This window comes from Esox lucius, chromosome 25, assembly GCF_011004845.1.
Source record: "Esox lucius isolate fEsoLuc1 chromosome 25, fEsoLuc1.pri, whole genome shotgun sequence".
NCBI lineage: Eukaryota > Metazoa > Chordata > Actinopteri > Esociformes > Esocidae > Esox > Esox lucius.
This window is the reverse complement of record NC_047593.1, coordinates 6084444-6228622: the sequence shown is the minus strand read 5'-3', so window position 1 is coordinate 6228622 and position 144179 is coordinate 6084444. Positions and strand designations below refer to the sequence as shown.

General features: G+C 39.6%; 6 protein-coding genes across 12 annotated transcripts; 5 read left to right on the top strand and 1 right to left on the bottom strand.

Annotated features, from left to right (window-relative positions):
• Positions 1 to 5213: 5213 nt before the first annotated feature.
• LOC105030290 (SLAM family member 5-like) lies at positions 5214 to 12731 on the top strand. Its single transcript, XM_010904040.3, has 5 exons — positions 5214 to 5254; positions 9238 to 9544; positions 11189 to 11464; positions 12295 to 12383; positions 12536 to 12731. The coding sequence occupies exons 2-5, from the start codon at positions 9283 to 9285 to the stop codon at positions 12611 to 12613; spliced, it is 705 nt and encodes a 234-aa protein (XP_010902342.1). The 5' UTR covers positions 5214 to 5254; positions 9238 to 9282; the 3' UTR covers positions 12614 to 12731.
• Positions 12732 to 32400: 19669 nt separating this feature from the next.
• LOC105030291 (SLAM family member 5-like) lies at positions 32401 to 51748 on the top strand. Of its 3 annotated transcripts, none has more exons than XM_034291042.1 (6): positions 32401 to 32510; positions 45605 to 45694; positions 46649 to 46924; positions 47164 to 47283; positions 47474 to 47544; positions 48433 to 51748. In XM_034291042.1, exons 1-6 carry the CDS (start codon positions 32456 to 32458, stop codon positions 48523 to 48525), a joined length of 705 nt encoding a protein of 234 aa, XP_034146933.1. In that variant the 5' UTR covers positions 32401 to 32455; the 3' UTR covers positions 48526 to 51748. The 3 variants fall into 3 exon arrangements, with proteins under 3 accessions (XP_034146933.1, XP_019899216.2, XP_010902343.4); XM_020043657.3 differs by having other exon boundaries at positions 45605 to 45904; positions 46754 to 46924; XM_010904041.5 differs by having other exon boundaries at positions 45605 to 45904.
• A 12431-nt stretch (positions 51749 to 64179) lies between these two features.
• On the top strand, positions 64180 to 90678 carry LOC106023671 (SLAM family member 5-like). Of its 3 annotated transcripts, none has more exons than XM_020043740.3 (6): positions 64180 to 64240; positions 80332 to 80631; positions 86038 to 86310; positions 86560 to 86679; positions 87151 to 87221; positions 89654 to 90678. In XM_020043740.3, exons 1-6 carry the CDS (start codon positions 64183 to 64185, stop codon positions 89744 to 89746), a joined length of 915 nt encoding a protein of 304 aa, XP_019899299.3. In that variant the 5' UTR covers positions 64180 to 64182; the 3' UTR covers positions 89747 to 90678. The 3 variants fall into 3 exon arrangements, with proteins under 3 accessions (XP_019899299.3, XP_012996152.3, XP_019899300.3); XM_013140698.4 differs by lacking the exon at positions 64180 to 64240 and adding an exon at positions 76431 to 76666; XM_020043741.3 differs by lacking the exon at positions 64180 to 64240 and adding an exon at positions 77700 to 77719.
• A 10729-nt stretch (positions 90679 to 101407) lies between these two features.
• Positions 101408 to 108160, top strand: LOC105030292 (asialoglycoprotein receptor 1-like). The gene is made up of 8 exons (XM_020043747.3): positions 101408 to 101660; positions 102375 to 102500; positions 102661 to 102825; positions 104755 to 104862; positions 105153 to 105548; positions 106518 to 106657; positions 106765 to 106871; positions 106977 to 108160. The coding sequence occupies exons 3-8, from the start codon at positions 102714 to 102716 to the stop codon at positions 107137 to 107139; spliced, it is 1026 nt and encodes a 341-aa protein (XP_019899306.2). The 5' UTR covers positions 101408 to 101660; positions 102375 to 102500; positions 102661 to 102713; the 3' UTR covers positions 107140 to 108160.
• An 8339-nt stretch (positions 108161 to 116499) lies between these two features.
• Positions 116500 to 118423, bottom strand: LOC105030293 (ecto-ADP-ribosyltransferase 4). 2 transcript variants are annotated; one of them, XM_010904043.4, is made up of 3 exons: positions 118325 to 118423; positions 117702 to 117795; positions 116500 to 117297 (listed from the first exon to the last, which is right to left on the bottom strand). In XM_010904043.4, the coding sequence occupies exons 2-3, from the start codon at positions 117765 to 117767 to the stop codon at positions 116545 to 116547; spliced, it is 819 nt and encodes a 272-aa protein (XP_010902345.2). In that variant the 5' UTR covers positions 117768 to 117795; positions 118325 to 118423; the 3' UTR covers positions 116500 to 116544. The 2 variants fall into 2 exon arrangements, with proteins under 2 accessions (XP_010902345.2, XP_010902346.2); XM_010904044.4 differs by having other exon boundaries at positions 116504 to 117294.
• A 7344-nt stretch (positions 118424 to 125767) lies between these two features.
• LOC109615132 (C-type lectin domain family 4 member K) lies at positions 125768 to 127787 on the top strand. Of its 2 annotated transcripts, XM_034291244.1 has the most exons (6): positions 125768 to 125950; positions 126262 to 126369; positions 126442 to 126813; positions 126929 to 127065; positions 127145 to 127245; positions 127320 to 127787. In XM_034291244.1, the coding sequence occupies exons 1-6, from the start codon at positions 125839 to 125841 to the stop codon at positions 127480 to 127482; spliced, it is 993 nt and encodes a 330-aa protein (XP_034147135.1). In that variant the 5' UTR covers positions 125768 to 125838; the 3' UTR covers positions 127483 to 127787. The 2 variants fall into 2 exon arrangements, with proteins under 2 accessions (XP_034147135.1, XP_034147136.1); XM_034291245.1 differs by having other exon boundaries at positions 127145 to 127396.
• Positions 127788 to 144179: the final 16392 nt, after the last annotated feature.

The following is a 144179-nucleotide window of genomic DNA, read 5'->3' as shown; positions in this document are numbered from 1 at the left end:
CGGAGGAGAAGAACATGCGCGCAATCATTTCTATCATTCGGGTTGCATCATTTTATTTCTTGATTTGGCAGTGTAAGTTTCCCACGTGGTTGAAGGGATGATTTTGAACAATTATTGGTAATAAGGACAATCTGATTGGTCATGCAAGAGCACAAAGTCAGAGAACAACTGGCATTAATCAATGATGGCTTCCTATCAGACTGTAACACAGTCATAGGATCGTATGATTAATGGAGATTTTAATATGCATACCCACATTCTTAAGTACACTTTTAGGATTGTTTCTACGCAATATTTAGAAAAAAATTCTGATAAATGAGGAAGGAAATAGCCCTGTATTTTGAGATAAAGACGTGAGGGGAATTTAACTTGAATTTCGACTGAACCAGGGGCGGAGCTTAGCTTTCACTCTCATGGGTGCGAGGCACCGACCCCCCACTATACTGTTACATCAAACAGTCTGGTCTTCTGCATCTGAGTATCTCAAAAATACATTCTGGGACTTTTGTGAGTTATAAAATAATAGTTTAAAGCTCCTATTTTGTGTCGGAATGTGTCATTTATTTTATTTAATCTATAATCTAGTAAAATCCCTACCAAACCTCAGTTAGACATGAAAAGTACTGTTTAACGGTGGTGTCACAATGGTCAATGGGTCACAATGGGTGCAATGGGTGGTAAAAAAATATATTTTTTTTGTGTTGGTCTTAAGTTTTCATTAGTTGTCAGTTATAATCATCAAAATTAAAAGAAATAAATACTTGAAATATATCAGTCTGTGTGGAATGAATGTATACATTATACAAGTTTCAATTTTTGAATGGAATTACTGAAATAAATCAACTTTTTGATGATATTCTAATTTTATGACCAGCACCTGTATATTTACTAAATGTAATACATTTATTTTCCGTATGGGACAAGTCAGTGCTACAGGCCGAGCAGCTCGCGCTACACAAGACCAAACCGGAGGATCACAGCAGTCTTTGCGATATCAAACGTAGCAACACTTTGGCAATTGGGGCCCTTGTATTTAATGCATTTTTAAAAAGCATATCAGCAAAGGTAGTGTTTCGAAACTGCGACCCTAGGTGAAATGTATTTTGGTAATTAAGTTGAATTAACATACATTTTGCATTGCAAAAATATATTTATTTTCCATATGGGGTGAGTTGCCCCCTGGTCTGAAAAGTTGTCTTATTTCACTTTCTGCCGTGCTGTGAACAACGTTAGGTGCAGATGAGCATGTTCTTTGCTGCTCAATGGAAGAAATAGTATCAGAGCATGTTAAAATAGTTCTTAAAACTCCAATGGCTTGCTGCAAAGCATTCGTCTCATCTCCGTCCATGCTGATCGCGACCTGATTATGTCCCTGCTCGAGTTTCTCAGCCAATCACAGGGTGAGGTTGACAGCCAATCACAGCGTGAGAAATGTCCGGGGATCCGTTTCAACTATACTCCTTCCGTTTCCACTAAACTTTCTCTGTCACACACATACATTCTTCTCTCACATACATATATTTTCTTTACACATGCATATATTTTCTGCTTATATACATATATTATTTAAAATAGTGACTGCATGTGCATGTGATCAAAAATGTATGAATATGTATGTTAAATATAGAAATATAAGAGTAAAATGTATGAATGTGTGAGTTAAAAATATATTCTTATGAGAGAAAAAAACAGTATGTATTTTAGACTGAAAATATATGCATGTGAAAGGAGAATGTATGCATGTGAGGGTGAACATTTATTTATGTGAAAGTAAAATGTATGTATGTTTGTGAGAGTGAAAATATAGGCATGCGAAAGGAGAATGTATGTATGTGTGAGAGTGAAAATATATGCATGCGAAAGGAGAATGTATGTATGTGAGAGTGAAAATATATTTATGTGAAAGGAGAATGTATGTATGTGAGAGTGAAAATATATGTACGTGAAAGGAGAATGTATGTATGTGAGAGTGAAAATATATGTATGTGAAAGGAGAATGTGTATATGTGAGAGTACCAGAATGAATAATGTCTTATACGGCCCCTCATAGAGTGCTGTACATGCTCATACTTTTCATTATCATATTTTTTCAGTTGGCCAACATTTAAAAAAAAATTATTATTGGTCTTGAGTAATATTTACATTTTCTGAGATAGTGAATGTGGGATTTTCATTAGTTGTCAGTTATAATCATCACAATTAAAATAAATAAACATTGGAAATATATCAGTCTGTGTGTAATGAATGAATATAATATACAAGTTTCCCTTTTTGAATGGAAATACTGAAATAAATCAACTTTTTGATGATATTCTAGTTTTATGACCAGCACTGTCACGGTAAGGTGAGCAGCAGCGCCACCGTTCCGTGCACCTTCAGTTTCCAATCATCACACCAATGCATCCCGGACTGGTTTTGTGTCACGTCTTCAATCATCGTTCTCATCAGGTCCCTATTTGCTCATTAGTATGTGTTTAAATGTTTGCCTTCTGCTCCCCACAGTGTGGATCATTGTTATTGTCGTGTTTGCTGTTCAATGTAAGTCTTTGAGAAACTTTATGTACGATCGTTTTGCTGCTTTAATCAGCCATTTTCTTTCGTGTGTTTTGTTGTGCTCTGTGTTTGTTTGTTTCTTGTATTAAAGAACAACACCGAGTACCTCTGCCTGCACCTGGTTCCTTGCTCATGCAACACCACAAATCATTACAAGCACCTGTGTATTATCAATTCTCCAAGGGCATGCAAACTTTTGTGCATAACGGTATATCAACTGTTAACCATAGGTGTTGCACTAAATTACAGTGGGGTGAACAAGTATTTGATACACTGCCGATATTGCAGGTTTTCCTACTTACAAAGCATGTAGAGGTCTGTAATTGTTATAATAGGTACCCTTCAACTATGAGAAACGGAATCTAAAAATTCAGGAAATCATGTTGTATGATTTCTTTAATTATTAATTTGCATTTTATTGCATGACCTAAGTATTTGATCACCTACCAACCAGTAAGAATTCCCGGCTCTCACAGACCTGTTAGTTTTTCTTAAGAAGCCCTCCTGTTCTCCCCTCATTACCTGCATTAACTGCACCTGTTTGAACTCGTTAACTGTATAAAAGACACCTGTCCACACACTCAATCAAACCAACCTCTCCACAATGGCCAAGACCAGAGAGCTGTGTAAGGACATCACGGATAAAATTGTAGACCTGAACAAGGCTGGGATGGGCTTCAGGGCAATAGGCAAGCAGCTTATTGAGAAGGCAACAACTCTTGGCACAATTATTAGAAAATGGAAGAAGTTCAAGATGACGGTCAATCTCCCTCGGTCTGGGGCTCCATGCAAGATCTCACATCGTGGGGCATCAATGATCATGAGGAAGGTGAGGGATCAGGCCAGAACTACACAGCAGGACCTGGTCAATGATCTGAAGAGAGCTGGGGCCACAGTCTCAAAGAAAACCATTAGTAACACACTATGCCATCATGGATTAAAATCCTGCAGTGCATGAAAGGTCCCCCTGCTCAGGCCAGCGTATGTCTAGGCCCGTCTGAAGTTTGCCAGTGACCATCTGGATGATCCAGAGGAGGAATGGGAGAAGGTCATGTAGTCTGATGAGACAAAAATAGAGCTTTTTGGTCTAAACTCCACTTGCTGTGTTTGGGGGAAGAAGGATGAGTACAACCCCAAGAACACCATCCCAACCATGAAGCATGGAGGTACAAACATCATTCTTTGAGGATGCTTTTCTGCAAAGGGGACAGGACGACTGCACCGTATTGAGGGGAGGATGGATGGGGCCATTTATGGCGAGATCTTGGTCAACAACCTCCTTCCCTCAGTAAGAGCATTGAAGATGGGTCATGGCTGGGTCTTCCAGCATGACAAAGACCCGAAAGACACAGCCAGGACAACTAAGGAGTGGCTCCGTAAGAAGCATCTCTAGGTCCTAGAGTGGCCTAGCCAGTCTCCAGACCTGAACCCAATTGAAAATCTTTGGAGGGAGCTGAATGTCCGTATTGCCCGGCGACAGCCCAGACACCTGAAGAATCTGGAGAATGTCTGTATGGAGGAGTGGGCCAAAATCCCTGCTGCAGTGTGTGCAAACTTGGTCGAAAACTACAGGAAATGTATAATCTCTGTAATTGCAAACAAAGCTTTCTGTACCAAATATTAAGTTCTGCTTTTCTGATATATAAAATACTTATGTCATGCAATAAAATGTTAATTAATTACTTAAAAATCATTCAATGTGATTTTCTGTATTTTTGTTTTAGATTCTGTCACTCACAGTTGAAGAGTACCTATCATAAAAAGTACAGACATCTACATGCTTTGTAAGTGGGAAAACCTGCAAAAATGGAAGTGTATCAACTATTTGTTCTCCCCACTGTATACTATACTACATTATGTTAAATAATAGTTATACTAGAGTAAAGTATGAGTATTGAATTGAAAACTGTACTTACTTAGCTTACTTAGCTGTAATAAAAACATAACACAAAATTTTGAGAGTCCCAAAAGTGTTTTCTGTATATGCTCTACAGATTATTCAATGACTATCAGATGCATTTTAACTATCTAATAACCATAATCTTTGTCCTAGCCCTAACCTTAACATCTACAGACTGTAATTGTCTCAGAATAAAGCGTAACCCAAACTGTACCGTTGTTTAATTGTACACCAGGAAACAGTGGTGTTGTCATTCCAGTTACTGTCTAAAAACCATAGTTAGGAACATGTGAAATGGCTGTCTAACTTCCCTTTTCGGGTCAGAATTTTTAATTATGTTAGTAAACCTGTTAAAAAGCCTGTTGCAGACATATGCTGCCTGGCAAAATTATTCAGACCCCTGACTAATTATCTCAATTTATTTAATTACAAATTTTAGATTTAACTTTCTGTTTAAATATTTTCTTCCCAAACCTTTTTTCCCTGCTTTTTCACTGTTGAAAGATATTTCAGTATGTATATAGTCTGTGTTACAGAAAGTAGTTTATGTGAAACTTAATTTTATTCTCTTTTACTGAAAGTAAATAGGTAAATTGATGAACAATTGCACATTATATACAGTTTACTTGTTAAACAAAGTGTCACATTTAACAAGTAGACAGCAGTTACAACATCAGGTATTCATAAATAACCACAAGTCAGCCCTTCCCCTGAAACCCTGACAACTGTTTGGCGTTTTCACAACAGTCTGTGATGGAGTTTAGCCAGAAAGAAACACTTTCATTGACAAAGATATTGTTGGTATGTACACTACCATTTTCTACATGTCAAGGTTACTTTGAGGATGCTGAGGTTACTAAAATGATGCTGAATTGTAACATGCTTATCTGTCTGTAATGCATTCCAGTGGTGATTTCTCAGGTAATGTACAGAACAATTGTGATTATCCCTTTGACAGTTAACAATCTACCCTCAAAGAAAACTAATGGTAAAAACCTTATGTCTCCAGAGTGGCTAAACATACGGTGACTAAATCCAAGGAGGCTGTATAAAAGGACTTATTATATATGAGGTTCTTATTATTATTACTGGGGTTTGTGAAGCAAGTTCATTTAAACTGTTTTTTATTATTATTTAGCATGGGACTGCTCCCAGAATGTTAAGTTACCGACACCTTAAAAACTTTAAACATTTTGAAATCGTTTGTAGTTATTTTTTACTTTTAAAGCACATTGACAGTGACTTTAAAGGTTTCCTGAGCATTCTTAACTTGCCATTGTGATAACATCTGTTCTAACTCTGTTCACTGTAGAAGGCAAAAAGCCAATGTTTGCTACTTTATTATGTGTTTGTGACAGAGTTTGAAACTCAATTTGTACATGATTATTGAAAAGTAATGTCACCAAGTATTGGTGCACTTTGCAAAGAATGAAACCACGTTTTGTGAATTTTTGTGACACTTGATTTGAGCAAAAAAACACAAATGTACTGTTACAGCATTTAGTTCACTTGTTTGACATAGTGTGAAAAAACAAAAACAAATGTTTGCCACTTATTTTGCTGATTTTATTGCCTTTAAGTAAATATACCACAGCAACTTCAGAATCTATGCACATTTATTTTTTTGTATCAATAACTGTAACGCCGAAGGATGATGCAGGACACAAACCTATGGAGCCAAATTGAGCTCAAATTTATTGACCGTAAAAAAAGAAAAATGTGACTGAAATATTATTTAGAAAATACAAATAAAAGGTTAGGGTTAGGGTTAGGGTTAACAAAAATATTTCATTGTATGAAAACATTTTATTCTATCGTATGAATAAAATAGATTTAAATGTGGTAAAAGTGTATGCTTAACTAAATAAATGGATTTTTGTGTCCGGTAATTTCTTTGTTCAGTTTTTGTTACAATCACTTCTTTTTGTGATTATAATTTATTCTCATCTTCATTAGGGTCATCTTTTCTTATGCTGTCACAGTCTATTTCTTTATTTTTGCACTAATCATTTCTCACGAATACGTACCACAGCTGGAGACATTACCTTTTATATTTATGATTAAATTGAGTGTGAGTCTGTGTTGCAATAGAAAATCCACTTTCAGAGATGATCACTTATGCCTTCTGGACCTACCCCCTACCCGACTTGAGGCCAACATGAAAAACCTCCAAGAGAAAGTATTAGAGAGAACCTTGATTGTACATTAAACTGAGAAGGAATAAGTGAAGAATGTAAAGAATAAGCATAATGTCAGCATTTTGGGGAAACAGGATGCCAGGCAAGTTTACGGACAACAAAGTATTTAATAATGAAAATCAGACAGGTAAAATTACAAAACGGCAGGCCCACAGGGATAGGTAGATAGGCAGGCAGGTAGACAGGCAGGCAGGCAGGCAGGCAGGCGGACCGGCAGACAGTTAATAGCAGTCAAGACACACACAATAACTCAACCAGGGCTGACAAAATGAGGCTACATTCAAGAAAAAAAATGAAAAAAACAGGCTACATTCAGGGACAATAACAAATTCAACCTATTAGCATATTGTGTATATGTAAGTTAATTTGCAAGAAATCCTTTTAAAATGTGGATAATACGTTCATTGTGGGTGAGAAAATGTAATATAAAAAATGTAGTGTCTAAATTATGCCCAATGGATGTCACATTTTTTTATTACAAATCATGGAAGAATTGAAGTCAATCAAATTAATAAGTATGCAATGTTATTTTGTGGTTGCCGTGCTATTTCAGTGAAATTGTCTGATCTCTCATTATGCTTTTAGAAGCATAATGGATATATACACTCACCTAAAGGATTATTAGGAACACCATACTAATACTATGTTGGAACCCCTTTCGTCTTTCAGAACTGCCTTAATTCTACGTGGCATTGATTCAACAAGGTGCTGAAAGCATTCTTTAGAAATGTCGGCCCATATTGATAGGATAGCTTCTTATAGTTGATGGAGATTTGTGGGATGCACATCCAGGGCACGAAGCTCCCGTTCCACCACATCCCAAAGATGCTCTTTTGGGTTGAGATCTGGTGACTGTGGGGGCCATTTCAGTACAGTGAACTCATTGTCATGTTCAAGAAACCAATTTGAAATGATGCGAGCTTTGTGACATGGTGCATTATCCTGCTGGAAGTAGCCATCAGAGGATGGGTACATGGTGGTCATAAAGGGATGGACATGGTCAGAAACAATGCTCAGGTAGGCTGTGGCATTAAAATGATGCCCAATTGGCACTAAGGGGCCTAAAGTGTGCCAAGAAAACATCCCCCACACCACTACACCACCACCACCAGCCTGCACAGTGGTAACAAGGCATGATGGATCCATGTTCTCATTCTATTTACGCCAAATTCTGACTCTACCATCTGAATGTCTCAACAGAAATCAAGACTCATCAGACCAGGCAACATTCTTCCAGTCTTCAACTGTCCAATTTTGGTGAGCTCGTGCAAATTGTAGCCTCTTTTTCCTATTTGGAGTGGAGATGAGTGGTACCCGGTGGGGTCTTCTGCTGTTGTAGCCCATCCGCCTCAAGGTTGTGCGTGTTGTGGCTTCTCAAATGCTTTGCTGCATACCTGGGTTGTAACAAGTGGTTATTTCAGTCAAAGTTGCTCTTCTATCAGCTTGAATCAGTCAGCCCATTCTCCTCTGACCTCTAGCATCAACAAGGCATTTTCGCCCACAGGACTGCCGCATACTGGAATTTTGTCCCTTTTCACACCATTCTTTGTAAACCCTAGAAATGGTTGTGCATGAAAATCCCAGTAACTGAGCAGATTGTGAAATACTCAGACCGGCCCGTCTGACACCAACAACCATGCCACGCTCAAAATTGCTTATATCACCTTTCTTTCCCATTCTGACATTCAGTTTGGAGTTCAGGAGATTGTCTTGACCAGGACCACACCCCTAAATGCATTGAAGCAACTGCCATGTGATTGGTTGATTAAATAATTGCATTAATGAGAAATTGAACAGGTGTTCCTAATAATCCTCTAGGTGAGTGTATGAGGTGACCAGTATGAGGGAGTTTGAGAGCGATAACACCAAATTTAACACACCTGCTCTCCATTCACACCTGAGACCTTGTAACACTAACGAGTCACATGACACCGGGGAGGGAAAATGGCTAATTGGGCCCAATTTGGACATTTTCACTTAAGGGTGTACTCACTTTTGTTGCCAGCGGTTTACAAATGAATGGCTGTGTGTGGAGTTATTTTGGGGGGACAGCAAATTTATACTGTTTTACAAGCTGTACACTCACTACTTCTCATTGTAGCAAAGTGTAATTTCCTCAGTGTTGTCACATGAACAGATATAATCAAATATTTGCTAAAATTTGAGGGGTGTTACATTGGCAAAATATGACAAACCCCCAATGGTTTTTGCTATTCTAAGGACACAGACAATATTCTTTTTTCATGCCTTTACTATAAAGTCTAATATATGTTTTGACTACCTGGTATGTAATTAAGGATAAATACTCACGTCACATTCAAAATTAGGAGTATTGTAGACATCCTCCTGGTCAGAGAAACAATACTTACCTCTCTACGGTAAACAGGGATGTTAAACATATATTTACATGATATTAATAAAGTACATTTTTGTTTCTTGCAAGGTGGGTGTTGGGGTGGTGTATGATTAGAATCTGCCTCAGGCCCCCAAATCAGTCCACCTCTATTTGTGAATAGCTTTAATAATAATTCATTGTTAACAACATTCAATTAATCAATTGCATTGACCTGATTGCTGTATCAACAGTTTCTTGCAGGACTGTGCTTCTCTGTTGCCCAGACTGATGAAGAGATGCTGACACAGGTTGTTGGAGAACCCGTCACTTTTCCATTTTCAATAGACAGTGGTGGCTCTGTATTATATAACCATGTTATTATAGCTGAGGTGGTTAAAGGAACCATGGACCCCTATGAAGGCAGTTTCAAAGACAGAATTCAGTGGGACCAACAGACTGGACAGTTCACCATCAAAGATCTAACAACCAGTGATTCAGGGATGTATGTTGTGTATAAACAGGGAGCTGTCTGGACATCATATCAACTCACTGTGTTTGGTAAGGCATCAACTACCTCTACAGTCCTCTAATAGAAAACATTATAGCATACTGATTTTATCTTGTTGTACGATACAGCTACATATTTCTTTGGAGTAACGGCTTTGTGGAAAGGAGAAACAGAAGAATGAGGCAATGCATGTTTGTTTTGTTTAATAAAGAAATAGCGGCGAAGCTCAACAGCACTCTTGCATAAAGAGAGACAATAACACACAAAGACAGAGGAAGCAGAGGGAACATATATACTGGGGGGAATGATGAAGATGAGAACCAGGTGCGCTAGACGAGACACAGGTGAAATGCATAAAGAGATGGGCGGTGGTGTCAGAAGGCCGGTGACGTCGAACGCTGGAGCCTGTCTGCAGCTGCAGGTGGTTGAGGCAGCAGAGGGCGCAGTTGTCACATTTGGGCAGTAAATCTAACAGTTTTCACTTTTGTCTGTTCTCCAGCATTTTGAATTTGATATCAAATGTTTCATATAACATCTTTACAAAATGTCTAATTCTGAGTGTATTTCCATACACTGTGTTTTACTGTTTAGAAATTAAAGAACATTATGTTTTTGTACCTTTATTTACTTGGTATATTGACTGAGAACATATTCTAAATAACAGAAAAAACTAACTTGCTTTGAGACAGAGCACTCGGCTCAGGGATTCAATCTAGCAACCTTTTGGTTACTGATCAGATGCATAAATTTTTTTTTTGCCAGACTGCATAAATGGAGCCAGCCAAGAAGAGTTAATGTCTCTAACTGACTGACTGACTGACTGAGTGAGTTCCTGACTGACTACCCTTTGTTAAATAGCGTAGTGGTTAGAGACACGGACTTCCATGCCGGGAGAACCGTGTGCGAGCCTCGAAACGGCCAAAACAAATTATGATTTAGGGTTTGTTCAGTATAGACAAAAACTTCACTGGCTAAACCCTTCAGTAGCTATAATATAGTAAGCCTAAAATAAAACAGTTTATGGTTATATTGCGACTATTTAACACAATACTTAATGGTGTCTGGCTAAATATTCAAACTTAGCATGATGTTAATGCGTGACAAAATGATCTATTGTCGAGCAGCTGTACCAACACTGTGCAAGTAATCTACGTTATAGTAAGCCTAAAATAAAGGTGTTATTGGTTATATTAGTTGTCTTCCCACTGTTAAAATAGCATAATGGTTAAAGACACAGTCTGTCACATAGAAGACCACAGAGTAAAACCTGCCCGGGACAACAACATCCATCCCTTCTGATTGTGGGCTGGTTGAATTAGGCTTGGCTGGTTCCTTTTCTGGTTTCCCAGTGTATTTAGTCTCCAATCAAATACAACAATAACCTGAAGCATTTAGAAAAAAATATATTTACTGAATTATTGAGGTGGTCAGACATGTAGTTTTGTCTGAAAATATAATGAAATCACGATTATGATTCTACAAACTTGTTGGATGCATTTGCTTTTTAGTTTTTTTCTCTGTTGTGTTTCTCATTTGGTTTTGCTCAACAAGAAAGGAATGATGAATGTTACTGTGTCATTTTGAAGTTCCTTTTATTGTAAAAAAATGAAATAATAATAGAATTCTACGATTTTTCTAAATACTTCTAAACATGCTCAGGTGTTTTGTTTCTAACCCAAACTCATCCTCTCCAGAACCTGTATCCAGGCCCATGTTGACAACAGCAGGTAATCAGAGCTGTTCAGTGGAGTGTTCTGTAATGAATGGAAGAGATGTGACCCTTTCCTGGTACAGTGGAGAGGAGATAATCCACAAGACCAGTAGCCCTGACCTTTCCATCAAGCTCTCTCTCCCTTTGGAGGTGGACAAACAGGACAGAACCTCTTATAGATGTGAGGCTGCCAACCCTGTTACCAAGGAGAATGTGACGTTTAATGTCCCAGAGTCCTGCTTAGAGCTTGAGGTGTCAGGTATGAACACTCCACATAAAACACTTTTCCAAATATCCTCAATATTGGGATCAGAAATACCCTTTACACACTTTTGGGAAAAACTTAGCTTGGCCATTCTGTACTGAACTTGTTTAGTTAGGAATTCAATGTTCAAATGTTTTGGGTTTTAAACAAACAAATATCTTGCTAACCAAAACTGAGAACAACGTTTGTAATCAAGAACGGAGCTGTGTTGTTGTTTTCCTCTTCAAGTTACCATGACCCCAACCCCTTCCCATCATTCCTCTGTCCTAAAGGTCATGTTTCCAGGTGTTATGACATAGCAGAAGCAACGTTTGTGATTGGCAACAAGGATTAAATGGACAAACAGGGGATCGGGTCAATTCCCCATTACATGACAAGGGCCACAGTTGCCAGTTTTGGTGCACATCTACTTTTGCCAAACACAGGCTGTGATACCAATTGGAACACACACTATTGTGTGGATTGCTTCATTAGAATGTCTAGAAATTAGCTAAACAAATCTGTATCATTCTATTGATTACCGTTCTGGATATTTAGAGAAATGTACACTATGCAGTCTGTCCTCTGAGCTGCAGACCCAAAGGGGTTTGAACACATTGTTTTAATAAATGTTTTCCCTCTGTAAATGAGCACTCAGTCCAGGATAAAGTAAATATAACTTACATATTTAAAAATGCTTCACATTATTGTTTTATCAGTGAGCATTTCTAAAATCTAGCACTAAATGCCAATGTTATTGATGTACCTGAATGAGGAACTATGTTATCTCCTGTTTTAGACATCCTGTTTAAGCCTGAAATAAACATGATTGTCTCAATCTGCAGCCTCTCCTCTAACAGCCTCCATCATCAGAGACATATTAGTGGCACTCATCAGACTGACAGCCATTATCACTTTGTACCTATACTACAAGGTAAAAAGACACATATTTAAATGTGATAAGGTTTTAATAGAACAATATTCAAATGATTATTGGGACGGGGGTAAGAGTGAAAGAAAAATGCAATGTGTGAGGAGAGTGTACAGACCAGTAAATATATCTGTCTTGGTGCTACATCTCCCTAGATGAAAAGGATGCAGAAGAGAGTGACCAGGGAGAACAGCAGAGACTCTCCAGTCTCCAGAGATAAAGCTGAGCCATGAGGTCACACTGAATCCAGGGAGAAGGAATGAAATAATGTTGACCCTACAGGATGAATTTGGTCTGTTTTGTGTTTTTACCCAATAAAACATTTTTACAATGTACACTCACCTAAAGGATTATTAGGAACACCTGTTCAATTTCTCATTAATGCAATTATCTAAACAACCAATCACATGGCAGTTGCTTCAATGTATTTAGGGGTGTGGTCCTGGTCAAGACAATATCCTGAACTCCAAACTGAATGTCAGAATGGGAAATAAAGGTGATTTAAGCAATTTTGAGCGTGGCATGGTTGTTGGTGCCAGACGGGCCGGTCTGAGTATTTCACAATCTGCTCAGTTACTGGAATTTTCACGCACAACCATTTCTAGGGTTTACAAAGAATGGTGTGAAAATGGAAAAACATCCAGTATGCGGCAGTCCTGTGGGCGAAAATGCCTTGTTGATGCTAGTAGTCAGGGGAGAATGGGCCGACTGATTCAAGCTGATAGAAGAGTAACTTTGACTGTTACAACCGTGGTATGCAGCAAAGCATTTGTGAAGCCACAACACACACAACCTTGAGGCGGATTGGCTACAACAGCAGAAGACCCCACCGGGTACCACTCATCTCCACTCCAAATAGGAAAAAGAGGCTACAATTTGCACGAGCTCACCAAAATTGGACAGTTGAAGACTGGAAGAATGTTTGATGAGTCTTGATTTCTGTTGAGACATTCAGATGGTAGAGTCAGAATTTGGCGTAAACAGAATGAGAACATGGATCCATCATGCCTTGTTACTACTGTGCAGGCTGGTGGTGGTGGTGTAGTGGTGTGGGGGATGTTTTCTTGGCACACTTTAGGCCCCTTAGTGCCAATTGGGCATCATTTTAATGCCACGGCCTACCTGAGCATTGTTTCTGACCATGTCCATCCCTTTATGACCACCATGTAGCCATCCTCTGATGGCTACTTCCAGCAGGATAATGCACCATGTCACAAAGCTCGAATCATTTCAAATTGTTTTTTTTGAACATGACAATGAGTTCACTGTACTGAAATGGCCCCCACAGTCATCAGATCTGAACCCAATAGAGCATCTTTGGGATGTGGTGGAACGGGAGCTTCGTGCCCTGGATGTGCATCCCAGAAATCTTCATCAACTGCAAGATGCTATCCTATCAATATGGGCCAACATTTCTAAAGAATTCTTTCAGCACCTTGTTGAATCAATGCCATGTAGAATTAAGGCAGTTCTGAAGGCGAAAAGGGGTCAAACACAGTATAAGTATGGTGTTCCTAATAATCCTTTAGGTGATTGTATTTTTTTTTTGGTGATAAGCCATTGTTTCTCTGCCAATGTCATTGCCACATCTAGTCCTGTCAAAACGCTTTGCTTTTTTATAACCAAGCTGTACTCTGGATACCCATTACCTGGGACACATTGTGTTTAGTCTAGCCCATACAAACCTTTAAATAGGGGCCTGTTAAATACACTCCCACTTTTCCTCTATTTTGTACACAGGGGATGTATGTATACATTGTGCTGCTTCTAAAAAATTTTGGAACTTAAACGTATTGTTACATGTGTACATGGACATTACATGAACCAACCAATAAATTGGCAACCTGTTTTATCACTACCAGGCCAGTCATTATTTTGTGTTATTAACTTAAAGATTTGAATGTACACAAACACTTTCTGTCAGGGTGATTGGGCCTAGTCAAAAGGTAGGAAGCAGCCTTTTCACAGGACTTATTTCCTTATCTTGAAATAAAAGGGTACTACGGAGAGCACAGAAAGTCTAGAGATGTAAGACCAGTCCACCATTTCCATTGTTTTGCACATCCTATGTTTATATGAAAGCATCTCTACAGGGGAAAACTAGTGATGGGCAGTACGACGCTTTCTGAAACAGAGAGAATCGAAACATTTGTCGAGGCTTTATGAAACGGTCAGAACATTTACTCGACAGCTGGTCAGAAATATAAATCAGATGTTCATACAGACATATTTTCCCATATTGCTATGAAATATTTTGTGGCTCAACAGTTTGGTGAGCAGTGGCAGTTGAAAAGTGAATGTAAAATGTAGGATTTGTATCCCACTTTTCTCTTGCCTTTCCATCTAGCTTTTCATTTAACCATTCCCCCATGATATTGTTTTGGATGATAAAGGCGTGTTGGTGAGAAGGGTTGCAGTAAATGAGACATTATTAAACCATTCAGATTTGAACCGGTTTCACCTTGCTCAGTCAGCGACAGTACACACTACACAACTAGTGAAGGAATTCAAAATGGAATGTTTCTACTTCAATCGCTAAATAGAGCTCTGTGTTTGAAAGTGTTGACACGGGCGTCCAGGCACCAGGGAATGCTTTGCAACAACCCCTTTAAAACAAGTTTCTACCAACTAGGCTACTTTCAAACAATTGTCACACAGCTAATTCTCCCAATATCTCATTAATCTCGCACATTTCAGTCTTGCAACAAAATTACATGATTCATTCAAAGTTGTTGGTATTGTCACCAGTATTTTCAAAGCCTGAGGCAGTCAGGTCTCAGACTCAATCCACACTAGTGATGCCACTCATTCAAAGTTGTTGGTGTTGGTTTTCATCTGGTTTTCAAAACCTGAGACAGTAACTTGTTTGTGATGTAACTGAACAGGTTTTGTTCAATAACACATGATCTTTTGACCCCCGGCGACACGTGACCAGAAGTGTTTCGGAACATTGAGTGTCGAAAGGATCAGAATTGAACGTGAGCGCCTAGCAACACATCACTAGGGAAAACAAATAGCATTCATCTCTTACTCCCTTTTGTAAAATACATGAATACTGCACAAGTTGAAACTACTCCAGAGGAAATGACATGTCCCAGTGTCATCCGTTAGATTGGCAGGAAGGAACCGAAAAATGTCAGTTCTATTTTGTTTACATATTCAATGATATTTGCATATTCTTCATTATTTATTATATACATGTGTACCTATGTGCTTAATGTCTATCCTAGTAGTCAATCATTGGAATGTTAATGGTTAACAGATGATTCTATAAGGTGTCCCTAATTGATAAGGGGTCTTTTCTTCAGGACTAGTTTTGTTATCCTTAGGTCAGTAAACCAACCCCCTTTAGTTAGGGGAAATTTGGAAAAATCTCTGCATTTTCCTCCCTTCTGCCTGCATCTTTGCTCTTGCAAATGTCTTGAATCTCCAGAGAACTTTTATCTTTGATACCTGCACTGTAATTGTAATACTCTCTTGTTACAAACACCTCCTGGGGGAGGGAACGCAAACCCCGCTGCACGTAAACGTCCCATGGAGTTGGAAAAGGACTGGGGTCATAGGTGTAAGGAGGACAGACAACTCAGGTACCGTTCACAGGGGTTTATTACTTCCCCAAAACACACAGTAAAATGGGGAAAAGGTGCTGGAATGAACCAAAGCAAAGAAAGCAAAAGTATAATTAACCCCTCACCCACCCTTACCTGCCTATGTGCTACTTACCTAACCAAGTGCCAACTGGCGTGTTAACCAAAACACGGGTTGGTCTGCCCAGATCTTACCTAGTGTGTATAGACATTCAGAGTACTAAAGGTAATGTATGCCCGCAGGCCACTATCCTACAAGCTCCCAAGGTTCGTTCCCCTTCCCCCCTGGGAACAAACAAAAACAGTATCAAATCAAAACTCCAAGAAGGGGTAACAAACAACACCGACGCAAAAGGGCCAGGGTATGATTGGCGCCACCTGTGAAGAGCTGACACAGAACAGAACACCCACACGTACAAACACACAGCAACACAGAACTGGGAAACGTAACACAAACACACAAACTGGGGGACATAACATCTCTTTATATGTTAAATTCATTTGTTACATTAATTCATTGACTATTTGGAATTAGTCTTAAAGGGGTCAAAACCCAGTTCCTTCAGATTAGCCTGACACTGACTGCAGTGAAGGGTTCTTACCAAGAAGAACACATACTAATGTAGAACATACACCACTAAACAGAAGACAATAAATAATCTCATGATTTCCATTCCATACTGGGTTGTATACCTTCTGCAACAAAAAAATATATAGTTTTGATAAAATATTACAAAATTTAGGAGGACGACAGGCTCCGCTGTCTGTGTCCGGTACGCGCTCTCGCCCTTTACGTAGAGTGCTCCAGGTCTATCAAACTGACTCCCCAGCTGTTTATTTGCTATTCGGATTCCCAGCTGGGTCGTCCGCTTTCTAAGCAGCGTCTCTCCCTCTTGCTTTGTGACTGCATCACTTTGTCCTCTGGTTCTGTCGTTCCGGAGGGTCTCTGTGCACACTCCACGCGGGGTGTTGCTGCCTCCTCTGCCCTTTTCCACGGGGTCAGGGTGGATGACATTTGTGCTGCGGCGTCGTGGTCGTCGCCTTTGGTGTTCGTGCGTTTAGATTTACTTGTTCATTCAGTTCTCGATGCTGCTGCCCAAGATCTATGAATTTTGCTAGGGAATCTCGATCTTTGCCTTCATTCTATGTTTTCCGTAACAGTACCAAACGCAGTAGCCTGTTTAGTTCAGGGGTATTGTCACTGCCTGTCAATACACTTGGTGTTGTTTCACCTCCTCCTTGCTGATTCCTCATTTATTTTTTTATTTTTTTGTCCCCATTACCTTCATCTTGTGATGTGTGGTGCATGAGTGTTTTTTGTTGTGCTTATGTGGAACGGATACGTTTCCCTTTCGCTTGAGGTCAACATCCTTTCTCCCTGGGGTGGCCAACGTGTTCATAGGCCTGCTCTGAGGGAGGATTCCATCTTTAACGCATTCAATCATCCCTTTCAGCTATCAGGGATGTTTCGTCTTGGGGATTTAGGGAACGGGTTCTACTGCGAGTCATGCTGGTTGGTCAGGCAGGAAGTACATCCTTGGCTCTGTTGTTCCACCGTGAAGCACTAGGAGCTAAAGTCCCTCTAGGGGGCAGAACTCCACGACATATAACGTTAGTTACTGGGAATGTAACTCCAGATATCTGAGTGGAGCGGGGCCCCCTAGACCTGTTGCCCTGCCGTCCCACAAGTTATGCTGAATAAACTCAGCTTTAACTCATACCACTAGGAGCTGAATTCCCTCTAGGGGGCTCCGCTCCACTCATATAACCGGAGTTACATTCCCGGTAACTAACGTTGAAGGGTGTGCACACTTATGCAATCAGGTTATTGTGAGTTTTTAATTTTGTATTCTTCCCCCTCAAAGATTTCAGTTTGTTTTTCAATTGAATTGTTCACGTAATAGGTCACATTAAAAGTGGAAAAAGTTCTGACATGATTTATCTTTGTCTCATTCTTTTACATCACAAGAACCAGGCATTTTAACAGGGGTGTGTAGACTTTTTATATTGACTGTACATGAGCTAGTTCGCTGCAAGATGAATCATGGATGAATCATGTTATAAACAATTTTGATAATTTGAGATTTTAGCCTGTGTTAGACTATGGACCTAATGGTCCTAAAGATGTTCACTTTGCTGTGAGATGTCATTTGGGACGCATGTAAATCAGGATTTAATGTGACCTCTAAAAATCCCTTTATGCCCAAAAAGTCTACAATACTGTGGTATAATGCAGCTCATTCTTTCATAGCTGCAAGCCAATCAAATAAATCGGTCTTGATCCTTCCTCTTCTTTAAGGCCCACCCAACCACCCCCCCCACTTTCAAATAACTGCTGGTCGCTATAACACAGTGACATATTTAGTCTGCAATGGAGTTTAATCGAAAGGAAAGACTTTCATTGAGGACTGTATTCATTCTAGGTATGTACACTATTATTCTCTACATCTGAAGGCTAGTTTGTCTACCACTACTGTCTAGACAAAAATACAGTAAATAACATTGGCATGTTCTTCTGAAGAAAACAAATGTACCTGTATTAGACTCAAGTGTGAGAAGGACATACAGTTTGTCATGGACTGTTATTATTTCAAAATGTACAAAAGGATGAATTATGAAGCATGATTTTTGAGGTAGAGAATATTGTTTCTGCAGAAACATTACCTGCTTTAACCAGATGGTTAGAACAGCAAATTTGTTTACAGTGGGAAATTTGTATTCATAAGTGAGTTATTTACAATTAGCAACAAACGGAGGAGGTTGGATCCTTCTTAATTAGAAATAGAGGGCACTCTCTTAAAAAAATGAAGTGACCTTCCCCTTGACCCCATGCCCACAATCATAATATATGAATGGTTAATTAGTAGTTAAAAACCGAAAATCTAAGTCAATGTTTTCAATCCGTTGTGATGGATTTTTCACATTCTGTACTATTTTATGCCCAGTGTTGAGTGTCAATTACCTAGCACAACAAAAATAATTAGATTCCCACTACCAGATCTGCTTTTTTTGGCAAAATATTCACATGAAACAACATGGATATTAAATCAAAGTGATGATATGAGATTCTGTTGCCAGCTAAACGTTTTTTGTGCTGTGCACTGCCAAAACATATTTTCATTATTGTTGTTAACCAACAACATCTTAATTTAAATGTTTCACCTTAGTGCTTCAAAAATAAACAAGATACTATCTGATAAAGGCACCTGCTGAAATATTAATTTGTTCATGTGTCCCACTGTACTATATATTTTTTGTTTTACAGTTCTGTTGTATGCTGTGTTGTGATGCAATGTAATGCCTTTGGTCATGTAGTCCTTGCAAATGAGAATAGTTTTTTATCTATTTTAAAAATGGCTAAACAAAATTCATTTAACTTCAGTAAATGTAATGAGTACGTGTTTGACAATGTTTGCACTCAACAGTCTGACTCAGCTACGCTAACACCCTAATGGAAATTATTTTCAGTTTGTGGTGATGTCCTGGTAGCTGTCATGTATAAAGTGGTCACATTAGCGAGAAACGAGTGGTTGAGGAAACAGGAAACTAATGTTAAATAGGTTATGATCTGGTAACTGGTTAGACATACAAATAAAGTGAGGTGTAAAAATGTGTGAAGATTACATTTGCATTGTGTTTTAAGATAAAGACGGGTGACATATGAAAGGAAAAAACAACATACGCCTTGGAATAGATTTAATGAGTCTCTGGAAATCTACAATACTGGAGGGATGGGACACCATTTGGACACCGTGCATGAAAGGATGTTAATTGATTAATTGTATCAGCACACCTGTGTGGAAACATCTCCATTCGTAATGTTCCTCTACTCATTCATTCTGACAAAGGGCCCATCCACATTGCTTGAGGGGTAACTGAATGGTTTGATGGGCAGGAAAATTTGGTGAATTATATTATGTTCTGGCATTCGTGGTCACCAAATCTAAACCAAACTGGTCACCTTTGGAAGATTTTTGACAAAGGTCTTAGACAGCGCTCTCCACCACCATCATCAAAACACCAAATGAGGTAAAATATTTTGGAAAAGTGGTGTTCCCTCCCTCCAGTAGAGTTCCATAGACTTGTAGAATGTACACTCACCTAAAGGATTATTAGGAACACCAGTTCAATTTCTCATTAATGAAATTATCTAATCAACCAATCACATGGCAGTTGCTTCAATGCATTTAGGGGTGTGGTCCTGGTCAAGACAATCTCCTGAACTCCAAACTGAATGTCAGAATGGGAAAGAAAGGTGATATAAGCAATTTGAGCGTGGCATGGTTGTTGGTGTCAGACGAGTATTTCTGCTCAGTATTCTGCTCAGTTACTGGGATTTTCATGCACAACCATTTCTAGGGTTTACAAAGAATGGTGTGAAAAGGGAAAAACATCCAGTATGCGGCAGTACTGTGGGCGAAAATGCCTTGTTGATGCTAGAGGTCAGAGGAGAATGGGCCGACTGATTCAAGCTGATAGAAGAGCAACTTTGACTGAAATAACCACTCGTTACAACCCAGGTATGCAGCAAAGCATTTGTGAAGCCACAACACGCACAACCTTGAGGCGGATGGGCTACAACAGCAGAAGACCCCACCGGGTACCACTCATCTCCACTACAAAATAGGAAAAAGAGGCTACAATTTGCACAAGCTCACCGAAATTGGACAGTTGAAGACTGGAAGAATGTTGCCTGGTCTGATGAGTCTCGATTTCTGTTGAGACATTCAGATGGTAGAGTCAGAATTTTGCGTAAACAGAATGAGAACATGGATCCATCATGCCTTGTTACCACTGTGCAGCCTGGTGGTGGTGGTGTAATGGTGTGGGGGATGTTTTCTTGGCACTTTAGACCCCTTAGTGCCAATTGGGCATCGTTTAAATGCCACGGCCTACCTGAGCATTGTTTCTGACCATGTCCATCCCTTTATGACCACCATGTACCCATCCTCGGATGGCTACTTCCAGCTGGATAATGCACCATGTCACAAAGCTTGAATCATTTCAAATTGGTTTCTTGAACATGACAATGAGTTCACTGTACTGAAATGGCCCCACAGTCTCCAGATCTCAACCCAATAGAGCATCTTTGGGATGTGGTGGAACGGGAGTTTCGTGCCCTGGATGTGCATCCCACAAATCTCCATCAACTGCAAAATGCTATCCTACCAATATGGGCCAACATTTCTAAAGAATGCTTTCAGCACCTTGTTGAATCAATGCCATGTAGAATTAAGGCAGTTCTGAAGGCGAAAGGGGGTCAAACACAGTAATAGTATGGTGTTCCTAATAATCCTTTAGGTGAGTGTATGCCTAGGCATTGAAGATGTTTTTGCGGACTGTGGAGTCCCAACACCTTACTGAGACGATTTTATGTTCCTTTAATTTGTAATATCAAATAATATCCAATAAGAATTTTCTTTTGGGGGTCCCTGCTTTTGGGATTTTTACAAAACTGCTTTGTGCTCTAATTCATGCTGACTCCACTCCACCTCCACTGCATTAATATTCTGCGTGGTTCTGGTAGATTCATTCAGGATGTCATCTGAAAGCACTGATCCTCTTCCTTCAGCGATGGATTGGATGTTGTGTATATAACGTAAATAAGGGATGACATGAATCTTTTTTTTTTTCCATTTTGTTTCCATCTCCCCACAGAGAATACCTAGGTCCAATAGCCTTATTTTGTCAAATGCATAATTTGGTTATATTGGCTACACGGTAATTAATTGCAATGAACCTTAACAATCAATATTAAAATATAAAGTGATTGTATCAATTAAATGACCAAGATTGATGTATCACTGATACTGTATCTTGCAGGACTGTGTTTCTCTATCAGCCAGACTGGTGAAGAGATGCTGACACAGGTTGTTGGAGAATCCATCACATTTTCTAATCCAGCAAAGCCATGTGGCTCTTTATTATATAATGGTAGTCATATAGCTGTGGTGTTTAAAGGATACATAGAAATCTTTAAAGACAGTTTCAAAGACAGAATTCAGTGGGACCAACAGACTGGACAGTTCACCATCAGAGATCTAAAAACCAGTGATTCAGGGATGTATTTTGTGTATATGAAGGGAGGTGACAATACAACATATCAACTCACTGTGTATGGTAAGATTTAAGAAATGCTTACTTCACTATGTGACCCCATGCTGGATACAATAACTTAAAAACAAAATACTGGTATCTGGCCTCAACAGAACTGCGTAAATTCAAAAATATTTTCTTTCTCTTCTGTCGGTATAGATAAAGAGACAGCTCATTGGTCTCTTATTGCTATGATGTGCGTTCTGCTTGCTTCAGTTGTGGTTGGACTTGTAATCTGTCGAAAGAAGGGGACAAATGGATTAGGTAGGTATTTAACCATTATAGATAGAAAATTATCTGAGGTTGAGGTTGGGTTAGAAACAATATACTTTAACTTAGAACATTTATTTTACGAGCTGCCACAGTGAATACACAGGAAGCAATTAGACATGGAGACATACAAGGCAGGTATTTAATTTTTTGAGGTGTGAGATCTTTCTTGCTGTCAATGTAACAACATTATGCACCAGCTTTTTATTAATCAGGGATAGTGTTTTAGATTCAGGACAAAGGCATGTCATTTCAACATGTCATTTAAGAAAGCTAGAGGAAAAAGTCAGTGACCTGGATTAAAATCAATACTTCATCAATACATATGTACCAGAAGTGATATTTTAGACAGCTGGACCAACATACACCACATACTGTTTCCTAATATTTACTTTCTTTGTCTTCATAGGTTTCTCAGAAAGAGAGCAAGATGTAATTCAGAATTCTACGTTAACACACCTCAAACCAACAGATATTCAGGTTGGTAATATGCTACAGGCTAAAAACTAACACGTGAAGCCCTTGTGGAAAATCACAGGGGTGTCATGAAGAAGAGGAGGTCCAGCTAAGAAATTATATTTGAAATATGAAGATTAGCTCTATCTGCCAATATCTAGAGTAAAACGTATCTCAATTCCAAGTTTTTATTAAGATTAATATTATTTAAAAATGTCTACCTGTATTTTATATGAAGTCTGACTCTCTCTTTCTCTCTCAAGAGTCAGACATCAAAAGTAGCTTATGAACTAATAAAGACCAAATGAAGCCAGGTCTGCAGGGGGAGGAGAAGACAGGACTTCCCAAAGACCACATGGAGTCTGGAGTGGTCAAGACTGTTAATTCTGGTACACACACAGTATACGACTGCTGTATTGGATTGATTTCAGGCTTAAATATATAATATCTGTGTCAATTTTCAATACAGCATAAACAGCAACAAATAAAGCTTTAAAAAATAGATTAGAAAGACTTGACTGTGTGAGAGGTTGCAAATATACTTGGTTTATGTTGTTTAATCTGATCTGATTTAGTTGTTCCCATCTCCTGTATTTATTTAAGGATCAAATTATGGGATTCTATGGAGGTCAATGTCACTGTGCCTGATTTACAGTTGATTTGTTAGTGGTAATTTGCAAATTGCTTATTAGTGCCACCTGTTGAGTACCTGATATAGTGACTCTGATTTTAATTAAATGGTCCAAAGTCAAAGTTCAAGGTCCAGTAACAATGAGATGTGATATAATATGGGCATGAGGGACTTAACACAACACATTATGAGCTGACAAACTCTGAACAAAAGACAATATATGGGATGTGGTGAGCCCCACACACCCTGTCCATACCTCCTGGTAGGGGTTTTCCATGTGACTGTTATATACTCTATGAATAGACCCATGGACCGTAGGTTGGCACATACCATTGTGAGGAATCCTGTCTTTAACAGATGACACGCATGTATTTTAGTTCTATTCTCTTGTTAGAGGAGTGGTATCTTAAATGAGGTACAGTATCCCAAGCAGTTAGTATCCACTATTAAGGGGCCCCACACAACCTTATAAGCGTGTGGAGCCAGGACCTCAAGAGGGGACACTACCAGGTTAGGATATAGAATACACTTATGTGATTGGAAGACAGCCAGGTATTGGAGGGGATGTGCTGAAGGATAATGGACTGTGTAATGATTGGCTATGACCACTGACCGCCTCCTATGTGTCCTGGCATAAAAGACTGTGTTAACTTCTACCCTGACTTCTGTTAGCATTCATTTTGTTCATGGATCAAATATTGACATAATCTAACAGATGTAAATGTGATGAAATCCCTAACATCTTATTGGTTCAGCCCCCTATTTGAGGAAATTTAATTTTTTCCAATGTTTTTGCCCCATCTAGTGGTTCAATGTTAAATGTCAATATACAGTTTTGTGGATCAGACGTGAGGTCAATACATTTTAGTTTCAGTCTATCCAAAAAAATACACCAAAATCAAATCACAATTATTAAAAACCACAGAAGAGAATTGCATTTGGATGTCTATTGTTTTGTAGAGGTCAACTAAGTTAATGTTTTGGTTAACCAAGTGAATGTAAGTTTACATTAAAAAGGAAGATTCTAACAGGTGATGGATATGACAATGCACTTCAATTAGTCAACTGTACAGAACTCTTTAAATCTGTTATTCCTTAATGTTTTTTTGTTTTTCTTTCAACTGTTAAGATGTAAATAGATGCTTTTTTGCAGTATAACATGTTAATTCTATCTACTGTATTTTCAGTTTCATTGTATGTTCTGTGTAAATTTTTTGTATCTGAATACTTCTTGAGAGGGTGAATATTATGTTCTGTTCTATGAAAGGGCGATAACTCTGCAATGTTTTGTTCTATGAAATTGTGATAACTGTACCATGTTCTGTTCTATGAAAGCCCCACCCATTAGAAGTACTGTATAATTATTGATGATTCTCTTGTTACCTCAGATATGTCACTGACCTTGTATCTGTATCTCTCTATTTGCAAATAGACTGCAAAATGTTCCAATAGAATTTTGTCTCTATATCTACTTCCTAAAGAGTTGTACTTGATAGAATTCCTATTACATTAACTACCACCTATATTCATAGAAGAACATTTGCTGATGTTGGTTTTGGAATTATTGTGATAATGCACGTGTCTTACCTACTTTATTTGAATGAACTTCATGTAATTCACTCTATGGAGAACTAAAATGTTGATTCATGGGTACAGGAGACAGAGCCTTGTTTGTGGTGTCAGCTCTTCTTGTCTGGTTGAATCTGTAAAGAGGTGAGCATGGTAATACATACATCTGCCCTATAAGTGAGAATGAGTGTGAGAACATATACAGCCCACAGATGGAACAGAGAAGTGATAAACCACAAGCTGTCATAGACGGGGATAGAGACACATTATGACATGGGGGTGTTGTGGGTGTTGATGGAATCCATGTTAAGAGGCATAAGAACTGTTAGGTCTATACCTTTTGTAGACAGTATGTATAAAGGCTACTGTTCTGTCTCTGAACTTGTGGTTTTGAGACCAACATTGGACTTGTTGAAATAACTTTGCCGAGGTGTATTCAATGAGTCTCAACTTTGTTGTTTCAATCAAAAAACATAGACACACACACACACACACACACACACACACACACACACACACACAGTGGACAATCCCTCAGCTGTTTACATTTAAGGTATATATATATATATATATATATATATATATATATATATATATATATATATATATATATATATATATATTCATGCTCCTGTACTGCAGAACATGTATTGATATGACATACCTCTTTGTTAATGGTGGTTTACACACACACACTACCTGAAATGAACTCAGAGTTATCACCAATTTGATATTGATGGTGCCTCTCTGCTTGCAAGTAATGAACTGATTATTTTAAAGGATTTTGGTACTCTGTTGTGATTTATCTTGAGTTGGGGTGTGGGGAGAACCTTAATTTCCACCACAGTCTGTAATGGCTTTGCAGACAGAAGAGTAACCTGCTCTGAAAGGTGGGCACAAGACAGGGTTTTATTAAACCACTGCTTGTGTGGTTGCTGTTTTCAAATATAAATATATTTTTTTGTAATAAGAAGAGACACAGGAAACAGGTACAGAGGTTGTGTTCAGAGCCCTGGTGGGAGTTTTATGAAATGGGTGCAGCCTCCTGGTGGGGTTTGGGGAGGAATGGGTGCAGCCTCCTGGTGGGGGTTGGGGAGGAATGGGTGCAGCCTCCTGGTGGGGGTTGGGGAGGAATGGGTGCAGCCTCCTGGTGGAGGTTGGGGAGGAATGGGTGCAGCCTCCTGGTGGGGGTTGGGGAGGAATGGGTGCAGCCTCCTGGTGGAGGTTGGGGAGGAATGGGTGCAGCCTCCTGGTGGGGGTTGGGGAGGAATGGGACAGGACACATCAGCAGTCAAACCACAGGTGTTATGTGGTACTTTTGTACTCATAAGTTTGCATACCCTGGCAGAAATTGTGATATTTTGGCATAAATGTTTAGCATATGAGTGATCATGCAAAAAAAACTGTATTTAAGGAGAGTGATCATATGAAGCCATTTATTATCACATAGTTGTTTGGCTCTTTTTTAAATCATAATGATAACAGAAATCACTCAAATGGGCCTGATCAAAGGTTTTTCATACCATTGAATGTTTGACCTTGTTACAGACACACAAGGTGACACACACAGCTGAGAATGGCAAGTAAAGGTGAATTTCCCACAGCCGTGGCTTGTTAAATTGCAATTAGTGTATAAATAGACAATGAGTTTGTTAGCTCTCACATGGATGCACAGAGCAGTCTAGATACTGAGCCATGGGGAGTAGAAAAGAACTGTCAAAAGACCTGCATAACACGGTAATTTAACTTTATCAAGATGAAAAAGGATATAAAAAGAAATCCAAAGCCTTGCAAATGCCAGTCAGTACTGTTCAGTCATTTAATATGAAGTGGAAAATGCGGGTATATCTTGATACCAAGCCAAGGTCAGGTAGACCAAGAAAGATTTCAACTAAAACTGCCAGAAGAATTGTTCAGGATACAAAGAAAAGCCCACAGGTAACCTCAGGAGAAATCCAGGCTGCTCTGGGAAAAGACAGTGTGGTTGTTTCAAGGAGCACAATACGATGATACTTGAAAAAAAATTTGCTACATGGTCGAGTTGCCAGAAAGAAGGCTTTACAGTGCCAATGCCAACAAAAAACACCTTGACACGCCTCACAGCTTCTGGCACAATGTAATTTGGAGTGACAAGACCAAAATAGAGCTTTATTGTCACAACCATAAGCGCTATGTTTGGAGAGGGGTCAACAAGGCCTATAGTGAACAGAATACCATCCCCACTGTGAAGCATGGTGGTGGCTCACTGATGTTTTGGGGGTGTGTGATCTCTAAAATCACAGGGAATCTTGTGAAAATTGATGGCAAGATGAATGGGTAGCTATACCACTTCCAAGAATTCGGGGCCTCATAGACAACTATTACAAAAGACTGCACGCTGTCACTGATGCTAAAGGAGGCAATACACAGTATTTAGAACTAAGGTTATGCAGAGTTTTGAACAGGGGTCACTTCATTTTGTCTTTGTTGCCTTGTTTTGTTTTATGATTGTGCCTTTCTGTTATGAACTACAGTTCAATGTGAATCCCAAAAGAAATAAAAGACATGTTTTTTGCCTTCTCACTCATGTTGTCTTTACAAATGGTACGAGTATTATCAAATTTTGAGCACAATTGTATAGCACTACTGCATTGGCTTGATTTCAGCCTTAAATATATAATATCTGTGTCATTCTTCAATAAATGATAAATAGCTAAAAATGAAGCTTTAAAAAATGATATATTAGAAAGACTTGACACAAAGAATAAGTCTGTGAATAGTTAAAAAAAATACTTTTGCCATCACTTCTGTCCTTTGTTGTTTCAAGTTGTTTAATGCAGATGTCTGATTTAGTTGTTCCCATCTGCTTCATTTATTTAAGGTTCACCAATTATGGGATTCTATGGAATTCAATGTCACTCTGCCTGATAAACAGTCATTCTATTGGTGGTAAATTGCAAATTGCTTATTAGTGCCACCAGCAGAGTACCTGATATAGTGACTCTGACTTTAATTTAATGTTCCAAAGTCAAAGTTTAAGGTCCAGTAACAATGATCTGTAAATGTTATGAAATCCCTACCATCTAATTGGTGCAGCCCTTAACCTTATTTGAGGAAATGTCATTTTACTTCCAATGCTTTTGCCCCATCTAGTGGTTAAATGTAATATTTCAATCTACTGTACTGTGGATCAGAGGCGAGGTCAATTAGTGTTTAATATATGTTTAATGATTTACTGCAAATGATATTTGGCCAATAAACATGAGTACCTCATTTACCATTCAGCAGATTTATCTTAGACCATTATGTTATTTAGTCAGCTACAGATTTCTCTGCATTATTTCTTGTGAAACTCCAGTTTTTCAAGTAAATAGGAAACATTCCTGTACAAAACACAAACAATTAGCTGGGAATGTCTTCTTCCATCCTCTAGAATACAGAAAACACCCACAAGTTTGTACCTGGAAGTGGATGATGTTATGGAGGAAATCATTAGTGTCTATGTCCCCCCCTGTATTGTGACATCGGCCAGAGTCTTCTGACCAACAGGGGGCGACACACACACAGGGGGATAAAACAATCATTGAAAGAACAAATATACTCTGATCAGCCACAACATTATGACCAACTGCCTAATATTGTGTGGGTCCCACTTTTGCCACCAAAACAGCTCTGAACCGTCAAGGCATGGACTCCACTTGACCTCTGAAGGTGTGCTGTGGTATCTGGCACAAAGACGTTAGCAACAGATCCTGTAGTTTGCAAAGTGGGGCCTCCAAGGATCTGACTTCTTTGTCCAACACATCCCACAGATGCCCAAGTCAACACCTTGAACTCATTGCTGTGTTCCTCAAACCATTCCTGAAACATTTTTGTTTTGTAGCAGGGCGCATTATCCTGCTGAAAGAGGCCAATGTCATCACGGAATACCATTATGATGAAAGGGTGCACATGGTCTGCAACAATACTTAAGTAGGTGGTACGTATCAAAGTAACATTCACATGAATGGCAGGACCCAAGGTTTCCCAGCAGAACATTGCCCAAACCATCACACTGCCTCCACCGGCTTGCCTTCTTCCCATAGTGCATCCTAGTGCAATGTGTTTCTAACAGGTGATGGATATGAACTTCAATTAGTCAACTGTACAGAACTCTTTAAATCTGAAAGTGTTATTCCTTCATGTTTTTAAATTTTTTCTTAAGATGCAAATAGATGTTTTTTACAGTATAACATATTAACTAGGTTTACTTTGTCTACTGTATTTTCAGTTTCATTGTAGGTTCTGTGTCAGTTTTTTGTATCTGAGTTCTTCTTGAGTTGGTGAATATTATGTTCTGTTCTACGCCTCCACCGGATGTCTGGGGTTTATGGGGGTGGACCAGCACATCTCCAGATTCCATTACTACCAGAGTAGATCTGACTACAACAAACCTAATGCTATAAAAATGTCTTGAAGACCATTTGTTAATCTGCCTAAACCATCAGTGTGTCTGTTCTTCGTTCTTCAGGAATGTGGCTGTCATGAAAGGGTCATTTATAATATTATTGTAGCTCTTTGGGGGAAGTAGGGGCAAAAGAACATAATTGTCTTTACAGGATGAATATGCAGATTCTTAGCCCCATCCCATAGAAGTATAAGAATTGATGATTCTCTAGTTACCTCAGACATCTCACTGACCTTGAATCTGTGTGTATCTCTCTATTTGCAAATAGACTGCAAATTGTGCCAAGAGGATTTTGTCTCTGTACCTACTTCCTAAAGATTTCTACTCAATCAAATTGCTATTACAATAAATAGCACCTATATTCATAGAAGAACTTTTGCCTATAGTGGTTGTTTTGGATTTATTGTGATACTGCCTGTGATTGTCTTACCTACTTTATTTTAATGTACTTCATGTAATTCGCTGTATGGAAAACTAACATTTTGATTCATGGATACAGGAGACAGAGTCTTGTTTTTGGTGTCAGTTCTTCTTGTCTGGTTGAATCTGTGCAGAGGTGTGAATGGTAGTACATACATCTGCCCTATAAGAGAATGAGTGTGAGAACATATACAGCCCACAGATGGAACAGAGAAGTGATAAACCACAAGCTGTCATAGACGGGGATAGAGACACATTATGACATGGGGGGAATTGTACACAGTGTGTATGTATAAAGGAAACTGTACTTTCTCTCCACTTGTGGCTGTTGTTTTTGAGACCAACATTGGACTTGTTGAAAGAACTTTGCAGAGTTATATACAAAGAGTTTTAACTTTGCTGTATCAATCAAATAACATAGACACACACACACAAACACACACACACACAGTGGACAATCACTCAGCATATCTAAGGTATATATATATATATATATATATATATACAAAAAACACTCATATTACTATGACATATTACTTTGTTACTGGTGGCTTACACACACACACACACAAATGTTCATGTAGAGGGCATGCTGATATTTAGTAAGTTTGTAAGTCTCTACATTTCTGAGCATTTCTGAGGTATTACAGTACAATTGGTGTACACCACTTTTTCAAATGAGCCCCACAGTTGTTGTTGTTGTGGATAATTGTTCCCCTTTTCCTCGTCAACATGTTGAAACAACTAAGGGTTTTTTTAATTCAATGGTAGATTTTATTAAGGTAATAAAGCTGATCTGCAGAGCAACCAACCCATGTTGGTCTGCAGAACATCCAGCTTCCAAGAATCGGACACACATTTTCATACAGTATGTTTATACAATGATAGTAGGCCTTTCCATTATGCTAATCTCTAGACAGACCCTTCCAGAATATTCCACCATTGTTTCACAACCCTCTGGGATCTGCCCCCCAAACCACTGTTTGGAGGCCACAATCTACACCTGCCTCTAATTGGGGAGACCAAAAGGATTAGATGTGGCTAAAGGCACCACCTTCCGTCCTGTCCTGACTATTGCCCCAGCCCAGTGCAGAGATGGCTAGGGGCATAGCCAGACGTGACAATGTTGTCATTATCCCCATGATAATTGGCTACAGAAATGAATTCACTCCAATGTGCTATGGGCCTTAAATATCCTTCAAAATCACCACATGAAAATATTTTAAGGTGATGTTCACAGTGAACAGATTTGCACATAAGCCAAAGTGAGAAAGTTGATGGGGATGGTGTTTTCAACTTAACCACAGTGAGGTTGGTGTGGATGTAGGGTGAGATGTGTGTCTCACTAATGCACAATTACATGAGAAATGGTAAAGTGCCTTACAAAAGTATACAAACCCCTGACCTATCCTTTAATTTTACTGAATTAGAAATGATATATTAAATAATTATTCTGTTTGCTCTTGTATTACAATCCTGATACTTACAATCAATTATTGTAAGGTAATACGTGTTACTTGCATTAGTATTCAACCAAAGGCGCACAGATAAATAAATTCACACAGTAAATTGACCTACCAATCATACATGTTACCTAACCATTGCCCCCCCAACTGTGAACCATTGAAGTTGCAAAATAGCCGATGTATGTTCAGAGTATTATCATCAGTACCTCGTCAACGAAACCTCCCAGAAAGACACATTCTCCAAATCTGCTAAAGATAGCGTACAAGCAACAGTCTCCCTTTTTCCAAGTCATGGCCATATTTACGTTTTACAGACGAAAAGTAGGTAAAAGCAGATGTATCTATTGTCTGTCAATGAAACATGTCTATGTGAGCTATTTTAAGTTTCACATAGGCAACCATTAAATATTGCTTAATCAGCTTAGTTCATTCATAATAATCAACAAATCAATTCAAACACGTTTTATTGCGTATATTGTTTTGTTTGTGTAAAATATTTTTACATTTTGGCCACCGAATTTTCTAATTTGCTGCATATTAAAAAATTATGTATTAATAAGTTATTAATCAATCAAAACACATTTTGATCCACACGTCTTAAATATCTTCTAACAGTAATAGTCATAGAAACATCAAACGTAATCCACATTCATCTAAAAAGAGCTGATTTACTTGTTCAACCTATGTTTAGGTGACAAAATCCTTATTGATTTATCGTTTATTTATAATAGTCTGTATTGATTATTAATATCAAAGGATGAACAAGTAATACGGCTACAGTCTATGAAAATATGCATTGGGTTTGAAGTTTAACTTACACTTGTTGAAAAAGTTATTGAACATTTACAAAATAAAATTTCCATTGTTTTATTAATAATCAATAAATACCTTTTTGACCATGTAATATGTCGTAGAGAATTTAGCATGCGGCTTGGCGTGTTAACGACATACGTAGTTGGGTTAATGAGAAAGCCAGTAATGATATTACCCTCTTCACTCTTTTAAGCCGGTGCCCAATGTGGAAGGGTGCCTTAACGGATATTCAAATACTAGTGTGTGTGTGTGTGTGTGTGTGTGTGTGTGTGTGTGTGTGTGTGTGTGTGTGTGTGTGTGCCTGAATCTTGAATATAAAACGAATATACTTCGGTTCCATAATGGATTTCCGCCGACAAGAAAGACAATGGTTGACACATCTACTAATTATTGTCGGTATGTACGCTAATTTTCTGTACAGTATCCGAAGTACTGGTTAGTGTATACACTAAATCAGTTGCCATTTAAATCAATCTTTGAAAGATAGACGTGTATGCCTGCGCCTGCTGGCTTCTACAATTGGCTTCAAGATTACCGCTCCATTTCTAAAACGATTTAAATTGATGCTTTTCTAGCTCGAATGCAGTGACTCCAAGAACATTGTATGGTTTAAATTAGACCGCAACTGGGGAATTGTCTTCTTACTATTGGATATTCATTTTTGATGAAACATAGTTGCTCTAAGTTCCGACGAAAAATAAATATTATGACTGTGCGAGATAGGCAAAAACAAATGTATCATCAATATAGGCATGTATATCATCTCGATATATTCTTATCTACCGTTCATTGGTCCTTTATGGTTGATCATTTGTTTCTATAGTGGCAGCCCAGTATCCCAAGCCAAAAAATTACTTTAGTGCTTTATTTTGGAAACATTTAAGGTTTACTTGACTACACTAAATAGTATTCAAATATTATTTAAGTGTGTATACGGGTGACAAATTAAAAGAAAAATCTGAATAAATTAGTGGAGAAACATAACAAATTGTGATGCTCCTTTACATGAGTACTGGATGATACAATTAAATGTTTAACATCCTTAAATGTTTAACATCCTAAAATGCCCTGTGGCTTTGAACAAGGGCGCACTGATTATTTCATTTTAGAATTTCATTCTTTACTATCCACTTCTGAGTGGCAGTGTGTTTTTATTTTAGCTACTGTAGCTATCTTCCATAGCTCAGATCTTCAGCTAATTAGCCAAATGGTCTCCATGGTCACAGATTGGTCAATCCTAAAAATGCATTATGGAATCATAAAACAAATGCAGATGTTTTATAACTTCAATCTCAACATAATTATTCTCTTAACTCAATAGTATGTGCTAAAACAGCAAGGGAACACTTAAATCACACATTGGGTCTCGATTAACGAAATACAGTATATTTGCAATGCTTGCCATTTTTTTCAGTGGGTCGTTCTGATTGATTGCCATGTGTCAGGAACCCATCACACCCATTAAAGCTCGCCTCTGGACCACACCTTATGCATTTGAAGGGAGTTGTTGAACAGAAGTGTAAAAATTGGATGAGAAAAGTAGAACACGGAGAAGGCTCATTTTAGTAATATGAAATGACAAGCCTTCTGGTTTTTATGTGCCAGCCAGTGTGTGGACAATTAAGCAAGTGCTTCTCTAAAAGTTGTTGCCATGGGTCTTAATGCTGCACAACTCCTCTGTGAACGGATACTTGACATTGTTTTTACATGTGGATGGATGTTGAGGTTTCCTTAAAGTGCTGTTATACAAGACAACCATCTGATCAATGGTGAGGGGAAGCTTGCTGGAAGATGGACACTTCCGAATGTAATATGGCATTTGGGGAAGAGTTGAAATGCAGAAGTAGTTACAGACATTGTCATGTTTGATGATACAAACCGTACTTCTCTCTTATTGCATTGTTATCACATCTCAGTAGATCTGAACAAAGAACAATATTAATTCACAATATGTACTAGAGTGAGAAGAAGGGGACAGTACAGCTAAACATCCTCTTTTTTGGTAGGGAACATGCAAACACTGTTAATTTGACTATTTGTCTTATTTGCCTAAATCTCATTTGAATGTTGGACAACTGAGAGATTGTGTTCTCCTAAACTTCTTATTACTCACAATGTTCTTTCAGTTTGGAATTTCACCAAGTTAATATTTAAAAGTTCCTCAAATGATCTTTCACATCATCTAAAGTATTTACAATGATTTTGTTGTTGCACCAAGGGACAGTTAGACATTTACGGGGGGTTTGACTGGTTCAATGCACTTGAAGCCTGTCTAACCTCCAAGGTCAAGCATCCAGGTCATTATATTCATTGTTTTACACACACATACACACTCCGAAACACATATATATTTCTCTCCAGACCAAGTCGAAAGATGCCTTTTAAGGAAAGATTTCTGAATGCCTTAACCCACCAGAATTTATTGAGAGTGTCAGCACTGAAAGGAACCCAAATGCAGACTGGATGAGTGAAGTGCAACAAAACGAGTTTATTATGAGCGGGGAAGATCGGGGAAGGAGAGGGGTTGATTCGAGGGCAGGAGCAGGTGCAGGGTAGTCGTAGGGCAAGCAGGGGGGTCGGTACACGGGCTGGCGTCAGAGGTACAGGCAGGTAGTAGGCAGAGTAGTTGTGGAAGGGCAGGAGGTCGGTACACAAGCTGGCGTCAGAGGTACAGGCAGGTAGTAGGCAGAGTAGTTGTGGAAGGGCAGGAGGTCGGTACACGAGCTGGCGTCAGAGGTACAGGCAGGTAGTAGGCAGAGTAGTTGTGGAAGGGCAGGAGGTCGGTACACGAGCTGGTGATGGTCGTCAGGTGGATTCGAATGAGGATCAACGATCCAGCAGGGACGGTCGTCAGGGCTCCTCAGATATACAGCCGGTGATGAGCCAAGCGGGAACAGGTGCGTGATAGGTAATAGGGAACAGCTGTTACCGGCTCTCCAAGGAGTGACGCCACACCCCCTAATTCGTTGCCCTGACAACCAGGAGAAACAAAAACAAGGCACCTCAAGGGAGGGAGGACGTGACAGAGTTGTGATGAGACCTCATTTTCGGAGATATTGAATTTGGGATTTTCATTAGTTGTCAGTTATAATCATCACAATAAAAATAAATAAACATTTTAAATATATCAGTCTGTGTGTAATGAATGAATAGAATATACAAGTTTCATTATTCCAATATTATGCAAATCAGCGTAAGTGTTCCCTTTCCATAATGGGGGTGATGGTACTATTCTCAACAATTATCAACCAATTTCAAGGCTTCCCTGTTTAGCTAAGATTCTTAAGTCAATTATAAATATGCAGCTTTGCCTCTTCTTGGCTAATCAATCAATCAATCAATCAAATGTATTTATAAAGCCCTTTTTACAACAGCAGTTGTCAAAAAGTGCATTACAGAGACACCCAGCCTTAAACCCCAAGGAGCAAACAACAGTAGTGTTGGATTTCAGTGGCTAGGAAAAACTCCCTAAGAAGGCCGAATTTTAGGAAGAAACCTAGAGAGGACCCAGGCTCAGAGGGGTGACCAGTCCTCTTCTGGCTGTGCCGGGTGAGATATTAAGTGTCCAATTGGAATTATAAATACATTTCTCTGGGCTAAATCCAGAGTCTATTTGATTCTAGACTAGGTCAAAAGTATGACCAGGTGGACAAGGACAGGGACAGCAACGGGCCCCCCAAACCAGGTACTCCGCAGGTGTGGACCAGGACCTCATCTCCTCCTAAAATTTAAAACTGTAGGAGACTGAGAAAAGTTAGAAAGTGCATTCCTCATATCCCCCAGCACAACAATATAGCAGCGTAACACCTTGGAACTGAGACGGGGGGGTCCGGTGACACTGTGGCCCTACACGGGGGAGGCCCCGGACAGGGCCCAACAGGCAGGAAATCACTCCACCCACATTGACAGGCATCAACCAAAGGGACACCCACCAACCGCAACCCCCCTGAATGAGGGCAGAGTATTGCCAGCAGAGTACAGCCCAATTGCACAAGTGCGCAACAGAGAGTCAAAAACAAGCCAGTGACTCTTCCCCAGGAAGGCATTGGAGGGAGGGCATCCCAGTGGTGACGAGAGCCCACCTGGCAAGACAGCAAGGGTGGACAGTATCAAGCCTACTGGTCACCTTCACGCCCCCGGGCCAGGATACACCTAATTATAAACCCTGCTGTAGAGATGAGTTTTTAGTAGACACTTGAAAGTTTGTATTGAGTTGCATTTCTAACCTTAATTGGCAGTTCATTCCACAGTAGTGGAGCTCTATGACAAAAGGCTCTGTCGCCAGCTGTTTGTTTAGAAATTCTAGGTACAATTAAATTGCCTGCATCTTGCGATCGTAGGTTACGTGTAGGTATGTATGGCTGGATCATTTCAGCAAGGTAAGTAGGAGCAAGTCCATGTATTGATTCATAGGTTAAGAGTAAAACCTTAAAACCAGCCTTAACCCTAACAGGCAGCTAGTGTAAGGACGCTAGGAGAGGAGTAATGTGTTCAAATTTTTTTTGTTCTAGTTAGGATTCTAGCAGCCGTGTGCAGCACTAATTGAAGTTTATTTATTAATTTGTCTGGATAACCAGAGAGAAGAGCATTGCAGTAATCTAGTCTAGAAGTAACGAAAGCATGGATTAATTTTTCTGCATCAGTTTTTGATAGAGTGTTTAAAATTTTGCAATGTTTCGAAGATGAAAATAAGCAACTCTTGAGACATATTTTATATGTTCTTCAAAGGAGAGGTCAGGGTCAAGGGTAACGCCAAGGTTTTTTACAGTTTTTTGGGATACGACCATGCAGCCGTCAAGGTTCACAGTGAGATCTGTTAACAACGCTATTTGTTTCCTAAAACGAGCATTTCTGTTTTCCTTGAGTTTAAGAGCAAGAAATTCTCTGTCATCCACTTCCTAATATCTGAAAAGCATGCTTCCAATGTAGCTAATTTAGGGGCTTCTCCATGCTTCATTGAAATATATAACTGTGTGTCATCAGCGTAACAGTGAAAATTTACATTGTGATTTCGGATTACATCGCCCAGAGGGAGCATATATAGTGAGAACAATAATGGGCCCAGAACCGAGCCTTGAGGAACACCAAAGCATACCTTTGACTTGTCAGGGGATATGCCATCCACACTAACAAACTGATATCTTTCAGATAAATAAGATTTATACCAGGCTAGAACATGTCCACGTAACCCGATATGGGTTTCCAGTCTCTCTAAGAGAAGGGAGTGATCAATAGTGTCAAAAGCAGCACTAAGATCAAGAAGCAACAGGACTGATGCGGAACCTTGGTCTGAGGCCATTAGAATGTCATTTGTTACCTTCACGAGTGCAGTCTCAGTACTATGATGGGATCTGAAACCGGACTGGAGTATTTCATAAATGTTATTTGTCTTTAGGAAGGCATTCAGTTGTTGGGAAACAGATTTCTGAGAGGAACGAGAGGTTCGATATTGGCCTATAATTGTTTAATATGTCGGGATCCAGATTAGATTTTAGAGGAGGCTTAATTTCCGCTATTTTTTGTGAGTTTGGAACACATCCGGAGGAAAGGGAGCAATTTATTATGTTCAGCATTGGCTGACCTAGCACAGGAAATAGCTCCTTAAGTAATTTTGTTGGAATCGGGTCTAGCTGAGAGTTTGTGGGTTTAGAACTCTTTACAAATTGAGTAAATGTGTCGAGCGATATGGTATCAAAAAATTAGTGTCCCCATTGACACCTGGTCAGGGAGGTGAGATCTTTTCATCAAAGTAGTTCATGTATTCATTACAACCAAAGTGAAGACCCACTTCAATTGCTAAGCTTTGCTTTTTTGTTAACTTTGCAACTGTATCAAAGATACATTTTGGATTGTTTTTGTTTACCTCAATCAGATTGGAGAAATAAGATGACCGAGCAGACGTGAGTGATTTTCGGTGTTGTAGTGTACTGTCTATCCAGGCTAGTCTAAATACTCCCAACTTGGCTTTCGCTCCAATTTTCTGGAGGCTTGCTTAAGTGCTCTAGTATTGTCTGTGTACCAGGGAGCAAGTATTTCTTTAGTTTTTAGTGGTGCAACTGTGTCTAATGTATTTCGCATTGTTGAGTTTAGATCCTCAATTTGATCGTTTACAGATTTATTTACTCGTCGTTAATGAGCGAACTTGTAAGAATATCAATGAATTTATTTGTAATCTTGGGAATTTATAGTATGGCTTTTGAAACTCATTGTTTGCGGAGCAAGTGGATTTCTTGTTTTAACGGTAAATGTAATAAGACAGTGATCCGATAATCCAGGATTTTGGGGGGAAATTATTAGATCTACAATATCTATTTCTCGTGACAGGACTAAATCTAAGGTATGATTTTGGCAATGTGTTGGACCTGAGACATGTTGGATGAAACCCATTGAGTCAATTATGGCTTCAAAGGCTTTTTGAAGAGGACCATTGGACTTTGCCATATGAATATTGAAATCACCAAAAATGACAATACTATCTGCCATGACTACAAGGTGAGACAAGAATTCCGGATACTCATTGAGGAACATTGTGTATGGCCCGGGGGGCCTATAAATAGTAGCTATGTAAAACGATTTATCGGCCTGGTTAACTTTCATTAGTAAAACTTTAAGGACCATGTTATCCCTGTTCTTAATTGGCCAGCAAATTCGCCTGACCTTAACCCTAATTAGTAAAAGAATGAAACTCAGTGATATGTTTGAGAGTAAATTTATCTTTACTGTCATAAATATTAGCGACACCCCCTCCTTTTCACAAGGGATATAATCACTAGTATAACCAGGAGGAGAGGCCTCATTTAAGACGGTAAATTAATTAGGCTTTAGTCATGTTTCACATAATCTCTGATCATAAACTAGATGTTATTGGTTTATTTCATTTACGGCAACTGCCTTTTGAGCAAGGGATCTAACATTTAGGAGTCCCATTTTGAGATGCGAGGTGATACAGTCATTTTTATTTTTATTTGTGACCGAGGTGGAGGAAGGCTTTATCTTAATAAGGTTGTTTTTGTTAGCACTATCTTGTTTAACTTTTCTCAGCCTGGAACGAGTCACAGTGGCAATAGGAAAGCTGTACTAACTATCGACAGACTCCACTATGCTAGCAGGCTGGCTAACAGCCTGCACCCTGACCTGCACCCTATCTCATGTTAAGGATATAGGAGTGAGACTCCTGTCAATGTTCCTAGATAAAAGAAGAGCACCACTCCAGCTAGGATTGAGTCCGTCGCTCCTCAGCAGATCAGGCCTGGCCCTATTTCTGGGAGAGTCCCAAAAAGAAGGCCAGTTATCTACAAACTCTACCTCCTGCGACGGGCAGAACTCCGTTTTCAGCCAGCGATTGAGTTGCGCAAGTCTGCTGTAGAGCTCGTCACTACCCCTAGCTGGGAGGGGGCCAGAGACAATTACTTGTTGCTGACATCTTTCTAGCTAATATACACGCTGATGCTATGTTCTGCTTCGTAACCTCTGACTGTTTCATCCTAATGTCGTTGGTGCCAACGTGAATAACAATATCTCTGTATTCTCTATACTTGCCAGTTATAGACTTCGCTAGCACCAACCCCAGATTTGCGGCTACGTCTGTGGCTCTGCCCCCCGGTAAACAATGTACGATCGCCGGCTGATTCTTTAGTCTAATACTGCGGGTAATGGAATCGTCAATGACTGAAGTTTTCAGTTTTTCAAGGCCACCGGTAGAAAATGCCTGCCGATCATTCCCCTCCGAAGATGGCTCTGGCCTTGACTCCGACTCCAGTGGGGAAAACCTGTTGAAAGTCTCAGTTGGATTTAGCAACGATTCAGGTTTAACTGGTCGATGGCATTTCTTCCCAGTGACCAAGAGAAAGTTATTGCCCGGCTGCAGGAGCTGTGCCGGGGGGCTAACAAAACTATTGTTTCTTCCTGGTGGCACTGACGCAGTTTTTTCTATTTCTACACTAGCATAATCCTTGCCTGACATTTGCGTCAGAAGCCGAGCCTCTAACTCTGCTATCTTTACCTGAAGACGATAGTTCTCCTCCGTGTTGTTGCTACAGCAATTACAGTGATAAGGCATTTTAATGATACTAAGAAATTCATTTTACATGTAAATCAGTTTGGTTTTAAAATTGGCATAGCACTGTTACTGCATATAAAGGTGCTGGTCATATCATTAGAATATCATCAAAAAGTTGATTTATTTCAGTAACTCCATTAAAAAAGTGAAACTTGTATAATGTATACATTCATTCCACACAGACTGATATATTTCAAGTGTTTATTTCCTTTGATGATTATAATTGACAACTAATGAAAACCCTAAATTCAGTATCTTAGAATTTTTTAATATTGTGAAAAGGTTCAATATTGAAGACACCTGGTGCCACACTCTAATCAGTTAATTAACTCCAAACACCTGCAAAGGCCTTTAAATGGTCTCTCAGTCTAGTCATGTAGGCTACACAATCATGGGGAAGACTGCTGACTTGACACCTGTCCAAAAGACGACCATTGACACCTTGTACAAGGAGGGCAAGACACAAAAGGTCATTGCTTAAGAGGCTGGCTGTTCACAGAGCTCTGTGTCCAAGCACATTAATAGAGAGATGAAGGGAAGGAAAAGATGTGGTAGAAAAAAAGTGTACAAGCAATAGGGATAACCACACCCTGGAGAGGATTGTGAAACAAAACCCATTCAAAAATGTGGGGGAGATTCACAATGAGTGGACTGCAGCTGGAGTCAGTGCTTCAAGAACCACCACGAACAGACATATGCAAGACATGTGTTTCAGCTGTCGCATTCCTTGTGTCAAGCCACACTTGAACAAGACACAGCTTCAGAAGCGTCTCGCCTGGGTTAAAGACAAAAAGGACTGGACTGCTGCTGAGTGGTCCAAAGTTATGTTCTCTGATAAAAGTAAATTTTGCATTTTCTTTGGAAATCAAGGTCCCAGAGTCTGGAGGAAGAGAGGAAAGGCACATAATCCACGTTGCTTGAAGTCCAGTGTAAAGTTTCCACGGTCAGTGATGGTTTGGGGTGCCATGTCATCTGCTGGTGTTGGTCGACTGTGTTTTCTGAGGTCCAAGGTCAACGCAACCGTATACCAGGAAGTTTTAGAGCACTTCATGCAAATTTCATTTTCCAACAGGACTTGGCACCTGCACACAGTATAAGCTACCAGTACCTGGTTTAAGGACCATGTTATCCCTGTTCTTAATTGGCCAGCAAATTCGCCTGACCTTAACCCCTATAGAAAGCAGAAGAGCTGAAGGCCACTATCAGAGCAACCTGGGCTCTCATAACACCTGAGCAGTGCCACAGACTGATCGACTCCATGCCACGCCGCATTGCTGCAGTAATTCAGGCAAAAGGAGCCCCAACTAAGTATTCAGTGCTATACATGCTCATACTTTTCATGTTCATACTTTTCAGTTGGCCAACATTTCTAAAAATACTTTTTTTGTATTGGTCTTAAGTAATATTATAATTTTCGGAGATAATGAATTGGGTATTTTCATTAGTTGTCAATTATAATCATCACAATTAAAAGAAATAAACATTTGAAATATATCAGTCCCCCGCGACCCAGCCCCGGATAAGCGGAAGATGATGGATGGATGGATGGATCAGTCTGTGTGTAATGAATGAATATAATATACAAGTTTCACTTTTTGAATGGAATTACTGACATATATCAACTTTGATGATATTCTAATTATATGACCAGCACCCTTTACACTAGTTGTAAATTATCTTGTAAATGCTCCCTGCACAAGATTACTTGTTCATTGACTTGTCTAAGGCATTTGATACTGTTGATCATGTTATATTGTTGAGGAAATTGTCATCAATAGGCCTTAGCCCTACCGCATGTTCTTGGTTTCATAACTATCTTAGGGACAGAACACAAACAATTGTGCAGGATGGAGTTAGGTTAGATAGTCTTTATGTACAAAGAGGTGTTCCTCATCTTAGGACCTGTTACTATATACATTTTCTAATAATTGTGCCAACAGTTGTTGCCTTCTCACCAAGCTGCTTGCCTATTGTCCTGTAGCCCATCCCAGCCTTGTGCAGGTCTACAATTTTACACAGCTCTCTGGTCTTGGCCATTGTGGAGAGGTTGAAGTCTGTTTGATTGAGTGTGTGGACAGGAGTCTTTTATACAGGCAACAAGTTCAAACAGGTGCAGTTAATACAGGTAGTTAGTGGAGAACAGGAGGGCTTCTTAAAGAAATACAAACAGGTCTGTGAGAGCCTGAATTCTTACTGGTTGGTAGGTGATCAAATACTTATGTCATGCAATAAAACGCAAATGAATAATTTAAAAATAAATTATTCCAGACCTAGCTGCAGTTTTTATTTATTTATCTTCATTTGTAAATGAGACCTAAATCTCAATGTGTTTCCCTGGTTTAATTACTGTTGTGAAAAGTAAAAAAATTAAATACATTTGATTGAAAGTTTGATTGATTAAATAAAAGTTAAATAAAAAAATAAAAATACAAAAATAAAACTGACCGTTTACACATGAAATGCATATGGCATGTACCATAATCAATTGAAAGCTCTAGAAATGTCCATAGATCCTAGTGCACTAGGGTGGGTACCTGTCAGGGGGAGGGGAATTTGCACCAGGCAAACAGCCCCAGATCATATTAAGATAGCTGAGCCACCCTACTGCGCCAGCACACTAGTGGCAATGGGCAGATGGGCCATACAAAGGAACAAGATGTTTGCCACATGACAAAAACATCTGGTCATCAAGGTGCTGATTACAGAAGTGGGTTCTCACTGATGTTGAAGACAATTAATGTGATGTAAAAGAATGAGACAAAGATAAATCATGTCAGAACTTTTTCCACCTTTAATGTGACCTATAATGTGAACAATACAATTGAAAAAAAAAAAAATTCTTACAATTACCTGGTTGCATTAGTGTGCACACCCTTAAAATAATACTTTGTTAAAGCACCTTTTGATTTTATTAAAACACTATTACAGTCTTTTTGGGTAGGAGTCTATTAGTATGGCACATCTTGACGTGGCAATATTTGCCCACTCTTCAATTGGATTCAGGTCTGGGCTTTCATCTTCATTATTCTGATGTACGCCTGAAGGTTTTGTGCCAAAATTGCCTGGTATTTGGCACAATGGATGATAACAGCCTTCTGAGCCTACCAGTAGGCTAGCAGGCCCCTTCTGACCCATATCTATGAGGCTGATAACCACTGATAACGCCCATTCAATCCAAGGATAACAATCAAACCGCCTGGCCAGTGCTGAAGCAGTTGATTGAATCTAGCCTGAATGACTTTGCATTCACCCCTATGATCATAAAGTGCTTCGAAAGACTGGACACCTTAAGTCCAGCCTCTCCCTACCAGTTTGCCTGCCAGCTGAACAGGTCGACAGAAGATGCCATCTCCACAGCTTCACACTCTGCCTTGACCCACCTGGAAAAAACCAACACTTAAGTGAGAATGCTTTTTAGGACCAGCCTTGGTTTGGCACATAGGGATTTGTCTACCACTGCCACAGCAGCCCGCCAAGGGGAGTAATGTGACCCAATTGGGCTGCGTCACACACCTGTCTAATCGCCTGCGAGGGGACTCTTCACCTCCTCTTCTGTTGTTGATAACCGGTCAAATAGCTCCCTCACAATTGGTGTAATGAGATCTCGGGAGTGCGGAATTATTTATTCCCTCACAATTGTCAGCTCTTGGTCACATTGGTTATACTATACTGTTGAGGAGTTCTCTTAATGATCAAGCTTTTATCAAATAATCCGTTTTATAATCTCAGGACTATAGAGAAATATTTGGTCAAATAAATCCCTCTCTACTGGTGTAATGAGATCTCGGGGCTATACAGACAATGTGTCACGGTATGGTGTAATGGTGAAGAGGAGGAACCAGGTGCAGGCAGAGTGGCAGTCGAAGTCAAGTAATTTAATAGCAAAAATAAACACTGAGCACTTAAACGGACTGGATCGAAAAAGAAAGATTGATACTAATCAAAACACTCACCACGTACACAAGCACAAACGGAGACAAGGAACAATGACTGACAAATGAGGGGAACAGAGGAGCAACATTTAAACACATACAAATGGGACCAGGTGTGAGTAATAATCAAAGACACAAGACACATGACAAGTCCGGGATGTGTTCATGTAGGAAAAGTAAACCAGGAAAAGCAGGAGATGACGGGGCGGTCTGTCACCTCACCGTCACACAATGCAACAACAGTAAAATATGTACCATCAATAATCAACTGTTATTTTACATGTAATAAATCGGATTTCGTCACTCCCAGCTCCGGTGCAAAAAAGTCTACTCTCTAAACAGACTGATATGAACTCATTGCGAATTCTGTAGGGATCGCGATTTATAGAAATAAGAAGGTAGTAGCCACTACGGTGTAGTCTAAACATGCAAGGTTGCACAAATAGCTCCAGGAGACAGAAAATCATAGAAGGTTGGTTGCCTAGACAACCTGGTAAAAGACTGAGATGTAACAATCCGGACTGTTACTATATGGGGACTTAAGTTGACTATGCTCTTCCCAATAAGGAATAGAGCTCTGTTCACCTGTAGGGTGTAAGAAATAATAACCCCCTGCTGTTCAAGATCTTCCTCCCAGAGAACAGTTTCTTATGGTGGTTTTATGGCACAGGCAGAGCCTGTTTCTCTTACTGCTTAAAGGAGCCAAGGCCCCTGCTCAGCCGACATTCCATTCATCACTGCCACTGAACACAAGACACTGGCCTAACAAGTTGGAGAGAGAGACTAGTTTTCTAGCATATGTGTAACATACAGAGTAAAAAACCCTTCTAATAAGATAATGAATAAATAAGAATGCCAATAAATTATTCTTCTACAGTATCAAGAGATCCCTGAATGATCCACTTCTTAATAAGTGATTTGACAGTACTGGCAGGCATTTGCAACGCTTTGGATATCTTTTTAGATCCTTTTCCATCTTTATAAAGTTCCATTACCTTGTCATGCAGGTCTTTTGACCGTATTGTTCTGCTCCCCATGGCTCAGTATCTAGCCTGCTTAGTGCATCCATGTGAGAGCTAACAAACTCATTGACTATTCATGCACAGACACTAAATTCAATTTAAAAAGCCACAGTGTGTGTGTGTCACCTTGTGTGTCTTTAACAAGGCCAAACATTCAAGGGTATGTAAACTTTTTATCAGGGCCATTTGGGTGATTTCTGTTATCATTATGATTTCAAAAGGAGCTAAACAACTATGTGATAATAAATGGCTTCATATGATCATTATCCTTCAATAAGAGAAGGATAGTGATCAGTCATATCTTCTAAATCAATGGCAACATTTCACAGTTTCTGCCAGGGTATTCAAACTTATGAGCACAACTGTATAATATTGTGGCCAGCAACACATTTTTATTTACAATCTATAATGTTCAACACCAAAAAGTTATTTAATTAATTGCAATAACCTGTTCGTTGTATCACCTGTGTCTTACAGGACTGTGCTTCTCTATCAGCCAGACTGGTGAAGAGATGCTGACACAGGTTGTTGGAGGATCCATCACCTTTTCTAATTCAACAAAACAAGGTGGCTCTTTATTATATAATGGTGATAATATAGCTGTGGTGGTTGAAGGAAGAATGGACTCATCCTATAAAGACAGTTTCAAAGACAGAATTCAGTGGGACCAACATACTGGACAGTTCACCATCAGAGACCTAAAAACCAGTGATTCAGGGATGTATATTGTGGATGGAAAGGGAGGTGCCAAGACAACATATCAACTCACTGTGTATGGTAGGGAGTAATTCATGCTTTCACTGTTCACAGTACCACAGTATCACATAATAGAATAGGTTTGGAACCTCTTACTGATTTGATTTTGTATTTCATTGGATCATTAAGTTAACATTTGTCTATACTCCATTACAACCTTTAGAATATTAGATCAACTGTTTCAATGTCAACATTTCTAAATGACCCCTTTTATTTTAAGAGTACTTTCATACATACATTGCCTATACATACATTCCCACACTGGTCAAGACACCATACTGCAGACTTTTAAGGGGATTAAATTAATTGTTTTGATGAATTATATATTAAAAATAGAAAACTGAAATATCATAAATTACAAAGTCCCCTGTTTACTGCAATCCTAGATTTCCTCAGTTGTTTTGAGGGCAGCAGATTGTCCTCAAGGACTTTCTGTACATTTCTCATTTTTCTTTTTCTCCTGACTAACTAAAAAGTTTCTGACAAAAAGAAACCCACATAACTTGATGCTGACACAGTAGGGAAGGTGTTCTCTGGGTAAATTTTTTGGGTTTTCGCCTAATATAGTGCTTTGCATTTAGGCCAAACATTTAAATTATTGTTTATTCAGGAAAAAGAACCGAATTGTCTGTCTGTTTTTGGGAATAATTTTTCTGGATTGAAAGAAAGATGAATGGAGCAATTATAGGGACATTTATAAGTGACTGGTACTGTATATAAATTAACTTAAACGTTATTATAACACAGTATGCGAATATGCTACAGAACCTGTTTCTAGGCCCATGTTGACCACAGCAGGTAATCAGATCTGTTCAGTGGAGTGTTCTGTCAAGAATGACAGAGATGTGACCCTTTCCTGGTACAATGGAGAGGAGATACTCAACCAGACCAGCAGCCCTGACCATTCCATCAAGCTCTTTCTCCCTCTGGAGGTGGACAAACAGGACAGAACATCTTATAGATGTGAGGCTGCCAACCCTGTTACCAAGAAGAATGTGACGTTTCATGTCCCAGAATCCTGTCCAGAGACAAAAGTGACAGGTATGTGGCATCTATGAAATACCCTTTCCTAAAAGTCTGGAATATATGGAATAACAATCCCTCTCACACTACTGAGCCCAGCTAAACCCATACATGCTGTGCTGTATTCCATCGGCCCAGTCAGTCAGGCATCCTTTGTAGTGTCTGGAACTGTGCTAAAATATCTATTGTATAAAGAATATTTTAGTTCAATTTACTAAATGAACACATTCAAACAATGTTCTCTCTCTTCAATATAGATAATGATATTGAGAGGGTCCGTGGGTCTCTTATTGGAGCTGTAATGTGTGTTCTGGTTGCTTCGGGAGTGCTTGGGCTTGCAATCTATCTTAAGAAAGGAAGAAATAGAGACGTACAAGGCAAGTATTGATGTTGTAGAGGTGTGAGATCTGTGTTTTGTTTAAAGAAGATTGTTGTATTTTTATGTTGTTTTGTCTTCTGTTTTGCTAAATACATGTATGCAAGACCTGTCTTGTGGTTGAGAGTGTCTATGTATCTTTGTCAGGTGGTCATACCCATTCTTTATATTGACTTCATTTGTCTTCATAGATTCATCTGAAAGAGAGCAAGCTGTTCTTATGTACGCAGAAGTAACTCACAGTAAACCAAAACATAATCAGGTTGGTAATAAACTTTAGGCTAACAGACAGAAAGACAACAAAACAGACATATATCCTGGAACTGAAGTACCTTTATATGAAGGCAAGCCTTATAGACATATTGATGTGTTGTTGTGCAGGTGGTTGAGTGAGCAGGAAAGTATGCCTGTGACCTGCAGACTCCAATTAGCTACAGTGCACTCACAATGTTCCGTACAGTTAACCTTGTGTACGTCAATAAAAAAAACAATGAAACCTAGATCAACATGATTTGAATACGCAAATTATGTTGAATTTCTACTCTTTCCAACTAAATCATTGTGAAGACATTCGCAGTTTCACTCGCTACAAGATTTAAGAAAATAACGGAGGCACACCGATTTCGGTGCGATGTCGTAAGGGGAGGTTTTCGGTGCGATGTCGGAAAAACCAATTTTTTCACCAGATTTGTGTTAATGATGAACTTTTAAATATGAACAACGTACTATAAAATTTTATTACGTAACTATCTCACTGTATACCATACAGTATTGGAGTTTTTCAGATTTTTCACAAATACTATTGGTCCATTTCCATGTAAATTAAGTATTGAAAGGTTCCCCAGTCAAAGACCCATATTTTGATGATTACACATTAACTATAGTTATGTTGGTGGTCGTTGTAGCCTTGTTTGAACGCTGAAGTTGGGGTAAATCGGTACAGAACACTGTGAGTGCACCGTACTATTACCAAAAATAAGGCTTCAGCTCAGATCCCAGAGAGATGTGGAGCTTGGCTTCACGCTTCCTCCCTCTGGTTTAAGAAATGCAATCAGCTTGGATAAAGCAATTTCAGAAATGTCTTATTTTCCTTCTCTGAAACAAAATACCTGTTGACAAAAATATATTTTTCATCTCACTTTCTCCCTAGGAACTGGGTCCATGTAATGAGAACCCTGAAGGGAGATCAGTTTATGATCAAATCCAGTTACATCGCATGGAAAAATGCGATAATGGACAATAGAGAGAAGAAACAGGATGTTTACTTACAGGTCGGCATGCTAACCCACATTCTGTAGAACTTTATACCTCATAAAGTGAATGTTCAAGACAAAATTTAAAGAAAGGGCTTAATCCAGAAAAGTTAGTGGATGCAAAATCCCCCCTTAACCATTGCAGTATGTCATTTTTTCCTTTAATTGTTGACATATTATCTTTATTGGTAACTGTTGTTTGTGTCATGAGAACCGCAATGACATCCACTGATATGGGCCATTTCAATATCTTCCTGAGGCCCAAATAGAGCTATAGACAACGAGACACCGAATCTTGCCAGTACACCACAGGAAGAACAGGAGGTAACACAAGGACAGGATGAATATCTTTTGGGTATAAAGTGGGGAGCAGGTACAGGAAGGGTGTCGCAGAGTTACATGACAATGGGGACAATAACACCAATGGACCTCTAACACCTTGGCCTGATTGTTGCATTATTCAAGAGGGGCTTCTATGTTAGAAATATAACTATGTGGAAGAAATATAACATATGGAAAGGATTCTTATTGAAAGCCTAGATAAGTACAATTTCTTCCACAGTTTACACTTCTTTTATTGCATCCCCTGTTTGTATTTCTATAGGTGTTGATTGCTTGTCTTGTCAGTTAACACCAGCTATGTACATAACAAGCAGCTGTTCCATGTTTGCTTTTGTTCAAATTCTATTGAAACCGTTCTGAAGAGTTGATCTTAATTAGTGAGCATTTTCTCTCTGCAAATGATTGTGAATGATGTTTTACAGTTATTACTTTGAGAGTGTAGTTCTGTTCTTTTTTAATTTTTTATCAGAACTACAGGATCAAGTGGTGTGTATGTAAAAAATCTACAGTAACATTTTTATATTGCCATTCCTTGTCTACTGTACATACAAAGCTAAACACCCCTCTATTTATATTGCATTTAAATTATTTAGTGAATGCATACATATTCATTTTGCCCCCCGTGAGAATGAAACCACACAAACCCACATCCCTTTAAGAGTACAACTAACACCTTTGTCAAACTTCTGCACACAATTAGAAAGTGTTGTTCTTGATCTACATACATTAGCATAGCTTTTGTAAACATATCTGGACCTTAAAAAAATGTCAGTGGTTGATATAATAATTTGTGGCACTGTAGGGTATTTGAGTTATATTTTACTGTTTTGCAGAATAATTAATGAGAATGAACAAAAACATGAATTCACATTACACTATTCTACTATTACACTATCATTAATTATTCTAAAAAAAAAAAAACCTTTTGTTAGAGGTTCAATTAATTAAATAAAATACTTCCACATGAATAATGTATGACAAAAATAATATTGTTTTACTTCAAAGCTACACAGGAAATGTGTGTGTTTATTTATTTAAAGCCTTTTTGTCAACTTTTGTCCTGTTTGTGAATTTTTGTAACATGTTACTGTAAACTGTGAATTCCTAGAACCATCCTATATATATTCAGTATATCTATAAGCAAAGTTTCAAGCACTGTTTCTTTTGAAGAAACATTTTATTTTCCTATTCTTTTGCACCCTCTAGTGGGTTACGTTTCCATGTGTAGGGCTTTAGTATAGTTGTTACATTACATTGGACATATTTAAGACCGTTCCCGTACCTCTACTTTTACAGCTAACTCAATTAATTGAAAATACATGTTGTTGCAAGACGGTCATATAGACTGGGTCTCTGGTCATTCTTTAGTAAAAGACGTGCTTAAAATGTTGTACTAGACTGAGAATACATACATAGGTTGTCTGCATTGAAAATAAATGCAAATATTTACAGTGGTATGAAAAGGTTTAGGCACATCTCCGAGGCTGCATAATAATTTACTCTGTCGTCACAGAAAATTATCACAGTGGCATGCCATTCATTTTCTAATAAAAGCTGAGTACTGGAGTATTTTCCAGACAAAGAGTTTTAGTGTAGCAATATTAAGTTGTATGAAATTAAATCAGATGTGAAAAATAGGCTATGCAAAAATTTGGGCACCCTTGTCATTTTGTTGATTTAAATACCTGTAACTACTTAGCACTGATTAATTGGAACACACAATTGGTTTGGTGAGCTCATTAAGCCTTGAACTTCATAGACAAGTGCATCCAACAATGAGAAAAGGTATTTAAGGTGGCCAATTGCAAGTTGTTGTTCTCTTTGACTCTCCTCTGAAGCGTGGCAACATGGGGGCCTCAAAACAACTCTCAAATGACCTGAAAACAAAGATTATTCAACATTATGGTTTAGTGAAAGGCTACAAAAAGCTGTCACAGAGATTTAAGATGTCAGTGTCCACTGTGAGGAACATAGTGAGGAAATGTAAGACCACAGACACAGTTCTTGTCAAGGGCAGAAGTGGCAGGCCAAGAAAAATATCGGAGAGGCAAAGGCGATGGATGGTGAGAACGGTCAAAAACAGCCCACAGACCACCTCCAAAGACCTACAACATCATCTTGCTGCAGATGGTGTCACTGTGCATCGTTCAACAAATCAGCGCACTTTGCACAAGGAGAAGCTGTATGGGAGAGTGATGCGGAAGAAGCCTTTTCTGCACACGCGCCACAAACAGAGTCACTTGAGGTATGCAAACGCACATTTGGACAAGCCAGCTTCATTTTGGAAAAAGGGGCTGTGGACTGATGAAACAAAGATTGAGTTATTTGGTCATAACAAGGGGCGTTATGCATGCCGGCAAAAGAACAGTGTTCCAAGAAAAACACTTGCTACCCGTAAAACTTGATGGAGGTTCCATCATGCTGTGGGGCTGTGTAGCCAGTGCCGGTACTGGGAATCTTGTTAAAGTTGAGGGTTGTATGGATTCCACTCAATATCAACAGATTATTGAGAATAATGTTGAAGAATCAGTCACAAAGTTGAAGTGGGTTGAATCTTTGATGATTTGAAGCGGGCTGTCCATGCTCGGCAACCATAAAACCTAACTGAACTGCAGATGCTTTGTAAGGAGGAATGGTCCAAAATGCCTTCATCCAGAATCCAGACACTCATTAGAGGCTATAGGAAGCATCTAGAGGCTGTTCTTTTTGCAACAGTAGGCTCTACTAAATATTGATGTGAATTTTCAGTTGGGATGCCCAAATTTATGCACGTCTAATTTCATTTTGATGCATATTGCACATTTTCTGTTCATCCAATAAACCTAATTTCACTACTGAAATATTACTGTGTCCATCAGTTATTTGATAGATCAAAATGAGATTGCTGATCCAAACACCCTATTATTAATAAATGAAAATCATGGAAAATGTCAGGGGTACCCAAACTTTTTCATACGACTTTATTACTTCACACAAAGTGAGTCCATCTAATGATTTGTTTAGCCAATTTTGACTCCGGAAATAATTAGGATTACCTAAACAAAGAAGGTAAATAGTTTTGCAACAAGTACATTTCAGTTATTCGGTTTGTATTTCTGTGTATGTCTTTGTAGAATAGCAAAATGCCAAAATAAATCAATTTAAATCAAATTTTGCAATGCAAAGATTTTAGAAAAAGTCCAGACTGAGGACATCATACATTAAACATCGTACATTAAACAGTTTTCAGCCAACGACTCTGCTTCTGTTTGGAGAGGCCTCCAAACAGATTACCAACAGATTATCAACTACAAGCCTAAATCCCCCTACTCCATTAATGACCTGGGACTTACCAATGAACCAAATGAGTTCTAGTAGACCGTAATTCTACAGGCTACAAAATTTGTTCTGAGCCGCAGGGCATCAGTCATAAGGAAGTGGAGGCACTTGTACAGGCGGTAGACATTGGCATCAGGGCTGAATGATCAGGGATCCATGTCGAACATTCGAGGAAAGGTCTTTTTTTATTTTGTTTAGACGCGCAGCGTTGTAATGTGCAATTTGGTGAGGTCATATTGCAGCTTCCAGCCTCCAGCCAGGCATCAGCGAAGGAGGGGTCGGCCTGGAGTTCCCTAGACAGCAGGTCGCCATTGGTGATGTTCCTCATCACCTCCTCCCGGCACGTAGCGTAGCGGTCGTCTACAGAGCTTGGTTCTCTGTCCAGCCTCTCTTCGTCACATTTGAACTGGCACTGCTGAAGACGAATTTACAGCATTATAAATCATTGTTGACACAGCTAAGGGAGGCTAAACAGCATTAGAAATCATTGTTGACACTACTAAAGGAAAGTTACTGTCTAAGGAAAGTGACTAGAACATTTTATGTATATTGTTGAAAAGTTTCTTTGCATTATTTCTTTGTATTTACTTTAATATTAGACCCAGTGGGTGATCATATGTTCCAGTGGGTGGGTGGATAGGTAGGACTAAGGTTAGTTTGTGGTTGGGGAAGTAAGTAAATGTGTAGGTTATTATTTGGGTGAGTAAAGGGGTGGGTTTGTAGGTACATGTATAACATCTAGAGGAGTCAGTCAGGCTAAGGTTGGTAGGGAGGTTGTCTGGATGTTAGACTTTCAGTGGTCATCAAGCCAACTTGTGTCTCAGTTAACGCTGCAGCCACTGAAGAAACCTGTAGTGAGAGTAAAAAAGACTGACATGAATCACTGCAAGTGGGTCATAGAATCTTAGATTGTGAACAACAACATGTACAGTGAGGTAAAAAATGTTATCCCCTGCTGGTTTTGTACGTTTGCACAGACAAATAAATTATCAGTCTATCATTTTAATGGAAAGTTTCTTTGAACAGTGAGAGACGAAATAACAACAACAAAAAACTGAAAAATGCAAGTAAATTGAAAATGGGTCGTGGATGGGGATTTCAGCATGACAATGATCCAAAACTCACGGTCAAGGCAACCATAGAGTCAGTTTCTTCCTGTACCACTGTTTGAAGAAAGTATCTTCCAGAAACTAGCAGTAGGTTTGGGAGTTGAGTTATAATAATAATAATAATAATAATAATCCTTAATGATAGCAGCCCATACCAGTACCCCTCCTCCACCTGGCTGGCGCCTGACTGAAGTGTTGCTGTGTGTCCATTAGTGATCCAGCCACGGGTCCATTCATCTGGTCCATCAATAGTCACTCTCATTTCATCTGTCCATAAAACCTTTGAAAAATCTGTCATTGGTTATTTCTTTGCCCCATCTATACAGTACATTTCAAATCTTATTCAGTGGTGGTTGTGTTTCAGCTTTAATGACCTTGGCCATGTCTCTGAGCACTTTACACCTTGTACTTCTGGACACTCCAGGGAGGTTGCAGTTGTGGAATATGGTGGCATTGGGGGATAATGGGTTCCTGGTAGCTTCATGTTTAATTCTTCTGAAGTCTTTTGCAGTTAATTTGCAACTTTTCTTCTCCATGCGTTTTTTGCATCCCAGTTGACTCTTCACAACAAAACCTTTGATTGTCCGCTGGTCATGCCTCGATAGTTTAGATATTTCAAGACTGTTGTATACGTCTGAAAAGGAGTTTACAATTTTTGACTTTTAAGTCTCAGTTAAATCTCTTTTTTGGCCCATTTTTACTGAGGTCATGAAGCTGCCTAATAATTATGCTTCATGATACAATATTCTGATTGTATCATTATTTCTTTGCACATTTTCCAACTCCAAACCATATAAACTTGAAAGCTCATTGGATTGAATCATTTTGTGTGTGGCAACAGTGAATAACATCTAATATCAAGGCCTTCATCCTACTGACAGCCATTATCACTTTGTACCTATACTACAATGTATAAACACACGTATTTAGATGTGATAAGTCATTAGAATAGATTGCAGTGGCGTCGTTAGCCCTGGGCTCCCGGGGCTATAGCCCCAGATATTTTATGAATAGCCCCGGATCTCAAATGGACCTATTCATCAATGATCTATTCATCTGTAATTCCGATCGTGTATTATGACAGTGTGGACATCGCTAGCGTGTACATCGACATTTGCCGCATGTACATTCAAAACACTCTACTTTCTGTCGCGGGGGGTGGGGGGGCTAAGCCCCGAATGTATTGTGATCCTGGCGATGCCTCTGATTGATTGATATTTAAATGATTATAGGGAGAGGGCATGAGAGTGAGAGAAAAAAGAGAAGGCAAGAGCAAGAGAGGAGAATGTACAGAGCAGTAAATATTTTTCTCTTGGTGCTGCATCTCCTAAGACCACAAGGAGGCAGAAGAGAGTGACCAGGGAGAGCAACATGGACATTTGTGTCAATGTCAATGCCGTGGAGATGCTCCCACTGTATTCCAGAGCTGAAGCCGGGCCAGTAGAGCACAGAGCAGCCAGAAGAAAAGAGTGGGATGACGCTGATCCTAACGGCTGATTTTGGTCTGTTTTGTGTTTTATAAATCGTTCAGCAGCCCTTCACTGTTTATGAAACGTGGTAGCAAGCTGTATTATAATTCTAAAAACAGCTTTTTTTCCCTTTTTGTGGCATTTGTCTTTATTTAGGTTTCACAAGTCCTTAGAACAGATGGCCATTTTTGTGTGGAGGGTATGGGTGGGACTTGGGAAAATGTAATGGTGTATTCTGACTTGTTATGGAAGTGCCAATGTAGTGTCATGAAAAACATCTTTGGAGGAAGACATTTTGAAGATGAAGATGGCATGTGGCGATGGGATTCATGCACACCATTTGCCTCTTAATCTCCAGACGTGAAGCCCCACAGCTCATGCGGTGTTATGCACTCAGGTGTAAAGTCTGAGTAAGGGACTGTAAGGGAAACAAAGGCATCCTGTGTATGGTTTTCATTGTTTGGAATGAAATGTCATTTACTATGTAAAATCCATTTTGAGATAAAAAACACAATTAATTTACAAAACCCAAAGCTGCCCTCATGCAAAAATTTTCCCCATGGCTCCACTGAAATCACAGCTGCTACAAGCGGTTTAAGAGGTCAGTGAGGCAGGGCAACTTTATCTGATCACTAACCCTCTAAAACAATTAATTCAAAATATACTGACATTCTGACAAACATTAAGAGTCTCATTTATCATCCTGTATTTTATACTACTCTAATCCAAAATGTTGATTTTTTACTAAAGAAAATAGTAACGTGCCTCTATAAAACACTGATTAGCATTTCACCCTTTCTGTCTGTAACAGCCTGGACAAAGAGAGAAACTAAACTCTTTAAATTTATTGTTGATCTGTTACATTAAAAACAGTTTATCCAAAAGAGATTCACTTTAAATGTGTTTTTATAAGAGTAAATGTAGCTTACCTGGATGAGCCACACGCCGTTTGTTTTCCCACTGGTAAACAGAATTTAAACAGCTTTATTCTGTATTTATTTTATAAATACACAGAATGTTCCTTACGGTACTGATGCCACCAGTGCTAAAAAACATCATAACAAATACACCATCATTCAAATATTTGGGGTCACTTAGAAATGTCCTTGTTTTTGAAAGAAAAGCTAATTCAAAGGTGGGAGATATTTTAGAACAGGAGACTGACAGTATGGTTTGTGGTGTCAGCTCTCTTGTATGGTACATGTGGTACAGAGGTGAAGAAGGTGAAGAAGAGGGCAGCAGACAACTGTCATTCTGGAGGGATGCAGGCAATTTACAAAATGCTGCCTCAAATTAAACTGTCACCATAGACAGCTGCCGAATATTGCCTAATGGGAGGGCTGGTCCTGCCCTCTACTACCAAGGCCTGATGGATTGAGAGCTGCTTTCTGTTACAGACAACTGATATCTTTTTTGGATTCTTCAGAAATGTATGTAGGAATGCTAGAGAAGATCTGTTCCTTTGTTTGTGACACACATCTGAATGATATCAGTGGATCATTGGGTCCTGTGACCATCTGTTAATCTGCCTAAACCAACAAATATATCTGTTCTTTGTTCTTCAGAAATGTGGCCATCCAACTTGAATGGGTCATTCACGATGTTCCCCCAACCCCTTGGGGGAAGTAGGGGCAATTTGACCATTTGGGTAAACATTTAGGACAGGATAGAGGAAGAGACACAACAGGCGGCAGGAATGGGTAAAGGAACATAATTGTCTTTACAGGATGAATAAGCAGATTCTTACCCCCACCCATTATTCTGTAGCTTTTGACACTCTCCTTGCAAGAAATAAACTGCTAATTGAGCCATGAGAATTTTGTCACTGTAATTCCTAAAGAGTTCCGATCAATGTAATTGCTATATGTCCCACTTCGGCAGAGAATATCTGAAATCCTGTTAGGATGGTCTTTGGGTTTTTATCACCTGGATGGTCAGGAAGAGTCTCGGTGGCTTCAAACTTTAATTTCACAATGTGCTCAAGAACTTTCAATGAATTTAGTGTTTTTTAACCTTCCCTATAGATGTGTCTAAGGAATTTAAGGGGTCTGAATGTTAGAAAGATAAATGAAAATGAGAGGAATCTAAACTTTAATTATTAATTAAATTGTAACGTCTGTCAGAATGGCCATCTTCACTACCTCAGCCCAAGTGTTTTATGCCTTTCAGCTACAGACTGGCGTTTCACCATTGGATTTGTCTATATTCCACTGTATCCATAGACAATAATTATTAATCTGTGGGGGGTGAACAAGAGAAGTGTGTGAGGCAAAGGTGGGGACAGTTCATAAAGATACTTAGCCATGGGGAGCAGAATAGAAACTGCAAAAATTCGGGGCCTCATAGACAACTATTACAAACGACATCCCAAAAACCACATGGAGTCTGGAGTGGTCCAATGATCTAGCCTGGTACCTCAGTTCAAGGTCCAGTAACAATGATCTGTAAATGTGATGAAATCCCTAACATCTAAATGGTGCAGCCCTTACCCTTATTTGACAAAATGTTATTTTTCTTCCAATGTTTTAACCCCATCTAGTGGTACAATGCAATGTTTCAATATACTGTATTGTGGATCAATAAAAATATTTCTAATTCAAAATCACAGAGGAGAATGGCAAGTCTAATGTCTTCCCTGAATTGATAGGGAATGTAATGTTTGCTTAACATGTACTCTCGTCCAGTTTACATTGAACTATATCGTGAGGTGTAACCTAAATAAGGTTTTATCAAAATTGTATCTAACATTTATCTGCTTTTAGGTCTAGGCTGTGCTGTCTATTTTGCCAAATTAGAAAAAAAAAATGTTTGTGAAATATGACATGTTGATATGGCATGTAATTTTTCTATTGCTTACTGCCAATGACATTTGGTCAATAAACATGAGAACCATATTTACCCTTCCATGTATTTATGTTAGGCCACATGTTATTTAGACAGGTTCAGATTTCTCTACATTGTGACAGGTAAATTAAATTAGAAACATTCCTGTACAAAACACATTCACTTAGCAGGGAATCAATGCTTCAATGCTCTAGAATACAAAAAACGCCCACAAGTTTATACAACAGGAAGTGGATGATGCTGTGGAGGAAATCAAGATTTTGTCTCATCCTGTATTGTGACATCAGCCAGTATTCTGACCAATAGGGGGCGACACAGTTAAATAATAACCCTTGAGGAGCAAATGTGTCTTTTAATGATTTCAGTCCTTACCTTGTTTAACCATTAATGCATTCAAAAGGTGACTAATCAAGCTAAAGTTTACATTAAGGGGATTCTAACAGTTGATAGATAAGTCTTTGAATCTGATATTATGCCTTAAAGTTAAACAATTCTTCCCAACATTTTGCTTCAACTCCAAATATGCAAATAGATGTATTTTCTATTACAACTTATTAACTACGTTCAGTTTGTCTAGTGGATTTTCAGTTTCATTGTAAGTTCAGTGTGTAAATGTGTCATGATGTGTATCTGAACGCTTCTTCAGAGAGGGTGAATACCATGTTCTGTTCTATGAAAGGGTGATAACTATACCATGTTCTGTTCTATGAAAGGGTGATAACTACACCATGTTCTGTTCTATGAAAGGGTGATAACTATACCATGTTCTGTTCTATGAAAGGGTGATAACTACACCATGTTCTGTTCTATGAAAGGGTGAATACTATACCACGTTCTGTTCTATGAAAAGGTGATAACTATACCATGTTCTGTTCTATGCCTCCATCTGATGTCTGGGGTTTATGAGGGTGGAGCAGCACAACTCCAGACTCCATTACTACTAGAATAGATCTTAATACTAAAATAGCACCTATATTTGTAGAATAACTTTTGCTGATAGTGGTTGTTTTGGAATTATTGTGATACTGCATGTGATTGTCTTAACTACTTTATTGGAATGAACTAACATGTTAATTCATGGGTACAGGAGACAGAGCCTTGTTTGTGGTGTCAGTTCTTCTTGTCTGGTTGATTCTGTACAGAGGTGAGAATGGTAATACATACATCTGCCCTATAAGTGAGAATGAGTGTGAGAACACATACTGCCCACAGAGTAAACAGAGAATTGATAAACCACAAGCTGTCATATTCAGGGGTAGAAACAGACATTATAACATGGGGGTGATTGTATAAAATACAGCTCTGGAAAATATTAAGAGACCACAGCAACTTTTTCTTTCCTTTCCAAAAAGGTTTTGAGTGAGGAACAGAAGCGTTCAATTTGCAGTGGTCTCTTAATTTTAACCCTTCTGTTCCTCATTCAAAACCTTTCTTTTCGACTTTTTTGGAAAGGAAAGAAAAAGGGCAGTGGTCTCATAATTTATTCCGGAGGTGTATTTAGGTAAACAGCCAAAATAACAAACTTTGTGTAAGTGTCCAATATTTTTCTGACCTAGCTGTATAGTCATGCTTCTGTACTGCAGAACATGTACTGATATGATGTACTACTTTGTTAATGGTGGCTTACACACACACACAAATGAGTTTTCTTTTTTATACATATCACCCAATATGTATAATAAAGTTGGAAAAACGTATTTTACTCCGGGTTAATTATGAAGTGAATGAGAGTCAGAGACCAATACACAGTAATATGTAAATATGATATTAATGATAAATTGCATTGCAGATTGTGGACCTGGTAAATTATGAATCCACAAAGTGGATGATCACTTGCCAATGGCTAATTTAACTGACAGAGAATATGTTTACCCAACCAGCTTTCATTTGGTAGAGTTGGGTTACCAAGGACACCTCCAAGCAGGTTTGTGGACTCACTCAAGAGCTATTGTACTCACTCAAGAGCTAACAAGATAGCTTCTGCTTTATTAAATTTGGTTGATTGTGATGAACCTCTCAGTATTTTGAGAGTTTAAAATCAAAATTGGAAAAATATTTTGGTCAACAAGTTCAGTCCCATAAAATGATACGGTTGGCCTTGCCCAACATTATTAATATGATGAGAGCTTTTTTGTTCATTATGTGAACAATGTTATGGTTTCACCTGTTTTTCTCTCTTACTTGTTTCAAAGCCCAGCCAACCCACTTCCCAAATCTATTTCACTTGTATTTCATGGGAAATAGTCAGATTGTCAGAAGTTGCATTCAGCCCAAATCTGATTGAGAGCAAGCTTGTTGTTCCACTTGTTCTCTGAATTGGTTGCAAAATATAGGCACATTCAGCTAACTTACTTAACTAGCTGTCACCACATTTTCATAAAATACCATCACCAATACACAGTATTTGCCCAACCAATACATTTAAATTATTTTAGATGCTCTAACCACTTGCCAGAGGAAATCTGAAGAGGTAAACCTAAATTGCTCCCAGGTTGTTGAAGAAAAATTTAAAAGTGTTTCCTCAATTTACCTGGGTGAAAAACAACACAAAAAGCAAAAATATGAATACTGAAGCAAAGCGGATCATTCAAGCATTATCAATCAACTGTAGGCTATGTTCTGTAGTAACAGTGCATGTTCAAAGTTAGTGCAAGGAGCAGGAAACTTGTGGTTTGCTGTAATGATGTGGTCAATGTCTACTTGTCATATAAAGAGGCATGATAACAGAGCACGAGAGCAATTTTGAGGTAACAAGTTTTTTGTATTGCTGCCCATTTTACAGTTAATTCACAAATGTTCATGCAGAGGGCATGCTGAAATATTTAGTAAGTTTGTAATTATCTATAGTTTGCAGGATTTCTACGTTATTACAGTACAATACGGGTTGGCGTACATCACTTTTTCAAATGAGCCCCTCAGAGGTCCAGAAGTGTGAAGAGAAAATGTAAATGGTTTCCCAGGTGAAATGGTATGTGGTTTGGTTCAGCTGCGATAAAAAACACATTTGATGTGGGATTTTCAGACAGGAAAACCATTTTCTCACTTCTTCATGAGCTGATCAGTCATGATCTGAGCTGTCAATTCTTCATGAGCTGAGCAGTCAACAATTGACCTTTAATTTGGTGGCCTATTAATTCAATTGTAAGAGGGAAAATCTGTAATGAATGCACAGTGTTGCAGGAGCAAGGAACCAGGTGCAGGCAGAGGTAGTCGGTGTGGTTCTTTAATACAAGAAACAAACAAACACAGAGCACAACAAAACACATGAAAGAAAATGGCTGACTAAAGCAGCAAAACGATCGTACATAAGGGTTCTCAAAGACTTACATTGGTCAGCAAACACGACAATAACAATGATCCACACTGTGGGGAGCAGAGGGGAAACATTTAAACACTTACAAATGAGTAGATAAGGACATGGTGTGCAAGATGATTGAAGACATGTGACACAGTACAAGTCCGCGATGCATTCATATGTGTTGGGAACTGAAGGTGTATGGACGGTGGCGCTGCTGCTCACCGTACCATGACAAAATCAACTGACAGAACCACATCATTAATGTCAATAAATATGAATACAAGTGCACACTATATAAGAGAGTTAACAATAAACATCAACAAAAAAAAAGTGGGACATACATTTACAGACACTGTAGGTAAGTTGAATTCAGCAGGTGCAGTGATAATTAAACAGCTTGTTAAAGTTGATCAGGTCACTGGTATGATGGTAACCTCTTTCTTACCTGAAATTAACATTAATTCAAATTGACTCTGTGTATTATTGATCTCCAAAACATTGGGACCTTACACATTGAGGATAGCGTTTACAGGCAAACTGCTAAACTGCTCTTCATTAAATGTCATTTACCACACTGCCTTCTGCTTTACAACCCTCTCAAAACTCATCACTTTTTTCATTCTGGTTCCCTGGAACTTGCTACATAGTTATCCCCAGATGCAATGGTAACAACTTATTTACAAATCCCTTTTAGATATTTCCCCCCTCTACCAAACTTAAACTTTATTTGGACATCATTCATTTCAGGAACACTAGTTTGTTGTGCGTTGCTAGCAAGCTACCTAGCTAATAATACACCCAGTCATGTGTCAGCAAAACAAGGTGAGATCCTCAGGTGTCCGTGCCCTTCAGACTTTCCTCGATGCAATTACATATCTAAAAATGCTAAATGATCACAATCTAAATACTTTAGTTAGCACATCCCAATGGGTGGTGTACAGTAATCGATCTAATTATGTTTCCGGGACTATATTTCAAGGCTTAGGAGACGCTACTTGGAGCTTATTAGAGAGTTTCCTTACCGTATTTTGGCAGTTTCGGTTCTCTGTACCTGAGCAAACTCTGTAACCGCAGGAAATATTTATTTTTTCTATTTTTTATGTGGTGTCTTATTTGCAGTAACTTCTAAATGTTACTGTGAAACCTAAGAAATGCCTACTAGCTTGGTTCCCTCCTAGATTTACTGCAGTTACTGCCTTGTACCGTGTGATCATATGGAGCTAACTTACATCTGCATGTAACTAGAAATGGTCTCCAAGTGAATGAAACAGAAGAGATGCCCTTTCAAGTGTTAAAATTCTAGTAAAAACACTTATTTCATTGGCATATATTAGAAGTATACTAACCTTACAAATGAAAATGGCAGATACCTTATTGTGATCAAGTGTCAAATGTCATGTCAAAGGTCACGATCAATATTAGAAACAAACAAATCACTAAATTGCTAATGATCGTCTTAAAATTTAATTTGCGGGAAAACAGCAATTTGTGTCCATTCCAATAGCCTTTTTGCTTGGTAGGGCAGCGCAGTGCTGTAATATGATTCCAAATGCACATGCAGGTATCTAGAAACTGTATGTTGGTGTTATCAACAAGCTACATCTGTTGCCTAGGAATACCACAGTTTCTCTGTTTCACACTTTCTGACTTCTTTGGGTCGGTGGTATTCTGCAATCATGATGACAAACATTTTAAATCCTATAGAAGGCATACAAACACAGACTTCAGCTTGGCTTTGCTGACACATGAAAGACTAAACACTTAGCTATCATAGTAACAGTCAATGATGATATGGCTATATGAACAATCTTTCAATTCATGCTAGAATCCTCTTGGTTGTTATTATCATGTTGTCATTATCCACATGATAATTGGCTAGAGAAATGAATTTGCTCCGATGTGATTTGGCCTTAAATATCATAGATCCTTCAAAATCAACACATGAAAATACTTACAGGTGATGTTCACAGTGAAGAACATGTTGTACCAGATTCGCACATAAGCCAAAGTAAGAATGTTGACGGCGATGCTGTTATCACCTTTACCACAGTGAGGATGTAGGGTGAGATGTGTGTCTCACCAGAATGCTCAATGACAGGAGAAATGGTACAGTACCTTGCAAAAGTATTCAAACTCCTGACATATTCTTTAATTTTACTGAATTACAAATGTTACATAGAAATGTCATTCTGTTTGATATTTTATTAATATCCTGAAACTCACAATCAACTATTGGAAGGCGATTGGTTTTGGAAAATTAAAAAAATGTAATGTGTTGCTTGCATTAGAATTCAACCGAACATTACGTACATTCACACAATACATTGACCCACCAATGAAACAGTTTCCTTACCATTGCCTCCCACCTGTGAACCAGTGAAATAGCAAAATCGCAGATGTCATTATCGATAGGTAGCCTGCCAGAAATAAACATTTTCCAAACCAGCTCACTACAGAGTACTAGCAAATGTCTCCCTTTTCCATTTTATTGTCATATGTATGTTTTACAGACTCTGGTGGTTGAGGGACCGTCTTAAAAAAAACACATCTATTTGTTGTCTGTCAAAAAAATACTTACATTTCTCTGAGCTTTTATAACTTTTACCATTAAATATAGATTATAATACCTTCAGTAATAATCAATAAGGCAATTCAAAAAAAAACATTGCGTAGAGCTTTTTTGCCAGAAGTCCTTATTGATTTTTTCATTATTAATAATAGTCTTATTAATATCAATCAAAGGCTGAACAAGTAAGCTAGCTACAAGTATGTCTAACAAAATATGCATTGGGTTTGAAGTTTAAATTACCCTTGTTGAAAAAGTTATTGAAGATTTACAGAATTCAATGTTTTTCATTGATTTATTGGTTATGAATAAATCAGTAAAACTTATGTCACAAAAACAAAGGTTGAACAAGTATGCCAGCTCTTTTTAGAATAATATGCATCAGGACTGAGAAGTTTAAATGACCCTTATTGAAAAAAGATATTGAACATTTACAGAAAAAAAATCATTTTAATTGATTTATTAATTATTAATGAATCAATGTATACATTTTTGACCTTGTCATGTAGTAGATAATTTAGCGTGTTGCTTAGCGTGTTTAAGACGTTCGTAGATGTGTTGATGAGAAAGGCAATTATGAAATGATCCTCGTCACTCTTTTACCCCGGCCCCTAAATGTGGAAGGGTGCCTTAACGGAAATACCAATACAGAGTGTATGTGTGCCTGAATCTTAAACATAAAACGAATATACCTCGGTTCCATGATGGAGTTTCGCCGACAAGAAAGAGAATGGTTGACATATCTACTAATTATTATCGGTATGTACGCTACATTTCTGTACATAAAAAGTACTTTGTACATACATTTCTGTACATAAAAAGTGCCTATACACTAATAGAGTTACCTTTTAAATTAAATCTTTGAAAGATGGACATGTCTGCGCCTGACAGCTTCTACAATTGTCTTGATGAACTCGAATGCAGTGTCGCAAGAACATGGTATGATTTAAATTAGAATTGCGGAATTGCCTCTTTACTATTGGATATTCATTTGTGATAAAGTTACGACGAAAAATAAACATTACGACTGTGCGAGCTAGGCAAAAACAAATGTATCATCAAAAGGCATGTGTATCATCTTGATATATTCTACCTACCGTTCAGTTGTCCTTTATGGTTGATCATTTGTTTATATTATAGTGGCAGCCCAGTTTCCCACGCCAAAAATACTAAGTGCATTATTTTGGAACCATTTAAGTTTTACTTGAGTACACTAAATTGTATTCACATAGTATTGAAGTAAAAAAAAAAATCTGAATAAATGAGTTGAGAAACATAACAAATTCAGATGCTCCTGTACATGACTACTGGATGATACAATTAAGTGTTTAACATCCTAACATATGCTCTGTGGCTTGAATGAAAATGCTTTCAAAGGTGTTTCCATTCATTTATGGTACAACAAGAGGGACACTTCTGTGAAACCCTACGCATAACCATCTATTGGTAAGAAAAGGGGGCCAAGTTACCTTAGGGAAGTATACATTTTATCCTGCTAGCTGAGCAAAATGCAATTTTCATAATACACACATACACACATATTTCTTTTGTTTCAGAAATTAGACATTCATCATGGGGAGGTCTACCTCATGTGACCCTAGTATATCTTTAAAGTAAATATAAATATACATATATTCTGTATATATACCTATACATATGAAATATTATTCATATTGTAAATATGGTCTAGAAGAAAGAGTAGATTAGCACATTCCTTAGTTTGTTGTGAAACTTACTTGACAATAAAACTCTTTCTGATTCTGACTTCAAAGCACCAACACTTCCTAGAGCTGACCACCCAGCTAAACTGAGCAAATGAGGGAGAACAGCATTCATTCGATAATTTTAAGAACATTTGTTTGCATTGTTGTATTTCATGCTTTGGCATTGTAAGCACCCCACATACTTGAAAGGATGATTTTGACTATTTTATGGTTATTAGGGACATAAGACTCAGATTCACAAGCACTGAGTCTGAGAAGAACTGGTATTTATCAATGATGTATTCCTACCGGAGTACGTGAAACGGTTGTAGGATAGTTAAATGATAAATGTACATTCTATTCGTACCTACATTCAGTGGTCTTGGACCGAGGGGACATGTGGTGCTAAGTATATAGGGCCCTAACGTGTATATTTGAATCTTGAATAAAGAGGGGACAGGCCCTCAGAGACCGCCTATGTACAGGGCTCAGATTGTTGTGCTACACCCCTGCCTACACGCTTAATACTGTTTGTAAGTAACCTTTAGGATTGTTACTACGCAATATAGAAAAATTAGACCCCAGAACTTTACCTGGAGAAATTGGAGGTTGGAAGTTATCCCTTCACCTACCAACCACTATCAGGTCTATCAATCTTCTCTTGCTGATGCTAGGTTGCACAGCTCTGCGGTTCTGGTTTGGGTTAAAGTTAGGTATCACAGCACTGAGGACAAAACATAGCCTAGAGACAAAGGCTAATTTACTAAGTCTTTAATAAGTATAACAAGTGCAATCTTCATGTACATGGGTTCACCACAACACCACACAGGGTCAGTAGAGAACTGACCATCATTGACAAAGATCTTCATATATACATTCTGACAGTGGTAGTTCCTGCTCACTGCAGGCCTATCAGAAGGGGGCTGAACGTGGTTTAGATTTGTTCAGCCTATCGCTGGCGTACAGGCTGGTCCCAGCCTCTAGGCATGTTCCATCTGTCTGTTTTCTTGAAGATTATTCTTACACCCTTGTTTTCTGCAACTGAAGTTTACGTTCCTGTTATCTTAATTCAGGCCTGATCAACTCCCCATAAATTAAAAGAACATAACACCCTTAATATATACTCAACAGTCTAGTACCGTCTGCGTCCAAGCTTAACCACAGCCTTTCTATATATATTCCCACAATCCCCTGGCTAAAATAGTGTCCTGAGACCAGGCTAGTTAAGGAAGTCCTTGATGTTTAACTTACTTTAGACTCTATAGGGGTCTAAATGGGCAGAACATTTTGAACCTGGTCTGCTAAAATGTGAAGCATCCTTCATTGCTGGCAGAGGATGTTTAGTGGCATTTAGTGAGATATGCGCTCCACCCATTAAATAAAACAAGTAATCAGGAACACTTCGGTGATCAGGTGGTGAAAGTGGATTTAATTTCTTACCGGTACTGAACTGTGGATGCATTTTTAAATAATTAATTTGCATTTTATTGCATGACATAAGTATTTGATCACCTACCAACCAGTAAGAATTCCGTCTCTCAAAGACCTGTTAGTTTTTCTTTAAGAAGCCCTCCTGTTCTCCACTCATTACCTGTATTAACTGCACCTGTTTGAACTTGTTACTTGTATAAAAGACACCTGTCCACACACTCAATCAACCAGACTCCAACCTCTCCGCAATGGCCAAGACCAGAGAGCTGTGTAAGGACATTAGGGATAAAATTGTAGACCTGCACAAGGCTGGGATGGGCTACATGACAATAGGCAAGGAGCTTGGTGAGAAGGCAACAACTGTTGGCGAAATTATTAGAAAATGGAAGAAGTTTAAGATTATGGTCAATCTCCCTCGGTCTGGGGCTCCATGCAAGATCTCACCTCGTGGGGCATCAATGATCATGAGTAAGGTGAGGGATCAGCCCAGAACTACACGTCAGGACCTGGTCAATGACCTGAAGAGAGCTGGGACCACAGCCTCAAAGAAAACCATTAGTAACACATTACGCCGTCATGGATTAAAATCCTGCAGCGCACGCTAGGTCCCCCTGCTCAAGCCAGCGCATGTCCAGGCCTGTCTGAAGTTTGCCAATGACCATCTGGATGATCCAGAGGAGGAATGGGAGAAGGTCATGTGGTCTGATGAGACAAAAATAGAGCTTTTTGGTCTAAACTCCACTTGCCGTGTTTGGGGGAAGAAGAAGGATGAGTACAACCCCAAGAACACCATTCCAACCGTGAAGCATGGAGGTGGAAACATCATTCTTTGAGGATACTTTTCTGCAAAGGGGACAGGACGACTGCACCAAATTGAGGGGAGGATGGATGTGGCCATGTATCGCGACATCTTGGCCAACAACCTCCTTCCCACAGTTTGAGCATTGAATATGACTTCTAGGATAAATATCATTGGTTGGTTTGAGCGCTACATTGTTTCAACCTTGTATTTTCCATGGTAATGGAATGGACAGGTATTTGCATATAGAAGGAAGTGGAGACGTGATAAGAAGCTTTTTTGTAGGCTACAAGATTCAGTAGTTAGCAATTGGAAAGCTTCAGTTAATTCATTATATCATTCTCCATCGCAATGAATAGCCTAAAACACTGTTGACTTTGTGTGTGTGTGGTGATAAAATAGAAGTGCTGTAATTCTTGAGGGACGTTCATTTTAATTATTACCATACTATCATACATTCCACACATGCATTTATAGCCCCACACATACACTGCAGCCAGGCCAGGTAGGCCTAATGCGTGCCCAGGCAATACCCTATTCAACAAATACAGCTCCGGAAAAAATGAAGAGACCACTAATCCTTTTTCTTTCCTTTCCAAAAAAGTTGAAAAGGAAGGTTTTGAGTGAGGAACAGAAGCGTTCAATTTGCAGTGGTCTCTTAATTTGAACCCTTCTGTTCCTCACTCAAATCCTTCCTTTTTTACTTTTTTGGAAAGGAAAGAAGAAGTGCAGTGGTCTCTTAATTTATTCCGGAGATGTATTTAGGTTAATACATCTATATTTCACAATGACAGTATAAAAATGTTTTTTAATTAGCCATAACATCTTAATATTTGTACTGGAAAATTACTGGAAAAGTCTGTTATGAGGAAACAGAATACTTATCTGTTTTTTCACATATTTTTATTTGCTGTTTACAAAAACAAACTGTATAAATTAGGAGTAGTTCTTTTTTACTATCGATACCCCAGCATGTTTTGCGCCTGTTCATTTTGTTTATGTTTATGATGGTTGTAATTGATAAGAAGGTGACAGAGCTTTGTTTTTTGTGCCATCTTGTTATTTACAGTATGTACAGTGATAACATTTGGAATGTTTTTGGAGATTATGGTTGTGTTTGTGTGCCAACCATAGAAATCAAGACAATTCGATTTGGTGCGCTGCTTTCTATGGGAAGTTTGGCTCCTTTCCGGGATGTTTTCGAGTCATTCAGTTAATCTGAATCGGAGTCCAATTATCTATTACAAACATGTCTTTATAATGCTGCCTTCTTGATCAATTTTTCTTTGAGAACGTAAAACTGACAGCTGTTGGACGGAGCACTGAGCTAGAGGACAGCGTATTCCTTCTGTTTTACTTATGCAAACGCTTGGTGTATAATTTTATGTGGTTATCAAGATATTAAAAATAACTTTCTACACATTCATTGTTGTAACATGCATCCATTGATCAGTTACAAATATGTATTTATAATGCTGCCGGTTTGATCTTTGCAAACGTTAACCTAAAAGCGGTTGGGAGGAGAGTAGGCTACTGAGCTGGAAGCTAGAGCATTCAGTGGTTGGGGTAGAACTCCGCTGGCAGCCGTTCCAATGAATGAAATAGTCGTTCAAAGTCTTTTTTTACTTAGGCAATGGCTCAGTGTACAATTTCATCTGTGTTTATCATTATTACAATCACAAATCAACTACTAAATTATGTGAGGCCTACCATGTGTCCAATTATCTGTTACAAACATGTCTTGAAAATCTATTTTTCTTTGTGAACATAAAACAAACAGCTTTTTATGTGGTTGGGTAGAACTCCGTCTGCTGCCAGTGTTTCAAATGAACAAAACAAATCGTTCAGTTGAATGATAAAACTGAACAAATCAGTCTTGTTCAGTATTTGCGTAAGCGGTGCCGGCCTAGAAGCACGAATGTCTCTTACTGACTGACTGCCCCTTGTTCAAAAGCGTAGTGGTTAGCGATGCGGACTACGGAACAACACCTCCCACGTTAGACAAAACTATTTATGCCTTAGGATTTGTTCAGAACAGACAAAAACTTGGCTGGCTACAACCTTCAGTAGCTACGTTATAGGAAGCATAATAATTTGTTCAGGATAGACACAAACTTTGCTGGCTACACAATTCTCTCGCCTTTTCACTTGACGAAAAAGTCAGTTATTTTCATCTGTATTAATAGTTACTGTATCAATGTCATTCACGAATGGCTAATAAGCTGTTAAAACGGCAAGTGGCAATAGAGGATTTGTTCAGGATAGACAAAAACTTTGCTGGCTACAACCTTCAGAAGTTACATTAGAGCCTAAAATAAAACTGTTGACTTTTATATTGCTACTATGTTTTTGTCACACTGCAGGAATGTCTGGCAAGTACTGGCTGTGTGCTACATGTGAAAGAAATCTCCCGTAGATTTGGAGCGTTTTTCAAGAAAGAGTGGGCAAATGTTGCCACGTCAAGATGTGCCATGCTAATAGATTCCTACCCAAAAAGACTGAGTGCTGTAATAAAATCAAAAGGTGCTTCAACAAAGTATTAGTTTAACAATTGCATTGTTTGCGATATAGGCCACATTAAAGGTGGAAAAAGTTCTGAAATGATTTATCTTTGTCTCCTTCTTATACATCCCAAAAACCTGCCATTTAACAGGGGTGTGTAGACTTTTTATATCCACTGTACCTGGCAACACCTGTTCAAAGCTTTGTTGAAAATAACTGTTTATAAAATACATACTTCATAAAATACATATCCTCTCCGGGAGCCATCACCTTATCGTGGTGGAGAGGTTTGTGTGTTCCTATGAACCTGAGGGCTGTGTTGTCCAGGCCTTAGTGCTCCTGGTAGGGTTTCCCATGGCAAAGTGGTCTCAGGGGAGGAGCCAGACTAAGAATGGTTAAAAAAATAACCTATGTACAAACTAGGAAGAGGAGCAGTTACCCTGCCCGGAGGAAGCCCAGAGCCCCCGTCTGGAGCCATCCTATAGGCCCGCCACTCATGGGAGGAACCGCTGGGGTCGGGTGCGCTGCCATATGCTTGGGGGAAGGAGCCGGAACTTGTGAGGGAGGTGGAGCGCTATCAGTAAGATCTGGTGGGGCTTACATCCACGCACAGCCTCGGTTCTGGAACCATACTCCTGGATAGGGGATGGACTTTGTTCTTCTTTGGAGTTGCCCAGGGTGTGAGGCGCCGGGTGGGGGTTGGGATACTCACAAGCACCCGGCTGAGTGCCGCTATGTTGGAGTTTACCCCAGTGGATGAGAGGGTCGCCTCCCTACGCCTCCGGGTTGTGGGGGGGGGGGTTTCTGAATGTTGTTTGTGCATATGCCCCGAACTGCAGTCCGGAGTATTTGGCCTTCTTGGAGACCCTGAATGGAGTCCTGTATGGGGCTCCAGTTGGGGACTCCATAATTCTGCTGGGGGACTTCAACGCACATGTGGACAATGATGGAAACACCTGGAGAGGCGTGATAGGGAGGAATGGCCTCCCTGATCTGAACTCGAGTGGTCGTTTGTTGTTAGAGTTCTGTGCTAGTCATGGATTATCTATAACGAACACCATGTTCGAACATAAGGATGCCCATAAGTGTACGTGGTACCAGAGCACTCTAGGCCGAAGGTCGATGATTGATTTTGTGATCGTGTCATCGGATCTGAGAACGCATGTTTTGGACACTCGGGTAAAGAGAGGGGCGGAGCTGTCAACCAATCACCATCTGGTGATGAGTTGGGTCAGGGTTGGGGGAAGACTCTGGACAGACCGGGAAAACCCAAACAGGTAGTGCGGGTGAACTGGGAACGTCTGGAGGAGGCCCCCGTCCGAAAGATCTTCAACTCACACCTCCGGCGGAGCTTTTCTGGCATCCCTGTGGAGGTTGGGGGCATTGAATCTGAGTGGTCGATGTTCAAAGCCTCCATTGCCGAAGCTGCGGCGGGGAGCTGTGGTCTAAAGGTCTTAGGTGCATCAAGGGGCGGTAACCCTCGAACACCCTGGTGGACACCAGTGGTCAGGGAAGCCGTCTGATTGAAGGAGGAGGCCTTCCGGGATATGTTATCCCGGAGGACTCCGGAGACGGTTGCAGTGTACCGACAGACCCGAAGGGCTGCGACCTCCGCTGTGAAAGAGGCAAAACAGTGGGTGTGGGAGGAGTTTGGGTAAGCCATGGAGAAGGACTTTCGGTCGGCATCAAGGTGTTTCTGGAAAACCGTCCGCCAGGAGGGGAAAACGGGGAACTATCCAAGCTGTGTACAGTAAGGATGGGACACTGTTGACCTCAACTGAGGATGTAATTGGGCGATAGAAGGAACACTTTGAGAAACTCCTAAATCCCACTAACACGCCCTCTATAGTGGAGGCAGAACTGGAGGCTGATGGGGAAGCATCATCAATCTCCATGGCAGAAGTCACTGAGGTAGTCAAACAACTCCACAGTGGCAGAGCTCAGGGGATTGACGAGATCCGTCCAGGAATGTTGAAAGCTTTGGGTGTGGAGGGGATGTCTTAGATGACCCGCCTCTTCAATCTCCGTCAACTGCAAGATGCTATCCTATCAATATGGGCCAACATTTCTAAAGAATGCTTTCAGCACCTTGTTGAATCAATGCCATGTAGAATTAAAGCAGTTCTGAAGGCGAAAGGGGGTCAAACACAGTATTAGTATGGTGTTCCTAATAATCCTTTAGGTGAGTGTATATAATCAATTCTCCAAGGGTATGCAAACATTTGAGCACAACTGTATACCACTGCTGCATTGGTTTGATTTCAGCCTTAAATATATAATATCTGTGACAATCTTCAATAAAGCATAAACAGCAAAAAATGTAGCTTTAAAAATATATTTCAGAAATACTTGACACAAAGAAAAAGTCTGTGAGTAGTTAAAGAAAATAAAAATACATTATTTAATGCAAACATCTGATTTAGTTGTTCACATCTGCTTTATGCTTTATTTATTTAAAGGTCACCAATGTTACTGTGCCTGATTTAGTTATTTTATTAGTGGTAAATTGCAAATTGCTTATTAGTGCCACCTGCAGAGTACCTGATATAGTCACTCTGATTTTAATTTCATGGTCAAAGTTCAAGGTCCAGTTACAATGAGTTGTAAATGTGATGAAATCCTTCAGTGGTTCCCAACCAGGGGTAATAGGACCCTTGGGGGTACTTGGCCTTTTCACAGGGGGTACTTGAAAACACTCATGACACCATAGACTTACTAGTGAAATGAACATGAGGGGGTACTTCAGGGGTACTCCAAGCAGTGCAAATTCTTTTTGGGGTTACAGTAACTGAAAAAGGTTGGGAGCCACTGATCTAATTGGTGCAGACCTTATTTGAGGACATTTTTATTTTCTTCCAATGTTCTAACCCCATCTAGTGGTTAAATGTTATTTTTCAATCTACTGTATTGTGGACCAGAGGCGAGGTCAAATAGTTTTAGTTCCAGTCTATCCAGAAAATACACAAAAATCCAATTAAAATTATTCAAAACCACAGAAGAGAATGGCAATTGGAAGACTAATGTTTTTAGTTTTTTTGAAATGGTCACTTAACATATGTTTTTTTGTACTCTCGTCCAGTTTACTTTGAACTACAGTATATTCTAAGGTGTATCCTAAATAAGTTCTTACCTAAATTGTTTCTTTATCTGCTTTTTTGTATAGGCTGTGCTGTCTATTTTGCCAAATGAGTAAAAAAATAAACATGTATGTTTAATTATTTACTGCAAATGACATTTGGTCAATAAAAATGAGTACCTCATTTACCATTCAGCGGATTTATGTTAGACCATTATGCTATTTAGTCAGCTTCAGATTTCTCTGCATTTTTTCTTGTGAAACTCTAGTGTTTCATGAAAGGAAACAAGAAACAATTAGCTGGGAATGTCTTCTTCCATCCTCTAGAATACAGAAACCACCCACAAGTTTATACCTGGAAGTGGATGATGTTATGGAGGAATTCATTATGATGTCTATGTCCCACCCTGTATTTTGACAACAGAGTCTTCTGACCAACAGGAGGCGACACACACAGAGGGATAAAACAACCCTTGAAGGAGCAAATGTATACCGATCAACCATAACATTATGACCACCTGCCTAATATTGTGTGGGTCCCCCTTTTGCCGCCAAAACAGCTATGAATACCATTGCCATGAAAGGGTGCACATGGTCTGCAACAGTGCTTAGGTAGGTGGTATGTGTCAAAGTAGGTTGTTTTGGATTTATTGTGATACTGCATGGGATTGTCTTACCTACTTTATTGGAATAAACTTTGTGTAATTCACTCTATGGAGAACTAACATGTTGATTCAAGGGTACAGGAGACAGAGCCTTGTTGGTGGTGTCAGTTCTTCTCGTGTGAATGGTAATGCATACATCTGCCCTAAGTGAGAATGAGTGTGAGAACACATACCGCCCACAGATGGAACAGAGAAGTGATAAACCACAAGCTGTCATAGATGGGGATAGAGACAAACATTATGACATGGGGGGATTGTACACAGTGTGTATGTATAAAGGAAACTGTTCTTTCTCTCCACTTGTGGCTGTTGTTTTTGAGACCAACTTTGGAATTGTTGAAAGAACTTTGCAGTGATATACATTGAGTCTCAACTGTATCAGTCAAATAACACACACACAGTGGACAATCCCTCACCATTTTAGATCGTACTGCAGAACATGTACAGACCTGACATATTACTTTGTTACTGGTGGCTTACACACACAGACACACACACTATAATGAAACAAACTTGTTCTGAACCACCCGACATATATAAAAAAGTGGCCAAGCGTAGTTAACATCAGGCAAATTATGAAGTGAATGCACATTACTGACACAAATGCACAGTAATTGGCAAATATGATATTGATGATAAATAACATTGAGAGTTGAATATTAATATGATAATGAGTGAATCAATGTCTGTCTGGCATGAAAAGAGACCTGACAGCAGAGCAATAGAGCAGTTTTGAGGTAACAAGTATTTTTGTATTGCTGCCCATTTTACAGTTAATTCACAAATGTTCATGTAGAGTGCATGCTGATATTTAGTAAGTTTGTAATTTTCTACATCTCTGAGCATTTCTGAGGTATTACAGTACAATTGGTGTACACCACTTTTTCGAATGAGCCCCCCAGATGTTGTTGGGGATATTTGTTCCCCTTGTTTCCCCTTCCTCGTCAACATGTTGAAACAACTAAGGGGTTTTTGAATTAAATAGTAGATTTTATTAAGGTAATAAAGCTGATCTGCAGAGCAACCAACCCATGTTGGTCTGCAGAACATCCAGCTTCCAAGAATCGGACACACATTTTCATACAGTATGTTTATACAATGATAGTAGGCCTTTCCATTATGCTAATCTCTAGACAGACCCTTCCAGAATATTCCACCATTGTTTCACAACCCTCTGGGATCTGCCCCCCAAACCACTGTTTGGAGGCCACGATCTACACCTGCCTCTAATTGGGGAGACCAAAAGGATTAGATGTGGCTAAAGGCACCACCTTCCGTCCTGTCCTGACTATTTCCCCAGCCCAGTGCAGAGATGGCTAGGGGCATAGCCAGACGTGACAATGTTGTCATTATCCCCATGATAATTGGCTACAGAAATGAATTCACTCCAATGTGCTATGGGCCTTAAATATCATAGATCCTTCAAAATCACCACTTGAAAATACTTACAGGTGATGTTCACAGTGAACAGATTCGCACATAAGCCAAAGTGAGAAAGTTGATGGGGATGCTGTTTTTAACTTAACCACAGTGAGGTTGGTGTGGATGTAGGGTGAGATGTGTGTCTCACTAATGCACAATTACATGAGAAATGGTACAGTGCCTTACAAAAGTATTCAAACCCCTGACCCCTGATATATTTAATTATTATTCTGTTTGCTCTTTTATTACAATCCTGATACTCCCAATCAATTATTGTAAGGAAGTACATGTTACTTGCATTAGTTTTCAACCAAACGCGCACAGATACATATATTCACACAGCAAATTGACCTACCAATCATACATGTTACCTTACCATTGCCCCCCCAACTGTGAACCATTGAAGTTGCAAAATAGCCGAATTATGTTCAGAGTATTATCATCAGTACCTCGTCAACAAAACCTCCCAGAAAGACACATTCTCCAAATCTGCTAAAGATAGCGTACAAGCAACAGTCCCCCTTTTTCCATGTCATGGTCATATTTACGTTTTACAGACGAAAAGTAGGTAAAAGCAGATGTATCTATTGTATGTCAATAAAAAACGTCAATTTCTGTGAGCTACTGTAAGTTTCACATAGGCAACCATTAAATATAGCTTAATCAGCTTTGTTCATTCATTCATAATAATCAACAAATCAATTCAAACATGTTTTGCTGCATATATCTTTTTTGTGTAAAATCCTTTTAGATTTTGGTCAACAAATGTTCTAATTTGCTGCTTATTAAAAAAAAACTCCAATGAATTGATTGCTAATCAATAAATCAATCAAAACACATTTTATTCCACATTAAATTAAATATCTTCTAACAGTAATAGTCATGAAAACATCAAGGTTTATCCACATGTATGTAAAAATATCTGGTTTAATTGTTCAACTTATGTTTAGGTGACACAAGTCCTTATTGATTTATCAATTATTAATAATAGTCTTTATTGATTATAAATATCAATCAAAGGTTGAACAAGTAATCCGGCTACAGGTATGTCTAGCAAAATATGCATTGGGTTTGAAGTTTAAATGACCCTTGTTGAAATAGATATTGATGATTTACAGAAATAAAGTTTTTAAATGATTTTTTGGTAATTAATTAATCAATTAAGACTTGTGTCACCAAACCAAAAGGTTGAACAAGTATGCCAGTTCTTTTTTTAATAATATGCAACAGGTCTAAGAAGTTTAAATTACCCTTATTGAAAAGGTTATTGAACATTTACAAAATAAAATTTTCATTGATTTTGAATCAATAAATACCTTTTTGACCATGTAATATGTCTTAGAGAATTTAGCATGCGGCTTGGCGTGTTAACGACATACGTAGTTGTGTTAATGAGAAAGCCAGTAATGGTATTAACCTCTTCACTCTTTTACGCCGGTCCCCAAGGTGGAAGGGTGCCTTAACGGATATTCAAATACTAGTGTGTGAGCGCCTGAATCTTGAATATAAAACAAATATACTTCGGTTGCATAATGGAGTTCCGCCGACAAGAAAGACAATGGTTGACACATCTACTAATTATTGTCGGTATGTACGCTACTTTTCTGTACAGTACATCCAAAGTACTTGGCCAATTTCCAAGTAATTGAAATGACTCTTTGAAAGGTAGACGTGTGTACCTGCGCCTGCTAGCTTATACAATTGGCTTGAAGATTACCGCTCCATTTCTAAAACGATTTAAAGATGCTTTTCTAACTCGAATGCTGTGTCTCCAAGAACATTGTATGGTTTAAATTAGACCGCAACTTGGGAATTGTCTTCTTACTATTACATATTCATTTTTGATAAACATAGTTGCTCTTTTTGATAAACAAGTTCCGACGAAAAATTAATATTACGACTGAGCGAGCTAGGCAAATACAAATGTATCATCAACATAGGAATGTATATCAACTCTATATACTTTACCTACCGTTCAGGGGTCCTTTATGGTTGATCATTTGTTTCTATTACTGTGGCAGCCCATTTTCCCAAACCAAAAAAATACTTAAGTGCATTATTTTGGAACCATTTAAGTTTTACTTGAGAAACACTAAATAGTATTGAAATATTATTTAAGTATGTATTATGTACAGTAAACTAAAGGCTATTTGTATTGGCACGTACGGACGGGTGACAAATTAAAAGAAAAATCTGAATAAATGAGTGGAGAAACATAACAAATGTTGATGCTCCTGTACATGAGTACTGGATAATGCAATCAAACGTTTAACATCCTAACATGCTCTGTGGTTTGTATGAACATGATGGCTTTCAAAGGTGTTTTTGTTAATTTGTTGTACAAAAACAGGGACACTTCTGTGAAACCCTAAGGCATAACCATCTATTGGGAAGAAAAGGGGGGCAAGTTACTTTAGGGAATTTTCCTAATACCCCTGTTTTTTTGTCAGAAATGTAGATACCTTTAAAGTAACTATACATGCATGTGTATTCTAGCAGTGGGGATAAGAAGTATTTGATACATTGCTGAATTTGCATGTTTTCCCACTTACAAACCATGTAAAAGTCTGTAGTTTTTATCATAGGTACTCTTCAACGGTGAGTGACGGAATACAGAAAATCACATTGTATGATTTTTAAGTAAGTAATTAGCATTTTATTACATGACATAAGTAAGTATTTGATACATCAGAAAAGCAGAACTTTATATTTGGTACAGAAACCTTTGTTTGCAATTACAGAGATCATATGTTTCCTGTAGTTCTTGACCAGGTTTGCACACACTGCAGCAAAGATCAGATCAGAGATACAGACCTTCTCCAGATCCTTCAGGTTTCAGAGCTGTCGCTGGGCAATACTGACTTTCAGCTCCTTCCAAAGATTTTCTATCGGGTTCAGGTTTGGAGACTGGCTAGGCCTCTCCAGGACCTTGAGATGCTTCATACAGAGCCACTCCTTAGTTGTTCTGGCTGTGTTTCAGGTCGTTGTCATGCTGGAAGACCCAGCCACGACCCATCTTCAATGCTCTTACTGACGGAAGGAGGTTGTTGGCCAAGATCTCGCGATACATGGCCCCATCCATCCTCCCCTCAATACTGTGCAGTCGTCCTGTCCCCTTTGCAGAAAAGCATCCCCAAAGAATGATGTTCCCCCTCCATGCTTCAAGGTCGGGATGGTGTTCTTAGGGTTGTCCTCATCCTTCTTCTTCCTCCAAACACGGCGAGTGGAGTTTAGACCAAAAAGCTCTATTTTTGTCTCATCAGACCACATGACCTTCTCCCATTCCTCCTCTGGATCATCCAGATGGTCATTGGCAACCTTCTGACGGGCCTGGACATGCGCTGGCTTGAGCAGGGGGACCTTGAGTGCGCTGCAGGATTTTAATCCATGACAGCGTAGTGTGTTACTAATGGTCATTGACCAGGTCCTGCCGTGTAGTTCTGGGCAGATCCCTCATCTTCCTCATGATCATTGATGCCCCACGAGGTGAGATCTTGCATGGAGCCCCAGACCAAGGGAGATTGACCGTCATCTTGAACTTCTTCTTTTCTAATAATTGCGCCAACAGTTGCTCACCAAGCTGCTTGCCTATTGTCCTGTAGCCCATCCCAGCCTTGTGCAGGTCTACAATTTATCCCTGATGTCCTTACACAGCTCTCTGGTCTTAGCCATTGTGGAGAGGTTGGAATCAGTTTGATTGAGTGTGTGGACATGTGTCATTTATACAGGTAACGAGTTCAAACAGGTGCAGTTAATACAGGTAATGAGTGGAGAACAGGAGGGCTTCCTAAAGTAAAACTAACAGGTCTGTGAGAGCCGGAATTCTTCCTGGTTGGTAGGTGACAAATACTTGCACTCACCTAAAGGATTATTAGGAACACCATACAAATACTGTGTTTGACCCCCTTTCGCCTTAGGAACTGCCTTAATTCTACGTGGCATTGATTCAACAAGGTGCTGAAAGCATTCTTTAGAAATGTTGGCCCATATTGATAGGATAGCATCTTGCAGTTGATGGAGATTTGTGGGATGCACATCCAGGGCACGAAGCTCCCGTTCCACCACATCCCAAAGATGCTCTATTGGGTTGAGATCTGGTGACTGTGGGGCCATTTCAGTACAGTGATCTCATTGTCATGTTCAAGAAACCAATTTGAAATGATTTGAGCTTTCTGATATGGTGCATTATCCTGCTGGAAGTAGCCATCAGAGGATGGGTACATGGTGGTCATAAAGGGATGGACATGGTCAGAAACAATGCTCAGGTAGGCCGTGGCATTTAAACAATGCCCAATTGGCACTAAGGGGCCTAAAGTGTGCCAAGAAAACATCCCCCACACCATTACACCACCACCAGCAGCCTGCACAGTGATAACAAGGGATGATGGATCCATGTTCTCATTCTGTTTACGCCAAATTCTGACTCTACCATCTGAATGTCTCAACAGAAATCGAGATTCATCAGACAAGGCAACATTCTTCCAGTCTTCAACTGTCCAATTTTGGTGAGCTTGTGCAAATTGTAGCCTCTTTTTCCTGTTTGTAGTGGAGATGAGTGGTACCCAGTGGGGTCTTCTGCTGTTGTAGCCCATCCGCCTCAAGGTTGTGCGTGTTGTGGCTTCACAAATGCTTTGTTGCATACCTCGGTTGTAACGAGTGGTTATTTCAGTCAAAGTTGCACTTCTATCAGCTTGAATCAGTCGGCCCATTCTCCTCTGACCTCTAGCATCAACAAGGCATTTTCGCCCACAGGACTGCCGCATACTGGATTTTTTCCCCTTTTCAAACCATTCTTTGTAATCCCTAGAAATGGTTGTGCATGAAAATCCCAGTAACTGAGCAGATTGTGAAATACTCAGACAGGCCCGTCTGGCACCAACAACCATGCCACGCTCAAAATTGCTTAAATCACCTTTCTTTCCCATTCTGATATTCAGTTTGGAGTTCAGGAGATTGTCTTGACCAGGACCACACCCATGAATGCATTGAAGCAACTGCCATGTGATTGGTTGATTAGATAATTGCATTAATGAGAAATCGAACAGGTGTTCCTAATAATCCTTTAGGTGAGTGTATTTCCAAAATAAATGCCAAGATTTCATCATTTCTGCCAGGGTATACAAACTTATGAGCACAGCTGTATAATATTGTGTCCACTAACTCATTTTCATTAACAATCTACAATATTCAACACTAAAAAGTTATTTAATCAAATGCATTAACCTGATTGTTGTATCACCTGTGTCTTACAGGACTGTGCTTCTCTATCAGCCAGACTGGTGAAGAGATGCTGACACAGGTTGTTGGAAAATCCATCACATTTTCTAATCCAACAAAGCAAGGTGGCTCTTTATTATATAATGGTGATAATATAGCTGTGGTGGTTGAAGGAAGAATGGACTCATCCTATAAAGACAGTTTCAAAGACAGAATTCAGTGGGACCAAGAGACTGGACAGTTCACCATCAAAGATCTAACAACCAGTGATTCAGGGATGTATGTTGTGGATGGAAAGGGAGGTGCCAAGACAACATATCAACTCACTGTGTTTGGTAAGGAGTAATTCATGCTTTCATAGTACCACAGTGTCCTACAGGTGCTGGTCATAAAATTAGAATATCATCAAAAAGTTGATTTATTTCAGTAATTCCATTCTAAAAATCTAACTTGTATATTATATTCATTCATTACACACAGACTGATATATTTCAAATGTTTATTTATTTTAATTGTGATGATTATAACTAACAACTAATGAAAATCCCAAATTCAGTATCTATGAAAATTTGAATATTACTTAAGACCAATACAAAAAAAGGATTTTTAGAAATGTTGGCCAACTGAAAAGCATGAATATGAAAAGTATGAGCATGTACAGCACTCAGTACTTAGTTGTGGCTCCTTTTGCCTGAATTACTGCAGCAATGTGGCGTGGCATGGAGTCGATCAGTCTGTGGCACTGCTCAGGTGTTATGAGAGCCCAGGTTGCTCTTATAGTGGCCTTCAGCTCTTCTGCATTGTTGGGTCTGGCATATCGCATCTTCCTCTTCACAATACCCCATAGATTTTCTATAGGGTTAAGGTCAGGTGAGTTTGCTGGCCAATTAAGAACAAGGATACCATGGTCCTTAAACCTAGTACTGGTAGCTTTGGCACTGTGTGCAGGTGCCAAGTCCTGTTGGAAAATGAAATCTGCATCTCCACAAAGTTGGTCAGCAGCAGGAAGCATGAAGTGCTTTTGTCTTTAGCCCAGGCAAGACGCTTCTGACGCTGTGTCTTGTTCAAGAGAGGCTTGACACAAGGAATGCAACAGCTGAAACTCATGTCTTGCATACGTCTGCGTGGTGGTTCTTGAAGCACTGACTCCAGCTGCCGTCCACTCTTTGTGAATCTCCCCCACATTTTTTAATGGGTTTTGTTTCACAATCCTCTCCAGGGTGCGGTTATCCCTATTGCTTGTACACTTTTTTCTACCACATCTTTTCCTTCCCATCGCCTCTCTATTAATGTGCTTGGACACAGAGCTCTGTGAACAGCCAGCCTCTTGAGCAATGACCTTTTGTGTCTTGCCCTCCTTGTGCAAGGTGTCAATGGTCGTCTTTTGGACAGGTGTCAAGTCAGCAGTCTTCCCCATGATTGTGTAGCCTACAATACTAGACTGAGAGACCATTTAAAGGCCTTTGTCGTTTTGGGTTAATTAGCTGATTAGAGTGTGGCACCAGGTCTCTTCAATATTGAACCTTTTCACAATATTCAAATTTTCTGAGATACTGAATTTGGGGTTTTCATTAGTTGTCAGTTATAATCATCAAAATTAAAAGAAATAAACACTTGAAATATATCAGTCTGTGTGGAATTAATGTATTCATTATACAAGTTTCACTTTTTGAATGGAATTACTGAAATAAATAAACTTTTTGATGATATTCTAATTTTATGACCTGCACCTGTATAATAGAATATGTATGGAACATCTTATACCTGTTACTGATTTGATTTTGTATTATACACTCCCCTACATACAGTGAGGGAAAAAGTATTTGATCACCTGCTGATTTTGTATGTTTGCCCACTGACATTATCAGTCTATCATTTTAATGGTAGGTTTATTTGAACAGTGAGAGACAGAATAACAACAAAGAAATCCAGAAAAACGCATGTCAAAAATGTTATACATTGATTTGCATTGTAATGAGTGAAATAAGTATTTCATCCCCTCTCAATCAGAAAGATTTCTGGTTCCCAGATGTCTGTTATACAGGTATCAAGATGAGATTAGGAGCACACTCTACCTATATAAAAGACACCTATCCACAGAAACAATCAATCAATCAGATTCCAAAATATCCACCATGGCCAAGACCAAAGTGCTGTCCAAGGATGTCAGAGACAAGATTGTAGACCTACACAAGGCTGGAATGGGTTACAAAACCATCGGCAAGCAGCTTGGTGAGAAGGTGACAACAGTTGGTGAGATTATTCGCAAATGGAAGAAACACAAAAGAACAGTCAATCTCCCTCGGTCTGGGGCTCCATCCAAGATCTCACCTCGTGTAGTTGCAATGATCATGGGAATGGTGAGGAATCAGCCCAGAACTACACGGGAGGATCTTGTCAATGATCTCAAGGCAGCTGGGACCATAGTCACCAAGAAAACAATTGGTAACACACTACGCCGTGAAGGAATGAAATCATGCAGTGCCTGCAAGGTCCCCCTGCTCAAGAAAGCACATGTACAGGCCTGTCTGAAGTTTGCCAATGAACATCTGAATGATTCAGAGGAACACTGGGTGAAAGTGTTGTGGTCAGATGTGACCAAAATCGAGCTCTTTGGCATCAACTCGACTGGCCGTGTTTGGAGGAGGAGGAATGCTGCCTATGACCCCAAAAACACCATCACCACCATCAAACATGGAGGGGGAAACATTATGCTTTGGGAGTGTTTTTCTGCTAAGGGGACAGGACAACTTCACTGCATTGATGTGACGATGGACGGGGCCATTTACCAATAAATCTTGGATTCCCTCAGCCAGGGCATTGAATTGATGGGTATTCCAGCATGACAATGACCCAAAACACACGGCCAAGGAGTGGCTCAAGAAGAAGCACATTAAGGTCCTGGAGTGGCCTAGCCAGCAGGGCTCCAGACTGCGCCTAAAATGGTTGCATTTGCCATCAAAAATATTTATTTGCGACTGATATTTTTGCTCATATCGCCACTGGCTACAATATACATTTACACATTATTATTTAAAAATGTGCATGTAAATCTCTTTTTACTTGCGTGTTCTGAGAGGAGTACCCTATCACCACATTTATTGTGTTGACGTAATAAAATGAGACGCTTTGTTTGAAAGTTTGAGTGAAGAAGAGGGCATGGTGGCCAAGTTGCAAGGCGTCGGTCTCCAAGTTTGAGTGAATAAAAAAAAAAACTTTCACTGAGTTGGAGTTCAAGAGCCAGAAAAAGCAGAGAAAGCATGTCAAAATGAAAAATATCGGACATTTTCAAATCTCAATCAAAGCTTGAACACTGCCATGTGCATGAAGTATTAGATAAAATAAAATGCTTGTTCGGTGATGCTAAACAAACTAATCAGGATTGGTGGCAGTAGAAAACGACAGCCTTTGGAGCAGATAGGGCCAGTGTTTACATGGGTGCCTCAGGTGGAGTAGGTGCCATCCTAAGGAGAGAAATAGGTGAACACATTCTTTCCTTTCACTGTATGCCACACAGACTGGAACTAGCCATGTTGGGTGTTCAGAAGTCTCCTCCAATGGTGGAAAATGTATATGACTTACTACATGTATGGAAAGCCCCAAAAGCAAGCGTGAGTTGAAAGCCATCGGTGTGGAGCTGCCCCAAACGAACACCTTCTGCAGTGAAGACCCAGCGCTGGTTGCTTCACATTTACCAGGCCCATTCTGTTTTTCTTGATCTGATCACACTACAGGTCAGGGTCAATACACAGCGGTGCACCTCCACATGCAGGACCTTGCCGCATCACCCAAAAACACGCAAAACACATTTCACAAGAAATCAAAAATGTGTCTTTTGTGGGGTTTTGTCACTTTCTCCATGACCTGTTTGGAGAAATCTCAACGTTGAGTCTTGTGCTTCAGGAGAAATCGCTTATAGTATCAATTGACACCTGTGTTTGTACAATCGAGTGAATGAGGGACAAAGCAGTGAGGAATGGAAAGTTAGAGGAATTTCTCCATCACACAAACTTGCTTCTCTGTTTTTGGTAATGTTTCCTGGCCAAACGATGTCCACAATTATGGAGAAAATGGAACTGACAAGCTGCTGAAATGGTTTCAATGCATCTTGCTGAAAAATGGATGTAACATCAGTGCTGTACAGGCAGAATGGAGATTGCTGAAAACTCTTGTAAAAGGACAGTTTTCAGGTAAATCCTATTGCAATTTGTGGGAAGTCCTACTGACAAGAGAGCCCTAATGCTCAGATTTACAGAATGTTTTACATCTAGTTGAGATATTGCTTGTCATACCAATTTTGGCTGCTCAGTGCGAACGTGGCTTTTCAGGTCAAAACAGGATGAAATCAAAAGTATGCAATTCACTTCATGTGTCAAACTTGGAAGACTTGATCAGGATCAGCAGTTTGATCCTGAACCATGTGTCAAACACTGGGTTTCTGCATAAATGTAAAGTAAAGAACCATTCTTAGTGACTGTATAGTTCTCAAGTTGGAAAAGACATTCAGTTCCCACTTTCAGTTCTTAGGACATCCCCAAAGTGGGTTAAAATGCTGACTTTGTAAAAGGAAGGCAGACACACACATGACAGGATGATGAAGTAAGTAAAAAAAAGTTAATTCTTATGTGGCGCCTAAAAAAAATATATATTGTATAGGAGCCAAGTACCAAGTACTAAGTCATGTTTTGCAGAGGGGTCAAATACTTATTTCACAAATTAAAATGCAAATCAATTTATAACATTTTTGACATGTGTTTTCCTGGATTTTTTTGTTGTTATTCTGTCTCTCACTCTTCATTAAACCTACCATTAAAAATATAGACTGATAATTTCTTTGTTAGTGAGCAAATGTACAAAATCAGCAGGGGATCCAAAAAAAAAATCCCTCGCTGTATTTCATTGATTGTATAGGCTAACATTTGTCTATACTGGAACATTTAGAATTTTAATGGCAAAATGTCCTTTTTATTTAAAGAGTATTTTCATAAATACATTGCCTATAAAAACAATTCATTTATTTCCCCCCACTGGTCAACACACTATACTGCAGACTTTTAAGGGGATTTAATTAATTGTTTTGATGAATTATATATTAAAAATAGAAAACTGAAATATCATAAATGAGAAAGTCCCCTGTTCACTGCCCTCAAAACAACTCAGTTGTTTTGAGGGCAGCAGATTGTCCTCAAGGACTTTCTGTACATTCCTCATTTTTCTTTTTCTCCTGACTAATGGACAGTTTCCGACAAAAAGAATCCCACATAACTTGATGCTGACACCACCATGTTTCACAGTAGGGATGGTGTTCTCTGGGTAAATGTACGCTTTGGGTTATCGCCAAATATAGTGCTTTGCATTTAGGCCAACATTAAAATGATTGTTTATTCAGGAAATAGAACAGAATAGTTTGACTGTTTTTGGGCATAATTTTTATGTATTGAAAGAAAAATGAATGGAGCAATTTACAAGGACATTTCTAAGTGACTCCAAACAATAGGGTGCTTGCAAAAGTCTTTATCTTTATCTCAGGCAGTTAGTGCTAGACTTATCCTATTATGATATTAACATTTTGTATTTTGAATACAGTACCAGTCAAAGGTTTGGTAGGTGTGTCCAAACTTATGACTGGTACTGTATATATATTAACTTAAACGTTATGATAACACAATGGCATGTACTGAATGTAGTATAGGATCATCTGTGATTTCATTTTGTTTCTAACCAAAACGAATATGCTACAGATCCTGTTTCCAGGCCCATGTTGACAACAGCAGATAATGAGACCTGTTCAGTGGAGTGTTCTGTAAAGAATGACAGAGATGTGACCCTTTCCTGGTACAGTGGAGAGGAGATAATCAACAAGACCAGCAGTCCTGAACTTTCCATCAAGCTCTCTCTCCCTCTGGTGGACATACTGAACAGGACTTCATACATATGTGAGGCTGCCAACCCTGTTACCAAGGTGCATGTGACGTTTCATGTTCCAACAACCTGTACAGAGACAAAAGTGACAGGTATGTGGCATCTATGAAATACCCTTTCCTAAAAGTCTGGAATATATGGAATAACAATCCCTCTCACACTACTGAGCCCAGCTAAGCCCATCCATGCTGTGCTGTATTGCATCGGCCCAGTCAGTCAGGCATCCATTGTAGTGTCTGGAACTGTGTTAAAATATCTATTGTATAAAGAATATTTTAGGATGGTTTAGTTTATTTTACGAAATGAACACATTCAAACAATGTTCTCTCTCTTCAATATAGATAATGATATTGAGAGGGTCCGTGGGTCTCTTATTGGAGCTGTAATGTGTGTTCTGGTTGCTTCGGGAGTGCTTGGGCTTGCAATCTATCTTAAGAAAGGAAGAAATAGAGACGTACAAGGCAAGTATTGATGTTCTAGAGGTGTAAGATCTGTGTTTTGTAAAAAAAAAAAAAAAATGGTCAGAGGAGTCTCTAACTCAATACAGGTCATTCAACAGTATTTATTACAGTTAAAGGGGGTGTGGTAAGATGCTGCCCAGCTGTCCTATGTCGATAAAACACATTCCCTTTGTTCTATTACTACCTAGGCTTCACACAAGGGGCAAGCTGTCCTCCCCCCACATGGGTAACATATTGAACTCTAAAGAGCTCCTACTATATCTGGACAGAGAATAGATGCCCTGATGAGTTATACAGATGCGCAGATAAAGAGTAACCATTTCATCTGCTGATGCCAGTCAATGATGCCCCCTAGGCAAATACCAGATCCCCCTACATTCCTTTTCTAATTTGAACAAGGGTACTCAGTCCTTTAATCAGTGAGAATACATTGATACCCATGTTTTATATTGACCTCATTTGTCTTCATAGATTCATCTGAAAGAGAGCAAGCTGTTCATATGTACGCGGAAGTAACTCACAGTAAACCAAAACATAATCAGGTTGGTAATAAACTTTAGGCTAACAGACAGAAAGACAACAAAACAGACATATATCCTGGAACTGAAGTACCTTTATATGAAGGCAAGCCTTCCTATAGACACACTGGTGTGTTGTTGTGCAGGTGGTTGAGTGAGCAGGAAAGTATGCCTGTGACCTGTAGACTCCAATTAGCTATAGTGCACTCACAATGTTCCATACAGTCAACCTTGTGTACGTCAATAATTTCTTTTTTTGAATGATGATTTGAACAAACATGATTTGAATACGCAAATTAAGTTGAATTTCTACTTTTTCCAACTAAATCATTGTGAAGGCATTGGCAGTTTCACTCGCTACAAGATTTAAGAAAGTAATGGAGGTAAAGGAAAGGCTTCGGTGCGATTGTCGGAAGATGTTGCGTGAGAAAAACAATTTTAAATATGATTAACATAATATAAAATGTTGTTACGTAACTATCTCACAGAATGACGTACAGCGTTGGAGGGTCCAGTTTTTCAGATTTTTCTCAATTACTATTGGTCCTATTGAAAGGTTCCCCAGTTAAAGACCCCTATTTTGATGATTACACATTAACTATAGTTAGGTTGGTTGTCGTTGTAGCCTTGTTTGAACGCAGAAGTTGGGGAAAATCTATACAGAACACTGTGAGTGCTCTGTACTATTGCCAAAAACAAGGCTTCGGCTCAGATCCCAGAGATACAGGTGCTGGTCATAAAATTAGAATATCATCAAAAAAATTATTTATTTCAGTAATTCCATTCAAAAAGTGAAACTTGTATAATGTATACATTCATTCCACACAGACTGATATATTTCAAATGTTTATTTCTTTTAATTGTGATTATAACTGACAACTAATGAAAACCCCAAATTCAGTATCTCAGAAAATTTGAATATTGTGAAAAGGTTCAATATTGAAGACACCTGGTGCCACAATCTAATCTGCTAATCAACTCAAAACACCTGCAAAGGCCTTTAAATGGTCTCTCAGTCTAGTTCTGTAGGCTACACAATCATGGGGAAGACTGCTGACTTGACAGCTGTCCAAAAGACCACCATTGACACCTTGCTCAAGGAGGGCAAGACACAAAAGGTCATTGCTCAAGAGGCTGGCTGTTCACAGAGCTCTGTGTCCAAGCACATTAATAGAGAGGCGAAGGGAAGGAAAAGATGTGGTAGAAAAAAGTGTATAAACAATAGGGATAACCGCACCCTGGAGAGGATTGTGAATCAAAACCCATTAAAAAATGTGGGGGAGATTCACAAAGAGTGGACTGCAGCTGGAGTCAGTGCTTCAAGAACCACCACGCACAGACGTATGCAAGACATGGGTTTCAGCTGTCGCATTCCTTGTGTCAAGTCACTCTTGAACAAGACAGCGTCAGAAGCGTCTCGCCTGGGCTAAAGACAAAAAGGACTGGACTGCTGCTGAGTTAAGTTCTCTGATGAAAGTAAATTTTGCATTTCCTTTGGAAATCAAGGTCCCAGAGTCTGGAGGAAGAATGGAGAGGCACAGAATCCAAGTTGCTTGAAGTCCAGTGTAAAGTTTCCACAGTCAGTGATGGTTTGGGGTGCTATGTCATCTGCTGGTGTTGGTCCACTGTGTTTTTTGAGGTCCCAGGTCAACGCAGCCGTCTACCATGGAGTTTTAGAGCACTTAATGCTTCCTGCTGCTGACCAACTGCTGCAGATTTCATTTTTCAACAGGACTTGGCACCTGCACACAGTGCCAAAGCTACCAGTACCTGGTTTAAGGACCATGGTATCCTTGTTCTTAATTGGCCAGCAAACTCGCCTGACCTTAACCCTATAGAAAATCTATGGGGTATTGGGAAGAGGAAGATGCGATATGCCAGACCCAACAATGCAGAAGAGCTGAAGGCCACTATCAGAGCATCCTGGGCTCTCATAACACCTGAGCAGTGCCACAGACTGATCGACTCCATGCCACGCCGCATTGCTGCAGTTATTCAGGCGAAAGGAGCCCCAACTAAGTATTGAGTGCTATACATGCTCATACCTTTCATGTTCATATTTCTAAAAATATTTTTTTGGTATTGGTCTTAAGTAATATTCAAATTTTCATAGATACTGAATTTGGGATTTTCATTAGTTGTCAGTTATAATCATCACAATTAAAATAAATAAACATTTGAAATATATCAGTCTGTGTGTAATGAATGAATATAATATACAAGTTTCACTTTTAGAATGGAATTACTGAAATAAATCAACTTTTTGATGATATTCTAATTTCATGACCAGCACCTGTATGTGGAGCTTGGCTTCACGCATCCTCCCTCTGGTTTTAGAAATGCTTCTAGCTATGCCATTGGCTTGGATAAAGCTATTTCTGAAGTGTCTTGTTTTCCTTCTTTGGCACAAATTACCTGTTGATAAAAATGTTATTTTCATCTCTCTTTCTCCCTAGGAACTGGGTCCATGTAATGAGGACCTTGAAGTGAAATCAGTTTATGATCACATCCAGTTACATCGCATGGATATCTTAAGTGGTAATGTCTAAACTGCACGATAGAGAGTGGAAACAAGAAGTTTACTTACAGGCCGGCATGCTAACCCACATTCTGGAGAGCTGTATATGTCATAAAGAGAATGTTCCAGAAAAAAATTAAGGAAAGGGAGAAGTCCAGAAGAGCTAGTGGAGGGAAAAATCTCCCTTTAACCATTGCAGTATGTCATTTTTTCTGTTAATTGTTGACATTATCTTTATTGGTTCCTGTTGTTTGTGTCACGAGAACCGCAATGACATCCACTTATATGGGCCATTTCAATATCTCTTGCCCTGCCTCGTGTTATACCAGTAGGAATGATTCCTCTTTTCATGGGTCTATTGTTCCAATTTATATGTTAAAACAAATTAAACTACATTTTGTAATTCTATACACTATTTGGTTTGCTCTGCTACTTCTATACCAAAAAAGATTTTCTGTTTAGTTGCATCCCCTGCTTGTATTTTAGAGCTGCTGATTGCTTGTCTTGTCAGTTAACACCATCTATGTACATAACAAGCAGCTGTTTCATTAGAAGTATGGAATTATTGACGTTGGATGCTTAAGTCTCATAACAAGATGGTCGGGGTGCATTCAAGAACTCCAACATCCTCCAGCAGTGGTCACCCACTATAAACAGAAACTAACACATTTCCACCCCCACAGTTATTTACACGTTGCAATACTCAACTTTGCTACTTCTTCATCTGTCACAGTATTGTTACTTTAATGAAATTATAAGTAGAACTAAAAGTACAGGTGTAAAAAACACCATTTAACACTCAGGGTAAAAGTGCAAGTAAGTTACTTGTAAAATAATTAGCAATTCAATTTTTATGGTTATTTGTATTCTTGTACAAGAATGGAAGTTCATGTGAAAGGTGTGTGGCAATTGAATGCAAGCTTCACAAACAAATGAATATCAATAAATGTACATTTCAATATACTACTACTGTATATTTAATATTATTTACATGTAATGCTTGACGGGCTAAATGTTCCATAAAACATCTGAAAATAACCAACAAGATCCAGCACAGCTGATTTAAATATGACATTTTCAACTTCACGTACAAATATTCAAAGAAATGTTCAGAAAGCATATTTTTTGTGGAACTACTTATCAAACACTTATCACTTCTACTCACTTCACTTCTCGTTGAGTTTTTCAATAGGAGCTGATTTTTTAAGTCAAAGTGAAGAGTAGTCCAGCACAGCTAAAAAGACGCTCACAGGCCAGGCAGGCCTGTGTTGAGTACAACTTTATGTACGGAAGGAATGTAAAAGTAAAACCCATTTTGTGTGATGGACTAGCAAGATGCTTATACAGCCCTGTACCTTCTGACCGTTGCTTGTCAGCGATGAGAAGAAATTATCTTCATCAGATGAATGCTGCCTTAGTTTCTAGCCTGCTAGCAACCGGATGAGCTAGCTAACGTTAGCATTATCCTACAGATTGTATGCAACTGGCTAGTCGCAACACTTAGCTACATCGCATAGCCTACAAATCAAACACTATTCATGGCAATAACATATTTATAACATACATTTTCATACAATTACATTTCCTCAAATTTAACGTAGTTTTTGTAGGCAGATACATCCACCATCTTTGGTAAGCAGGGCTTACATTCCATAATGACACTGTCTCCTCTTCTTTGCTTGAAGTTGAAGTGTTGTTTGAGATGCAGCCAGGGATTTTCTTTGTCATGGTGTTCAGGAGACGCGACCACTGGCTCTGTCTCTCTGTGTGTGTATTGTCTCCTGAACCTGCTCAATCTCATTAGTCTCCATTTATTTTTTCAAGCTGATTAGGAAACCTTTTTTAACAGCATGTAGCTACCTTTTTTACTGTTAGAAACTGATGTGTTCGTTTTGGTGCGATGCGTGTAATTGAATTGTATGTGAACAGTTCTAGCTGCTACAAACGGCACAAACCTTGTGCTTGCCATGATGATGTGTATCCTTTTTATAGATTGTATTTTTAACAATTCAATTGAAAAACAAACTGAAATCTTTGAGGGGGAACAATGTAAAATAAAAACCTTACAATAACCTGGCTGCATAGGTGTGCATACCCTCTCATATCTGGGGATGTGGCTGTGTTCAGAATTAACCAATCACATTCAAACTCATATTAAATGGAAGTCATTACACACCTACCATCATTTAAAGCTACTCTGATTAATCGGAAATAAAGTTCAGCTGTTCTTGTAGGATTTTCTTGACATTTTCTTAGTTGCATCTTAGAGCAAAAGCCATGGTCTGCATAGAGCTTCCAAAGCATCACAGGGATCTCTTTTTGGAACTATATCAGTTAGGAGAAGGGTATAAAATAATTTCCAAAGCATTAGATATACCTGTCTTCATACACCGTGAAGACAGTCATCATCAAGTGGAAAAAATATGGCACAACAGAGACATAAAGAAAGGGAAGTCCCTCCAAAATTGATGAAAAGACAAGAAGAAAACTGGTCAGTGAGGCTTCCAAGAGGCCTACAGCAACTTTAAAGGAACTGCAGGAATTTCTGGTAAGTACTGGCTGTGTGGTACATGTGACAACAATCTCCCATATTCTCCATATGAATGGGCTATGAGGTAGGGTGGCAAGACGGAAGCTTTTTCTTACAAAGAAAAACATCCAAGCCCGGCTGAAGTTTGCAAAAACAAACATCAAGTCCCCCAAAAGCACGTGCCAAAATGTGTTATGGTCTGATGAAACCAAGGTTGAACTTTTTGGCCATAATTCCAAAAGGTAAGTTTGGCACAAAAACAACACTGCACATCACCCAAAGAACACCAGTGAAGCATGGTGGTGGCAGCATCATGCTTTAGGGCTGTTTTTCTTAGCTGGAACCGTGGCCTTAGTCAGGGTGGAGGGAACTATGAACAGTTCCAAATACCAGGCAATTTGGCACAAAACCTTCAGAAACCTGTTAGAAAGCTGAAGATGAAGGGGAAATTCACCTTTCAGCACGACAACGACACAAAGCACACATCCAAATCCACAAAAGCATGGCTTCACCAGAAGAAGATTCATGTTTTGGAATGGCCCAGCCAGAATCTTGACCTGAATCCAATTGAACATCTGTGGGGTGATCTGAAGAGGGCTGTGCATAAGAGATGTCCTAGCAAATCTGACAGATTTGGAGCGCTTTTGCAAGGAAGAGTGGGCAAAAATCACCACATCAAGATGTGCCATGCTAATAGACTCCTACCCAAAAAGACTGAATGCTGTAATAAAATCAAAAGGTGATTCAACAAAGTATTAGTTTAAGGGTGTTCGCACTTTGCAACCAGGTTATTGTGAGATTTCAGTTTGTTTTTCAATTGAATTGTTCATGTAATAGGTCACATTAAAGGTGAAAAAAGTTCTGACATGATTTATCTTTGTCTCATTCTTTTACATCACAAGAACCTGGCATTTTAACAGGGATGTGTAGACTTTTTATATCCGCTATAGTTGTTACACTACTAAGGACACATTAAGCCCGTTCTCCTACCTCTACCATTTCCAGCTAACTACATGAAGTGAAAATACATGTTGTGCCCATCTGTTTGCAAGACAGTCAAGACTTGGTCTCTGGTTATTCTTTAGTAAAGCTGTGGTTGAAATTCAATACTCAACTAAGAAAACGTAGTATGTTGGTCACATTGAATAGTTATTATTTCACACAAAGTGGGTTCATCTAATGATTTGTTTAGCCTATTTTGACTCCGGAAATAATTTAGTTTTGCCTAAACAAAGAAGGTAAATTATTTTGCAACAACTATATTTCAAATATTCGGGTTGTATTTCATATTTTGCAACGCAAAACGTCCGAACTGATGACATCATACATCCGCTTCTGTGAGGACAGTGAGGAACGTGACAGGTGCAGAGACGTTAACTACAGCTTTGGTAAGGCAGGGATGGAAGCCAATTGCCTGTATGGAGAGAAATTAAAACAACAGTTTTCAGTCAACAAGATTACCAACTACAAGCCTAAATCCCCTACTCCATTAATGACCTGCGACTTGCCAACAACCTGAATGAGTTCTACTGCAGATTTGAAAGACAGAAGGGCAGTTCTGACAACATACCTGTGTGTCCAGCCATCAATGCCAACCGACCACCATCGGGGACCATTCACAATCACCCATCCCAATCAACCCCACCTCTGCCAATACAATGGAACTTTCAATCCTGGAGGGGGACGTTAACAGACTATTCAAGAGACAGAACCCCCACAAAGCAGCAGGGCTTGATGGTGTCTCCCCATCCACCCTAAAGCTCTGTGCAGATCAGCTTTCTAATGGAGATGAGTCGGCCTACAGGTGGAATTATGACCATCTGGTGTCCTGGTGCAGTCAGAACAACGCCCTAAAGACAGTGGAGTTGATGGTGGACTTCAGGTGAAGCCCAGCTGACCTCCTGCAATCACCCTGAGTGGGTCCCCAGTCAACTCTATGGAGTCCTTTCGCTTTCTGGGCAATACTCAGCAGAGGATGTACTTCCTGCAGCAGCTGAAAAAGTTCAACCTGCCAAATACTATGATGGTGCACTTTTACACTGGCATCAAATATTCCATCCTGACTTCTGGTAGCGCATCATCCGCTCTGCAGAGATTTAGCTGCAATTAGCTGTCTCTACAAGACCTACACACCTCTAAGATGCGGACGTGACCGGCAAAGACTGGGGCCCGATCCCTGTCACCCTGGAAATTGACTATTCAGAACTCTCGCCCCTGGCAGAAGGTTGAGTTTGGAAAGAACCACTCTCCTTTAAGTCCTTTTTAACCAAGCAAATAGGGTATCTGGGTTGAGTAGCAGGTTTCTCTTTTTTTGTGTAGGTTGAAAACACATGCAGAGCTGCAAGGTAGTCTTGAACTCCTGTGTAAGCGAAGCAGTACATTTTCTCTGGGTACGTCTCACACCCCGTAATAAGTGGCCTACACAATCCCTGGAATGCAGAACTTTCTGCGATGTCAACTCCGCATTCCTTCAGATTGCTTCCACAAAATATGAGTCTTCCTTTCTCCAGCTGCAGAAAAGCCAGCTTCCCCAGTTGACGAACATCCTCTCTGATAATTTCTGAGCTTTCACCATGTTCCTCTTTTCCCCCTAAATTTGAATTATCAAAAAATCTGTGCCAAGTTGCATTTGTGTATCCATCTCTACACTCACTCCCTCCTCCGTGACTTCCATAATGGCTGCCGACATCTTGGAACACAAAGGTGTCTGGCACAGGACGCAGAGGTTCCTTGTTGACCTCAAGGCAACAGCTTTCATGACTTGGGCAATAGCTTTGCACAACTGACCCTCGTCGGCGAACCTGTGCTTGAAGAACATCCTATTGTGGAAGTCGTCGAATCCCCAGATCTCTGTCAAGTGTAGGTGTTGGGGGAGGACGTTGAAAGGGATGAGAGTGGCGGCAGCCGGCCTGGAGGTCACCCAGACGTAGGTGGATGGAAGAAGCAGTTGACACCAGATGAGATTCGCCAGCAGAACAGGCAAAGGCATTTACTTATAGATGTCAGACTCTGCCAACATGTTTTCGAAGTCCATAGGGAGGTGGAATTGGTCCAAACCGTCCAAGATGAAAAACACCTTGGACTGGTTCAGGTCCAGGCTGAGGGTCTCGCTCTCTGACATCACGGATGGGTGGAAGTGCCGTATGAGACCACTCAGACTGAGGCTCTGGTCTCTCAGCCAGTTCAGTTCACAGAAGGGAAAGACAAATACGAAGTCGACATCCTGATTGGCTCTGCCCTCTGCCCAGTTCAAAATGACCTTCTGAACGCAAGTCCTGAGACCGCAGGTCCCTTCGTCAGGACGGTTTTAACTTGAGGTAGATCAGGAGTGAGAGATTGCGTGAAGATGTCGTCAAGCTTGATCGTCACTTCCTCACTTGCAGTGGGCATGTCTGAAGGCGGCCTAACCAGGTGTACGGCAGCGTGCCTGTCATCGTGCCATTGGACGTCCCCCTCAGTGATGAGACGGTCCACATAGGCCTGTGTAAGTGGGAGCTTCTGCCTCTCCTGTCCTGATGGAGTTCTGTCACATAATGACACATACCTCTCTCTTAGCTCTGATTGAAGATTCAAGCATGGAAAAAGTGTATGCTAAAATCATTAAATGGATTTTCGCATCTGATCTTAAAATGTCTTGGCTTACAATTACAATTTCTTCCCACCTTCGTTTGAATCATGTTTTCTCAAAACCAAGTCTTGAGCCTCTATTGGCGTGGAGGCGTGGCTTAATCTGGGCATTGAATTCTGGCATCCGATTTGCCATGAATCACACCATTAAGGTGAAAAGCATAGCCTTTCCATGCACTGCTTTCCCAATGCAACCAATAGAGCTGAGAGATGTTTAAGAAGTGTATAACCTAGGCTAAGTGTGTACATTTAAACAGAATAATAAACGCTTATTCACAGGTTACATCAACGTCACTGTTGCCAAGGTCACAGACACAGATATTGTTGAAAGTTTGTAGTCGTAAAAAGCGAATGTGGAAAAAACTTGTTGGAACAAACACATTTTAAGATCGGAACGCGAAAATCCATTTAATGATTTTAGCATTCACTTTTTCCACACTTGAATTTATTTGTTTTATTTTCTTACAGTCAATTGAGGTCAGTTTGGTCATACACAGCCATTCTTTGAGGAATGATAATGATTTCCTGTAAAGAAAACATTTCCACAAGTCACATCATTGAGCAATTGGTACTTACATAATATAGCCAAATGTTTCCCTTTTTTTATCATTACTTTTTAGGCTAAATAGAATCCACAGTACAAAAATACTCTTTCTGTGGTCTACACAAAACATCCCTCATGAAATAGAAACAACATTGCAATCCATTTCTATAGACATCACGCAAAAACAGGACACAACATAAAAGCATTAACAGACATTTATAAAAAACAGCTAAATAAAACCTTTGCTTAAATTAAACTGTTCTTTTGTCTGAGCAGTTTCTCAAAATGCTGCACAGATTTTTTATTTCCTTGTATTTAACTGCTGCCTCAACATTTTGGTATGCCTTCACTTAACAGCCCTGGGGCCTCATGTATCAATCTTGCGTATGTTTCTAACTAAATCCTGGTGTATGTGGAAATCTTACAATTTGCATGCGCACAAAATTATTGGGATTTGTCAAACTGGCATATGCAACACATAAGCATGCTTCCGTTGATAAATCAGACCCATACTATACTTCTGCGTACATGAACGGGGAAGACGACCAAAGACTTTGCATGACCTCAAGGCATTTTGACGAATGGGCAGCTATACCACCTGCAAGAATTTGGGGCCTCATAGACAACTATTACAAAAGACTGAAAACTGAGATTGATGCTAAAGAGAGCAATGAATAGTATTAAGAACTAAGGGTATGAAGACATTTGAACAGGGGTCATTGAATTTTTTTCTTTGTTGCCATGTTTTGTTTTATGATTGTGCCATTCTTTTATAACCTACAGTAGAATATGAATCCCATAAGAAAGAAAAGCAATGTGTTTTGCCTGCTCACTCATGTTTTCTTGATAAAATGTACATATATTACCTATTTTCCAAGGGTATGCAAACTTTTGAGCACAACTTTGTATATATATATATCTCACCCCTCACATTTCTGTAAATATCTTTTCATGTGACAACACTGAAGAAATGACACTTTGCTACAATGTAAAGTAGTAAGTGTACAGCTTGTATAAGAGTGTACATTTGCTGTCCACTCGAAATAACACAACACACAGCCATTCATGTCCAAACCGCTGGCAACAAAAGTGAATACACCCCTAAGTGAAAATGTCCAAATTGGGCCCAAAGTGTCAATATTTTGTGTGGGCACCATTATTTTCCAGCACTGCCTTAACCCTCTTGGGCATGGAGTTCACCAGAGCTTCATATGTTGCAAATGGATTCCTCTTCCACTCCTCCATGACGACATCACGGACCTGGTGTATGTTAGTGACCTTGTGCTCCTCCACCTTCTGTTTGAGGATGCCCCACAGATGCTCAATAGGGTTTAGGTCTGGAGACATGCCTGGCCAGTCCACCACCTTTACCCTCAGCTTCTTTAGCAAGGCAGTGGTCGTCTTGGAGGTGTGTTTATCATGTTGGAATACTGCCCTGCGGCCCAGTCTATGAAGGGAAGGGATCATGTTCTGCTTCAGTATGTCACAGTCCTCCACTGTCCTTATGCCAGCATTCTCTGTAGGAAGGAGAACACAAACAAATGAAACCCATGTACTGTACAGAACTGTCTAATTGGTTGATTAATAGATTGGCTTTGCTTTGCTCGTCAATCAGTGTAGGCCTAATTCATTAACTACTTCAACTGTACAACCAATGACAACAAGACTGAGTAACTTACATAACACCGGACACTGTCCAGCCTATGGAATTTGTCCTCAGCCATTCTATCCAAAGCATGCATTCCCTGGATGCCCTTGACCAGACAGAACATCTCTCCATGAGCCTGATTTGCCTTCTCGTTCTCCTCCAGCCCTCTAAAATAATCGGTCATTCTCTGCTACCGTAAGGTTACAGCAGGGCTTGCAACATGTCTGGGCTTTTTTGTTGCAATATATTTTAATGTTTCCATTTTGTAGAAAGAGTGAAAAACACCTGTGTTAATTATTCTATACCCCACTGTCTGCATTTCATTCACCTCTTACGCATTTAACACATCTGAGCATATTTTTTTAATAAATCAACCTGGGTGTCTACAAGCATGACTTGAAAGTTTAGAACATCTAATGGGAATTAAAAATGTGCTTCATGAACCCAGCACCACATAGAAATAAAAATTACATTTCAGACACCAACAAACATAATCCCCATCAGAGGTATATTGTCTTGTGAGGTATTATATGTATGTACGGTATTATCTATTATATAACTTGTCCTTGTGGGAATGCCTATTGATCACATACGAAAAGACAACAAAGACACATTCACAATCATACACAGCAAACCTTAAGGCCTAGAGACCTACCACAGGTTCATCAGGAAGTACCATTACATCTTCAGCAGAGAGGTTATCAAAAAGGTCATCATCAGAGTCCCAGCCAAGAGATCTGTTGTCACCAAGAGACTGTTAACGAGAGAGAGACATTTGTTCAGCAATCCATTCAGATTGAATGTTCTTGGAGGTCTACACAAAGACAGAGGACGGGAAATCTACTCACCAGAAGGTTACAGGAGTTTGATTGACCAACTTCTGATTCTGTCAGGGAGAGGCTGTACAGGGACCTGCCTTCTTCTGGACACTCTTCTACCTGATCAGCTGGATTCTGAATGGGGGCAACCAGCACTATGCCATGGGTATGGCTGGTGTTGGCCAAATCCCAATATGAATTGTTCTTAATCACAGGCTGTACAGTTTAAGTAGAAATCAATTGAAATTAAACAATTAAAATGTAAAAAACCCAAATATCTCAATCCAAAATAAAACTACTTCTGTCAGCTTGGACTTAAAGTGGTCCCTTCTAGAACTTCATTATGACATTCATTGGCCATTCGCTACTGGTTGGTGATATTGGAGACTGAACTACATATTGTGACCCTTTTATTCAGTTTCACTTCCAAAACATACACAGATACATATTTGTGGATTTATTTCATGAAATCTTTCAACATTTAAAATAAAAATAAAAAGAAGCACTATTTTTCTATACTCCAAACTTACTTTTATGACCAAAATGGGCCTGGGCGTGCAGTTGAATAACTCCAGGCATAACAATATTTTCTCATTACATAGACTAGGCATGTCCTATAAATCAGGATAGCTGTATACCACATTATTGTGGTAGAGGTCAGGGGTTATTTATAATGAAGGATATACTTGTACATGTTGAATTGGATAAATTAGGTTTGTAATATTATTCAGAATATTATTATTATTAATTATAATTCTGTATACATTCTGAAGAAGGCAACTGTATACTGGAGCTTTACATAAAAAAAAATATTGGGTGCCTTGTCTTTCAGATGAATTGTAGGATTTTAAGTGTATTTTAACTGAGTGGAAAAAATAAGTTATATTCATACAGGATGTTTAAGACATTTTATGTTAAAATTATATGCAAAGCTATTATAGTACATTTATTATTCATAATAATAACCAGTATTTTTCACAAGGCCTTAGTTTGAAGGTTTTATTTAAAAAAATTGTGGCTAAACCATTTTTGCTAATCCATGATGGATGAGGATGGATGAAGTAAATATGCCAGTTTAGCCTTGCCATGAAGATGCTTTCAAACATGTGGTATTACAGATTGACATTTTCAGTGTGTTGTCATTTGTGTACTTTCTTAGGTTTGAAGCATTGAATTTACTGAAGAAATACAGATGGGTGACAAGTTAAAAGAAATACCAAAATAAAGTGTCTCAGTAAAGTATTGGGCCACCAGAACCGCTTCAATGCACCTTGGGATAGATTTGGAGTCTCTGGATCTTTACTGCAGGGATGGAACACCACTCTGTGGAGTGCACTGTTTAACACTTTGACCTTTTCCTCCTGTCATCTCAATCCAAAATCAAGGTCAACTGGGCTTGCTCAGAATTTTTACACATACAACAGAGCATGATGGGATGTTTATTGCTTAATTGTATCATGCAGTACACCTGCATGACAGCAACTGCACTCGTTATGTTCCTCCAGTCATTTATTCAGGTTTTTCCATTAATTTGCCACACATCTGTTTATTTTTAATCTGAAATATTTGAAGATTTGGTTACTGGCCTCAACATTATTTAGTATCTAACTCCCCAGCATGTTTTTGTTAAGAAACCCAAAACTCAAGATTTCTAGTTGAGTAGAAGTGTGTCAAGTTGAAAAAACAAAATTTTTAATGGGGGCTTTGGGCAACTTTTTATTAAATATTTGGACAGCAAAAGTTGAGTAAAAACAAAATTAGCTGTGGGACCAGTTATTAGAATTAGTAATATCAATATTTAATTTAGTCTATGATGACACGATATTTGGAACAGAGACTTTCCTATAATTTTAAGAATTAATATGACTACCATTGCAATATTTAATAGTTAATAATAATCATTTAGATTAGTTACATTTTTGATTTTTTTTGTTACATTTTTACAATTTTTGGGCCATGTCCAATATTCACACATTTAATGTGTATGGAGTGCAATGTGCCAAACCTTGATTTATTGAATTTGTATTTTCAATAAACCTAAGCATTAGAATGCTGCCTCAATATTTGTACGTTTGTACATCACTATCGGCTAACTAGAACCACTCTTTCTAATTCCCAAATTCTTGGGTATGACACATTGTTATGGCATCTGTCCATTGGAGAAACTGAATTCCATTTAAAATAAATAATACAACACAACAATGTGTCTCATACAAGTTAAAGTGCTGGCAGGTAAACAGAATATCCATACTACATGTTTAAAAGTGAAAGATTAATTTATGTAGTGTTATTTCTTCATGTCTGCTCTTTTGGCATGTATTATTCTGAAGTACTGTTTGAATTTGCAATATAGCTTAGAGTTGCTCTACATTATAGGTATGTGCTTCCTGCTTTTCAGATAAAGCAGTCAATTAATATATTATTGACACAAACTCTTGACTATAACACTGAAAATTGTTGTCTTTGAAGTGCTGGACGCTGAGCTTTCAAGGTCCGCCTAGTGCTCTATTCTGATTGGTGTTACGTCCCCAGTGCTTTCTTTTGCTCTGTGTTCGTATGTGGTTTTGTCCCTTTGTGTTCTGTGTGGTGGTTGCAGGCTAATTGGCTTCCTGATCGCCGGTTGCAGCTGATTGGTCGGATTTGGGCTGATTGGATAGCCCCTATGCCAGCTCGTCAGTGGGTACAGCTGGTTTAGCCTGCTTATAAGCCACAGTTCTAGTGTCTCAGAGAGGGTGACACACATGCTGTTGCTTTTGATCTGTGGTTGCTATCTGTAAGGTAGAAAGACCGTTTGTGATTAAGTGTTGTGGCAAGTGTCTGTGTTCAAACTTTATGTGCATTGTGTGTTGTGGCATTTGTTTGTGTTTAAATCTTTTCCATTTGTTTCCAGGGGGAAGGGGAAAGCCATTGTGCTTTAGGCAAGAGGCCCTGGGGCATACACCTCCCATAGCTTTACTCTGTCTAAAACCACTAGGTCAGACCTGGGCGGACCACCCCCTGTATTTTGGTTAGAGCACCGGCGCAAGAGGTGCTAGTTAGGTAAGTTCTTGGTTTGACAGGTAAGGTAGGTTTAGAGGGTTTGGGTTTACTTTTATGTTCTTTGCTTTGGTTCCGTCCAGCCCCTTTTCCCTGAATTACCGTTACGTTCATTAAATAGTCCTGAAAACGGTAATCCTGTCGCTGTCATCCATTCTCGCACCCACGACCCCATACCCATTCTGTCAAGTCATAGGGTGTTTTACGTGTAGCGGGGTGTTGCGCTCTCTCCTCTGGGAGGCGTGCGTAACATTGGTGTATACACAACCCTAATAGAATAGTTTCCATATTAAACTGGAGATTTATGGTTTGCTCATGCTAGCTTCATGAGTACCATGCATTTTGGATTATTTTAGACATATTTAAATGACTTGCTTCTTAATAGTACAAGCTGGTAGCATTTCAATTATACATCACTGTAAGGCCTTTAAGTAGTTCTTTCCCTTGCTTCATCAGGACCACGTCTTTGGTGGGATGAAGAAGCTCCATGGGTGACTGCTGGTGGTGTGTTCAGTGGCCTCTTGTCCATTGGCCAGGTGGGGCGGTCAGACAGGAGAGGAAGAAAAGCTGTTACATATGCAGGTTCTGATATAATCCTACCGTCTATTGTATGAAACCGACCAATAGTGTTTTCAAACAAAACATCTATTTATAGATGAATATTCAAGAACAGGAACCTCAGTCTTTCGGTCACAGTAAATATATTCACACCTGTTTCACCTCATTGCAATTTTGATTAAAGATAAGGGGCATCAGCACAACAGAAAGGAGGCAGAGACTGTTATTTTAATCATTATGGAGAATGAAGAGGACGTCTATGCCCAAGTACAGGAGTTTTGTGTAAATGGCTGTAATGATTCGGCTGCAGGTTATGAGACCTTTCGACAGAATCCACTGGCTATAATAAGTAAGTACAGTACAGATCTGTATGTGTCCTAAAATGATTGATCATCTATTTAGGAAATTACATATTGCTAATAATAACATACAGGATTGCTGAAGGTGAATGGGTGTTTTCTATTTAGGTCTGTCAAATTAAATGCATTTATATTTATTTTAAGGTGTAATATGTAAGATTCTTACTGTACTAGTACTAGCATAAAAACAAGCAAAAATATATCAGACTTGTTCTGTAAGGGAATCAGAATAAAAAACAACAAAACATTTGACTAGTGGTGTTGTTGTTTAGATGCAGGATTCTACACAATGCCCCTTTAATGTAGTTAATTGCAAGCTTTGCTGTTATTCATTTAAGAATTTGCTTACATACAGAAATAAATAAATATTGTGTTTCTCCAAAAAATTATATTTGTAAATCAGGTTAGGGTTAGTATAAAACCTTAATGTCACTGTGTTTGGACATTGCATTCTTTTCATTTTTAATGCCTTAGCCAAAGCAAATAACCAAATGATAAAATAATTAACGCATCAATATTTATATTGTCACTTATTACAAGCATAGATAACACTTTGAAATAAGTGACATTTGTAAAGGTTTTATAAAGTGGTTATATTTATTTTTTTAAATGCATATATAGTGAATTGGTCAAAAAAGTATAGGTAGTCAATGCTTGCTAAAATGGTTACCAGTACCCACCCCTAGTTATTAACCATTTACAAATGCTTATTAGAAGAACGTGTATATAGGTGAAATTATATACTGTATACATCAGAACCTTATTTTCAGTGGTTTCACAGTTAATATTGGTTAAATGTAAGTTTTAGAAATAACCAAAGTGAGATAAATTCCTGTGTCACCACCACTGGCGTAGCTTTTTGAAGCCGGGCCGGGTTACAAACAAATCCAGCGCCCCCCATCCCCCCGGGACGCAAAAATATGATGCGCTATATACGCATGCAAAGCCAACACTGGCGTAGAAAATCATCAGAGCCGACGTCTGACTGGGACGCAAAATCAAATCTTATACAGGCCAAGCACGAGCTCCCCACCCTGGTTCAGCCACACCCCCTGCACCCCCCATTAGCTACGCCAGTGGTCACCGCCCAGCAGCTCTTTTTAATAATCACTCCACCGCTGCAGTACGTGAAGACCTCTCCCAGCCACCTGTACCGTGGGATAACACAGTCCCCAACCCAAGAAGGCTGGCATCAACATGATGCCCAAAAGGGAGAAAAGCCAGCTTGTGTCAAACCAGGGTGTTGTAGAAGGTGACAGTCCATTAAACACACATTTTCTGTTTTTGGAGAGAGCATCTATGCAAAGTGAAAAATATATATATAGTAAATTGCGCAACAGTTGTAAATTAGGTTTCAGGATGATACATCTTGTAATCACTATGTGCATTTGTTCAAGTATATTTGTAAATGAATAATAATAACTGGTGGTAAATATTGGCTCACTATCTCACAAGCACTGACTAATATCTGGAAATTATAACCACTTTATATATACTTCACATATGTTTCCTTATTAAATACTGCTACCCAAAAAATTGTAAAAAATCGTGAAGTTCTCTTAAGTTTAAATGTCCTTTTATGTGGCTTCAGGTGATGCAGGATGTTGGGCCACTGTCTCTGGGGAAGATGTGCTGCTGTGGCCACCTGCTGTTTCAGCAGAAAGTCTCTCCCCTATTTTCCCCCATTGTCTCTATCAGAAAAGAACCTAAACCTGCCAGAAAAATATAGTTTAAAAAAGTAGTTTTAAAATTAAACAAATGGAAGTGTGATTAAAGTGGAAAAAGACAGCTTCTGTTACAGATGCCATTTTTCTCTCTGTGGTTGATAACCACATTTTCAATTCCTCTTGGAATAAAAAAAACCTTCTGTTTATCTGGAAAAAGCAACTGGGTAATGGTTTTTGTCTCAACACCTGCAGGACTGAATCACAGATATCAGGACACTCAGCATTATAGACTGGCTACAGTTTCCCTGGGACTGCTGTGTGTTCTCCTACTGACTGCAGTCCTAGGCATCTCTATGAGCTGTGAGTATCCAATATCTGCCAGTTGGTACTAGTGGGTCAAGTCATTGACAGACTGCATGGTGCACAGCTTCTACCCCCAAAGCTTAATTAGGAAAGTTAACGACTTTCAAATGATTACCAAATGGCTCCCACTTCCCCACATGACATATTTTTTAGCATTGACTATGTGCTTACATGCCATACTCCACCCATCCATTTATATGATTTGTGGAATGTAATGAAGTGTTTTAATTGAATGTGTGTGTGTGTAAACGTTATTATAATTATACCTGCACTGTATTCTGTTACAGATAACAATGGCAACAATGAGCTTTCAAAAACTCTTTCTCTGCTAACAGACAACCAAACCACTCAAATGGAAGACATTCTCAGTAGTTATGAAAACATGACTAAAGAGAAAGAAGTGCTGATGAGAGAGATAAGGAAGCTACAGACCAATTATACCAGGTTGATTAAAGAAAGAGACCAGTCACAAAGTAATTACATCAACATGACTGGAGAGAGAGACCAGCTGAAGACTATTTTAAACTTCACGAATAAAGAAAAAGACTTGATACAGACCCGTTTCAACTCTTTGACTGGAGACATGGCCCAGCTACAAACCCATTACAACACTATGGCTGATGAGAAATATCATATACAAAAGAAAATAGCACAACTGGAATTAAAGATATCACAAGAACTGGGTGAGTATGTTAAGTCTGTTAAGGGGATATCTCTACATTTTAATTGATGTGAAAAAATAATTACTAGAAATGTGGCGAAATTAACGTGACGATATTTCTCATCGAATCGAAATCAATCAGCATGATTGAGTGTTAGGGTGAAATTAGCATAGAAGATGTCCCCGCCACTAAAAAATTTATTGGGTGCTGCATTTTGGGTATCCAGGAAGGATTTGCATTGGAGAATATTTCACTATGCGAAAAGTATTCGGTTAAAACATCTAAAACAACACCAACGCTATAACGCGCAAAGGATGGGTGTTGTTCTCATGGAACATTTGGCAGCTAATCGCCATTCGTGTGAGATAAGAGTGACTGCATGTATGGAGAAAGCCGTTTAATGCAAATGAACCCAAATTACCTGCGGTGGTTCTATGCGTGGTCAGTGTAGCGCAGTGCAGCCAATCTTGTGACAAATATACCGGTAATATAAATACATACTTAAAAAAGTAGAACCGAAGTGACATTCATTACAAGATGATTAGTTAATAAAACATTTCAAAATGCACATGCAGTGTTTTGCATTTTGTGACTTTCAGTCGAATAAAATATTATTTTTCCAGTCATATTTCGTAATTGAAGATTTCTTAAAAATAGTGTTAAAATATTGTCTCGTTCTCGTGAACCCAATGTCGTGCATAGTCTCTCTCGTGAGCTAAATGTATCGCCACACCCTTAATGATTATGATACAATATACTGAACACCTTAAGAACACCTGAATTTTTTTTACCAGGTATGTATGACTGAGAAACACATTCACGTTATCAGAAACAATCTGGGAGAAATTAGGTTTTATTTCCTTGCTCAGGGACCAAACTTTTTCACATTGTCAGCTCGGGGATTCAGTCTAACCTGCTAGTGGTTGCTGTTCAGATACTCTAACCACCAGGCCACACTGCCCGACTTCACTGTATGCATTGCTTCTGCAGGATGCTGTCCTGTTGGTTGGAGGAGATTAAAGTCTAGATGTTATTACCTTTCTTCTGAAAAGAAAAATTGGAGTGAGAGCAGAGAAAATTGCATAAGGGAAGAATCAGACCTGGTGATCATAGATAGCAAAGAGGAACAGGTGAGATATGAGTGAAGGCGAGCACACACACACACACACACGCGCGCGCACACACACACATGCGCACATACACAGAAACAATTAACTAACCAAATGTTTTATTCCAGTTGTTTCTTAATGGTTTGGGTGACAATCTGAAGTTCTGGATTGGTCTGACTGACTCAGAGCAGGAAGTGGCCTGGAAATGGGTGGATGGAACAAGTCCAACCATAACGTCAGTGAAATAGAGAAGTACCCCAATTTGATACTTTCTGTACTTTAAGTTCTCTGTACTAAATGCTGAACACTTGATATATCTTTTTTAACTCCTTGGTTTTAGGTTCTGGGAACAAGGACAGCCAAATGATTTTCTCGGGGATCAAGATTGTGCACAGTTTAAAAGTTTTGTTCATTCTCCCAATAGGCCATTCATTGAGTCATGGAGTGACATGATTTGCTCATTGACTAATCAATGGGTCTGTGAGAGCACAGCAAGAGTGTAATAAATATCAATGGGTCTGTGAGAGCACAACAAGAGTGTAATAAATATCAATGGGTCTGTGAGAGCACAGCAAGAGTGTAATATATGTTTGACAATATTGTTTTACTGCAAACCCACAAGATTTTCACTCTTCAGTCTTGCCAATTTGAAGCCTCTACTTTCATGTCTATACAAAAAAATTCCAGTCAAAATTTCAATTGATTGAGTTTTTTAAACAGTTTTGCTTATACAAAAGGTTACATTTCAAGATTTTTTTTCACGTATGGTTAAGCGGGTAAATTATGAAATTTTCCAAGGGTACCAGTAATTATGGAAGGTGTACAAACTAAAAATGTCTACCCTGTTTTCTTTTATCCATGTGGTGACATCCAATTCCTAACTAAGGCCCTGCTTCATAGATATGTCACCTGAAAACACATCTGATTTGTGTTCTGGTTCTTGTCACATTGCTTGCTCAACCAAGAAGTCCAGACCATAAACCTTAGACGCCGTGAGCAAAGCACTCTCCGGACTTCTACCTTGTTCGAACTCACAGGTGCCCAAGCTGCAACAGGGAGTCTCTGAGGCTCTGACATTTTGTCAACAAGACAGTATAAGCAGGATGGCAGTCAGACTGTATGACCTGCAGTATGTCACAAGTCCCAGACCAAACCGCTTTCTTGTCTTTTAGCTGCAATCATTTTGCAGTTTGACTGGCATACACTGCATTTGTCATTGGATTATTGCATGAAAAATATGACCAACTGTAGTTACTGCACTTCAATACAAATCTTTCCAAAACATATTGGCGACAAACATGCCATTCATTGCACACAGCATAACAGTGTGATTAATAATGCTTTAATCAAATGAATTGCTCATAATTGCTTTAGATAATTTATTGATCTGTGATATTTTGAATGTCTGATGAATTAACTTTTTATTGTTAATTGTGATAGTTTTTTACTGTGTGTTTTTATATGGGGATACATGACTGAGGTATAAAAGAGACCTGTATGGAGCCAAATTGAGCTCAAAATGATTGACCGTAAGAAAAGAAAAACATAACTGAAATATTTTTTGAAAATAAAAATATAAGCTTAACATAAGGTTACCAAAATATATTTGTATTTGTATGGTATGAAAAAACTAAATTCAATCATATGAAAAAAAAAAATCTAATTTGTGGATGCTTAAATCATTAAATGGATTTTCGCATCTTAAAAAGTCTTCATTCAAACTGCCAAGTAGAGGCAGCTGTACATCGTTGCCTCGAATTGGGGACCCGATATTAGTTTAGTTTTTCCACACCACTGTGCGGATTATTGTTTATGCCTTGTGTTCAGTCGCAGTCAGAGCTCTCCTTTGTTATTTCTGCAAGCCACTATTAAAAAGATATCTTGCTACCAATCTGCGCCTGTGTCCTGCCTCCTTGAATGTGACAGAGTAATCCACCACCCAGGGACGCAGCAGAGATGGACGGTAGGGGAACTCCTCGGTTGGCCAGATAGTGACACCGAGGAGGAGGGGAACCCCTACCGTCACCTGCTGGAGGTCTGGCCAGCCCAGTGGCAACTCCAGCGGTGACAACGGCAATTACGACTGCGACTCCCCGTGGAGTCAGCCCCAAACGTTTTGTAGGGTGGGGCGGGAGGGCTCGCAGGATCCCAAGGCAGGACTGCCACCACTGGAGGGGTGGGACAATGACCCCCTGCCGCCTCTGCAGCCCTGGTGATTTTGTTAGGAGTGATATCTGGTGACAGCTGATACATCGCTGACTAATGACCACTCAGTTATTCTGTCTGAACTTCTACACTAAGAAGTGTTAAACAAATAAAAAAAAACGTATTTTGGAGGAGGCATTTTGTTGGCATGGCTTGGATCCACTGGACCCCTTAGAGGGAAGGGTCACCGCAATTCATTACAAAGGGATTCTGAGGGACCACCTTTATCCTATGGTGAAGCATTTCTATCCTGAAGGGGATGGGAGCGACCTTCCTGGAGGGCCATTGAGTTGTTTGAGGAGTTTTAGAATTATGTAAATCACATGCTATGGCCTTCGCTGCCAACAGATCTCAACACATTTCAGCACTTACAGGAGATTTTAGACCAAGGTTTTAGACAGCGCACTCAACCACCATCATCAAAACACCAAATGAGGGAATATCATTTGGAAAAGTGGTGTTCTTTCCCTCAAGAGTTCCAGACACTTATAGAATATATGCCAAGGCGTAGATTCTGTTCTTGCAGCTCGTGGTGGCCCAGCACCCAACATTGTTGGTTTTCCTTTCATTCGTAATATCTATAATATCCAGTGTGAGTTCTTCTTTGGTGGTCTCTGGGTAAACAAAATCTAGCTAGGCCTTCAGGATAAAAAAAACAAACACTTTATGCTCTAATTCGTGCTTAATCCACTCCACCTTCACTGCACTAATATTCTGCTCAGTTAAGTTTGATTAATTTAAGATGTCATCAAAAAGTGCTGATCCTCTAGCTTCAGATATGGATTGGATGTTGTGTGCCTAAAGTAGGGATGCTATGATTCAATGTTCTTCTCCTTTTTGTTTTAAAAATATTTTTTTCCAGACTGAGATTGAGAAGTCCAATAGCCAATGTTGGTAAATGCAACATTTGGTTATTGTGGTTTTACTGTAACTTATTGAAATTTACTTTAGCAATCAATTTTAAAACAATAAAGGGATTGCATCAATTATATGAATGTTTGATGTATCACTGATATCACTGACTCTATCAGCCAGACTGGTGAAGAGATTCTGATTTGATATTCTGGTATTGTACACTCTGTGTCCCTCAGCCATGCACATTCTTAAATATTTAAACAAATATATTTATTTATTTTATTTATTCAGGGAAACCCAACTGAGATCTTGGTCTCTTTTACAGTGGTTCCATGTATTACAATAATAATAAAACAAATAAATATAAAATACATTTTTGAAACGTGTCAAGCATAAAACATTTAAATCTAAAACTATTAAACATAGCAAGTACAAATCACTGGAAAGTGTGCAGTCAAACAACATTTAAACTGTGCTATGGACACTCCAGGATTGTGGGGCATTGAAGGTAAACAAAGTTGAATCTTATACTGAGCCCCAGGTACCTCGAGTAGTAACCACTCTTGAGAGCAAGTGTGATATGAGTTAATTTCTGTAATACATTTTCAAGGAAAGGAAATAAGAAAGATTTTGTAGGATGGTTTTATAAACAAAAAAACATCCAATGTCTGGCTCTTCTGGAAGACAAGGAGTCCCAACCCTCAGTAATATGTAAAAGACAACGTTGTGTACAAAAGCCTGCATCAGTAATAAAACAGAGCCGCATGATAGACGGAGTCAAGACTTTTCAAAACGGAAGCTGAAGCTTTCATATAGTATGTAACCATAGTCTAGCACAGGCATAAATGTAGCCGAACTGCTTCCTTTCTGTTGAGATGACAAGCATGCTTTATTTCTGTAAAGAAACAAAATCCGGATCTTCAATGTTTTTTACCAAGTCAGTAATGTGGGTTTTAAAGGATATTTTATTATCCAGCAAAACACCCAATTATTTGTATGAAGTAAAGTTAGGTCTGGAAATATTTGGACACACTATTTTCATAATTCTGGCTCTGTACACCGCCACAATGGTTTTGATATGAAACAACCGAGATGCAATTGAAGTTCAGACTTTCAGCTTTAATTTAAGGAGTTGAACAAAAATATTGTATGAAACATTTAGGAATTGCTACCATTTTCATACACAGTCCCCTTATTTCAGGGGCTCAAATGTAATTGGACAAATTAACACAATCATAAATAAAATTGTCATTTTTAATACTTTGTTGAGAATCCTTTGCAGGCAATGGCTGCTTGAAGTCTGGAATGCATGGACATCACCAAACACTGGGTTTCCTCCTTTGTGATGCTTTGCCATGCCTTTTCTGCAGCGGTCTCCAGTTGTTGTTTGTTCATAGGTCTTTCTGCCTTAAGTTGTCTTCAGCAAGCGAAATGCATGCTTGATTGGGTTGAGATCAGGTGATTGACTCTGCCATTTCAGAATATCTTACTTATTTGCCTTAAAAAACTCATGGGTTGCTTTTGCAGTATGTTTTGGATAAATGTCTATCTCATTGTCCATCTGTAAAGTGAAGCGCCATCCAATCTACTTAGCTGGTTTTGGCTGAATCTGGTCAGACAATATATCCCTATACACTTCAGAATTCATCCAGCTGTTTTTGCAGATGATGTGGTATGCTTCGGATCATGAGCCGTTCCAAGCCTTCTCTATACTCTTTTCTTCCCATCATTCTGGTACAGGTTGATCATAGTTTAATCTGTCCAAAGAACGCTGTTCCAGAACAGAGCTGTTTTTTTTTAGATGTTTTTGGCACGTGAGCATCAGAACTGGAACACAGAGCAATGGAAGAAGTGGTCTGGTCTGATGAATCACGTTTTTTTTTTTACATCAGGTGGATGGCCGGGTGCCTGTGCATTGCTTACCTTTAGAACATACGGCACCAGAATGCACTATGGGAAGAAGGCAAGCCGACGGACTTGTGATGCTTTGGGCAATGTTCTGCTGGGAAACCTTGGGTCCTGCCATTCATGTGGATGTTACTTTGACACGTACCACCTACCTGAGCATTGTTGCAGACCATGTGCAGCGTTTCATGGCAACGGTATTCCCTGATGGCATTGGCCTCTTTCAGCAGGATAATGCGCCCTGCCACAAAGCAAAAATTGTTCAGGAATGGTTTGGGGAACACAACAACGAGTTCAAGGTGTTGACTTGGCCTCCCAATTCCCCAGATCTCAATCCAATCGCACATCTTTGGGGTACGCTGGAGAAACAAGTCTGATCCATGGAGGCCCCACCTTGCAACTTACAGGATCTGCTGCTAACGTCTTGGTTCCAGATACCACAGCACACGTTCAGAGGTATAGTGGAGTCCATGCCTCAACGGGTCAGGGATGTTTTGGTAGCAAAAGGGGACCTACACAATATTAGGCAGGTGGTCATAATGTTATGGCTGATATGTATATGTATATGTATATATATTCCTTCTATATATACAGTTGTGCTCATAAGTTTGCCTAGCCCTGGCAGAAATTGTGAGATTTTGGCATTGATTTGGAAAATATGACCGATCATGGAAAAAAAACAGTCATTTATATAAGGATAGTCATCATATGAAGCCATTTATTTTAACATAGTTGTTTGGCTCCTATTTAAATCATAATAATAACAGAAATCACCCAAATGGCCCTGATCAAAAGTTGACATACCCTTTAATGTTTGGCCTTGTTACAGACACATAAGGTGACACACAAGGGTTAAAATGGAAATTAAAGGTTCATTTCCCACACCTGTGGCTTTTTAATTTGCAATTAGTGTCTGTGTATAAATATTAAATGCGTTTGTTAGCTATACTCACCAACTTCTACAGACGCACTATCAAGAGTATCCTGACCGGCTGTGTCACCACCTGGTATGGCAGCTGCACAGCCCTCGACTGCAAAGCATTTCAGAGGGTGATTAAAACAGCAGAGAGCATCACAAGGTCTGACCTGCCATCCCTGCAAGATCTCTACATAGAGAGGTGTAGGAGGAGGAGCAAACAGATCATTACAGATCCCAGCCACCCATGCCACGGACTGTTTACCATGCTGCCGTCAGGCAGAAGGTACAGGAGTATTCAGTCCAAAACAAACAGGCTACGGGACAGCTTCTTTCCACAGGCTGCAAGGCTGCTCAACTCGGTCCATGCACACCTGTCACTTTATATCATGCACTTCTGCCACTAATATCATGCACACCTGTCACTTTTACATTGCACTACGGTTGTATAGTTGTATAGTTATTATTATTGATGTGTGTTTTGTATATTGTTATTACTGATTGATTGTGTTATCTTATTTTTTTTTATTATAATTACTTTAACTTTTTAACTTTTAACTGCACTGGCGGAAGTAGGAAAACCAAGCCTTTCATTGCCGTAACTTGTTATTGCAAATGACAAATAAACCTTTTGAACTTTGAGGAGAAATACAGGCGGCTCTGGAAAAGATGATGTGGTTGTTTCAAGGAGCACAATATGATGATACTTGAACAAAGATTTGCTGCATGGCCAAGTTGCCACAAAAAAGCCTGCTTACAATATGCCCGACAACACCTTGACACGTCTCACAGCTTCTGGCACACTGTAATTTGGAGTGACGAGACCAAAATAGAGATTTATGGTCACAACCATAAGCGCTGTGTTTGGAGAGGAGTCAACAAGAAAATACTGGCAGAAAATGTGCATCGTTTTGCACCAAAGCTGCGCATGGGACGCTCTTTGACTTTCCAGCACGACAATGAACCTAAGCACAAGGCCAAGTTGACCCTCCAGTGGTTACAGTAGAAAAAGTTGAAGGTTCTGGAGTGGCCATCAGTGTCTCCTGTTCTTAATATTATTGAGCCACTCTGGGGAGATCTCAAACATGCGGTTCATGCAAGACAACTGTTAAGAATTTATGTGTATCAGAATCTCTGAAGAAGGACGAGGCTTCGGTCTGAATGAAAATTTAATACAAAGATTTATTAATAGGAAATAATAAGTCAGAATACATGAATTACACTGCAGCGGTCAAATACGTGTTTTAACCCTCAAGCTTCCGCAAATATTCGCGCCGAATGAAGATTAACCATTGGTTTTGTTTCTCCCGCCACAGGGGCGGTTACTTTTCACTCTCGTGAGTAAAACCTATCGTTATTGGCTCTTCGATGGCATGGTGACATGTTGGACAAATCTCTTTGTTTTCGCTGTCCAATGAAAGAAGGGCATACTCTAAACTCTTCCCCTTTGGGGTTATTTTCGGTCACAGATCAACAGGTTCATGCATACAGATGTGAAATCTTAACAAGGTTACAGTAATTTACATTCTATTGTCCTAACTAGAACATTAGGGGGTTGGAGACAGCAGGTTTCTTTCTGCTGTATAGGCGGCAGTTTCATTTGTATGTTAAAAATTGGGTTTTAATCCTGTCTCTCTAACTGAGCCAGGTGCAAAGTCAAGTTGTGGCATGTGCTGTGACAATCCCTCCTTTAAAATGGAGAACCCCCCTACAAGTTGATACAACTGTTCCCCAGTCACACCCCACAGATTGTCACAGCAGCATGGCTCAAAATGCGATGGAGTGTTCTGACCAACAGGGGGCGACTCTGCCACACACCGATGGAGAACATACAGCCGTATCTCCGATAAGCGGCAGTAAGGATCTTCTCATGAATTACAGAGGTGTCTGCCTAACTTTGACACTTCAGTCTGTTGCTAATCCCACTGTGCATACCAAGATTACACCTGAATTCATTAGGTTTTTTTCCCCTTCAGAATGTTTCTATCTTGTAGGCATACACTCACATAAAAAACGTCAAATAAATGCTACAGATTTTATTTGATAATGTTGTTGCAGGAATTATTTTTAAAGTGACTTTGACACTTCACTGGCACTGTATATATTATTTTAAGTAATCTTTATTGACCTATAGTGGAGAAAAATAGAGTTTTTCTGGAAAGATCTGTGGGCTGGATTTGATCCCATGCTTCAGCATAACATGTAGACCCAGGCAGTGGCTTTGGCAACTGGATCACCTACGGCATCACCTTTCTGTATTTGCCCTAACAAACTATCCATTCATTATAATCTATAAAATAGCATTTAGAGCTAAGAGAGAGGTATGTGTCATTGTGTGACAGAACTCCATCAGGACAGGAGAGGCAGAAGCTCCCCCTTACACAGGCCTATGTGGACCGTCTCATCACTGAGGGGGACATCCAATGGCACGATGACAGGCACAGTGCCGTACACCTGGTTAGGCCGCCTTCAGACATGCCCACTGCAAGTGAGAAGAAGAGGATGTTCTTCAAGCAGAGGCCGACGAGGGTCAGGTGTGCAAAGCTACTGCCCGAGTCAACGAGGAACCTCTGCGTCCTGTGCCAGACGCCTTTGTGTTGTGAGATGTTGGCGGCCATTATGGAAAGCACAGAGGATGGAGAGAGTCTCGAGATGGATACTCAAACGTAACTTTACACTCATTTTTTGCTAATTCTAATTGGTTTAGGGGGAAAAGACGAAAATGGTGAACGCTCAGAAACTATCAGAGAGGATGTTCGTAAACTGGGGAAGCTGGCTTTTCTACAACTGGAGAAAGGAAGCCTCATATTCAGCGGAAGCAATTTGAAAGAATGCGGAGTTGACATCGCAGAAAGTTCTGCATTCCAGGGGTTGTGTCGGCCACTTATTACAGGGTGTGAGACCTACCCAGAGAAAATGTACAGCTTCGCTTACACAGGAGTTCAAGACTACCTTGCTGCTCTGCATGTGTTTTCTTCCTGCACGAACAAAAGGAGAAACCTGCTACTCAAACCAGATACACTACTTGATTGTTTAAAAGGGACTTTTAGGAGAGCAACACTTTCCGACCTCCACAAATGCTCCGTGGACATGGTTTTGCGGAACACGCATGGAAAGTACGACCTCTTCCTTTGCTTTCTCCTTGGTCTCTCATCGACGCCCAATCAGACCGTCTTAGACCTAGCGTGCCCTAGGAGAAGTTCAAAAGTGACAGGCTTCAAACGAGCTGCAGAGGCCACTGTAGAGCTCATAAAGCAGGAGATTAAGGATGAGACTTACCCCCAGACCACACTGACACTCCTCCTCGGTCTGCGGGAGCTGAGGGAAGCCTCGCTGGGCAGAGAGGTCCGCCGTTACCTGTCCTCAGTGTCCCGCTGGGGGTTTCTGTTGGAGCCCGACCAGTGCTGGGAGCTAGCATACATGCTTTGGGCAGGGGGGGAACTGGAGCGGGAGGTGTTCAGGGAGAAGGAACGGTTGAGTTGGACACGCCGGATGAGCATGTGGGGCTTTTGGAGGATGCAGACCGTATTGGGAGACAGACACTGGCAGATGGAATAGAAATATCATCCCCACTGTATGTGTCTACTAGAGAGACTTCCTTACAGAGTACTGCCACATGGAACGAATTGCAAGGAGTTCAAACATAAACACTTTTCCAAGCATTTCTTTAGACAACACCATTTGTAGCCTGTAGAATTACTGTCTACAGTTTAGTATGGCTGTGTTATAGGGACAATTGGTTTGTTTTGGTAACATTTTCCTAAAACATTTGCATGTATTATTGTGTTTCCCATATTCAGAGTGTATTTTCACTAACTTTCACTAAATGTGGAAATCTTTCACTGTGTTTAAATTGTTAGGGAGCTTTATATGGAGAGACAGAGGGAGGGATGATTCTAATCACTGCATATGATTCTTAGTCTGGTAAGAACTGTGACTGAAATACTGAAAGACGTAAATAAATCAATGAATTGGTAATTCAAGCAAACAGACTTTATTCGCTTAGTGGTTTGTACTGATTTGGAACTTACATGACAGAGGTCATAGCACAGTTGAGTGTGTTCAAAGTGCCAATGGACTCCAGGTAGAACTCCCTTGCCATGTCATTTTCCCATTTGCGATATCCTTTCTTCACTGCTGCCACCCTGAACAACTCGTAGGGCGGTACCAGCACGTTAAGGCCCGAATAGGAGCGGCAGTGGAGTGAAGTGAACTGGGGCAGTATGGTGCCGTGACAGGTCCGGATGGTCAGGTCAAAGCTGGCACTGTAGCGCCGCGTGGACGCCAGGATGAAATGCCCGATACGCACCGGATCTCCCACCTCCCCTTGCATGTCGCCGCTGCGTCTACTCCTAGTGTACACCAGCAGGCAGCCTGTTCCCTCCTGGTCAGACTCCGCTTCGTTCCCCGCCCTCAGGAGCCGCAGAGCATCAGTCAGCAGGAAGTGGAGGGACTTGTACGGGAAGTACCGGCGGTAGACATTGACGTCAGGGCCAAATGATCGGGTGTCTGTGTCGAACATCTCAGGGAAGGTGCGGTTTTCGTTTGTGTAAACGCTCAGCGCTGTAATGTGCAATTTGGTGAGGTTTGCCACGGTCCTATTGCAGCTTCCAGCCTCCAGCCAGGCATCAGCGAAGGAGGGGTCGGCCTGGAGTTCCCTAGACAACAGATCGCCATTGGTGATGTTCCCCATCATCTCCTCCCGGCACGTAGCGTAGCGGTCGTCTACAGAGCTTGGTTCTCTGTCCAGCCTCTCTTCGTCACACTTGCACTGGCACTGCTGAGACGAATATACAACATTAGAAATCATTGACACTGCTAAAGGAGGCTAACCAGCATTAGAAACCATTGTTGACACTGATAAGGAAGGCTAACCAGCATTAGAAATCATTGTTGACACTGCTAAGGGAGGCTAACCAGAATTAGAAATCAGTATAGCACTGCTGAGTAAAGCTGTAGAGTTTAAATTTTGTCAGTGAAGGATTGCTAAATAGGGTTAAAATAAACAGTGTATATATATATACATTTGTATTTTTTCCAGATCATAATCCATTGGTTTGAAAAAAAAGAAGCAATTTACTATTCCATTTGTGTTGGTAGCGAGTTCATAATAGCAATGCCTACATACAGCTTTGGGTGACTGTATATAGAGCTCAAGTAATGTATTAAATCTGGGGTACCCACCTTTCCACTGTTGACTTTGGCAGTTATCGTTGCCAAGAGCAACAATACTCCTGTAATGTATTTCATGATCAATGCAGGCTCAAAGAAAATAAACCTGTTGATAGGATGTTGAAAAATAATCAATTATTTTCTACAATAGGTATTGTTAAAATGAAAGAGCATAACTAATGGACCTTGGTCAGTCAGACCTGTTAGAGCAGTGTCGACGACCTGTGGCTCTCAAAACAGATCAGATTGGACTGCAGCTCAAATAGAAACTTGTGAAAAGTCAGCTACATTTACATGAACGGAATTTACTGTTCACCCTTGAAATAAAACTCCCATTGAAACTCCCATTGAAATCCATCATGACATGATTATTTTTTACAGTAAATTTTCTTTACCAATATGCTCTACAAACATCTTTCAAACATAGCATATATTTGTTAGCCAGCTAGCTGTCTGTCTTTATTATCCGCGTTGCGCAGCTGCCCACAATTTGAGCTTAGAGGCTTAGAGGCCCCCAGCCAGGACCTGACACCATTAAATCATCATTCCTTTGCAGCATCCACGGAATATAACTGTGAAAAGCTTATAGAAACAATAGCACCCTAGCTCATAATTGTTCTTAGATGGTTACTCACCGTAAGTCTAGTCTGTGTTTTGACAAAAGCTGTAATCCGTGGTTTAGTTTTCATTAAATAGCCATAACAAACCTCCGATAGCTTTAGTCCCTGCTAGTTAAAAATTAATAGAAGTAATGTGGGTGGGGGGGTGTATATATTGGGTCTATGACCTGTCTTTGCCCCAGATAGTATTTTTTTTTTTAATCAGACCTTCAGACAAACTATTTGTCAGGCAAAGCCTTAACATTTCATCTGAGCTGGATTTTACATACAAAAACACTCATCTCTAATCCACAAAGATGATCAGTGCCATGATTAGTATTTGTCTGCTCTACCTGAAATGCACTGACCTGAAACATGGGATAGAAGATTAACAATGTTCTCCTTAACGTGTTTAAAACATTAATTCATCGTGATTAGACAGGAACTCGATGCTCAGAGAATTATTTGTCTAATAGTATGTCTAATACTGTGTCAGAAAATTCAGAAGAAAATTTGGGCTTTAAGAGCCTATACAATATTGGTTAAGAAAGTCAACATTGTGTATTCATATATTCAAGGTGGACACTGATCATGGAATACACTTTAGGTGTTTGTGTCTCAAATCCATGTGACAGTCCATATAAGAAACTCATTAACGTACGTTTCTTGAATAGAACACGAAAACAGTCTTACAGATTAGGAGTATATAAATTAACTATGTATAGTTATTTAACTGTTATAGTTATGTAACTGTACTGTTATAGTTATGTAACTGTTATAGTTTAATGGGTCTTTTTGTTAGGGAACTAAATTATTTGCATCCATCAGCTAGCTTTTCTTTCTTCTTTTTCTAGATTTTCCAGCAAAACAGACAAAACATGTCCTGGACCTAACTAGAGGCACTTTTTTTAGTGGAGAACAACTTTTACATCCATCAGCTATTTATGAAGCACATTTAAAACAACTGTCATTGACCAAAGTGCAGTACAGGACTAAATATCAAAGTACACAAAATATATGACATTTACAGGAAAAGAATGACATAGATCCACATAACAAGACACAGACGAAATGCCATTTAATGCCAACTCAACTAAGATTAAAAGCAAGTGTAAAAAGGTGCGTCTTTAGCAATGACTTAAAACTGTGTATATTCTGGGCATTTTAAATATGCAGTGGTAGGCTATTCCAGAGGATGGGCCCATGCACTACGAAAGTTCGATCCCCTCTAGCCTGGTTTTTGGGACAACTAGAAGTAACTGGTTAGCTGACCTCAGTGCTCGGGCTAGAGAATGACAATGTAAAAGTACAGACAGATATAAAGGGGCCAATCCATTTAAAACCTTAAAGACAAGCGTTAAAATCTTAAAATCAATCCTGAAATGAACAGGAATGCAATGGAAGGAGGCCAGAATTGGTGTTATGTGCTCCCGTTTTCTTATACCGGTTAAAAGTCAAGCGGCAACCTTTTGTATTAACTGGAGCTGACTTGTGGTTTTCTGATCTACCCCCAGGTACAAGAAATTACAGTAATCCAGTCGAGACGTAATAAATGCATGAATAACTTTCTCAAAATCCCTCGGAGCAAGATAGACCTTAACCTTTGCCAAAAGTCTTAGCTGAAAGAAGCCAGATTTCACTACTAGACTAATTTGCTTATCAAGTTTGAAGGAGCTATCAAAGATAAAACCCAGATTCTTAACAAACGGTTAGAGGGCCTAGGGTACCAAGAGGATCACCCAGCAAGTTACCTCGTCCACGCATAAGAATCTCTGTCTTACTTTCATTTAAAGTAAGAAAGTTTAGCGCCAACCAGATCAACTTGGCTAGTCTGTCAAGTTTAAATACATTTTCAGTCACGTTTCAATCTCTAATGCTGCACACTCTACATCCCTAAAGCCATTGTGTCCAACTAGATGGACCGTCTGCACAACAGCAATTCAGTCCGTGATCAGCTAAACTGTACTTGTATAGTACTTATATTGTTATGGTGACACACTTCTGTTCAGTAGAAAAAAGCATAATATTATATAAAAACCTTATTCCTGAGATTCATGCCACTTCTCCCCTTTTTACAGGTGTGGTTGGCGATGTTCAAGTCAAACCACCAGTACAGCAGTTGTGGGGATGTGGTGGACCTACTGATGCCAATGGTGCCTGAGGTCAGGAGTCTGTTCAAGCAAGTGGAGATCCCGTTGAGACTTTTGCTAGTAGCTCCAGCTTCCTGCAGCACAGGTGGAAAGAAACTTCAGTGCTTTGAGAAGGCTAAAGTCCTGGCTGAGATGACCCAGAACAGGTTGAACCATGTGGCTGTGAGTCATGTACTCATGAAAAGAGAGCTGAGCCGGAAGGCAAAGCTCTCGATATACCGGTCAATTTTCCTTCCTACCCTCACCTATTGTCACTCAGTGTTGTTCATTAACTATATCAAACAACCTGTTTATTCGTATACACATGCATAAGGCTTTGTATCTATCAACACCACTGAACACAAGAATGAGTAACTTACATAGCACTGGACATTGTCCAACCTATGGAATTTGTCCTCTGCCAGTTTATCCAAAGCAAGCAATCTCTGGATCCCCTGACAGACCATCTCCCCATGAAGCCTACCCCACTGTCTGCATTTCATTCACCTTGTAACATGTTTAACACATTTATGTCTGAGCATGGTTTTTAAATCAACCAGGTGGCCTATAAGCATGACCTCAAAGTTGTGAACAGTCTAGTGAGATTGTACCAGTTCCTCAGCATCCATCTGAATGGGAATTAAAAATGTGCTTCCTGTGAACACGACAACATGGGGGCAACCAGCACTATGCGATGGGTGTGGCTGGTGTGGTCCAAATCCCAATATGAAATTTTCTTCATCACAGGCTATAGTGTTTGGTGGCAGGTTTTGGGAGTACAAATCAATTGAAATTAAACAATTAAAAGTTAAAAACACTTAACGACATCTATCTCAATCCAATATAAAACTACTTCTTGGACTTGGAATGGTCATTTCTAGAACTTCATTATGACATCAGCCTACTGACCTGTAGAACCTCATTGGCATCTGATATTGTGAAAATAGCAATGCCGACTGTTTTGAGTACAAGCTAGGACCCAGTATCTCTATTCCCGTGTTGATAAAAAATCGAAGGAATCGAGTGCATGCAACTTATAAAGTAATCTAATCTGTTAACTGTAACATGTCAACTGACTAGTCCAGGAACCCCTATTACATCTATTAAGCTGGCTTTATTTAATATAAGATCTCTCACCAACAAAATTACATTATAATATCCTACAACCTAGATTTGATGTTTCTCACTGAAATGTGGCTAACAGAATATTGTTGTGCTACTGTTCTTAAAGAGACAGCACCTGAAAAATGTGGCTATATGAATACATGTCGAAATGGTAGGAAAGGAGAAGGAGTGGCTGCCCTATTTAAAGATACATTCCAGTGCAAAGAAAATACACTTGGTAATTTTATTTATTTTGAATACCTCTGTTTTACATTGAAGGGTACCCCCCAATTTTTTTTTTTATCCATTTACAGACCTCCACGATATTCTGCAAATTTTGTTGATGATTTTGCTGAAATACTCTCTGTTATATCAGTTGATTATAACTTGTTTATTATTACACAGGATTTTAACATCCACATAGATAATAGTAAAGACAATAATGCCAAGTAACTTTTTGACCTACTTGACACTTTTGATCACACTCAACATGTGATAGAGCGTACACACACTCAAGGGCACATTCTAGATCTCTAAAGGTCTCGATATTTCCTCTGTCATGGTTAAAGACTTGGCTGGGTCTAATCATTTCTTTGTCTTTTTTGAATCACTGATCACCCCGGATGTTCCAGTGAACTTGGTTTCTGTTAAGAAAAGGTATACATTCATGAGAGTAACAATGCTCAATTTATTGAAGCCATAGCTATCTCTCCAACAATAAGTGCTGAGTCAGTTGATGTACTCCTGGATCATTTGAATGCCAAAATATTGAATGTCATGGATCGTGTTGCACCAGTAAAGGTAAAGAAAACTGTGGGCAAATCAATGGCACCTGTTTGAACTTGTTATCAGTATGAAAGACACCTGTCCACAACCTCAAACAGTCACACTCCAAACTCCAATATGGCCAAGACCAAAGAGCTGTCTAAGGAAACCAGAAACAAAATTGTAGACCTGCACCAGGCTGGGAAGACTGAATCTGCAATAGGTAAGCGGCTTGGTGTGAAGAAATCAACTGTGGGAGCAATTATAAGAAAATGGAAGACATACAAGACCACTGATAATCTCCCTCGATCCGGGGCTCCACGCAAGATCTCACCCCGTGGGGTCAAAATGATCACAAGAATGGTGAGCAAAAATCCCAGAACCACATGGGGGGACCTAGTGAATGACCTGCAGAGAGCTGGGACCAAAGGCTACCATCAGTAAAACACTACGCGGCCAGGGACTCAAATGCTGCAGTGCCAGACTTGTCCCCCTGCTTAAGCCAGTACATGTCCAGGCCCGTCTGAGGTTTGCTAGAGAGCATTTGGATGGTCCAGAAGAGGATTGGGAGAATGTCATATGGTCAGATGAAACCAAAATAGAACTTTTTGGTAAAAACTCCACTCATCGTGTTTTGGAGGAGAAAGAATGCTGAGTTGCATCCAAAGAACACCATACCTACTGTGAAGCATGGGGGTGGAAACATCATGCTTTGGGCCTGTTTTTCTGCAAAGGGACCAGGACGACTGATCTGTGTAAAGGAAAGAATGAATGGGGCCATGTATCGCGAGATCTTGGTACTCTTCAACTGTGAGAGACGGAATATAAAACCAAAATCCAGAAAATCATATCTGACCACAGATGACGCTGATGTAGACATCTGGGACACAAGGTTTATGCAGTGGGAAGGCCTGGACTTGTGGTGGGATGGTCTTGACATTGCTTATAGAGAGTTATAAAGCTACCCAGACGACATTTACCTCACACTCCTAACAGCAAAATGTTGTGCTGCAAAAAAAAAATCACCTTATCCATGGGAGGAAGCATTCTGAGTAAAGTATGACATGGATTTTAAGAGATTACTTATTTTTTATGAAACACAAGTGGAATGGATTTTGGACAAAATACAAAAAAACATGATTAACAGTCACAGTGGACCTATTTGCATTTAAATTGTAAACCAACCAACATAAACATGCCAATTATATTGGGGATCATTTTGATTCCTTTGGTCCTCCATAATTGATTGAGCCTAAGGGTCAAGTCTGACACCCACTTAAAAAACAAGGATAATGCCAACAGTTCTCAAATCCTGTTGTTACATCTACTCCCCCTGCCATGCCCTCTACTTCTCATCCTGTCTCTCCCATAATCTGCCACCATTCTCCCAGTGCTCTTTCCCTCTCTATGGTGATTGTGTGAGTGGAGACAGGTGTGAAGGAGGCAGAGCAGATCCACCAGCTGCAACCTGTTAAAAAATCAAGACCTTTACAAATACACAGCACTGCCATTTCCATGCTGCCAGGTCGTAGCATCTGCCCAGTCAGTCTGCATTTCAAGATGTTTATATGACATGTTGTTATACACTCACCTAAAGGATTATTAGGAACACCAGTTCAATCTCTCATTAATGCAATTAACTAATCAACCAATCACATGGCAGTTGCTTCAATGCATTTAGGGGTGTGGTCCTGGTCAAGACAATCTCCTGAACTCCAAACTGAATGTCAGAATGGGAAAGAAAGGTGATTTAAGCAATTTTGAGCGTGGCATGGTTGTTGGTGCCAGATGGGCTGGTCTGAGTATTTCACAATCTGCTCAGTTACTGGGATTTTCACGTACAACCATTTCTAGGGTTTACAAAGAATGGTGTGAAAAAGGAAAAACATCCAGTATGCGGCAGTCCTGTGGGCGAAAATGCCTTGTTGATGCTAGAGGTCAGAGGAGAATGGGTCAACTGATTCAAGCTGATAGAAGTGCAACTTTGACTGAAATAAACACTCGTTACAACCGAGGTATGCAGCAAAGCATTTGTGAAGCCACAACAGGCACAACGTTGAGGTGGATGGGCTACAACAGCAGAAGACCCCACCGGGTACCACTCATCTCCACTACAAATAGGAAAAAGAGGCTACAATTTGCACGAGCTCAGCAAAATTGGACAGTTGAAGACTGGAAGAATGTTGCCTGGTCTGATGAGTCTTGATTACTGTTGAGACATTCAGATGGTAGAGTCAGAATTTGGCGTAAACAGAATGAGAACATGGATCCATCATGCCTTGTTACCACTGTGCAGGCTGGTGGTGGTGGTGTAATGGTGTGGGGGATGTTGGCACACTTTGGCCCCTTAGTGCCAATTGGGCATCGTTTAAATGCCACGGCCTACTTGAGCATTGTTTCTGACCATGTCCATCCCTTTATGACCACCATGTACCCATCCTCTGATGGCTACTTCCAGCAGGATAATGCACCATGTCACAAAGCTCGAATCATTTCAAATTGGTTTCTTGAACATGACAATGAGTTCACTGTACTGAAATGGCCCCCACAGTCACCAGATCTCAACCCAATAGAGCATCTTTGGGATGTGGTGGAATGGGAGCTTCGTGCCCTGGATGTGCATCCCACAAATCTCCATCAACTGCAAGATGCTATCCTATGAATATGGGCCAACATTTCTAAAGAATGCTTTCAGCACCTTGTTGAATCAATGCCACGTAGAATGAAGGCAGTTCTGAAGGCGAAAGGGGGTCAAACACAGTATTAGTATGGTGTTCCTAATAATCCTTTAGGTGAGTGTATATTATATATGACTAAATATAATCTTGATCTCCTGTTGTGCCAGTTTCCCCAAGCCTGACGCTATCTTACTCTCCACTACATATCTGTCTGCTCTGCCTCCGGTCCCTGTCTCCAGTCCCTCATCTCCCCCGTTTCCCTGCTTCCCTGCCCTGGACCCCTGCTCTACTGCATCCTCTGATTCCACTACAGACCTGCTTAACCAGCCACTGCTCCCCTGCCGTCCAATAAATACCTTAGTTCCTTATCCCTCTCTGAGTCTGTATTTGGGTTTACCTGCTCCTTGTAACAGAAACACTGGACAGGAGTATCTGTATCTGTTGTCTTGCTTCTAATTTTGCCACGCCTTTAATTCCACAAATTCAAAAAGCTGAAATCAACAGAGAATCGATGGAACTTATGGGATTTACTTGTTTCATAGCCAGTGATAAAGGTCAATAAGAATTCAAATTTCATAACTCTGATTCAACCACAATGTTTGTGATGATTTAGAATAAAAAACAATAAATTCCCATTTGCATAGTGTATATTTTACCTAAATAATATATTTTATGTGGTTGCGATTCTATCTTCAAATAGGGAACTCACCCACACAAACCAAAAACCTACACTCACAGAAACATACATTTACACCTGATCCTTTCATCCTCATTGTCATTTGGGCTGAAGCTACCTCCAGATAATCAGTGACAGCAAGAAAGACAGCAGAAAGGGACAGAGGAAAATACATTTTAGACAGTAAATTACTGAGATATGGACATAGAAGAGGACATCTATAACAACATAGAGGATGTCAGTGTGAAAGACTGTAATGATCTGACTACAGTTGATGTGTTTTTACACCACAATCCACAGGTTGGAACAAGTAAGTGTGTCTACGATTCTTATTTTAAGAGTTATCATGACTGACACAAACGCTTTAATCGTACAAAATGAATGTAAAACAAAGTGATGTAAAAAAGTGTTTCTGATGTTATGTTGTTTCTTTAAAAAACACATTACTAAAAACCAAAACAATAAAAACCTTTACTACCATGTAATTTGAATGTTTTATGTAAAGAAGCCCTAAGAAAATGCATAACATTAGTTCCTCTTCATTTAAGAGCTGCTGAGGTAGAAAATAATAGATATGAAAAGGTCAGGTGAATTTAACCACTTCTTTGTTCACACCTGCAGGACTGAAGACTGGGAATAAGAACTCTCAGCCTTCCAGACTGGTTACTGTTTCTCTGGGACTGCTGTGTGTTCTCCTACTGGCTACAGTCATAAGCCTGTCTGTACATTGTGAGTATTCAACTGGCACAGGTTTTATTAAAGTAAGAGACAGACAGATAACAGCTCTCTCCTTCATCACAGATGGAGACTACAGTCGACTTGTTCTTCTAACAACCAACGACACCACAGAGAAAGAAACAACTCTTAGAAGTTGTGGAAACCTGACTCAAGAGAAAGACCAATTGAAGAGAGGGAAAGATAAGCTACAAACCAGTTATAACGGCATGATTAAAGAAAGAGACCAGTTACAAAGTAATGTTATTTCTATGACCAAAGATAGAGATGAGTTGAAAAGTAATTACTTTGCCATTATCAGAGAGAGAGACCAATTACAGAGAAATTGTATCGCCTTGACTAGAGAGAGAGACCATATACAGAATAGCTGCACCAGTGAAAAATATCAGTCACAAAGGAGAATTTCTGAGCTGGAGAAAAAGATAGAAGAAGAACTGGGTGAGTATCTATCCTATCATAACAACTGTGATTTTCAAATAATGTCAAAGGACTGTGCATGTTGAACATTTATTTCTCTGTATTTGTGACTATATGGATCCACATGTTTCTGAAGGATGCTGTTCTGGATGGAGAAGATTTCAATTAAGTTGTTATTACCTTTCACTTGAGAGTAAAACGTGGAAGGAAAGCAGAGCAGACTGTATGAATAGAGGAGCAGACCTGGTGATTATAAACAGCAGAGAAGAACAGGTAAGAGAGCAGAGAAGTAGGAATAAAGTGGAGAAGGAGACAGGCAGACATAATAAACTAAAAATCATGCTCTTTCCAGGTGTTTCTAAACCAACTGGGAAACCATTTTTGGATTGGTTTGACTGACACAGAGAAGGAGGGGACCTGGAAATGGGTGGATGAAACTACACCAACCCAAACGTGAGGAATATTTGACAAAAATCTTTTGTAGTTTCTTGTCATTAATATCATTAAGTTTCTGGTTCTGACTTTAGGTTCTGGAGACTTGGAGAACCAAACAACGCCAAATGGAATGAGAACTGTGGAGTCTTCAAAAAGATTAATGATAATTTCTGGCAAATTTTACGATCATGGAAAGATGAGCCATGCTCAATTACAACTTACTGGGTATGCGAGAGACCTCTTAAAATGTCATAACATAACAAAATCCCCCAATAAGGTTGTGGTTATGCCTGAAGTACCTTATCAATTAGCAATAGCATTAGCATATATTATCGTAGATGAGTACTTTCAATCATAATGTAGTTATGATTAGTAATGATTGATTTATCATAGAATTGGCCAAAGAACCATTGTGTTATTTAAGTACAACTCAATCTGCTAGCCAATGTAGTGAAGTGATATGCATATCAAACTGTATTATTAAAAAGTCAGACAAGCCCCAAATTTATTTTACTATGACATGGAAGCTAAAAGAAAACACACGAATGCTGATCATTTTTATTTTCATGTAATTCTATAAAATGCTTTAGAACAACAATAAATGAAGCCATTTTTAACAAATGTCTTACTGTTTTATTCCACCACTATGAAACTAAGCAGCCTACTGTTGTGTTCCTTCCTTATAATACTTGGAATATCTCTGATATTTGGAGCAGAGACTTTCCTTAAACTGGTGTGGTTTTCTGCCGAAAAGGATGTCAGAGAGGGGTTAATTTAACCATTGTGTGAGGTTCTGTTCGGCTTTGGTTTTGATTGTAGCCCGTCATGTTTGGTTTTTGTTTGTGTTCTTACCCGCAACCTGTGCTTGTCCTTATTGGTTTCAACCGTGCCTTGTTTGCTCCCTAGTTGTGTCCCTATTTAGTTCCTCCTGCCCCAGTGTTTCTTTTCGGTCATTGTTGCATGTTGTCAGTGTTGTTTTGTTGCATTCTTCCAACTGATATTTCACTGTATAGCCTTTTGTATCTGTAGTGTACGGCACTCTGATTTCTTTTCCTCTGGTATTCATTAAAGCCCCTTCTTTGACCCTGCGTTTGCCTCCGACCCTCTAAGTGATTCATGACACATTGTTTAACGGTACCAAGTTGATCACAAAACAGGTAGAAAAGAAAACAAGAAACACAATGAACCAGTATAACATCAGTCAATCCTTTACTGGATCACTGATCTGGGGTCAAACACGTACAAACAAAATAATCCACAACGGCAAACTGAATAGGAGCAACATAAATAGGTGTAATCTGGAAAACGTCAGGTGTGTGTGAGTGTGTGCATGTGTCCCCAGGGGAGTGGGAGTCAGGTGTGTGTGAGTGTGTGCATGTGTCCTCAGGGGAGTGGGAGGCAGGTGTGTGTGAGTGTGTGCATGTGTCCTCAGGGGAATGGGAGTCAGGTGTGTGTGAGTGTGTGCATGTGTCCTCAGGGGAATGGGAGTCAGGTGTGTATGAGTGTGTGCATGTGTCCTCAGGGGAATGGGAGTCAGGTGTGTGTGAGTGTGTGCATGTGTCCTCAGGGGAATGGGAGTCAGGTGTGTGTGAGTGTGTGCATGTGTCCTCAGGGGAATGGGAGTCAGGTGTGTGTGAGTGTGTGCATGTGTCCTCAGGGGAATGGGAGTCAGGTGTGTGTGAGTGTGTGCATGTGTCCTCAGGGGAATGGGAGTCAGGTGTGTATGAGTGTGTACTCCAGGGTTGGCGGGGGCATGAGAAGCAGTCGTTACACATTGTTAAATGACATGCTTCTCAAAGGTACGTGCTGGTAGCATTTCAATCATTGACATCACTCTGCGTAAGACCTTTAACTATTTTCACGTTCTTTCCCTTGCTTCATCAGGACCACGGCTTTGGTTGGATGATAAAGCTCCGTGGGTGACTGTTGGTGGGGTGTTCAGTGACCTCTTGTTTGTTCGACAGGTGGGGCGGTCAGAGAAAGGAGGAAGCGAAGCTGTTACATATGCAGTTTCTGATATTATTCGACCATCTGTGAAACCAAATTGTGGTTTCAAATGTGAACAAAATACCAGTGAACATGTATAAGGGAACTTATGGAACAGGAACCTCGGTTATTCTGTCCTGTTTCATCTGTTGGAATATCGACTTCGAAGATGCCATACTTGGGCCATGAACACGACAGACAGGAGACATGCAGAGACCAGACGATTATGATGGTAATGGAGAATGAAGAGGACGTCTGTGCCCAAGTACAGGAGGTCTGTGTGAAAGGCTTTGATGATGCAGCAGCACATGTATGGTCCAATATCACCATGTACGATCAGATCCAAGAATGTATTATTCAAATCATGATGACAAATCATTGGTTGTCTTTCTAGCAGTAACAGTGACCAGGAGATGTTTTAAAAACTGAATAAATTAGAAGGAGGGACTATGGCAGAGCTGGAAGTAAAGCGTGTAGTAGTCTCAGAGTGTAGTCTCTTAGCAAGAGGAAAAAACATTGTGAGCTTGTACGTTCATCAATATATCTGCTGATAGGAATATTGCTGAGAAACATTTCTTTACTATGTCAATCAGACCACAGCGACTAAATAACAAAGGATTATTACATTTATTTTTCAGATCTCACTCAACCTTCAGTACACAATGTGACGCAATATTATGGGGTTTTTGATGCACAAAAAACATTCCACATACCTTTTGGCCACTTATGTGAAACTAATCTCACCACAATACAAATCTCTCAGACATGATACATACCACCTAAGGTGCCCCAGGATGAGGTGCTCCTTTAAGTTTAAGGTGATATGTCTTATAATCTGGTGTGAAACAAAACTAATAGGAAACATATTCATTGATTGTCTTTTTCACTTTGTCATGGTATCCTACTCAAACTAAATGTGATCCTTAGGAAGCTAGTTTATAGGTCACAATGTAAACCAGTCAGGCATAGCACAATAACCATACCAGAAGAGTTCAAGAAATGTTTAGATGTTTAAATGAACATTTTCTGATGAACACTGTATTCCCATTGTAAACACTTAACTACATTGTAAACGTCTCATTATAAACAGATGTAAACACAGGATATCCTCTTTTGAAAGTGGGTGACAAACTTGACCTTTACTGTTATTCTGAAGGCGGTTCTTTAACTACACATTTAAGAGCATCTTGAACGACTGCTTATTATGTCAACAGCAGTACCTTGATCAGATGTCTCTTCAGAGGGTGGGGAGAAGTTGATCACCAAATATCTGTATCTGTTGTCTTGCTGCTAATTTTCCCACGCCACTCTTAAATTCCATCAAATCAGCAAGCTGAAATCAACAGAGAATCGATGGAAGCTATGGGATTTACTTGTTTCATTGTCAGTGATAAAGGTCAATAAGAATTCCAATTTCATAACTCTGATTCAACCACAATTTTTGTGATGATTTGGAATGAAAAATAAATCACCAATTGCATAATGTGTATATTTCACCTAAATAATGTATTTAATGTGGTTGAGATTCTATCTTCAAATACGGAACAAAAAACTCCCCCACACAAACCAAAACACACATTTACACCTGATCCTTTCAACCTCATTGAAGAAGAATCAGTGACAGCGAGAAAGTCAGCAGAAAGGGACAGAGGAATTTTAAACAGTAAATTACTGAGATATGGACATAGAAGAGGGCATCTAAGTGATATAAAAAGGTGTTTCTGATGTTATGTTGTTCCTTTAAAAAACACATTACTTAACAATAAAAAAATAAAAACCTTTACCACCATGTAATTTTAATGTTTCCTGTAAAAATGAGTTCCTCTTTGTATGAGGGCTGCTGGTTTGTGAGGTAGAAAATAATAGATATGAAAAGGTCAGGTGAATTTAACCACTTCTTTGTTCACACCTGCAGGACTGAAGCATGGGAATAAGAACTCTCAGCCTTCCGAGGGTGATTGACCGTCATCTTGAACTTCTTCCATTTTCTAATAATTGTGCCAACAGTTGTTGCCTTCTCACCAAGCTGCTTGCCTATTGTCCTGTAGCCCATCCCAGCCTTGTGCAGGTCTACAATTTTACACAGCTCTCTGGTCTTGGCCATTGTGGAGAGGTTGGATTCTGTTTGATTGAATGTGTGGACAGGTGTCTTATATACAGGTAACAAGTTCAAACAGGTGCAGTTAATACAGGTAATGAGTGGAGAACAGGAGGGCTTCTTACTGGTTGGTAGGAGATGAAATACTTATGTATTTAATTATTTAAAAATCTTACAATGTGATTTTCTGAATTTTTGTCTCTCACAGTTGAAGTGTACCTATGGTAAAAATTACAGACCTCTACATGCTTTGTAAAACCTGCAAAATCGGCAGTGTATCAAATACTTGTTCTCCCCACTGTATGTGTGTGATTATTAGTAGCCTTGAGTGTGAAGATGAACGAGGATTACCGTAGTAATCTATATTCCAAAGTAATACAATTTATTCACATCAAGTAATAAAGACAATACAAAATATAGTTACATACCAACACAATTCTACATCATCCCAACTAGTCTTAAAGTATATATAGACTCCAAGAGGTCTTCAACATGCTCATTAGAAATCAGGTTCTTGCAGTCTGCCAAGATCCTAGGTTTGAAGTGGGCCATTTTGCCAAAATATCAGCCAGAAACCTCCTCTTCAAACATCATGGTGAGGTCTTGGTCAATCTAAAGAAAAACACCTTAAGTCCTTGCAACCCCTCCCAGACATAAGACCATCCACAAGTGAACTTTGTCTTTTCGTGCTTGTGCACCTGAAAGTGTATAACATGAGTAATTTTTGTTCACTTTAAAAGTCAAAATGTTTTTCTTTGCCAAAACAGGTGTCGAGGAAATGTGAAAACACATCCAAGACTGTTGAGGAGTCTTGCTGGTCTTGAACCTGTGTCTGGCGGTATTGAAAGGTTGCCCTCATCTTCTCTTTGACAGCTGTTCTATCAGTTGAATGCTTCAATGTGCATATTGCCTCCCAGCATTCCTCGCTAATCAGTTGCTTGTCAGTTAGCAGAAACTCCCTTTTGCTCTTTGGACCATCTTGATAGGTAGTGCTAGTGGAGCATCTGGGTTGTGTTGGATGGTTTTCATCCTCCAGGCCAAGTAGCCAAATTCACTCTGTGTATCATAGTAGTGTTCCTGTAAAATCCATAAAGAAAAACTAAACTGAGAAACACAGGGGTCGCAGCACTACAGGGCAATTGCAGAATATGTTAAGAACATCCAGAAACTTCCTTTATATTGAATTATTGCAATAGGAGACCACAACAATTCAATTGCTTTTAACTACTGAACACGTTTCTCTGTCAAGTAAAGACCCTTTTCCTACTTTGCTTTCAAGATGGACACCTACATTTCCTAATATATTATTTGTAGAAGTCTAATTGGCATCAAGGGGAACATTCAATTGTAACCCATGAACTTCAATCATATCAGCCACCAGTAGGTTTAACATCTGTCGCCGTGCACCATCCATCAATGCGACTCCATCAAAGTGTTTAATAGATCATGATGTAGAGCAACTGCAAGACAGTAAAAATAAATATATACTGTCTTTAATATACACACATAGTTGAAAAAGTATATATTGCTCAAGGCCCCCTAACAACCTCTTTTTGACTTGATAACTGTCTATCACAGAAAGGCACAACAGGCTAGCCCCCACTGAGAGTGGACTTAGGAAAAACAAACACACCTTTAGACCTGCATATAATATTACAGGTGTTGCCACCCAACTACAAAAGCACTTAATGAAAACCTTGTTAACATTACAGTACTTCTGGTGGTGGATCAACATTTTCCCCTAACATATATTAACCAGTAGACTGTTCTGTGGACACCTTGCTGGTAAGGTTCCTGACTTGTAAAAGCTCCTCAAAAACATCTGCATCCACTTCTGTCCCTGATTAATCTGTCAAAAGCAGCTTGGTCTGTAGTGGAAAACCTAACTTTTTTTTACCTAGAGTGACTGAGCTATAGTGGAAAAGAGTAAAGCCAGTGCACTATCCAGTAGGAATTCAAGTTATGTACCAAAAACTGTAGCAGCACAAAAAACTTTCAGCGGCACAAACGGAGCACAAACGATGAGCCTATTTTGAGGCAGTTTGGAGCAGGTTGGGGGGCTAGTAACACCTAAAATGAAATGCCTAATATATAAAACCTCAATGGAAGACGTGACAGCGGCATTGAGGAGATCCTTGAAGTACTCGTTCCACCGCCCGACGACATCCCCAGTTGAGGTCAACAGCTGCCCACCTCTACTGTAAACAGCGTTGGTAGGGCACTGTTTCCCTCTCCTGAGGCGCCGGATGGTTTGCCAGAATCTCTTCGAGGCCAGCCGATAGTCCTTCTCCATGGACTCACCGAACTCCTCCCAGGCCAGAGTTTTTGCCTCCACAACCACCCGGGCTGCAGCCCGCTTGGCCTGTCGGTACCCGTCAGCTGCCTCAGGAGTCCCACAAGCCAACCAGGCCTGATAGGACTCCTTCTTCAGCTTGACGGCATCCCTTACTTCCGGTGTCCACCACCGGGTTCGGGGATTGCCGCCTCGACAGGCACCGGAGACCTTACAGCCACAGCTCCGAGCGGCCGCTTCGACTATGGCAGTGGCAATTGCCACTGGCCCCCTGTGGCAGCTGTCCCTTTCTGATTGTAAATTAAACAAGATGTTGTAACAGATGACCTATCCAAAAGTATTGACGTTAAACCCTCAACATTTATAGCTTACTATACTAGGTGATATTTAAATGTTTCTGTGCATCACAGAATTCTAATTTAAAACCATGTACAAAGGTCTTGGTATGAATTACTGTATTACTGTATTTAGGAACAAAACTCTTTAATATAACATAATATAAAAATATTTTAACAATCACTGTTCCTCAAATCTTGCGAAGAGTCTGTAATTGTTTTTATCAACAAATTCTTCCCAGAAGTTGTCGTAGTACTTTTTTTTTTCAAAGACAAATGTAAAAAGTTCTGCTGGAGAATCCTCATCCAGTTCCCCATCCCAGGTGTCCATCTCCTGGATGGCTTCTTTTTTTCTTCTCTGTCCGTTGAAAGGACAGCAGGGAGTTTCAGTCCTCCATGGAATGTTGCCTTATCACACCCGTCAGCTGCAGCCAGACTATGTTGGATAAGAAGGTTTCCCAAAAAAAAAGGTAGTAAAAAAAGTATGTTATTGATAATATATGTTTTTCCCAAGTGAAGATTTCAGACTTATAGAGCATTTACAGAACATCTGAAAGAAACATAAAAAAAATGTTTAACCAACAAATGCTTTATTTATCAACACTGTGGGTTCCATCTAAAACCCTCCAAACTAAATGTCAGTATATATTCATAATTGTCTTAATTGTACATAAAATAAAAAAATGGTAATGCAACTAATCTGTATCCAGAGCATCATCAATACACATCAAAATTGTATGGTCAAGCAACCGACAACACCCAAGTGCTGCTCTGAGAAAAAGGTGGGCAGTGATCCCCTTTATACGATTCAGATGACACCCTGCAGGGTTGCCAGGTATGGAAGGTAATTTAAGTATTGCAGCTTCAGATGTACATTATGCTTCTTATAAGGAGTTATAATTTTCTGATATGTGAATTGTTTGAAATCCTTGTTTGAAAGGCTACATTTTGGACAATTATTAATGTATTACTTAATTACCTTGCATTCATCCTCCTTCTCTCTTGTTCAATTAAATTAAATCCCAACAACTATATATATAGAGATATATATTTCTTTTTTACAGTAGGACCATTTTATTCTTCCAGTCATACAACAAACATTGATTGATTGTGGTAACAAACCACAATCAATCAAACCTGCAGACACCTTGTCAGTGACAACATACCAGTATTTGGGCACCAGAGCAAAGAAGCTCTTGTAGCCTCATTTTCATGAATAATTTACAAAACATGCATATGTTTCCAATACATCGGCACGTGTTATACTGTTCTTAGGCTACATATCATGCACTACGGATTACTTGAAGTCCATAAACTATATTTTCAAATTTGACAATCACCTCATGCCACTTGTGATAATATAGTGTCCTTATCGTAACTTTTGTACAGTCAGGTTGTTGTATGAGATCTGGAGCCTGGACAGTTGATTGTGTTTTTTATGGTCTGTGATAGGAAAGTGGAGAGTACATATTAATAATGTTTCTCTGTCTTGACACTCAACCCACCCATGTGAGGGTTGAATACTCCCAGTGCCCAGGCAGGCTTATGACTGTGGCCGGTATGAAGAATCCACAGCAGTCCCAGAGAAACGGTAGCCAGTCTCACAGTCAATACTTAAACCAATCTCTGTGTTATTAAAGAGCACCTCTGACTGCTGCACAACCTTGTAGGCCAGCTTTTCTCATTCATGATGCTAATAAACTCATTTATATTGGTTTTGTACCTACTAACACATAGATCTTTAAAAGTTATTTTCCCACTAGGACCTGCGTGGGACATCTTAGACAATGGGGATTATCATACTGATTTAAATGGATTGCTGGCCCTTGCAGTGAACATTCTGAGATGTCAGGATCTGTGGCTTTCATCCAAATCTTAGTATCAGTGAACATACTTGTTCCAGCCTGCGGAAGTGGTGTGAAGTTGCTTAACCTGCAGTCAGATCATCACAGCCTTTTTAAACAGACTTCTAAACCTCTATGTTGGTATAGATGTCCTCTGCTATGGCCATAATCTCAATCTTGATAAAAGGTATGTAATGTATGGTGTTAAATGCTAATATCTGTCCCGTTCTGTCTACTACATGCTCTGATAATAACTTAATTGAAAATAGAAATCTAGTGAAAAGGGTGTGCATGCACTCTGGAGAAAGAGAGGGGAAGGTTTCTGATCCTCAATATTCATGAAAAGAAACTGTAATATAGGAGGAATGGTCCAGACACAGATGTAGGGTGAACCGAGGATTTAAATGTTATACCTGTACTACCGCTCAAAGGTTTTAGAACACCCCCATTTTTCCAGTATTAATATAAATGTAAGCATTTCCAGTTTGTATTGAAATTTAAGACGTCCAGGCCTAACGACGCTACTGCTCTTACTAGTCAATAGAAGACATGTTAGCTAATCAAGATGCCAGCCACCAAATCTATAATGACCATTTATGATCTGCAAGTATGTCGATATTATAGGCATGAGTGACTTAGGAAAAGCAAGGCAAATGCTTTACAAATGCATGAACAGAAATAAGAGATAGAAAATGCAGCATAAAGTAAAAGTAATGAAGTCAATCTAGTCAATCCTGAACAAATCTTCTATAGGTACTAAAGCGCACATCATCTGCTTTTAACAACAGGGAGTATTGTGCTGCTCTTTGTATTGGTTTGGCTGTATTGGTTTTGACTTGATTATTTCTTGTGGAGGAAAAAATACTAAATCAAATAGATCAATATGTATAATAAGAATTCATTAATTCAATACAATTAAATTATTGCCTCAAGTGGAGGAGTTTAAGTATCTAGGGGTCTTGTTCACGAGTGAGGGAAGGATGTAACGGGAGATTGACAGACGGATCGGTGCAGCTTCTGCAGTAATGCAGTCGATGTATCGTCTGTCGTGGTGAAGAAAGAGCTGAGCCGCAAGGCGAAGCTCTCGATTTACCGGGCAATCTACGTTCCTACTCTCACCTATGGTCATGAGCTTTGGGTCATGACCGAAAGGACAAGATCTGTTCCGGATGCCTCCTGAACGCCTTCCCGGGAAGGTGTTCCGGTCCCGTCCCACCGGGAGGAGACCCCGGGGAAGACCTAGGACACACTGGAGGGACTATGTCTCCCGGCTGGCCTGGGAACGCCTCTGTGTCCCCCCGGAAGAGCTGGAGGAAGTGTCTAGGGAGAGGGAAGTCTGGGCATCTCTGCTTAGACTGCTGCCCCCGCGACCCGGCCCCGGATAATTCAATACATTATTTTGTTTGGCTCTTTTCATTCAAACGTTTATAATTTCATTATGGCTAATGGAAAGAGAACATCCAGGATTCCCAGGCCAACATCAACAAAGCTGAAGTGTGGTAGATATCTTAAAGTTTCTTGGTAAGGGGGCCGCCTCAAGTTTCAGACACTTTGTCAGCGGTGAAGAGAGCACTTCGAAACCTTTTTCCCCTAAGAAGGCTCAAAAGATTTGCCCTATTCCCCAGATCCTCAGACAGTTCTACAGCTGCACCGGAGTTAGTCAGAGTTGAAGAGACCAGGTTTACAGCCTCCACTCCCTCAGAAGACCCACAGCGGTTCTTTAACTACACGTTTAAGAGCATCTTGAACAGCTGCTTTTTATGTCAACAGCAGTACCTTCATCAGATGTCTCCTCAGAGGGTGGGGAGAAAGCCAACATCAAATGAATGTCATTAAAATAAACTGGTTACTGTAGTAGGTAGGTGACTTGAAGGTTTGATAGGTATTATATGAAAGTCTTAGTTCAGCTGAGAATTAGAATAATTTAAAGATAGATATCTGGTAGTAAGTGTTTTTTAGTTTAGTTTTTTAGTTTGAATTGTATTCATGTTTTTTTGTCTCTACTTCAGTGTATGTTCCAGTGGATGGCTGTATGTTCCAGTGGGTGGTAGTATGTTCCACTGGGTGGCTGTATGTTCCAGTGGGTGTCTGTATGTTCCATTGGGTGTCTGTATGTTCCAGTGGATGGCTGTATGTTCCAATGGGTGGATAATAGATCAATGGTTACGTTGAGTTTGGGGAGATAAACTGGTTAATATGTAGGTTATAATTTGGGTGGGTAAAGGGCTGGGTTTGTAGGTACATCGATAACAGTCTAGAGGAGTCAGTCAGGCTAAGGTTGTTAGGGAGGTTTTCTGGATGTTAGACTTTCAGTGGTCATCAAGCCAACTTGTGTCTCAGTTTTCGTTGCAGCCACTGAAGAAACCTGTAGTGAGAGTAAAAAAGACTGACATGAATCACTGCAAGGGTGTCATAGAATCTTAGATTGTGAACAACAACATGTATGTCACTAGATATTTCCCTCCTTCATCATTCATTTCTCACCTCTTCCTCAGACTCTTTTTGCCTTTCTTCTGAGCAACCTAAAACTCACTATACTCATCCTCCTGCTGGCTGGAAATGTCTTCTTTCCTTTCCTTTTTGCCTTTCTCTTCCTGAATTAAGTCACAAAGTGTAAAATGCAAGAGTTAAAAGACTACCCGTCTCTAAAACAGGGCACCTGGTGAAATAAAGCCCAAATGGTGGCTACTTTTCTTTTTAACACTGTTGGTCAACCACTTTCTCTTTCAACATTATTAGTCAACTCCTTTTCCTTTCAACACTGCTGCTCAACTACTTTCTCTTTCTCCAATCAAAAGCCCTGGGTAAATGGTAATGTCCGTGCTAAGCTTAGAGCACGGTCCGCCTATAACTCTGGGCACCTGGAATCTTTGAGAAGATCCAGAATTGACATACGGAGGGTTATCATGGATGGAAAAAGAGAATACAGGGAGAAGTTGGAGTCTAACTACCACAGCTCTGACCTCAGTCGCATGTGGGGAGGACTGAGACACATCACAGATTACAAAGGGAGAAATAGCAATGATGCCCGTCCCGTCGCCTCGCTCCCTGACAAGCCAGCTTGGTCTCAGGACACTACGTAGACAATTTTATGCTCAGGCACTCTGTCCTGCCTCGCGGGTGGAGCCACCCTCTGCTCCAGCACACCCCCTGCTTCGGGGCGGAGCGTCCTTCCTCCACTCCATCCTGCTTCGGGGCAGAGCGTCCTTCCTCCACTCCGGCGCTCTGTCCTTCCCCGGGGACAGAGCCTCCACCTGTCCCATTGTCTATTCCGGCTTCAGGGGCAGAGCCTCCAACTGTCCCTGTGCTGCATCCTCCCCCCTAGAACAGCTGAACTTTATTTGTGATTAATCAGAGTCACTTTAAATTACGGCAGGTGTGTAATGACTTCTATTTAACATGAGTTTGAATGTGATTGGTTCATTCTGAACACAGCCACATTATAAGAGGGTGTGCACACTTATCCAACCAGGTTATTGTGAGTTTTACATTTTCTGTTTGTTTTTTAATTGAATTGTTCACGTTATAGGTCACTTTAAAGGTTCCTGTATTCTATATGCAGGGGGAGAAGAAGACATGACGTCCCAAAAACCACATGGAGTCTGCAGTGGTCCAGTGATCTAGACTGGTACCTCTGGTACACATACAGTATACCACTGCTGTATTGGATTGATTTCAGCCTTAAATATATAATATAATATAATTATAATAATAAGACCACATGGAGTCTGCAGTGGTCCAGTGATCTAGACTGGTACCTTTGGTACACATACAGTATACCACTGCTGTATTGGAAGGCCTGGGTCTCCGGAGCTATAGCCCCAGATCTTTTATGAAAACCCCCATCTCATATTGACCAAAAATCTAAAATAATTGCACCTTATCTATTCATCTATAATTCCAATCACGCATTATGACCTATGTACAGTATACATGTAGGCCACCAGCATGTACATTCAACAAAACCCTTTAATTTCTGTCCTGAATGTATTGTGATCCTAGCAACGCATCTGGGTGAGGTTAATTCGTTTTAGTTCCAGTCTATTCAGAAAATAAACAAATTCAAAATAAACAAATTCCTAACTCAAAAGCTCAGAAGAGAATTGCAATTAGAATGTAAATAATTTCCATGAGTCAACAGGGATGGAAATGGTTGGTTAACATGCATATTTGTATACTTTCATCCAGGTTACATGAACTATTTTGTAAGGTGTAACCTACATAGGGTGTTACCAAAATTGTATTTAACATTTATCTGCTATTAGGTCTTGGCTGTGTTATTTTTCCAAATGAGTAAAATATGTATTTTTTAAATGTACTATGGCATGTCAATATGGCATGTACGTTTATATTTACTGCCGATTACATTTGGTCAATAAACATAAGTAACTAATTTACCATCCTGTGTGTCATGTGTTATTTAGTCAAGTTCAAATTTATCTACATTGTGATACGCCAATGTTTCGCTGGGAATTTCTTCTTCCATCCTCTAGAATACAAAAAACACCCACATGTTTATACAACAGGAAGTGGATGATGCTGTGGAGGAAATCATGATTGTGTCTCACCCATAGACTGTACCCATTGGTGAAAACTGAAGCCGCCAGTGTCCCGATACAGCGCTGACATCTTGGACTTGCGTCTGAGCAGACAGCGATCTTGGGACCAGTTCTGCGCAGTAGTTATGCGCAGTAGCGAGCAGGAAGTAAAGCCGTAAAAAGCAAAATCAACGGCCCCACCCCTGTGCCCTGCCCTCACTCTCCCTCGCAGAATGCGCATACCGTAATCAATCGCAAGTCCAAGTACAGTACAACCTTTGCTTGTTAAACCTAGACGATATGTTATAAACCTAACTTACATCATGTTTAACCTTAATTTAGCATAGGCCTAATACAAAAATAATTGGTAACTTCTAGCTAACGATTACCTGCTAGCTTTTAACATGGCTATTAACGAGGCTTGTTGTCTTTTAGCTAACGTTAGCTAGCCCATTACATTTATTTACTAATTAAATAGCTTATAAATTTAACTTACCGAAAAAAATTCAAAGATCGATTGGAAATGCCAGATCGGTTAGCACAATGTACTGCAGAACAACCCATTATGTCCGTGTGAAATTATAGAAATTTAGAGATTAAATGTAAAGTTCCAATCTCCTCAGTCCTCCGAAGATTCAGTGGCTCCTCGGCTCAGATAGCTGTCAATCACAGCTGTGAATCACGACGTCACACCACCGTTTTTAGAGCATTAAATAACTTACTAAAAACCAACTTATTTTAAAAACAAACTCTTGAATTTACATTAGCGTGATACAAACTACAGTAAATGACAGAAAAAATATATTTGAAGGGTAATTTAATTGTTTAGTTGGTCTCGCGTCCCATTGAATAACATGGGGAGGGCGGGGTTTATGACCTAAACTGGGACCACTCACCAGGGGGCGATCGAGACGTTTTGGCTTCACTTTTCAGGGCTTGTGCGGCACGCTTGGTCTCACCCTGTATTGTGACATCAGCCAGTCTTCTGACCAATAGGGGGCGACACAGTTAAATAATAACCCTTGAAGAAGCAAAAGCATCTTTTAATGATTTCAGTTCTTACCTTGTTTTACCATTAATTTTGTAACAGGTGGTTAATCAACTTAATGTAAGTTAACATTAAAAAAGAACAGTCAAACAGTTGAAAGATCTGTAAATGCACTTCAATTAATCAACAGTACAGAAGACAACTATAACTATAACTTGATCTGTTCTATGAAAAGGTGATAACTATACCATGTTCTGTTCTATGCCTCCATCTGAGGTCTGGGGTTTATGAGGGTGGAGCAGCAAAACTTCAGACTCCATTACTACTAGAAATTATCTGACTACCACAAACCTGACTAGCACAGAGTATCTTAGTAGCATTTAGTAAAATGTTCTGATAGTGGTTGTTTTGGAATTATTGTAATACTGCATATGATTGTCTTACCTACTTTATTTGAACGCACTTCATGTAAGTCTCTCTATGGAGAACTAACATGTTGATTTATGGGTACAGGAGACAGAGCCTTGTTTTTGGTGTCAGTTCTTCTTGTCTGGTTGAATCTGTACAGAGGTGAGAATGGTAATACATACATCTGCCCTATAAGAGAATTAGAGTGAGAACACATACAGCCCACAGATGGAACAGAGAAGTGATAAACCACAAGCTGTCATAGACGGGGATAGAGACAAACATTATGATATGGGGTTGTTGTGGGAGTTGTACGTTAAGAGACATAAGAACTGTTAGATCTATACCTTTTGTAGTCAGTATGTATAAAGGGTACTTGTGGTTGCTGTTTTTGAGACCAACATTGGACTTGTTCAAATAACTTTGCAGAGTTATATACAGCATGAGTCTCAACTCACTCTGCTGTATCAATCAGAGCACACACACACACACACACACACACACACACATACACACACACACACATACACAATGGACAACCCCTCAGCAGTTTAAATCTAAGGTATTTATATATACATTTATACATGCTCCTATAATGCAGAACATGTACTGATATGAAATACTACTTTGTTAATGATGGCTTACAAACACTAACTGAAACAAACTTGTTCTGTGAACCTCCCGTTAGGTACTGTATAAAAGTGGGGGCAAAGCATAGTCTACAACAGCTAAATTATTAGTCCATGAAGTGGATGAGCTCTTGCCACGGCTAATTAAACTGACAGAGAGCATTTTTACCCAACAAGGTTTCCATAGAATTACCTTTTATCTTTCATTTGGTAGAGTTAGGTTACCATGGACACCACCAAGCAGGTTTGTGTTTGCTTAGATGCCTCGATACGGGACTCATTCAAGGGATAACAAAGCAGCTGTTGCTTCATTCAGCTTGGATGAGCGTGATGAAATACTGTACCTTAGTAACAGTGCCGAAAGCATTTAATTATCTAGAAACTGAAAAGGTTGCCTAAGAATACCACAGCTTCTCTGTTTCACAACTACTGACTTTCCGTTGTATTGATGCAATTCTGCAAACGTGATGATAAACATGTTAAATCCTGTTGCAGGCAGATGCAAACAAACAGACTTTAGCTTGGCTTTGCTGGTGCATGAACGGCTGAACGCTTAGCATCCATAGCAACAGTGAATGATGAGATGGCTAAATGAACCATGCTTGGCCTCAGGACTTCCACAGCCCCACAGGAGGGCTGTAGTCCCAAATCAGACTATGACATACATACACAGATCATTTAGCTTGGCTTCTTTGACAGGCATCAAATAGTACATGACCACTCCATCTACGAGCAACCAACTCATTCTATTAGAACTGATTGAGAAGTTAAAGGTTTACATATTAGTTGTTTAGCAAATGCTCTTTTCTAGAGCAATGTAACAAGCAAATAGGGTAAAATGTCTTATGCAAAGTTGTATCCATAAAATGTAAACTTTAATATAGTCATTTTAAAATATAATCAAAAAATGTAAAAAAATTAATAAAAACATACATCAGCCATAATTGCAAGGTTTTCTTTTTGCTTTGTTGAAAGCATAACTTTTCTGCTTGAAGCAAAGCAGCACTACATCATTGTGCTTTCTGCCTTTGACACGATTGATCATACCATCAGGTGGGTATGATTACTTGGGTAGGAAGTAGTGTTTTGTGTCTGTCATGTCTTGTGAAAGTATTTTTAGTTTCCTGTATGTTTTATACATGGTTTTCTTTTTGCTCTCATAGACACCTCATTGTTTTAAACTTGTTTATTAAAGAAAAATCACTTGACTTGATTAGGACTGGTTTTGTGTTGAGTTAATGGCAGTGTTAGGTTTGCATGATGCTGCCACCACCGTATAACACAATAATATAACACACACAAGTTATCATACACATATGATGGTACGATCAATCGTGTCAAAGGCAGCACTAAGATGTAGTGCTGCTTTAATTCAAGCAGAATTAAAATAGCACAAATGTCATTGTCCCTAAACAACAATAAATTATTTAAACAACAATAAATAATTTAACAAGCGCTGACTCAGTGGTTTGGTGTTCTCTAAAACCTGACTGAAATGTATCTATAGCATAGTTTTCATTTAACAAGAAGGAAAGCTGGGGTGAAGTATGGTGGTGGCAGCATAATGCTTTAGGGATGGCATCTTGTTACAGTGTCACAGTACGGTGATGGCCATCAATCAATCAATCAATCAATCAATCAAAATTTATTTATAAAGTGCTTTTTACAACAGCAGTTGTCACAAAGTGCTTTACAGAGACACCCGGCCTTAAACCCCAAGGAGCAAACAACAGTAGTGTTGAATTTCAGTGGCTAGGAAAAACTCCCTAAGAAGGTCGAATTTTAGGAAGAAACCTAGAGAGGACCCAGGCTCAGAGGGGTGACCAGTCCTCT

Excerpts from the sequence above, each read along its gene's own strand:
- LOC105030290 (XM_010904040.3), top strand. The coding sequence starts at position 9,283 with ATGCTGACACAGGTTGTTGGAGAACCCGTCACTTTTCCATTTTCAATA. Across the intron at positions 11,465-12,294 it reads CTTAGAGCTTGAGGTGTCAG|CCTCTCCTCTAACAGCCTCC; the intron begins GTATGAACACTC and ends CTCAATCTGCAG. Across the intron at positions 12,384-12,535 it reads CTTTGTACCTATACTACAAG|ATGAAAAGGATGCAGAAGAG; the intron begins GTAAAAAGACAC and ends ACATCTCCCTAG.
- LOC105030291 (XM_010904041.5), top strand. The coding sequence starts at position 32,456 with ATGGATTTCCGCCGACAAGAAAGACAATGGTTGACACATCTACTAATT. Across the intron at positions 45,905-46,648 it reads ATATCAACTCACTGTGTATG|AACCTGTTTCTAGGCCCATG; the intron begins GTAGGGAGTAAT and ends AATATGCTACAG. Across the intron at positions 47,545-48,432 it reads GTAAACCAAAACATAATCAG|GAACTGGGTCCATGTAATGA; the intron begins GTTGGTAATAAA and ends CTTTCTCCCTAG.
- LOC106023671 (XM_020043740.3), top strand. The coding sequence starts at position 64,183 with ATGATGGAGTTTCGCCGACAAGAAAGAGAATGGTTGACATATCTACTA. Across the intron at positions 80,632-86,037 it reads ATATCAACTCACTGTGTTTG|ATCCTGTTTCCAGGCCCATG; the intron begins GTAAGGAGTAAT and ends AATATGCTACAG. Across the intron at positions 86,680-87,150 it reads AAGAAATAGAGACGTACAAG|ATTCATCTGAAAGAGAGCAA; the intron begins GCAAGTATTGAT and ends TTGTCTTCATAG.
- LOC105030292 (XM_020043747.3), top strand. The coding sequence starts at position 102,714 with ATGGAGAATGAAGAGGACGTCTATGCCCAAGTACAGGAGTTTTGTGTA. Across the intron at positions 104,863-105,152 it reads CCTAGGCATCTCTATGAGCT|ATAACAATGGCAACAATGAG; the intron begins GTGAGTATCCAA and ends ATTCTGTTACAG. Across the intron at positions 106,872-106,976 it reads GGAACAAGTCCAACCATAAC|GTTCTGGGAACAAGGACAGC; the intron begins GTCAGTGAAATA and ends CCTTGGTTTTAG.
- LOC105030293 (XM_010904043.4), bottom strand. The coding sequence starts at position 117,767 with ATGAAATACATTACAGGAGTATTGTTGCTCTTGGCAACGATAACTGCC. Across the intron at positions 117,298-117,701 it reads CCAAAGTCAACAGTGGAAAG|CAGTGCCAGTGCAAGTGTGA; the intron begins GTGGGTACCCCA and ends TATTCGTCTCAG.
- LOC109615132 (XM_034291244.1), top strand. The coding sequence starts at position 125,839 with ATGGACATAGAAGAGGACATCTATAACAACATAGAGGATGTCAGTGTG. Across the intron at positions 126,370-126,441 it reads CATAAGCCTGTCTGTACATT|ATGGAGACTACAGTCGACTT; the intron begins GTGAGTATTCAA and ends CCTTCATCACAG. Across the intron at positions 127,066-127,144 it reads TAAACAGCAGAGAAGAACAG|GTGTTTCTAAACCAACTGGG; the intron begins GTAAGAGAGCAG and ends TGCTCTTTCCAG.